This window comes from Phyllobates terribilis, unplaced genomic scaffold (genome assembly GCF_046119375.1).
Source record: "Phyllobates terribilis strain yellow unplaced genomic scaffold, ASM4611937v1 Scaffold_3__8_contigs__length_932513732, whole genome shotgun sequence".
In the NCBI taxonomy this organism is placed as follows: domain Eukaryota; kingdom Metazoa; phylum Chordata; class Amphibia; order Anura; family Dendrobatidae; genus Phyllobates; species Phyllobates terribilis.
The window spans coordinates 849121825-849266003 of record NW_027362763.1 but is presented as its reverse complement, the minus strand read 5'-3'; the positions used below and the strand labels follow the sequence as shown (position 1 = coordinate 849266003).

General features: G+C 46.2%; 1 protein-coding gene across 1 annotated transcript; it reads right to left on the bottom strand.

Moving 5' to 3' along the window:
- Positions 1-41986: 41986 nt before the first annotated feature.
- MAL (mal, T cell differentiation protein (MAL blood group)) lies at positions 41987-94005 on the bottom strand. The gene is made up of 4 exons (XM_073672536.1): positions 93803-94005; positions 68521-68691; positions 53442-53558; positions 41987-44642 (listed from the first exon to the last, which is right to left on the bottom strand). Exons 1-4 carry the CDS (start codon positions 93908-93910, stop codon positions 44565-44567), a joined length of 474 nt encoding a protein of 157 aa, XP_073528637.1. The 5' UTR covers positions 93911-94005; the 3' UTR covers positions 41987-44564.
- Between the last annotated feature and the right edge of the window lie 50174 nt (positions 94006-144179).

Below are 144179 nucleotides of genomic sequence, written 5' to 3'. Positions count from 1 at the left end.
TCATTTTGAGAAATAACGTGCAAAAGCATGTCCAATCCACAGTAAAAAAGCAGCTATAGAGTGCCCGGGAACCTTCACACAGACTTTTCTAAGTTAGGGCTGCTTCTCGGCAGGGTTGGATGGGCCCACCAGAGAACCGGAGACTTCTTCGGCAGGCCCTGGCTTCTCCTTTAGGAGAGTTCAAAATGCAAACCTTGCAGGTCGTGATGATGATAGATGCCACCATCTCCTTAGCTTGCTGCTGGTACTTTTCTGTGGGAATGAGCTTGTCTCCAACCAGCCTGGAATATTTCCAGTGAATTAAGGCACGTCATCATTTGGTATTAGCACCCAGTACCAGAAGTGAAGCCATCCACAATTTCCTTCACAGGAATTTTATTTGGTAGACTGAGTGGCTGCCCAAACTTTAGTTTTTCACAAAGGAGCTGAAGACACTGAGTGGCAGTAGGTGCAAGTTTCTCCATCATGACCTGCTTGTTAGATATCAGAAGGAGAACAGAATTTAGCTTTGCCAAGGTGCCAGATTGCATATTTTTAAGTCTTATAGATTGCTGTAGCCAGTCCACAGTAATAAAGCAGCCATAGAGTGTCCGGGAAACCTTTACACAGACTTCACACAGCCTCTCGGTGACAGTTGTATTTCACCACAGCCATATTCTCTAGGTCGGATGAAAGGACTGGCATAGAGGGAAACCGTATCTACTCCGGCTGTCATTTCTCCGCCACCAGGTTCTACCCATTATCACACACAACCATGCCTAGCTGTATGTTTAGTGGTGAGAGCCACAGATCTGCCTGCTGTGTTACAGCTTTCAACAACTCTGCAGTGGTGTGTGGTTTGTCACCTAAGCATAAGCATATTATCTTCAGCACAGACTGTTACCGCTTGGCCAAGGCAGTGCTGCAGTGCTTCCAGCTTGCAACTGATGTGGTCATTTCGAGATGGAAGCCGAAGAGGAGGAGGAGGTGCAGGAGCTGTAGAATGTGATTACATTGAGGTTACTTTGGCGAATCTGGTTTTTATACTAAAGATCCTGCTTTTTATATATATATATATATATATATATATATATACAGTACAGACCAAAAGTTTGGACACACCTTCTCATTTAAAGACTTTTCTGTATTTTCTTGACTATGAAAATTGATAATGCACACTGAAGGCATCAAAACTATGAATTTACACATGTGGAATTATATACTTAACAAAAAAAGTGTGAAACAAATGAAAATATGTCTTATATTCTAGTTTCTTCAAAGTAGCCACCTTTTGCTTTGATGACTGCTTTGCACACTCTTGGCATTCTCTTGATGAACTTCAAGAGGTAGTTACCGGAAATTGTCTTCCAACAATCTTGAAGGAGTTCCCAGAGATGCTTAGCACTTGTTGGCCCTTTTGCCTTCACTCTGCGGTCCAGCTCAGCCCAAACCATCTCGATTGGGTTCAGGTCTGGTGACTGTGGAGGCCAGGTCATCTGGCGTAGCACCCCATCACATCACTCTCCATCTTGGTGAAATAGCCCTTACACAGCCTGGAGGTGTGTTTGGGGTCATTGTCCTGATGAAAAATAAATGATGGTCCAACTAAACGCAAACCGGATGGAATAGCATGCCGCTGCAAGATGCTGTGGTAGCCATGCTGGTTCAGTATGCCTTCAATTTTGAATAAATCCCCAACAGTGTCACTAGAAAAGCACCCTCACACCATCACACCTCCTCCTCCACGCTTCACGGTGAGAACCAGGCATGTAGAGTCCATCCGTTCACCTTTTCTGCATTGCACAAAGACACGGTGGTTGGAACCAAAGATCTCAAATTTGGACTCATCAGACCAAAGCACAGATTTCCACTGGTCTAATGTCCATTCCTTGTGTTCTTTAGCCCAAACAAGTCTCTTCTGCTTGTTGCCTGTCCTTAGCAGTGGTTTCCTAGCAGCTATTTTACCATGAAGGCCTGCTGCACAAAGGCTCCAACAGTTGTTGAAGAGATGTGTCTGCTGCTAGAACTCTGTGTGGCATTGACCTGGTCTCTAATCTGAGCTTCTGTTAACCTGTGATTTCTGAGGCTGGTGACTCGGATAAACTTATCCTCAGAAGCAGAGGTGACTCTTGGTCTTCCTTTCCTGGGGCGGTCCTCATGTGAGCCAGTTTCTTTGTAGCGCTTGATGGTTTTTGCCACTGCACTTGGGGACACTTTCAAAGTTTCCCCAATTTTTCAGACTGACTGACCTTCATTTCTTTAAGTAATGATGGCCACTCATTTTTCTTTACTTAGCTGCTTTTTTCTGGCCATAATACAAATTCTAACAGTCTATTCAGTAGGACTATCAGCTGTGTATCCACCAGACTTCTGCACAACACAACTGATGGTCCCAACCCCATTTATAAGGCAAGAAATCCCACTTATTAAACCTGACAGGGCACACCAGTGAAGTGAAAACCATTTCCGGTGACTATCTCTTGAAGCTCATCAAGAGAATGCCAAGAGTGTGTAAAGCAGTCATCAAAACAAAAGGTGGCTACTTTGAAGAACCTAGAATATAAGACATATTTTCAGTTGTTAAACACTTTTTTGTTAAGTATATAATTCCACATGTGTTAATTCATAGTTTTGATGCTTTCAGTGTGAATGTACAATTTTCATAGTTATGAAAATACAGAAAAATCTTTAAATGAGAAGGTGTGTCCAAACTTTTGGTCTGTACTGTATATATATATATATATATACACATACTGTATACATTACCACTGAAAAGTTTGGGGTCATTTAGAAATTTCATTATTTTTGAAAGAAAAACACATTTTTTTCAATGAAGCTAACATTAAATGAATCAAAAATACACCCTATACATTGATAATGTGGTAAATGCCTATTCTAGACAATTGTCTTGTTTTTATTGCAATATCTACATAGGTGTATAGAAGCCCATTTTCAACAACCACCACTTCAGTGTTTTAATGGTACATTGTGTTTGCTAACTGTGTAAGAAGGCTAATGGATGTTTAGAAAACCCTAGAAAACCCTTGCACAAGTATGTTAGCCCAGCTGAAAACGGTTTGGCTGATTTGAGAAGCTATAAAATTGACCTTCCATTGAGAATCTGGAGCATTACATTTGTTTGTTCTAGGAAACTCTCAAAATGGCCAGAAAAAAAGAATTTTCATGTGAAACTCGACAGTCTATTCTTGTTCTTAGAAATAAGGGCTATTCCATGCGAGAAATTGTCAAGAAACTGAAGATTTCCTACAATGTTGTCTACTACTCCCTTCAGAGGAGAGCACAAGCAGGCTCTAACCAGAGTAGAAAGAGAAGTGGGAGGCCCAGCTGCACAACTGAGCAACAAGACAAGTACATTAGAGTCTCTAGTTTGTGAAATCGACGCCTCACAGCTCCTCAACTGGCAGCTTCATTAAATAGTACACGCAAAACGTCAGTGTCAACATCTACAGTGAAGAGGCGACTCCGAGATGCCTTCAGGGCAAAGTGGCAAAGAAAAAGCCATAGCTGAGACTGGCTAATAAAAGGAAAATATTAATATGGGCAAAAGAACACAGAAATTGGACAGAGGAAGATTGGAAAAAATCAGAACAACTGAAAAGATGCTGGAAGAGTGCCTGACGCCATCTGTCAAGCATGGTGGAGGTAATGTGATGGTCTGGGGTTGCTTTGGTGCTGGTAAAGTGGAAGATTTGTACAAGGTAAATGTGATTTTGAATAAGGAAGGCTATCACTCCATTTTGCAATGCCATGCCATACCCTGTGGACAGCGCTTGATTGGAGCCAATTTCATCCTACAACAGGACAATGGCCCAAAGCACACCTCCAAATTATGCATGAACTATTTAGGGAAGAAGCAGGCAGCTGGTATTCTATCTGTAATGGAGTAGCCAGCGCAGTCACCAGATCACAACCCCATTGAGCTGTTGTGGGAGCAGCTTGACCTTATCATACGCAAAAAGTGCCCATCAAGCCAATCCAACTTGTGGGAGGGGCTTCAGGAAGCATGGGGTGAAGTTTCTCAAGATTACCTCAGCAAATTAACAGCTAGAATGCCAAAGGTCTGCAATGCTCTAATTTAGTGATGAGCTAGTGACGCCCCCCTGGGCCGTGGGGTACTCGGTTGCCGGGCCGGTCGATGGTGGGGGATGTCATAGTGGCAGTGACCCGGTCCGTGACCCAGGGCGGTCAATAAAAGGGGATTATAGTTTTTATAGTTTAATGTTCGTGACGCCACCTGTGGTATGAGGCTATATGGAGCCACCGCTGCGGAGCAGATCCTCTGGAGCTGATGTTAGTGCAGCAGAGTTGGTTCAGCTCTCCACAGGCAGAGCTTAGCTCCAGGGCAGGAAATGGTGATGTTATAGATGTTGCTGTGCAGTCTAGTGCAGGGGATGGTGCAGATAATAACCAGTCCACAACTTAATGGCGGTTTCCTCTTATCTTTACTTGCGGTTGTTAGGCAGACCGGGGCACGGGTACTAGCTGGTAGTAGAGGTTCGGGCGGCCTGGAAGCAAGTTGGGAATCCACCTCGCCAAGTGAAGTTGGAGGCCTTCCCTTGGCGCTAATCTCTTTGGCCCTGCTGCTTATAGCTGTGCTGTGGCCCTCGTCCCTGAGTAAAACGTCTCTGTGCTCACCCGTATGGCAGGCAGCTCGGGCCTTCTTGGAGTGTCACTCCCACGTGGTGGTGCTGGGCCCTATGTGCTAGGGAGCCTCCGGGCGTCTGATGGGGCCAGTCTTCTGCCCTCCGGTTTCTGCTGCTGGGCCTTCAGTGCCCCACAACCTCGGACCCCGGTGTCCGGTTCTTCTGCGCTCCTGTCTGGGGTGAACTGCCGTGCAGCTCCACTCCCCAGGTCTTTCCTAGTTGCTGTCCTGTATTCAACTCCTCTCACTAACTCTAACTAACCCCGCCTCCAGATTCCAATTGCTAAGGAGAGGAGCTCCCCTTGCTGGTCTGGAGCCAGGAAAGTGTTGCATGCTAGTATACCTGACTAGGGGACCCCTGCTTGCTTCCAGGCATGGCATCACCTCTTGTGAGGGAGGCAATGCCACTGTGGCAACCGGACCCCTGGGGTGCCACATTCCCCCCTAGTTAAATTCAGTACTCCCGGACTGAGGATACCTTTTTGAATTAACAATTAACAATAACAATTCACATTACAAATAGGTTACAAAGTAAAAAATTACAAAAACCCAACAAAAACGTGTAGCAGTCACTGCGGCGCTTAGTCTTTACTGAAATTTGGCGGGTGGGAACCCCATCAGCCCACTTTGTGTATTGTCCCCGGACGTGGCTTCAGGGCACTCCATCGTTGGGCCTGGTCTTCGGCCACGCCTGCGGTTTATTTTCAAGGCCACTTACTAACAATTTTCAATATTGTCCTGACCACACCTAGTCCTGTGGTCCGATTGTCCATAAATTTAACAACTATATATATCCAAGATTATTCAATGGTTACAACTATATATAACATACACTTTGGTTCCTCCAGCGGGTAGGGAGCTGACCTTTAGTACTTTGGGTCGATCTACGTAGTACATTTGTTGTCACTGACCTACCCTGGTCCCTAGTGTCTACCCCTGGTGTGGTGGGTTCAGTGTGAACTACACTACGGGTAGTGTAAGGTAACACCGGTAGGCTGGGTAATCTCCTACGAATTCTTTGGCTCACCCTGGGTACGACAGGTTCACTGCAAGCAGAGGGTAGATTCTCTTGATCTGCTGCTGATGAAGCATCTGTCTCTGGGGCCGATTGGTCTCTCTGCTGTTCTGGAGCCTCTGCAGCTTCCGGTGAGGCCTCTTGGAGAAAGGTCAGGACCGGTACCACAATTGCTCTGTTCACCTGAGTCCAAGACCAGGGAAATGCTCCAAGGACTGTCTGGACCGTTTCTTCCACCTCTTCTGTGGGCTGAGTGCTGTCTTGGTCTTCTTCTTTGTGTTTCAACTGTTCAGGACATATCTTCAAGTGGTCTCTTGAGACTGCCGCTGAAGTTTCCCCTCCATCTTTACTGATGAGGCACACTTTTGTATTATCGTAATTTGAGGGTAGGACGGTGTATGGCTCAACCTCCTACTGGTCATCTAATTTATGGACTCGTCTCTTCCTCTTGAGTACCTGTTCTCCATGTGACAAGGGAACTGCAGGTGCGTGCTGATTGTAAGTTTTCTCCTGCTTCTGTCTCACCTAGGACAAGCTTCTCTCCACACATTCTAACACCTTGCGGTATTGTTGCTGCCGCTCTGTATCCCAATCTGCATCTTGTGATGTCGTCTCTGGTATTAATACTCCCATGTCTAAGTCAATGGGTAGCTTGCCAGGTCTAACTCTCATCAGGTAAGCGGGAGTACAGTTGGTGGAGTTCACCGGGATGTGGTTATATAGATCCACAAAATCTGGTAACTTCTCTGGCCACAGGCTACGTTCTTCAAGGGGCAACATCTTCAACAGGTCTAATACCACTTGGTTCATCTTCTCACACAACCCATTGGTCTGGGGATGATATGGCGTCATCCTGATTTTCTTGCAGCCGTACAAGTTACAGAATTCATGGAACACTTCAGCTTCAAAGGCTGGACCTTGGTCGGTAAGCACTCGTTCAGGGTAACCGTGCCAGTGACAAAAGTGTTGTTGAAACGCTTTGGCTGCCGTCTGAGCTGTCTGATCTTTCACTGGCACTACTACCAAGAACCGGGAGTAGTGGTCTACTATGGTGAGAGCGTAGACATAGCCTGACCGGCTTGGGGCTAGCTTCACGTGGTCCAAGGCTACCAGTTCAAGTGGTTGTTTTGTGATTATGGGCTGCACTGGAGCCCTCTAGCTTTCACGGTCTTTCCGTCTCAGGTTGCATGGACCACATTCTCGACACCATCTCTCGTTTGCTTTCCTCATGCCAACTCAGTAGAATCGCTCACGTAGCAGGACTTCCAACTTCTTCCACCCGAAGTGTCCTGCTCCATCGTGGTATGCTTCTAAGACCATTGGCGCATCCCGCCTCGGGACAACCACCTGCCAGACCAGTTTGTGTGTCCGGGAGTTGATACTTCTTTGACACAGCTTTCCCTCGTAGATGAACAGCTAGCCCTTCTCTTTCCACAACTGTTGGGCCTCCTCTGGAGCATCTGGATCAGGGTGCGAATCAGCTTGTGTCAGCAACTCCTTTACAAGGCGGACAGCCGGGTCTCTATCCTGCGTCTCTGCCCATCCATGGTGGGGCAATGGGTTGAACGTGGCCTCTCTGTTGGCGGAGCGCTTGTCCCTCACACAGTGGGAGCACTGGGTCACCCCGTGATGATGGAAAGCGGGTAGCTCTATCTCCTCCAGCTCTTCCGGGTCTTCTCCCCTATCTGGCAAGTTGGGCGTCCTGGACAGCGCATCAACATTGGTGTTTTTATGCCCCGCCCGATACTTGATGGTAAACTTGTAGTTAGACAGTCGAGTTATCCATCGTTGCTCTAGGGCACCAAGCTTCGCAGTTTTCAGGTGCGTCAGCAGGTTGTTATCCGTGAAGACTGTAAATCTGGAGGAGGCGAGGTAATGTTTGTAGAGCTCTGTTACGACCCAGACTATTGCTAAAAACTCCAACTTGAAGGAACTATAGTTGTCGGGGTTCCTTTCCGTAGGACGGAGCTTCCTGCTGGCATAGGCAATCACTCTCTCTCTTCCTTGCTGTACCTGGGACAGCACCGCTCCCAATCCCACATTGCTGGCATCCATATGAAGTATAAAGGGTTGGCCATAGTCAGGGTAGGCCAGGACTTCGTCTCCAGTAAGAGCCATTTTCAGTCGAGTGAAAGATTCGTCTTCTGGTTTACCCCATTTGAATGGAGGTTTCGGGTTCTTGGCCTTCTTGGACTGGCCCACTAAGAGGTCCTGCATGGGTGCCGCTATCTTGGTGAAACCCTTGATGAATCTCCTGTAGTAGCCTACCAGCCCGAGGAACTGCCGCACTTCCTTGATAGTGGAGGGTCTTGACCAGTCCTTGATCACGGTGACTTTTTCTGGGTCTGGTGCTACACCTTCGGCGCTTACCACATGACCTAGGTACTGCACCTTGGGTTTCAACAGGTGGCACTTGGAAGGCTTTACCTTCAGGCCAAAACCAGATAGGGCTTCGAACACCTCGGCCAGGTGCTCCAGGTGGTCTTCATATGTCTTTGGGTAGACAATTACATCATCTAGGTACAGTGGGACAGTTTCAAAGTTTTTGTGTCCTAGGCAACACTCCATTAACCGCTGGAAGGTTCCTGGGGCGTTGCCGAGCCCGAATGGCATGCAGTTGAACTCGCTGAGGCCCATTGGTGTTGTAAACGCAGTCTTTTCTCTGTCCGCCTCTGCCACAGGAACCTGCCAGTACCCACTGGTGAGATCCAAAGTGGAGAAATAGTTAGCTGATCTCAATGCTGCTAATGATTCCTCAATTCTGGGTAATTATGTGTAATACGGTTAATCTGCCTGTAATCAACACACATCCTCATTGTACCATTTTTTTTTCTAGCGAGAACTAATGGAGCTGCCCAGGGGCTACAACTGTCTGTTATCACCCCAGCCTCCTTCATCTCCCGTAACATTCCTTTGGCACATTGATAGTGAGCTGGGGGTAAAGGCCGGTACCTCTCTTTAATGGGCGGATGATCTCCTGTGGGGATATGATGTTGGACCCCTTTTACCTGCCCAAAGTCTAGTGGGTGTTTGCTGAAGACTCGCTCATATTCTTGGACCACCCGGTATACTCCACGCTTTTGGTGCAAAGGGGTGGAGTCAGTGCCCACTTGTAGCTTCTGACACCAATCCTCCATCTGCCCCTTGGAGCCATTATCCTCCGCCGGTTTGGAAGGAAGCAAGGGTTCCACTGCCTTTATTGCATTGTTACTGACAGTGAACAAGGGTAGCATACCGGGGTAAATGGACCCCTTTCTCCCCACAATTCAGGATGCGTATCAGTACTCTCCCCTTGCAGACATCGACTACCCCCCTGGCTGTCAAGATGGTGGGCCTACTATCAGAGTACACGGGTTCTACCAGGGCCTGATAATCTTGATCCCTGAGACCGATTGCTGCCCGACACCATATTAACATTTCACTCCTAGGGGGCATTGTAATGGGGAATGGATCACTCATTCTGACTCTGCCAACTTCTCCTCCAGACAGCTCTACCTGTTGTCTTTTCATCAGGGCTCTGATTTCCTTCTGCAGAACTTGCTGCTGACTGGAACTGGCAGTCGCTGCGACCTGTTGCAACAAAAGAATAATTTCCCCAAGACAATTCTCTATCACATTGGTGCCTATAGTTATCATAGGATGACTTTCTCGGCGATCAATATCAATAATCATTCCTTGTGATGCCAATTCTACTCGGACAACTTTTATGGTCACCTCTTTATACCCCACCTGAGGCAAGGGCTGACCATTGCTGGCATAGATGCTAAGATGTTCATCTGGACTGCGGGTAACGTCTGAGTCAGTCCAGTATCGCTTATAAAGGATATATGGCATCATTGTCACCTGGGACCCAGTGTCCAGCAATGCGTTCATCGGGATGCCATCAAGCACGACAGGTAGGACCGGTCGTCCTCCCACGTACTTGTCTCGCCAGCTTTGTGGGCGTGGTCGTCTTACTCCTGGGGGTTGGCCCTCTTCCCCAGGGGTTGCTCATTTAAATTACAGAATCTTGCGTAGTGCCCCGCCTTTTGACAGCGGCGGCAGATGGATTGTCCGTCCTGATCGTAGCGATCGCTGTTCCTCCCTCTGGTCGGTGGAATTCTTCTCTGTCGTTGCCACGGGACGTCATCTGGACTGGAAGCCAGCTGGATAGTTTCCTTTGGAGACACTTGCATGGCCTGCACAGTTTTGGTTAACACAGCCACACTTTTGGTCAGCTCCTGGACCTGAAGGCATAGGTCTGCAGACGGGTCATTATCTAGGGTCTGGGCGTCAGCCTCCACGGGTGCTGGGGAAAAGGACGCCACCTCCTGGTGGTAGGTGATAGCTGGGCGCCGGAGGGATGCAGTGCCACCTGGGGTTGGTTCTTGTAGCACCCGGATGGCTCGGTCTTTAAATTGCGCAAAGTCCAGATCTGGGTTTTGCAGAGCCATAATGCGCAGCTGTGTCCGGTGAGCATTATACAGGAGCCCCTCAATAAACTGCTCAGTTAGCAATCTGTCCTCGTCTCGCACACTGTCTTGGTCTACCTATTTAATGGCCCGCAGCGCCTCCTGCAGGTTTAGAGCATAGTCCCGTACACTGTCCTGCACTCTTTGTTTGCACTCGTAGAACTTCATTTTAATCTCTGCTGCGGTGCGGGTGTCAAAGGTATCCTTCAACCGGGCCAGTATTTCCTTAACAGTGCCTTTGTCCCTGCCTGGCCAGGACTTCACCTCCCTCTGGGCTGCACCAATTAGCTGGCCTATGAGGATGCTGACTCAGACAGGGGGTACACTTTAAACAAACTGCGCAGTCTCTCCTCAAAGTCGCTCAGGGTGTGCGACTTCCCTGAGTACTGGAGCAACCACGCCGCCCCTGGTATATATGGCATTGATAATGGCATTACAGTAGCGGCGGCCGCCGCGCGTGAGGCTGAATCCTCTTCCAGGTTGGGCATCTTCCTCCCCCCTAGTGAACCTCATCCAGGTCCTGGGTTTCTGGTGACTTACCAGTCTGCTGCCCTGCAGGTCACTGTACAGCTGCACTCTTGCTGCACAGCTTCTCACACTTGTATTCACAGAGCTGCAGCAGCTGGGATGAATGGATGGATCGATGGGATCACACAGCCCTCTGCAGGGGGAGGGAACAATCTCCCCCCTCAGTCTGATGCAAAGGGGAAGGCTGGCACCTTTCAGCCTGAGTGACAGACAACTCTGGTACAGTCTATGCAAGTGGGAGGGGCCTATTTTAGCACCAATTCTGAGGCTCCACCCATGATGGGACACCCCGCATATCATTAACTCTGAATGTGCTACAGTAATGGCTGCAGTTTATACAGTTATACACAGTCTTTGTGGCACACAGGACACGGTTTTACCAGGCTTCGTGAATCCTGTTCGTGACGCCAAGTTGACGCGCCCCCTGGGCCGTGGGGTACTCGGTAGCCGGGCCGGTCGATGCTGGGGGATGTCACAGTGGCAGTGACCCGGTCCGTGACCCAGGGTGGTCAATAAAAGGGGATTATAGTTTTTATAGTTTAATGTTCGTGACGCCACCTGTGGTATGCGGCTATATAGAGCCACCGCTGCGGAGCAGGTCCTCTGGAGCTGATGTTAGTGCAGCAAAGTTGGTTCAGCTCTCCACAGGCAGAGCTTAGCTCCAGGGCAGGAAATGGTGATGTTATAGATGTTGCTGTGCAGTCTAGGGGGTGGCGCAGATAATAACCAGTCCACAACTTAATGGCGGTTTCCTCTTATCTTTACTCGTGGTTGTTAGGCAGACCGGGGCACGGGTACTAGCTGGTAGTGGTCTGGGCAGCCTGGAAGCAAGTTGGGAATCCACCTCGCCAGGTGAAGTTGGAGGCCTTCCCTTGGCGCTAATCTCTTTGGCCCTGCTGCTTATAGCTGTGCTGTGGCCCTCGTCCCTGAGTAAAACGTCTCTGTGCTCACCCGTATGGCTGGCAGCTCGGGCCTTCTTGCAGTGTCACTCCCACATAGCGGTGCTGGGCCCTATGTGCTGCGGAGCCTCCGGGCGTCTGATGGGGCCAGGAGACCTGCAGTCTTCTGCCCTCCGGTTTCTGCTGCTGGGCCTTCAGTGCCCCACAACCTCGGACTCCGGTGTCCGGTTCTTCTGCGCTCCTGTCTGGGGTGAACTGCCGTGCAGCTCCACTCCCCAGGTCTTTCCTAGTCGCTGTCCTGTATTCAACTCCTCTCACTAACTCTAACTAACCCCGCCTCCAGATTCCAATTGCTAAGGAGAGGAGCTCCCCTTGCTGGTCTGGAGCCAGGAAAGTGTTGCATGCTAGTATACCTGACTAGGGTATGGCATCACCTCTTGTGAGGGAGGCAATGCCACTGTGGCAATCGGACCCCTGGGGTGCCACACGAACATGTTCGCTACTGCTTGGTGCTCGCCCGAGCATCTCACTGCTTGCGATGCTTGCCGCTCGCCGAGTATTTCCGGGGTTGCTCAGCGGGAGCTCGGGTCTCCTCCCTGCATGTTTGGCGCTCTTTAGAGCTCCAATGAACATGCAGGGATTGCCTGCCACTCACTGTAATGCCGCAGCTGTTAGAACCCTCCTGTTAGTTTTTTCTATTTTGCTGGTCACATGACTTTTTGCCTATATAATCCAGCTCCGCCCTCCTGGCCTTGCTGGACTTCAGTGTTACATTTACTCTTAAGCTAGCCAGGTGCCTTGTACCTTACCCTGTAGTTTGCTTGGTCTTTTGACCACTAGTACTTCTGCTTGTTTGTTTGTCTTTGCTCTGCTACTATTTCTGCTAGGAGGTGTCCAACTATATCCCAGTCCTTACTTCTTGTAGGGACCCCTCCCTTATATCTATAGGTCTGCATTCAGACTAGCCGAGGACTTAGGCGGGTCTGTTCACAAGGAACATGTCCCCCGCTGCATGGTAGGGAATCAGCTTAGTCCTATTGTAGGGACAGCTTTCCTATCTTTCCTTAGTGTTTGTAGCAGTGGCCATGTTGGTTGTGGCATTACAGTGATTGGCTGGCCGCACAGCGTCATCAGGTCTATGTCAGACCTGACGTCGCCATGCTCGCAACAGTCACTCTGGAATCAGACAGTGTAGGTGACGTGCCCCCTGGGCCTTGGGGTACTCGGTGCCGGGCCAGTAGTTGCTAGGAGAGATGTCACAGTGCCGGTGACCCGGTCCGTGACCCAGGGCGGTCAGTAAAAAGGGGTATTTACAGGGGAATAAATTCAGCTATTTAAAATTGTGGTTTGTCCGTCACACGGATCACATATAATTGCGCTGGAAATACTGCCATCTCTGGCCTCCATTAAAAAATTTGTCAGTGTGTCAGTGAAGCAATTGACACCAGTTTGCTGTTCAAAATAGTTACCTACAGGCCAGGTATTTAAAACTGTCTTTTCTCCGTCACACGGATCACATATACATTTTCAGAAAATACTGCCATTTCTGGCCTCCATTACATTTTTTTTCAGTGTGTCAGTGAAGCAATTGACACCAGATTGCTGTTCAAAATAGTTACCTACAGGCCAGGTATTTAAAACTGTGTTTTCTCCGTCACGCGGATCACATATACGTTTTCAGAAAATACTGCTATTTCTGACCTCCATTAAAAAAAAATTCAGTGTGTCAGTGAAGCAATTGACACCAGATTGCTGTTCAAAATAGTTACCTACCGGACAGGTATCTAAAACTGTGCTTTCTCCGTCACATGGATCACATATACGTTTTCAGAAAATACTGCCATTTCTGACCTCCATTACATTTTTTTTCAGTGTGTCAGCAAAGTTTTTGACACCAGATTGCTGTTCAAAATAGTTACTTACAGGCCAGGTATTTAAAACTGTGTTTTCTCCGTCACACGGATCACATATACATTTTCAGAAAATACTGCCATTTCTGACCTCCATTAAAAAATTGTTTCAGTGTGTCAGTGAAGCAATTGAGACCAGATTGCTGTTCAAAATGGTTACCTACAGGCTAGGTATTTAAAACTGTGTTTTCTCCATCACACGGATCACATATACGTTTTCAGAAAATGCTGCCATTTCTGGCCTCCAATAAAAAAAATTTTCAGTATGTCAGTGAAGCAATTGACACTAGATTGCTGTTCAAAATAGTTACCTACAGGCCAGGTATTTAAAACTGTGGTTTGTCCGTCACACGGATCACATATAAGTTCGCTCCAAATTCAGTCATTTGCTGTGAGCGTGGAAGATATTGTCCTCCATTTAAAATGGCAAGGGACGGGGAACTGGACTTGATGGTGATGATGGTGCATGTAGAGGCCGAGGCCGTGGGCAAGCTGAAATTGTGCCACAACAAACACCCACATCTTCTCGCTCAACCTTCCTGTCCCAATTAATAGGGGACCGCAGAACACCACTATTGAACACAGAGCAGTGTGAAAAGGTTATTGGTTGGATAGCAGATAATGCTTCCAATCACTTAGCCACCACCACCACCTTGTCTTCCACACAGTCAAGTCTCAGTAGCTGTGAGTCTGGACCGCATATTCCTCACCCTGAACCTCCTTCCTCCCACCATGCCGAGTGCCCAGAGACAACTGATCCCACACTTGGACACTCCGAAGAGCTGTTCACTTTTCCATTTATAGATTTGGGCCTCTCGCTCGGTCCACTTGAAGCGGGGCAAGAGGAGATCGCATGTAGCAATGCCCAAATATTTGAGCAGCCACGGTCACACGAAGGCGACGGTGGGAAAGTGTCACAAGAGGTGGACGATGATGAGACACAATTGCCAGAAAGTCAGGAGGAGGACCAGAGTCCGGAAGTGGAAGATGAGGTGGTGGATGATATAGTAACTGACCCAACCTAGCAGGAGGACATGCAGAGCGAGGACAGCAGCACACGGGGGAGGGAGGCAGAGCACCCCAACAGGCAGGAAGAAGCAGTGTGGTGACCGCAGAAAGAAGGCAGGCAACCGTTCCCTGTAACACTAACACGAAGGAAGTTGCCAGTACAACTGTTAGGTCTTCCCGAGTCTGGTTGTTTTTTAAAGACTCTGCCGATAACCTCAAAAAGGCCATTTGCACTACCTGCCAGGCCAGCATCAGCAGGGGTGGCAAAACGACCAGCCTGACCACCACCAGCAAGATCAGGCACATGGCAGCAAAGCACCCGACTTTGTGGGCCGAACCCCAGGGTCCAGGAACAGTGTCTGCGGGTGGCACCATTGCTTCTTCCGCTGTTGTGCATGCAAGCCAATCCCCTGTCCATGGTGCATGCAAACATGCCTCCTGCCCTGCACCTGTCGTTGCACACTCTCAAGTAGCAGCATCAGGAAGCACGTCCACATCCTTGTCCCAGCGCAGCGTTCAGTTGTCCATACCCCAGTCCTTGGAACGCAAGCACAAATACGCAGCCAACGCCCCACAGGCCACAGTACTAAATTCCCACATTTCACGACTGCTTGCGCTCGAAATGTTGCCTTTTAGGCTCGTGGATACGGAAGCATTCCGCAACCTGATTGCGGCGACCATCCCTCGGTACTCGGTCCCCAGCCGCCACTATTTCTTCCGGTGTGCCGTCCCTGCATTACACAAGAACGTGTCCCAAAACATTAGCCGTGTCCTCAGCAAGTTACCGGAAAAGTCCACCTAACCACGGACACGTGGACAAGTGCTTGTGGGCAGGGATGGTACATCTAGCTGACGGCACACTGGGTTAACATAGTGGAAGCCGGGACCCAGTCGGACCTTGAGTCTGAACACGTCCTCCCGACGCCAAGGATTGCGGGCCATAGATTAATCAGGGTTGCCCCCACAGTCTACAGCTCCTGCACATCATCCTACTCAGCCTCCTCCTCCTCTTCAGCCTCCATCTCCGAAATGACCACATCAGTCACAAGCTGGAAGAACTGCAGCACTGCCTCGGCCAAGCGGCAACAGGCTGTGCAGAAGCTAATATGCTTAGGTGACAAATCGCACAATGCTGAAGAGTTGTGGACAGCTCTGAAAGAGCTCACACCTTTGAACCTACAGCCATGCATGGTCGTGTGTGACAATGGCTGAAACCTGGTGGTGGCTCTGAGGCGAGGTCACACACGTACCATGCCTGGCCCATGTGCTTAACCTTGTGGTTCAGCGGTTTCTCAAATCCTACCTGGAGCTGCCGAATCTGCTTGTTAAAGTATGCCGCCTGTGTGCCCATTTTAGAAAGTCACCTACAGCTTCCGCCGCCCTTGCCGTGTTTCAGCAGCGTTTGCAGCTTCTGGCTCACAGACTGGTATGTAATGTCCCAAAGCACTGGAACTCTACACTGCAGATGTTGGGAAGGATTTGTGAGCAGAAGAGGGCAGTTGTTTAGTACAAGCATCAACAAGGCCGTAGGTATTCAGTTCAGACTCCACACATAAGACGCAGGAGTGAACATGGATGTCAGACATATGTACCATCCTCCAAAACTTTGAGGACTCCACCAAGATGGTGAGCGGTGATGACGCCATAATTAGCATCACCATCCCGCTTCTCTGTCTTCTGAAATGCTCTCTGCTCACAATCAAAGAGGATGCATTGCAGGCAGAGCACGATGAGATGGAGCAAGGAACCATAGGGGGTGATTACACACTGCCCAGCCTCATCTCATCCCAACGTGGATTGGGTGACAATGAGGAAGAGGAGGAGGAGGAGGAAGAACATGATCTAGTTTCATGCGCTATAGACGGTACTACCTGCACAACTGTCATACCGTCTGTTCAACGTGGATGGCCAGAGGAAAGAGAGGAGGAGGAGGAGAACATGGTCAGTCATCTTCTTGGTGAGGACATGGAAGTCTTGCCTGTTAGCAGTCTGGCACGCATGGCTGAGTTTATGTTACGTTGCCTTTCCCATGACTCTCACGTTCTCAAAATTTTGGGTGAGAGTCATTACTGGTTGGTGACATTCTAGACCCACCCTAAAAGGAGAACTTTATATCTCTTATTCCTGAGGCAGACAGGTCTACAAAAATGGGGCAGTACCAGAAGGCCCTTGTTGCGGAACTATTAAAAAAATTCCCATCTGAAAACGCTGGTGGCAGAGGTCACAGTTCGTTGGACAACCAAGGAGTACAGGCGAAAGAGACACAAATGCAATCCAGCAGAGGCAGGGGAACCCTGTCAAAGTTCTGGGACAGTTTTCTCAGACCCTCCCATCGCACAGGCCCTGAGGTGGAAGGAGTGCAAAGTTTGGAAAATGCTGAGAGAATAACTTGCCGACTGCACCAACATCCTCCGTGATTCCTCTGTGCCTTATAATTATTGGGTATCCAAGCTGGATATGTGGAATGAACTGGCTGTCTATGCCTTGGAGGTCCTGGGTTGTCCTGCCGCTAGCGTTTTATCAGAGCGTGTTTTTAGTGCCGCTGGTGGAATTATAACTGATAAGCGCATCCGCCTGTCAACTGAAAATGCTGACAGGCTGACTCTTATAAAAATTAACAAGGGCTGGATTGGGCCAGACTTCTCAACATCACCGAATGATAGCTGCGTAACATAAACTCAAATCAAGTGTCTTTTCTTGGGAAGTGTATTCCCATGCACTTCTTCACACCCACTCATGGGTATACACTTCCTGATTTTGGATATTTGCTTTTGTCTTCCTCCTTCTCCTCATCCTCATCCTACACCACCATATCACCAGAGTGACCGCTGGTGATGCAACACCCACATAATTTTTTTAAAGGGTGTTTATGATGCCCGTAAAAAAAAAATTATACAGTATGTTCATGTACACCCCCAAGGAGTTTGTCAGCCCATACACTTAGGGCATAAGCATTACAAGTATAGGAGACCAGCTCCTTTCTAATGGGAAATTTTTTTTATGAGTCCCCCTAAGTCTCATCCAAGAGATATTGGAGTGCCTCCCAATTTTTGGCAACCCTTGCATTCACTGCATAGGCCAACACTATGGGAGACCCTCTCAATTCTAACGGGAATTTGTCGTTACTGTGGCCCTGCTCTATGTGTCTTTAAATTCTTAGTGGGGTTATTCCTAAATTTGGTCAGCCATTGAACTCACTGCATACCCTATAACTGTATAGCAGACCCTCTCCTTTCTAATGGGAACATGTCGTACTTGTTAGTGTGGCCTGCTCTATGTGACTTGAAATTCTTAGTGGGGTTTTTCCTAAATTTGGTCAGCCGTTGCAATCACTGCATACCCTATAACTGTATAGCAGACTCTCTCCTTTCTAATGGGAACTTGTCGTACTTGTTACTGTGGCCCTGCTCTATCTGTCTTTCAATTCTTAGTGGGTTTTTTCTTAAATTTGGTCAGCCGTTGGACTCACTGTATACCCTATAACTGTATAGCAGACCCTCTCCTTTCTAATGAGAACATGTCGTACTTGTTATTGTGGCCCTGCTTTATGTGTCTTTAAATTCTTAGCGGGGTTTTTTCTAAATTTGGTCAGTGGTTGGACTCACTGCATACCCTATAACTGTATAGCAGACCCTCTCCTATCTAATGGGAACATGTCGTACTTGTTAGTGTGGTCTGTTCTATGTGTCTTGAAATTCTTAGTGGGGTTTTTCCTAAATTTGGTCAGCCGTTGGACTCACTGCATACCCTATAACTGTATAGCAGAATCTCTCCTTTCTAATGGGAATTTGTCATTACTGTGGCCCTGCTCTATGTGTCTTTAAATTCTTAGTGGGGTTTTTCCTAAATTTGGTCAGCTGTTGGAATCACTGTATACCCTATAACTGTATAGCAGACCCTCTCCTTTCTAATGAGAACATGTCGTACTTGTTATTGTGGCCCTGCTTTATGTGTCTTTAAATTCTTAGCGGGGTTTTTTCTAAATTTGGTCAGTGGTTGGACTCACTGCATACCCTATAACTGTATAGCAGACCCTCTCCTATCTAATGGGAACATGTCGTACTTGTTAGTGTGGTCTGTTCTATGTGTCTTGAAATTCTTAGTGGGTTTTTCCTAAATTTGGTCAGCCGTTGGACTCACTGCATACCCTATAACTGTATAGCAGAATCTCTCCTTTCTAATGGGAATTTGTCATTACTGTGGCCCTGCTCTATGTGTCTTTAAATTCTTAGTGGGGTTTTTCCTAAATTTGGTCAGCTGTTGGAATCACTGCATACCCTATAACTGTATAGCAGACTCTCTCCTTTCTAATAGGAACATGTCGTACTTGTTACTGTGGCCCTGCTCTATGTGTCTTTAAATTCTTAGTTGGGTTTTTCCTAAATTTGGTCAGCAATTGGACTCACTGCATACCCTATAACTGTATAGCAGACTCTCTCCTTTCTAATAGGAACATGTCGTACTTGTTACTGTGGCCCTGCTCTATGTGTCTTTAAATTCTTAGTGGGGTTTTTTCTAAATTTGGTCATCCGTTGACCTCACTGCATACACTATAACTGTATAGCAGACCCTCTCCTATCTAATGGGAACATGTCGTACTTGTTAGTGTGGCTCAGCTATATGTATCTTTAAATTCTCAGTGGGGTTTTTCCTAAATTTGGTCAGCCGTTGGACTCACTGCATACCCTATAAATGTATAGCAGACTCTCTCCGTTCTAATGGGAATCTGTCGTTACTGTGGCCCTGCTCTATGAGTTTTTAATTTCTTAGTGGGGTTTTTCCTAAATTTGATCAGCTGTTGGACTCACTGCATACCCAATAATTGTACAGCAGACTCTCTCCTTTCTAATGGGAAATTGTAGTTACTGTGGTCCTGCTCTATGTGTCTTTAAATTCTCAGTGGGGTTTTTCCTAAATTTAGTCAGGCGTTGCACTCACTGCATACCCTATAACTGTATAGCAGACTCTCTCCTTTCTAATGGGAACATGTCGAATTTGTTACTGTGGCCCTGCTCTATGTGCCTTTAAATACTTAGTGGGGTTTTTCCTAAATTTGGTCAGCCGTTGGACTCGCTGCATACCCTATAACTGAATAGCAGACTCTCTCCTTTCTAATGGGAATCTGTCGTTGCTGTGGCCCTGCTCTATGTGTCTTTAAATTCTTAGTGGAGTTTTTCCTAAACTTAGTCAGGCATTGGATTCACTGCATACCCTTTAACTGTATAGCAGACTCTCTCCTTTCTAATGGGAACATGTCGTACTTGTTACTGTGGCCCTGCTCTATCTGTCTTTAAATTCTTAGTGGGGTTTTTCCTAAATTTGCTCAGCCGTTGGACTCACTGCATACTGTATAACTGTATAGCAGACTCTCTCCTTTCTAATGGAAATTTGTCATTACTGTGGCCCTGCTCTATGTGTCTTTAAATTCTTAGTGGGATTTTTCCTAAATTTGGTCAGACGTTGGACTCACTGCATACCCTTTAATTGTAAAGCAGACTCTCTCCTTTCTAATGGGAACGTGTCGTACTTGTTACTGTGGCCCTGCTCTATGTGTCTTTAAATTCTTAGTGGGGTTTTTCCTAAATTTGGTCAGCCGTTGGACTCACTGCTTACCCTTTAACTGTATAGCAGACTCTCTCCTTTCTAATGGGAAATTGTCGTACTTGTTACTGTGGCCCTGCTCTATGTATCTTTAAATTCTTAGTGGGGTTTTTCCTAAATTTGGTCAGCCGTTGGACTCACTGCAAACACTATAGCTGTATAGCAGACTCTCTCCTTTCTAATGGGAATCTGTCGTTACTGTGGCCCAGCTCTATGAGTCTTTAAATTCTTAGTGGGGTTTTTCCTAACTTTGGTCAGCCGTTGGACTCACTGCATACCCTATAACTGTATAGCAGACCCTCTCCTTTCTAATGGGAAATTGTAGTTACTGTGGCCCTGCTCTATGTGTCTTTAAATTCTCAGTGGGGTTTTTCCTAAATTTAGTCAGACGTTGGACTCACTGCATACCCTATAACTGTATAGCAGACTCTCTCCTTTCTAATGGGAACATGTCGTACATCTTACTGTGGCCCTGCTCTTTGTGTCTTTAAATTATTAGTGGGGTTTTTCCTAAATTTGGACAGCCGTTGGACTCACTGCATACCCTATAACTGTATAGCAGACTCTCTCCTTTCTAATGGGAACTTGTCATTACTCTGGCCCTGCTCTATGTGTCTTTAAATTCTTAGTGGGGTTATTCCTAAATTTGGTCAGCCATTGAACTCACTGCATACCCTATAACTGTATAGCAGACCCTCTCCTTTCTAATGGGAACATGTCGTACTTGTTAGTGTGGCCTGCTCTATGTGTCTTGAAATTCTTAAAGGGGTTTTTCCTAAATTTGGTCAGCAGTTGCAATCACTGCATACCCTATAACTGTATAGCAGACTCTCTCCTTTCTAATGGGAACTTGTCGTACTTGTTACTGTGGCCCTGCTCTATCTGTCTTTCAATTCTTAGTGGGTTTTTTCTTAAATCTGGTCAGCCGTTGGACTCACTGCATACCCTATAACTGTATAGCAGACCCTCTCCTTTCTAATGAGAACATGTCGTACTTGTTACTGTGGCCCTGCTCTATGTGTCTTTAAATTCTTAGTGGGGTTTTTTCTAAATTTGGTCATCCGTTGAACTCACTGCATACACTATAACTGTATAGCAGACCCTCTCCTATCTAATGGGAACATGTCGTACTTGTTAGTGTGGCTCTGCTATATCTATCTTTAAATTCTCAGTGGGGTTTTTCCTAATTTTGTTCAGTCGTTGGACTCACTGCATACCCTATAAATGTATAGCAGACTCTCTCCTTTCTAATGGGAATCTGTCATTACTGTGGCCCTGCTCTATGAGTTTTTAAATTCTTAGTGGGGTTTTTCCTAAATTTGGTCAGCCGTTGGACTCACTGCATACCCAATAATTGTATAGCAGACTCTCTCCTTTCTAATGGGAAATTGTAGTTACTGTGATCCTGCTCTATGTGTCTTTAAATTCTCAGTGGGATTTTTCCTAAATTTAGTCAGACGTTGCACTCACTGCATACCCTATAACTGTATAGCAGACTCTCTCCTTTCTAATGGGAACATGTCGTACTTGTTACTGTGGCCCTACTCTATGTGTCTTTAAATACTTAGTGGGGTTTTTCCTAAATTTGGTCAGCCGTTGGACTCGCTGCATACCCTATAACTGTATAGCAGACTCTCTCCTTTCTAATGGGAATCTGTCGTTACTGTGACCCTGCTCTATGTGTCTTTAAATTCTTAGTGGAGTTTTTCCTAAATTTAGTCAGGCATTGGACTCACTGCATACCCTATAACTGTATAGCAGACTCTCTCCTTTCTAATGGGAACATGTCGTACTTGTTACTGTGGCCCTGCTCTACGTGTCTTTAAATTCTTAGTGGGGTTTTTCCTAAATTTGCTCAGCCGTTGGACTCACTGCATACTGTATAACTGTATAGCAGACTCTCTCCTTTCTAATGGAAACATGTCGTACTTGTTAGTGTGGCCCTGCTCTATGTGTCTTTAAATTCTTAGTGGGGTTTTTCCTAAATTTGGTCAGCCGTTGGACTCACTGCATACCCTATAACTGTAAAGTAGACGATCTCCTTTCTAATGGGAACGTGTCGTACTTGTTACTGTGGCCCTGCTCTATGTGTCTTTAAATTCTTAGTGGGGTTTTTCCTAAATTTGGTCAGCCGTTAGACTCACTGCATACCCTTTAACTGTAAAGCAGACTCTCTCCTTTCTAATGGGAACTTGTCGTACTTGTTACTGTGGCCCTGCTCTATGTGTCTTTAAATTCTTAGTGGGGTTTTTCCTAAATTTGGTCAGCCGTTGGACTCACTGCATACTCTATAACTGTAAAGTAGACGACCTCCTTTCTAATGGGAACGTGTCGTACTTGTTACTGTGGCCCTGCTCTATGTGTCTTTAAATTCTTAGTGGGGTTTTTCCTAAATTTGGTCAGCCGTTGGACTCACTGCATACCCTTTAACTGTATAGCAGACTCTCTCCTTTCTAATGGGAAATTGTCGTACTTGTTACTGTGGCCCTGATCTATGTATCTTTAAATTCTTAGTGGGGTTTTTCCTAAATTTGCTCAGCCGTTGGACTCACTGCAAACACTATAACTGTATAGCAGACTCTCTCCTTTCTAATGGGAATCTGTCATTACTGTGGCCCTGCTCTATGAGTCTTTAAATTCTTAGTGGGGTTTTTCCTAAATTTGGTCAGCCGTTGGACTCACTGCATACCCTATAACTGTATAGCAGACTCTCTCCTTTCTAATGGGAACTTGTCATTACTGTGGCCCTGCTCTATGTGTCTTTAAATTCTTAGTGGGGTTTTTCCTAAATTTGATCAGCCGTTGGGCTCACTAAATACCCATTAACTGTATAGCAGACTCTCTCCTTTCTAATGGGAAATTGTAGTTACTGTGGTCCTGCTCTATGTGTCTTTAAATTCTCAGTGGGGTTTTTCCTAAATTTAGTCAGGCGTTGGACTCACTGCATACCCTAAAACTGTATAGCAGACTCTCTCCTTTCTAAAGGGAACATGTTGTACTTGTTACTGTGGCCCTGATCTATGTGTCTTTAAATTCTTAGTGGGGTTTTTCCTAAATTTGATCAGCCGTTGGACTCACTGCATACCCAATAACTGTATAGCAGACTCTCTCCTTTCTAATGGGTAATTGTAGATACTGTGGCCCTGCTTTATGTGTCTTTAAATTCTTAGTGGTTTTTTTTCTAAATTTAGTCAGCCGTTGGACTCACTGCATACTGTATAACTGTATAGCAGACTCGCTCCTTTCTAATGGGAACATGTCGTACTTGTTACTGTGGCCCTGCACTATGTGTCTTTAAATTCTTAGTGGGGTTTTTCCTAAATTTGGTCAGCCGTTGGACTCACTGCATACCCTTTAACTGTATAGCAGACTCTCTCCTTTCTAATGGGAAATTGTCGTACTTGTTTCTGTGGCCCTGATCTATGTATCTTTAAAATCTTAGTGGGGTTTTTCCTAAATTTGCTCAGCCGTTGGACTCACTGCAAACACTATAACTGTATAGCAGACTCTCTCCTTTCTAATGGGAATCTGTCGTTACTGTGGCCCTGCTCTATGAGTCTTTAAATTCTTAGTGGGGTTTTTCCTAAATTTGGTCAGCCGTTGGACTCACTGCATACCCTATAACTGTATAGCAGACCCTCTCCTTTCTAATGGGAAATTGTAGTTACTGTGGCCCTGCTCTATGTGTCTTTAAATTCTCAGTGGGGTTTTTCCTAAATTTAGTCAGGCGTTGGACTCACTGCATACCCTAAAACTGTATAGCAGACTCTCTCCTTTCTAAAGGGAACATGTCGTACTTGTTACTGTGGCCCTGATCTATGTGTCTTTAAATTCTTAGTGGGGTTTTTCCTAAATTTGATCAGCCGTTGGGCTCACTAAATACCCATTAACTGTATAGCAGACTCTTTCCTTTCTAATGGGAAATTGTAGTTACTGTGGTCCTGCTCTATGTGTCTTTAAATTCTCAGTGGGGTTTTTCCTAAATTTAGTCAGGCGTTGGACTCACTAAATACCCATTAACTGTATAGCAGACTCTCTCCTTTCTAATGGGTAATTGTAGATACTGTGGCCCTGCTTTATGTGTCTTTAAATTCTTAGTGTTTTTTTTTCTAAATTTAGTCAGCCGTTGGACTCACTGCATACTGTATAACTGTATAGCAGACTCGCTCCTTTCTAATGGGAACATGTCGTACTTGTTACTATGGCCCTGCACTATGTGTCTTTAAATTCTTAGTGGGGTTTTTCCTAAATTTGGTCAGCCGTTGGACTCACTGCATACCCTTTAACTGTATAGCAGACTCTCTCCTTTCTAATGGGAAATTGTCGTACTTGTTTCTGTGGCCCTGATCTATGTATCTTTAAAATCTTAGTGGGGTTTTTCCTAAATTTGCTCAGCCGTTGGACTCACTGCAAACACTATAACTGTATAGCAGACTCTCTCCTTTCTAATGGGAATCTGTCGTTACTGTGGCCCTGCTCTATGAGTCTTTAAATTCTTAGTGGGGTTTTTCCTAAATTTGGTCAGCCGTTGGACTCACTGCATACCCTATAACTGTATAGCAGACCCTCTCCTTTCTAATGGGAAATTGTAGTTACTGTGGCCCTGCTCTATGTGTCTTTAAATTCTCAGTGGGGTTTTTCCTAAATTTAGTCAGGCGTTGGACTCACTGCATACCCTAAAACTGTATAGCAGACTCTCTCCTTTCTAAAGGGAACATGTCGTACTTGTTACTGTGGCCCTGATCTATGTGTCTTTAAATTCTTAGTGGGGTTTTTCCTAAATTTGATCAGCCGTTGGGCTCACTAAATACCCATTAACTGTATAGCAGACTCTTTCCTTTCTAATGGGAAATTGTAGTTACTGTGGTCCTGCTCTATGTGTCTTTAAATTCTCAGTGGGGTTTTTCCTAAATTTAGTCAGGCGTTGGACTCACTGCATACCCTATAACTGTATAGCAGACTCTCTCCTTTCTAAAGGGAACATGTTGTACTTGTTACTGTGGCCCTGATCTATGTGTCTTTAAATTCTTAGTGGGGTTTTTCCTAAATTTGATCAGCCGTTGGACTCACTGCATACCCAATAACTGTATAGCAGACTCTCTCCTTTCTAATGGGTAATTGTAGATACTGTGGCCCTGCTTTATGTGTCTTTAAATTCTTAGTGTTTTTTTTTCTAAATTTAGTCAGCCGTTGGACTCACTGCATACTGTATAACTGTATAGCAGACTCGCTCCTTTCTAATGGGAACATGTCGTACTTGTTACTATGGCCCTGCACTATGTGTCTTTAAATTCTTAGTGGGGTTTTTCCTAAATTTGGTCAGCCGTTGGACTCACTGCATACCCTTTAACTGTATAGCAGACTCTCTCCTTTCTAATGGGAAATTGTCGTACTTGTTTCTGTGGCCCTGATCTATGTATCTTTAAAATCTTAGTGGGGTTTTTCCTAAATTTGGTCAGCCGTTGGACTCACTGCATACCCTATAACTGTATAGCAGACCCTCTCCTTTCTAATGGGAAATTGTAGTTACTGTGGCCCTGCTCTATGTGTGTTTAAATTCTCAGTGGGGTTTTTCCTAAATTTAGTCAGGCGTTGGACTCACTGCATACCCTAACACTGTATAGCAGACTCTCTCCTTTCTAAAGGGAACATGTCGTACTTGTTACTGTGGCCCTGATCTATGTGTCTTTAAATTCTTAGTGGGGTTTTTCCTAAATTTGGCGAGCCGTTGGACTCACTGCATACCCAATAACTGTATAGCAGACTCTCTCCTTTCTAATGGGTAATTGTAGATACTGTGGCCCTGCTTTATGTGTCTTTAAATTCTTAGTGGTTTTTTTTCTAAATTTAGTCAGCCGTTGGACTCACTGCATACCCTATAACTGTATAGCAGGCCCTCTCCTTTCTAATGGGAACATGTCGTACTTGTTAGTGTGGCCCTGCTCTATGTGTCTTTAAATTCTTAGTGGGGTTTTTCGTAAATTTGGCCAGCCGTTGGACTCACTGCATACCCTATAACTGTATAGCAGACCCTCTCCTTTTTAATGGGAATATGTCGTACTTGTTACTGTGGCCCTGCTCTATGTGTCTTTAAATTCTTAATGGTTTTTTTTCTAAATTTGGTCAGCCGCTGGACTCACTGCATACCCTATAACTGTATAGCAGACCCTCTCCTTTCTAATGGGAACATGTCATTCTTGTTACTGTGGCCCTGCTCTATGTATCTTTAAATTCTTAGTGGGGTTTTTCCTAAATTTGGTCAGCCGTTTGACTCACTGCATACCCTATAACTGTATAGCAGACTCTCTCCTTTCTAATGGGAATCTGTCTTTACTGTGGCCCTGCTCTGTCTTTAAATTCTTAATGGGGTTTTTCCTAAATTTGATCAGCCGTTGGACTCACTGCATACCCTATAACTGTATAGCAGACTCTCTCCTTTCTAATGGGAAATTGTATTTACTGTGGTCCTGCTATATGTGTCTTTAAATTCTCAGTGGGGTTTTTCCTAAATTTAATTAGGTGTTGGACTCACTGCATACCCTATAACTGTATAGCAGACTCTCTCCTTTCTAATGGGAACATGTCGTACTTGTTAGTGTGGCCCTGCTCTATGTGTCTTTAAATTCTTACTGGGGTTTTTCCTAAATTTGGTCAGCCGTTGGACTCACTGCATACCCTATAACTGTATAGCAGACCCTCTCCTTTCTAATGGGAACATGTCATAGTTGTTACTGTGGCCCTGATCTATGTGTCTTTAAATTCTTAGTGGGGTTTTTTCTAAATTTGGTCAGCCGTTGGACTCACTGCATCCCCTATAACTGTATCGCAGACCCTCTCCTCTCTAATGGGAACATGTCATACTTGTTCCTGTGGCCCTGCTCTATATATCTTTAAATTCTTAGTGTGGTTTCTCCTAAATTTGGTCAGCTGTTGGACTCACTGTATACCTTATAACTGTATAGCAGACTCTCTCTTTTCTAATGAGAATCTGTCGTTAATGTGGCCCTGCTCTATATATCTTTAAATTCTTAGAGGGTGTGATGAAAGCCGGCCGGTGGGTGCAGCTCTCTGGCACTACTTTCTCTAGGTGCAGTACCTTGACTGACCTGAGAGGTAAGGGGGCGCCAGAGAGCTGCACCCACCGGCCGGCTTTCATCACATTGGTGGCAGAGCGGTGGGATTGCAGAATAATAGTGTTGTGGGACCCCTACTCCCAGGCACTAAAGACTGCCAGTGGTAACTTCCACTGCTGGAGTCTTAAGGTCAGCCCAACGTTAGACGGTCAGGCTAAAAGTATAACAAGGTGTGTGCAAACTCAGGGTTGCAGCGGTGTCGGTTACCAAGATGGCAGACGGCACCAGGAGCAAGACCCTGCAGGAGGCTAATGCTACGGTCCGTGTGGCAGGAGGGGAGGACATTGTTACTCATGGCGAGGAGGAGTCCAGCCCGGGCACCTCAGGGAGCCAGTCCCCAGTATACGGTCCCGCAGTGGGCTGCCCACCACCTACCCAGCCCAGCCTGTCCAGATCACAAGCCCTTTTACAAGCGGCTATGGCAAGTCTCCAGTCTCATGGCGATGCCGTCTACAAAACCCTCCTGGCAGCATCAGAGAAGGCAGCGGAGGAGGAGCGCGAAGCTGCGGAGCGCCGGGAGGCTGCGGAGCGTGAAGCTGCAGAGCGCCGGGAGGCTGCGGAGCGTGCAGAGCGAGCTGCGGAGCGCCAGCACCAACTGGACCTGGCCCAGCGGGGGCTTCCGCTAGAGCAACCAACCCATCAGGAGACCAAGTCGTCCAAAGTCCGAGCTGAGGACTTCCCTCTACTGGAGAAGGATGGGGACCTGGACTCCTTTCTGGTGGCATTTGAACGGACCTGTCTTCAGCACCATCTGGCCCGGGATCAGTGGGCCAGATACCTGAGCCCCCGTTTGAGGGGTAAGTCCCTGGATGCCTTGGGGGACTTACCTGCCGGGGAGGTACAGAACTACGACTGCATCAAGCGGGCCCTGATCCGGCAGTACAACCTCACTCCCGAGTCGTACCGCCAGAAGTTCCGGAGCCTGCTGCGTGGCCCCAAGGACACCTGGACCGATCATATGCGGGCGCTGTTGAGAGCCGCAGAGCACTGGACCTCGGGTCTAGCGCTTACTACCCGCCAGGAGGTCCAGGAACTGTTCGTCACGGAGCAGTTTTTGTGGAACTGCCCAGAGGACCTCCGACAGTTCCTCCGTGACCGAAAACCAACAGGGGCTTCTGCTACAGCCGCCCTGGCAGACGAGTATGCCAATAACAGGGCGCCTGAGCTGAAGAAGTCTGCCAGCAGCACCTGGAGAGGGGGTAAGCCCAGTCATGCCCCTGTTTCCCCGGCCCCTAGAACACAAGGGGTGTATCCCCCTGTTGCCCTCTCCAGGCAAGGACCAGACGTAAGACGTTGTCATCTATGCAACAAACCAGGACACTTTAGGGCTGAGTGTCCCCAGCGCCAAAAGACCCCATCCCAGTCCCAGAGAGCGCCCAATGTTTTGTGTGTGGGAGGGGGTGGTGGTAGGTCCCTGGACAACATCCAACCCGTCACCATAGGCCGTTCTGCGGTCATGGGACTGCGGGACACGGGCGCTGAACGAACACTGGTACGGCCTGAGGTGGTGTCCCCCCAGGACTTGGTACCAGGAAAGACTCTTTCCGTCTCCGGGGTTGGAGGCGTGGAGCCGGCACCTCCCGTTGCCATGGTGTATTTGGACTGGGGTGCCGGAAGGGGGATGCGGGAGGTGGGAGTAACGCCAAATATTCCCGCAAATGTTTTATTAGGGACCGACTTGGGGCGTCTAGTATCGCAGTATGTACCCTCTGAACCCCCAAGTTCGGCCCCCCAAGAGTGTATTGATTTGTCTGCTGCTAATGCCAACCATGTTGTATGTAGTGTGTGTCCTGCTGAGGAGGAGGGAGTGAAACCTGAGGGTAACACCTGCACAGACACAACACAAACAGGGTTAGTGAAAGCAGGTGGGGAGTGTGGGGATGCCCGCAGAGGTGCTCAGCCGGCGTGCCGTGACCTCTTGTCCTCCGGTGAGGGAGGGGGCGGGCAGGATTCTGTAGAGGGAAGCTCAGGGATGGAGAGGGGGGCAGCTACCGGCAGTGTAGGGCTCCCAGGGGTATCCAGGCTGCTGAGTATAGGCCCACTGCAGGGGGAGGAACAGGCCATGGGGGGTGGGGGTGTCCCAAGAGAGGAGCCGCCAGGTAAGACCCCAGGGCAGGAGTTCCCCACATCCGAGATGTCCAAAGGCCTAGGAAGCCTGCCTGATCGGGCGGCTTGGTCAGAAACAGAGGGGAAGCAGGCACTACCCACGGTCACAGCGGTCATAGCCGCTGTCACCAGGAGTGGGAGCGCCGGAGCCCAAGGAGCCTTGCAGAGGTCCGACGGCTTCCCCACTTCTGACCAAGTGTCTGCCGGGTCAGACAGCGGCCAGGTGACATGCCCGGAGGGGCTGACAGAGGATGTGGCAGTTTCGTCGATTCTGGCCACATCAAGTCAGGAATTTCAGGCTGCGTTGGAAGCAGACGACAGCCTGAAAGCTCTCAAGGAACAGGCGGCACAGCCTCCCATGGAGTCAGACTGCGAGCGGGTGGTCTGGGACCAGGGACGGCTGTACCGGGTAACGGTCCAGCAGGGTTCACCGGAGGCGTGGCCCAGGGACCGACAGTTAGTGGTACCCTATCCGTTCAGGGCGGAATTGTTGCGGATCGCACACGAGATTCCGATGGCCGGACACCTAGGGATCGCTAAAACCAAGGCCAGGATAGCTCAGCATTTCTACTGGCCTGGGATGGGAGCCGCGGTGGGTGCCTACTGCCGTTCGTGTGACACCTGTCAGAGGGTGGGGAAGGCGGGGCCGCGCCCCAAAGCCCCACTGGTAACTCTGCCAATCATCGAAGAGCCTTTCTCGAGGGTCGCTGTGGATCTTATTGGACCTCTGTCCACTCCCAGCCACTCCGGGAAATGCTTCATACTCACGGTAGTGGACTATGCCACCCGGTACCCGGAAGCGGTAGCTTTGTCGTCCATTCGGGCCGACAAGGTGGCTACCGCCTTACTGGAGATCTTCTCCAGAGTGGGTTTCCCCCAAGAAATGCTCACCGACCGAGGGACCCAGTTCATGTCGCGGCTGATGGAGTCCCTCTGTAAGCAAATGCAGGTGCAACATCTGGTGGCCAGCCCGTATCACCCACAGACTAATGGCCTGTGTGAGCGGTTCAATGGCACCTTAAAGCAGATGCTTAAGATGTTGGTCGACTCCCACGGGAGAGACTGGGAGCGTTACCTCCCACCCCTCCTATTTGCTTACCGGGAGGTTCCGCAGGCCTCAACGGGGTTCTCCCCCTTTGAGCTCCTGTACGGGCGACGGGTACGGGGCCCCCTGGCTCTGGTGAAGGAAGCATGGGAAGGGGATTTGGCCACCCCCGAGGTGTCGGTCATCGAGTATGTCGTGCGCCACCGGGACAGGATGATGGCCTTGGCAAAGCCGGTGCAGGACAATATGGCCCAGGCCCAGGCCGACCAGAAGCGGTGGTACGACCAGAATGCTTGTGAGAGGACCTACCAGGTGGGTCAAAAGGTGTGGGTACTGGTCCCCGTACCACAGAACAAGCTTCAGGCAGCCTGGGAAGGTCCCTACTTCGTGCACCAGAAACTCAATGCCGTCACCTATCTGGTCACCCTGGATCACGCCCGTGGAAGGAGGAAGGCCTTCCACGTGAACATGATGAAGGCTCATCATGAGCGGGAAGCGACTGCCCACCCAGTGTGCAACCTTCCCGAGGAAGGAGAGGTAGAAACCCTCCTGGATCTGCTCACCCAAGCCAAGGCGGGTGGGTCCATCGAGGATGTGGGGGTTGGCCACCAGCTCACGGAGGACCAACGGTCCCAGCTGGGGACCACCCTGCACCCCTTCCGGGGGCTGTTCAGCAGCCTGCCCGGAAGGACTGAGATGGCTGTCCACGACGTGGACACTGGCGATCACCCGCCGATCCGGCGTTCAGCATATCGGGTCTCTTTCGAGGTGCAGGGAAACATGCGCCAAGAGATAGACGAGATGCTGAAGCTGGGGGTGATCCAGGCATCCAGCAGCGCGTGGGCCTCGCCTGTAGTCCTCGTACCAAAGAAGGACCGAACTACACGGTTCTGCGTGGACTACCGGGGGCTCAACGCTGTAACGGCCACCGATGCGTTCCCCATACCACGCATCGATGACCTGCTCGATCGGATGGCCGGGGCTAAGTACCTGACCATCATGGATCTGAGCCGGGGGTACTGGCAGATTCCTCTGACCCCCGCGGCAAGGGAACGCTCTGCCTTTATCACCCCTTTTGGACTGTACGAGTCCACAGTGATGCCATTCGGCATGAAGAATGCCCCTGCCACTTTTCAGCGGATGGTCAATACGCTGCTTGAGGGACTTGAAGGGTACGCGGCTGCGTACTTGGACGATATTGCAGTCTTCAGTCCCACTTGGGAGGATCACCTAGAGCACCTGCGGCAGGTGCTCGGTCGGATCCACCGGGCAGGCTTGACCATCAAGCCGGAAAAGTGCCAGCTGGGCATGAGTGAGGTCCTCTACCTGGGTCACCGGGTAGGCGGGGGGGTTCTGAAGCCAGAACCGGGGAAAGTGGATGCCATCGCATCCTGGCCCACTCCTAGGACCAAAAAGCAGGTGATGTCCTTCTTGGGGACCGCCGGGTACTATAGGAGGTTCGTCCCACACTATAGCACCCTGGCCAAGCCCCTGACGGACCTCACCAAGAAGAAGCTGCCCGTCGCAGTCGACTGGACAGTCGCCTGCGAGACAGCTTTCGGGGCACTCAAGGCCGCCCTAAGTAGCTCCCCTGTACTGCAAGCTGCCGACTTCGACCGGCCGTTTGTGGTACAGACCGACGCCAGTGACTTTGGCCTCGGTGCTGTGCTAAGTCAGGTCAACACGACAGGCCAGGAACATCCTGTCTTGTACCTGAGCAGGAAGCTACTGCCCCGGGAGGTGGCTTACTCCACGGTGGAAAAAGAATGCCTGGCAATTGTATGGGCCCTGCAGCGTCTGCAGCCCTACTTGTACGGGAGCCATTTCACCGTGGAGACGGACCACAACCCCCTCAGCTGGTTACACACGGTCTCTGGGTCGAATGGCAGGTTGCTACGCTGGAGCCTCGCTCTCCAGCAGTACCACTTCTCCATTCGCCACAGAAGAGGCCGTGACCACGGTAACGCTGACGGGTTATCCCGGCAAGGGGAGGGTGCAGAAGGACGCACGGGGGAACACAGGAATGTGCTACCCCCTCGCGCCCTCGTATAGGGGGAGGTGTGATGAACCTGTAGCCGCCATCTTGGTAATGATAAATCATATCCAGGGATGGCCACACTTCAGCAGCCCCCACCCTTGGGACCTTCTGTTAAAACGTCAACTAGATAGTTTCCCCCCATCCAGGCTCCTGTAAGATAAGAAGCCTACTTAACACTTGAATGCTAGGAGCTTCAAAGACTTCGAGAGGAAACACAGCCAGCAGGGGGGGGTGCTTCGTCTATCTGTACCTGACCATTTGTCCCATAGGACTAGTTTCTTTGTCTGTCACAAGCATGGAGGCATAAGATATAGAAACATGAATAGTACACGCATGTTGCGTGGGATGGGCCAATAAAAAAATATCACGGCGTCCCGGAGCCATTGCGCACACAAGCCTCCGCGGTAGACGTTTGTACGTGCTCTGGAAGCCAAGATATAGCGCGGAGCCATTCCTGAGGACCGTATGGTATCATAATTGATATCAAAAGGTCGGTTACGGCGGCCCGAATCCATGGGAACCCCTGGGGGTATCATGAGACCATCCCAGAAGAAGTTATTGGGTTCCATAGAATTTGGGCTTCTGATCGAAGTTAGACCTGAGGGTGGAGACTGAGCCAGCTGACCTCACCAGCAGTGGGCGGGACGGGGCAGGTAAGATAGCAGGACAGACAAGAGACAAGTCAGTCTTGACCCAAGAGTGGTGTGCTGAACATCTGAGCACCAGCTGAGGCCACCAAGGGGAGGAGCAGTTTGACCATGCGGTGGTAGGCCTCAGCCTGTAACAAAGAACCGTGCCTGCGACCGCAGAATCCTCTCCCTGCGTCACAAGAAAATCAAGAAACCGGTAACTGATATGCTGTGGTGATTCTGTGTGTTGTATTCCATTGTTGTATAGTTTAGCCTGACCTTATACCTGTGTATATTTAGTTGTATATCGTGTATCTAGTGTATTATTATAATCAATTACCTCAAGTAATTGTGGGCCTGCCTTTTATTCTGCATAACGAACGCACGTCCGTGTGAGCTCGGCTCAAGCCAAAACGCTACCCAGGGTTGGTTCCTGACCCGATATAGGCTCATTCACGGACTGGGCGTATATCTAAAATAGGGACTGGTGGCAGCATACCAACTGGGGATTGGGGAAGGCTGGTAGTGACGGTCGGAGGTTCAGATATATATATTCCTGGCGCGGCCAAGGAAGATATATATACCGCCCTCACTACAGAGGGCCCCGATACCCAGTAGGTTACAGGACAGTCTCCCTGGCGACCGCTTATCCTAGGTGCAGTTCCTTGACTGACCTGAGGCTAAGAGGGCGCTAGCGAGTTGTGCTGTGTAGTGACGTTACGGTTTAGTGACGTTGAAGGGATAACACACTACCGTGTTCCCTGCGCTGGTTGCAGCTTCCTGGCACTACTTTCTCTAGGTGCAGTACCTTGACTGACCTGAGAGGTAAGGGGGCGCCAGAGAGCTGCACCCACCGGCCGGCTTTCATCACAGAGGGGTTTTTCCTTAATTTGATCAGCCATTGGACTCACTGCATACCCAAAAACTGTATAGCAGACTCTCTCCTTTCTAATGCGAATTTGTAGTTACTGTGTTCCTGCTCTAAGTGTCTTTAAATTCTTAGTGGGGTTTTTCCTAAATTTAGTCAGCCGTTGGACTCACTGCATACCCTATAACTGTATAGCAGACCCTCTCCTGTCTAATGGGAACATGACGTACTAGTTACTGTGGCCCTGCTCTATGTGTCTTTAAATTCTTAATGGGGTTTTTCCTAAAATTAGTCAGCCGTTGGACTCACTGCACACCCTATAACTCTATAGCAGACCCTCTCCTTTCTAATAGGAACATGTCGTACTCGTTACTGTGGCCTTGCTCTATGTGTCTTTAAATTGTTAGTGGGGTTTTTCCCATATTTTGGCAGCTCTTGCAGTCACAGCATGGGCATTACCACTATAGGAGACCCACTCCTTTATAAATGGAACATTTTTTTTTACTGATACCCTCCTCTATGTCTCTTCAAAGGGGTATTGGGTTGCATCCAAATTTTTGGCATCCCTTGAAGTCACTGCATGCGCAATAACAGTATAGGAGACCCACTTTTTAATAATGGGAACAACAAAGCATAGCCTGCTGATGGCTCTCTAAAAATAGCGAGGGCCGATAGCTGGCCTTTTAAGAATAGTAAGGGCCGTCTGATGTCCCTATAAAAATAGGCTTTATGACTTTCAGAGTCCCTCCATCATAAATGAAACAGGATGTGTCTGATGATGTGTCAAACACCACATTGCCAGATAAGGTTGTAAAATGTTAAAATGACATTTCCCGGTGAGTGCATTTGTATTAAAAAATAAAGTTAAAAAAAACAACAGGATCTTTCTTTAGTATAAAAAACAGAGTCGCCAATGTATCCTCAATGGAATCACATTGTTTAGCTCCTGCACCTCCTCCTGAATCTCCCTAATGACCACATCAGTCACAAGCTGACAGCACTGCAGCACTGCCTTGGCCAAGCGGCAACAGGCTGTGCTGAAGATAATATGCTTAATGCTTAGGTGACAAACCGCCCAGCGCTGCAGAGTTTTTGAAAGCTGTAACACAGCAGCCTGATCTGTGGCTCTCACCGCTGAATATACAGCCTGACATGGTCGTGTGTGACAATGGGCGGAACCTGGTGACAGAGAAATGACAGCCGGAGTAGATACGTTTCCCTCTATGCCAGTCCTTTCACCGAGCTAAAGAATATGGCTGTGGTGAAATACAACTCCCACTGAGAAGCTGTTTCAGATTGAAAAACATTGTGCCCACCAGAGGATTTGATTCTGAGGGCTCACCTTTCTCCCCCGCTCAAGAGTCCCATAGCAGCTGCAAAGTTAGCGCTATCATGAACTGTCCTGAGGTAGAAGCCAGGCCAACCCTGCCGAGAAGCAGTCCTGGCTAAGAAAAGTGTGTGGGAAGGTTCCTGGACACTCTATGGCTGCATTTTTACTGAGGAAGAAACACATGCAAATACGGGGAGAACATACAAAGTCCTTGCAGATGTTGTCCTTGCTGGGATTTGAACCCAGGATCCCAGTGCTGCAAAGCTTCAGTGCTAACCACAGATCCAATATGCTGCCATTCACCTTCTAATATCTAACAGGCTGGAGAAACTTGTACATACTGCCACTCTATCTTCAGCTCCTTTGTGAGAAACTAATGTATTTGGGCAGCCACTCAGTCTACCAAATAAAATTCCCGAGAAGGAAATTGGGGATGGCTTCACTATTGTTACTGGGGGCAGTGCTAATTCCATGGCGTCGTATTTTATATTTTTTACTAGAAATATTCCAGGCTGGTAGGAAGCAAGCAAATTCCCACAGAAAAGTACCAGCAGTAATGTTCAGGGACCCACACTTGTAGAAGGCAGAGACAACAACGGGAGAAATAGTGACGGCTCGGGGCCAAGTATGGACACGAGGCATGAGGCATGAGGTTGTGAAAAGCTTCCGCCTCCACGAGCCTAAAAGGCCACATTTCAAGTGCAAACAGGCAGTTTAGTATTGCGGCCTGTTGGTGGGTGGCTGGCTGCATACTTGCGCTTGAATTCCAAGTAACAGAAAACTAAGCAGATGGTGGTCTCTATCATCATCATGGCCTCACCTCGGTACTATGAACTCTCCTGAAAGAGAAGCCAGGGCCACCGGAGGAATCTCCGGTTTTCTGGTGGGTCCGTCCATCCCTGCCGAGAAGCAGCCCTGGCTAAGAAAAGTGTGGGGGAAGGTTCCCTGCTATTAGAAAGGAGAGAGGCTGCTTTTTTAATGTGGATCGGACGTGCTTATGCATGTTATTTCTCAAACCGCATTGCAGATCAGGCCATTGCCCAACTCTGTAGTCATGAAATTAAATGTGCAAAGAAAGATGTGTGTGAGTTGATGTTGGATGGGCTGCCATTGTTTCTGCAACAAGCTGCATTAGAGGACTTCCTGGGAGAAATGACACCCAGAGTCGATACGGTTTCCCTCTATGCCAGTCCTTTCACAGAGCTAAAAGAATATGGCTGTAGTGAAATACAACTCTCAGCAAAAAAAGCTGTGGACTGGCTCCGTACCGTCCCTGGCCACATTCACCTGTCCACGTATTTGTGGTTAGGCGATCCTTTCCAGTAAGTGCACTGGGGAGGGCACGGGTATTGTTGTGGGACCCGTGCTTGTGGAAGGCGGAGACGATACCAGGAGAAATAGTGGCGGCTGGGGACCGAGTATGGATACCAGGTCGCCGCAGCCATAAGATTGGGGACAGCTTCTGCCTCCACGAGCCTAAAAGGCCACATTTCAAGTGCAAACAACTGTCAAAAATTTGGCAGCATAGTATTGCAGCCTGTGGGTGAGTGGGTGGCTGGTTGCATACTTGCGCTTGCATTCCAAGGAATGGGGTAGGGACAACTGAACGCTGCACTGGAACAAGGATGTGTACGGTGTTTGTCGTAAGTATGCAACGACAGGTGCATGGCGGGAGGCATCTTTGCATGCGCCAAGGATCACTTATGATGGGCACACTTTTAGGCAGTGACCTGGGAGTCAGAGATGCTTCCAGAGGCCTTCCTCATGCTGTTCCCATGTCTTTTCAGCACTGTATGCATGTGTCTGATGATGTCTCACACACGACATGGCCAGATAAGGTTGTAAAATGTTAAAATAACATTTCCCAGTGAATGCATTTGTCTTAGTTGAAAGCAATTCAAAAGTGCAAAAACACATCAAAAACGCTACGTGTGAACATAGCTCAAGGTGTGGAGTAGTATTTTTGTTTTTGGTTATTTATTTTGCCTTATTTACAAGTCATTACCCAGGTAAGGATGTTCCTTAACATATTTCCCAGGAAAATTCATTTTGGTTTCATTTTTGTATGTTTTATTGTGTGTCCGTAAAAGTGGCATAATACTCTGACAACATTGTTGGCAGCAGTGACCTGGGAGTCAGAAATACTTCGAGGGGTTTTCCCCATGCTGTTCCCATGTCATTTGAGCCCCTTGATTTGGGCAATTTTTAGGCCCTCTGCAGACCGCCGGGGGGAGCCGCCTGAAAAATGCTCGAATTTACATAGACTTACATTGTGCTCATTGCTCGGGTCGAGCACACGAGTATTGCAATTTGCTTGACCCGAGCAAAGAGTACCCGAGCAGTTTAGTGCTGGCTCATCTCTACTGTAATTGCTGCAAAGGGAACATTCTTTGACGAAAGCAAAGTTTGAATGAGAAAATTGTTCTTTCAAATAAAAATCATTATTTCTAACCTTGTCAATGTCTGGACTATATCATTTGATAAATAAAAGTACAAAATTGTCCGGGTGGCCCCAAACTTTTGAACGGTAGTGCATATATATATATATATATATATATATATATATATATATATATATATATATATATATGTTTATTTGTTTTATTTTTTTTATGTCTCTTCAAATGTGTACTGGAGTGCGTTCTAATTTTTGCCAGCCCTTGAAATTGCTACATATACGCAATAACAGAATAGGAAATCCATTCTTTAATAATGGGAATGACAATTCAAATAGATTCTATATTCTAGAATATTACCTGTCTTATCTGGAATACGTTTATGGGGGAGGTATTGCGGTATTGATAGCGTATTACACCGATCCAGCCACGTATTATTGCTTTATACTGCGTGCTGGGGGTGCTACCGAAAAAAAATAAAAATCTATTCTTTTACCTGTCGATACCACTGTTAGATGCATTTACAATAGGGACAGATGCTGCTAGGTGGTATCATCATCTCGAGATGAGTGTTCATTCTGGTCGCATAAAACTCTTCCACAGTCCATAACTTTTTTTTTAATTTCTTTGGCCTTATATACAAGTCATTACCCTTATTGCGGAAATAATATGGGATCAGATCACGTCTGATGACCACGGTTTCAGTCAGTCGCCTAATAGTATGGTATTTGTCAGCGACCAAGTGTCAATAGTTTGGAACAACATACACTTGTCAGACTTTAAATGGAGTGTAATATCTGACACGCTTACCAAAAAATTATGGATTATTTTGGCAGTAATATGGGATCACATCTAATGACCACGGTTTCAGTCAGTCGCCTAATAGTATAGTATTTGTCAGCGACCAAGTGTGAATAGTTTGGAACAACATACACCTGGCAGACTTTAAATGGAGTGTAATATCTGACACATTCCCAAAAATGTCAGGATTATTATGGCAGTAATATGGGATCATATCTGATGACCACAGTTTCAGTCATCTCCTAATATTATGGTATTTGTCAGCAACCAACTGTGAATAGGTTCAACAAAACACAGCTGGCTGACTGTAAATGGAGTGGAATATTTGGCACGCTCCACAAAATGTCATGATTATTACCGCAGTAATATGGGATCACGTGTGATCATGGAAAAGGTTCTCTGCTTCCACAATACTGTAATGCGAATATAATCAAAAAAATCTGGCTGTATTCTGCTAACAAGCAAATGGAGCAATAAAATTGTGTACTCTGGATTGCTTTTTAAGCAAATAATCAGGATTAAGAGCAAAAAAATAAAAAATAGCCCTGATATGTAGGGCTATATGAATATCTGTAGCAGCAGCAGACAGAACGTGCAATGGACCCTATTGTGCTGTATACACTGCCACAAACTCTGCCTGCCTAACTCCTGCTATCACCAGTAATATATGCAGCTGGATTAGTCCTCAGAAGGACTGTTAGTTCAGATGTATATATATCATGTTGTCGAATAACAATACCTAACTAATAAACCGCCAATTCTGTCCCTCACTCAGCAACAGCTCTCCCTACTCTGCCTGTTTCCGGGGTACACTGTGATGAGCATAGCATTGCCAGGTCTTATATAGACCTGATGACGCTGTGCAGCCAGCCAATCACTGTAATGTCCACAACCAACATGGCTACGGCATTACAGTGCGTGGCAAGCAATCCCTGCATGTTAACTGGCTGTCTAAAGAGCACCAAACATGCAGGGAGGGGACTCGAGCTCCGGACCGAGCATCTCGGAAATACTCGAGGAGCGCCGAGCATGTCGAGCCGTGAGATGCGCGTACCGAGCAGCGACGAGCACACTCGCTCAACACTAGATGTCATGAAATTTCTGCACATATTATCTGTAGGTGTCTCAATACTATTGTCCATACACTGAATGTGGTTTATATTTGGTTTTGTTTTGTTTTTTAAAGTCATTGCCCACTCAACGCAACTGTAATTCATATACCCTGCTTGTTTTGGGACTCCATTTTCACAAACTCCTCTCATCTGATCGACACAGGACACCCATATAAAACACTGTTACCTATTAACTTAATTGTGACCATGTAATCTTTCAGCGTGGGAGATTTCAAGGCACCAGCTGCTGACTGCTAGGGTACCACATTTGAAAAGTTGGTCCCTTCTAGAGTTGTCATTTGTATAGTAAATGCTACGACTAAGCATAACATAGCATTCCTCTATGGCAACTCTAATTTAGTTCTATGAAACAAATATTTTTTTCCAAGCTCCTATGTAATCCTGTAATTCTGGCTAGTATTCCTGTTTGTGTATAAAGCCGCTTTGTATAACTGGATATTCTGGATTTTTTTTTTACACGAGTTTACCTATCCCTTTTCGATCTACATAAGTAACTTATACTAAGCAAATATTTTTCATTATTTTATAGCTTCCATGTAGCTACCCATGCATTCACACCTTTCTTTCACACCGAGTTCTTTAGCAGTATTTTTCACTAACTTGTAAAACAAAATGCCATGAATTTCATGGATAACTCATGCTAAACTTCCTTGACTATCATGATGACCCCTTTTAAATGTCTATGTGCCTCTTTGAATGTCTTACAACATGCCCTCCCTCATACATATAGGATCCTCATAGCTTCTTCAAATGACCTTCCCCTACCTATTTTCTAAATTAGAAAAGGAGTTTAAAATGGTTTGCTACAAATCTGACAACCCATTCTCAAATACAATATTCCCCTGTGTAAAATAAAAAAATCTTTATACTTACCTCCAGTGCTGGTGCCTTTCCAGCGATACTGGTGGCATTCCAGTGACATCAGCGCCCTGTCTCCCAGGGCTTGCATGACATTGTTGTGTGATATGAGCCCATCAGCCAATCAGTAGCCGCTTCATTCTCACCTTCTCTGTTCAAAACTGGCAATTGGAAAAACTGAAAGAGCAGCAGCAGCTCTCACTTATTCTGGTTGTCAGTTTCATCCAAAAGAACTTCGAGTGAAGTGACTGCTGATTGTCTGCAGGACTCGCATGACATAATATCTAACAAGACCCATCGCCAAGGTCTCTGGAACGGCGCCAGCAATGGCGGTGAGTGTAAGGTGTCTTTATTCTTCCTGGGGTATATACCAATTGAGAAGGGGTTGTCTGAGTAGGAGACAACCTCTTAAATAATTTTCTCACAGCAGAGCAACATGACCGAGCCTTTTGATGCATCTGCTACAGTACATTTTTGTCCATTTTTTTTCTGTCCATCTAGTTTCCAAGGTCGCTACTAGTGATCATAGCATCTAGGGGGTTAAACAGCTGCACTGCTAGCTAGCTATGACCTAGTTATTACTGCGGGATGTCAGCTGTGTACACAGACATTCGTGAAAAAGGGGATGTAAACTTGTTATGCCATAGGATTTCTGAAAGTAAAAATAGTAAAATCAGTGTTGCTTCCCGCTCCACTGCTCCAGCAATGCCTCTATAATTTATTCTAGGTGCCACGCTTTAAAGTACACCAATACTAGTAACTTGCAGATTAACCCTATATTTGGAGGCTAGCAGCATTATTCAACATAATAGGTTCCGGTAAAAGGAAACTTGTCCTCAGATTCCATCCACATAAACTCTTAGCATCACTAAATAGGTCTTAGAGAAATGAGTTTAAAAGTCCCCAATATATCTTAGAAAATGTTTTATTCAGTCATTCATCATATGCTAATGAACTGTTAAAGAGGTTGTCCACAACTTTAACATTGATGAACTATCCTTAAGATAGGTCATCAATGTCTATTCGGACGGGGTGCGACAGCCAGCTCCTCCACTGATCAGCTAGCCGTTCTTGGTGCCGGCGGCAGCCAGAACTGACGAGTTACAGAGTTCTACTGCACAGCTACGTGTACTGCATAGTGGCCGCGGCCGGGTAATGCACCTCTGCCCAAAATTTAAATCGCAATTGTGCAGTACCCATCCGGGCAACGGTACAGTAGATGGAGCTGTGCAGTGCAGTTCCCTAACTGAGCAGTTCTGGCTGCCGCCAACACCAAGAACAGCTGATCGGTGGGGGTGCTGGCTGTCGCAGCTGACTGGCCAATCACAAGGGCTTGTCAGAGGACCAATCTGAGGGTGCATTCAGCAGCCAATGAATGCTCCCAATGGCCTAATTGAATCTCCTGTCTCCTATGCTTCTCGTGACACTACCCTGATGTGGTTTTCTGGATTGATACTCTGATTAACCCCATTGTGCATTGGCCACTTACTTCTACTTGACCCTCACCTGAAAACATTGTTCAGCTTTATAACGCCAATATGACCATGACAATGCTGGTTAGTCATTTACAATTACAAATTGCACAAATGGAACTGTTTAGTTAAAAAGCATTTATTGAAAATATGTTATATTAGAGAGAAAAACATAGCAAGTTAATAAAAAAAACGATTGAAAGTACTACAAAGGTGAAACAAGTGCTATGCTGTACATTCAGCTTATCTAATGACCGACACTTGATGCAATTGCGCTGTTCACTTTATCATTATTTTAACAAGTGTGTTGGGGACATGATTTACTTACTATTATATACAGTAGGTATGACATGTTCTCCTCCTTCACTTGTACAGCCTTCCTTACAAACTGCACAGCTCGTTGGTTCAAAATGGCTGCTGATGGAGGATCATGTGACCAACCTATGCATTAGTCTCCTCCAATTGAAAAACTGCTTTTCAATGTGCAATCAATATGTTAATATAAAGAAAAAGTGGCCAACCCCTTTAGTTACTGTTCAATTAAAGGGTTTTACTCTAGATATGTTTGGTGGAATAGCAAATAAATACACCAAAGTACTATGAATTGTGTGTTTGGTTACTAGAACACCTCTTCTGCAACACAAAAACCCAATTTCATGACATGATGACATTTCACTACTAAGGGCAAATTCCTTTAAAGCATCCTGTCTAGTGATGAGCGAGGGTGCTCAATTAGCTCTTTAATCGAGCACACTCGGGTGCTCGCCGAGTATTTTCGGCGTGCTTGTCATCTATGTTTGAGCCAACGCAGTTGCATGTGTTACGGCTGTTAGACAGCTGTGACACATGCAGGGATTGCCTGTTTGTTAGGCAATCCCTGCATGTGTCGCAGCTGTCTAACAGCCGTGACACATGCAGCCGCGGCGGCTCAAACATAGATGCCGAGCACGCCGAAAATACTGGGCGAGCACCCGAGCGTGCTCGATTTAAGGGTTAATCAAGCACGCTCGCTGATCACTAATCCTGTCCTATACCTTAGTAAGTTGCTCATTTTTTGCACACATTGTATTTATATCTGTTCATACATGTTGCCAGGGCACAGTAAAGAAGTTGCATTAGGAAAATATCACGTCACACCATACATATACATTGTTTTCAGATGATCAATGTGTGACTGCCATGCAAAAATATTTGTGGCAATTTTGATGTTCAAATTAAACGTACTGCGTAAAGTAATGTATAGTAGTAGCAGTAATAGTAGTAGTAACAGAAATAGCATTAGCGGTAATATTGAAGTCAAACAACCGTGAAATTCAGTGCAGTGTTTAACTCCAGATCCTTTATAGTGGTATTATTGTAAGGGCTCATGCAGATGACTGTTTGAATGGGACAAGCGCTATCTGTACTTTTAACGGATAGCACTCACTCATACCCATGTTATTCTATGGGGCTGTGCACATGTTAAATTTTTTCCTCAGACCAAGTGGTCCGAGGAAAAAAATCGTAGCATGCACGATTTGCTGCCAAGAATCAGATGGCACTCGCACATTCAAGTATATGGTTCCGTGGAAAAAAATCGGACTGTATTCGGATGACATCAGTGTGTGGTCTAATTTTCACGGACTAACATAATGGAGAAGTTGGAGAAACTTTTTTTTTATTTTTCACTCGCCTCCGAGAAAATTGGATCGCGCTCTGATCACACTCTGATCACACTGATCAGAGTCTGATTAGCATAATCAGACCATCTTTCTCGGATGGAGGGAAAATGGTCCTGCAACCCAAACCTCAAAAAAAAATGGCCTTGCCAAATAGAAAGACTTACAAAAACTAAGCTTCAGCTGATTATTAATCAGACCTAAGGGGAGACTATTGTTGTTTATATGTATTTCAGTGGATTCATTTTTAATATTGATGAGGGTTAAACATAATAACTTTAATGAACATTTAACAATAATACAAAAGAGGATTCAAGTTCTGAGAGCTGAGAAAAATGCATTAATTTGGTTGTCTAGCAGATGAAAATTATTTTGAAAGGGCAAAGACTAGTTAAAACATAAAACGAGCAAAACTGAGCACTCCTGTTCTTCTGACTAGTACTTCTTCGATCCACCCTTGACACACCAGAAATGGCTGTAAATGCCCATTCACAAAATCACTAGCCACATCAGTGACCTGCCTCATCTAGTAATTGGCTGGGAAAGCATTTCTGGCCCTTTCTGGTATATCCAGATGACACCAGGAAGAAAAGACCATCGGCGACTATGTAACAGATGAAATAAGAGCTGCAGTGGATTGTTGAGAGTGATTATTACTTCGTTTGTTCTAGTCTGAGCATTTTTAAAAAAATAACTTTTTATCCACCATAGAACCCCTTTACTTTGGAAATCCCCTTACCTTTCCCCTTGGAACCTGATTCATGAGGAAAAGTATGCAATTATACATGTACAATATAATGCATCACACTAAAAGTATTGGATAAACATAACATCTTTTCTTACTGTGATATGACACATGGCACAGTAGGTTTCAGGAGAGAAGCCCTACATAATCTCATTTATGGTACATATATACATGGTACATGCTATCAGCAATTGTCAGAGGCTGTTGTTCATCTACAGTTTACAAATAACATATACAAACATTGTATACACTGTAGTTATTTCTTAGCACTTTTGGTCTTTGAAAATCAGTGTTTGATTTAAGGCGATCTCTTCCATCTTATTAGTGAGGCCACCGCATGGATCACATAAATCAAAGTGACAAGAAAGGCAAACACCTGCAAAATAGATGAAAATGCAATTTGAGAATTCAATAAATGACAGATCTGTTCTGCAATGTGTAGAATATATAGTGGAGGTGAAGGGAAACATTCCATCGAGTGCCAATGGCTCACATCCCTATTAGCCAAAATGCTACCTTTTTTATCTCCAAAAGTTCCAAAGTTTTGACATGTCAGAAGCGGAAAATTGTACAGGTATTACTAATATATTACTAGAGTTTGGAGATCTGTTTTCATTGTTTCACACATTGATGCCCTTTTATTTGCATTATTGACTAGAAGAAATCCAATGCATGTTTATTCAGTAATAAGTTCAGGGTCAACCAGCTGCTTTACAATGTAGTCATAGATTGTGTCACATAGCTGTTTTAATTGAGAAGACAGAAACATTATATAAGAAAACTTATGCTTAATTAATTTATAAGTTACAATAAAACAATACAGTAGTGCAATGCAAATAAAATCCCTAAAAAATAGGAAATCACTTAGGTTTGATGATGCCAAAGCTTCAGGAACCCTTCGTTGTGTGCACCCAATAAGTTCAAGACAGTAGCACAAGTTGCTAATTCTACATATAATCCTCCTCAATATACTCAATGATTATTTCTAGTTTCACTATGAGTCAATGAATTAGTGGAAAATCTCTAAAGGGAACCTGATAGGGTGATTTGATGGGGTAGACTGGACCACCCTCCTATGAACCTGATAATCCAACCCCTTTACCACTGGTTGAAGTACATGGCATATGCTACGACGTCCACAAAAAGCTGCCTCACATTATCACCATTGAGCTAAAGCCTTTTCCATGCACATTTCACTCTGGTCAGGTCTGCATATAGATTGTGACAGCATGAGACAGGTTGGTGTAGGTGCCATAGGGGATGTTATCCACATCAATCAGAGGAAAAGGATGTAGACTGTCAAACTTGTGGTCTCCCATTGCACAACCCTGTGCTGTTTTGCATTTGCAGTGAGACAAGTGATAAGTCACTTGTATAGGATATACAGTTACATGAAAAAATTTGGGCACCCCTATTAATCTTAAGCTTAATGTTTTATAAAAATTGGTATTTTTGCAACAGCTATTTCAGTTTGATATATGTAATAACTGTTGGACACAGTAATGTTTCTGCCTTGAAATGAGGTTTATTGTACTAACAGAAAATGTGCAATCTGCATTCAAACAAAATTTGACAGGTGCATAAGTATGGGCACCTCACCAGAAAAGTGACATTAATATTTAGTAGATCCTCCTTTTGCAAAAATAACAGCCTATAGTCGCTTCCTGTAGCTTTTAATGAGTTCCTGGATCCTGGATGAAGGTATTTTTGACCATTCCTCTTTACAAAACAATTCCAGTTCAGTTAAGTTTGATGGTCGCCGAGCATGAACAGCCATCTTCAAATGATCCCACAGATGTTCAATGATATTCAGGTCTGGGGACTGGGATGGCCATTCCAGAACATTGTAATTGTTCCTCTGCATGAATGCCTGAGTAGATTTGGAGCGGTGTTTTGGATCATTGTCTTGCTGAAAGATCCATCCTCTTCGTAACTTCAACTTTATCACTGATTCTTGAATATTATTGTCAAGAATCTGCTGATACTGAGTGGAATCCATGCGTCCCTCAACTTTAACAAGATTCCCGGTGCCGGCATTGGCCACACAGCCCCAAAGCATGATGGAACCTCCACCAAATTTTACTGTGGGTAGCAAGTGTTTTTCTTGGAATGCTGTGTTTTTTTGCCGCCATGCATAACTCCTTTTTGTATGACCAAACAACTCAATCTTGGTTTCATCAGTCCACAGGACCTTCTTCCAAAAAGAAATTGGCTTCTCCAAATGTGCTTTTGCATACCTCAGCCAACTCTGTGGCGTGTTTGCAGAAATGGCTTATTACCCATCACTCTCCCATACAGCTTCTCCTTGTGCAAAGTGCGTTGTATAGTTGACCGATGCACAGTGACACCATCTGCAGCAAGTTGATGCTGCAGCTCTCTGGAGGTGGTCTGAGGATTGTCCTTGACTGATCTCACCATTCTTCTTCTCTGCCTTTCTGATGTTTTTCTTGGCCTGCCACTTCTGGCCTTAACAAGAACTGTCCCTGTTTTCTTCCATTTCCTTACTATGTTCCTCACAGTGGAAACTGACAAGTTAAATCTCTGAGACAGCTTTTTGTATCCTTCCCCTGAACAACTATGTGGCATAATCTTTGTTTTCAGATCATTTGACAGTTGTTTTGAGGAGCCCATGATGCCACTCTTCAGAGGAGATTCAAACAGGAGAACAACTTGCAAGTGGCCACTTTAAGTAGCTTTTCTCATGATTGCATACACCTAGCTATGAAGTTCAAAGCTCAATGAGGTTACAAAACCAAAAAAAGTGCTTTAGTAAGTCAGTAAAAAGTAGGTAGGAGTATTTAAAACAAGAAAATGATAAGGGTGCCCATACTAATGCACCTGTCAAATTTTGTTTGAATGCAGATTGCACATTTTCTGTTAGTACAATAAACCTCATTTCAAGGCAGAAACATTACTGTGTCCAACAGTTATTACATATATCAAACTGAAATAGCTGTTGCAAAAACACCAATTTTTATCAAACATTAAGCTTAAGATTAATAGGGGTGCCCAAACTTTTTCATATAACTGTATCATGTTTCAGGAGTGAAACAAAGACAGTCAGAAAGCTCTTTAAATCACAAAATTTAGAATGGGGAAATCTGATGACAGATTTCCTTTAAAGTGTCATGCCAGGCGAACATACAGTGCTGGTCACCATTATTGGCACCCTTGATTTTTTTCATTGACTGTACAAGATCTTCAGAAATAAATGGAAATGTAACAAAGTTATATCCTCAGGATTTAATTAGTGGTGCAAAGTAATACAACAATAAAATATTGTTTTTTAACTTCCATGTTGCAATTTCAAAGAACAAACAGAACAGCATGTGCAGCAATAAAGGCACCCCTAATTAATACTTGGTTGCACGCCCTTTGGCATTTATTACAACCTCCAAACGTTTCTTGGAGCCATCTATAAGCTTCTTGCACTTCTCAGCTGGAATTTTCTCCCACTCTTCCTTTTCAGTTTGTTCAAGCTCTTAAATGTTTGCAGGGTCCTTTTTCCCAATGACAGATTTCAGCTCACCCCAAAGAATTTCAATCGGGTTGAGGTCAGGACTCATTGCTGGCCATTTTAAAACAGTCCATTTTTTCTTTTTCTACCATTCCTGTGTACTTTTGAATATGTGCTTTGGGTCATTGTCTTGCTGGAGGACCCATGATCTTCGATTCAAACCAACTTTTCTTACACTGGGTAGGACATTTCTCTCTAAAATCTCTTGATAATTATCTGATTTCATGATTCCTGTTAATGTGGCCAAGGCCTCCAGTACCAGGTGCAGCCAAGCAAACCCACAGGATTATGGATCCTCCAACATGCTTAACTGTTGGCAAGCTGTTCTTTTCCTTATAAGCTTCATTGCACCGTCTGTAAACAAACTGTTGCTTTGCATTGCCAAAAAGCTCTATTCTTGTTTCATCTATCCACAGGACATTTTCCCAAAAGGATTGTGGTTTGTCAAGGTACTCTTTGGCAAAGATCAGTCATTCCTTTTTATGTCTTTTTTTCAAAAATGGTTTCTTCCTTGGCCTTCACCCATAAAGCTCTGCTTGGTTTAGTGTGGTATATGGTACTTGTTGTAACCGTGACCCCAGACTGTTCCAGGTTGGCCTTCAGGTCTTTGTATGCTTGATGTGGTGTTTTTTCCACCATTCGCACCAACCTTCGAAGACATCTCTAGTCAATTTTCCTCTTTCCCCACATCCAGGGAGGTTCTTGACAGTTCCATGCTTGGCAAACTTCTTAATAACATTGAGCACTGTTGAAACTGGGATTTGGTCTTTGGAGATGGCCTTATATCCTTTGGATGTCTTGTGTTTGCTAATACTAGCAGTTCTGATGTCCTCAGACAGCTCCTTTGTCTTCATCATTGTGACAAAGGAACAGGGCCTACCATGTGGCTTTTTAAAACAGTGAAGTCATCATTCATTGACTATTTCATGTCACATGGGCACTGACAATTAATCACAGGAGAATCTCTTTTGTGATTTACCACAGGCCAGTCAAAATGTGTTTCCAATACCAGTGCACAGCAAGCTTTAGGTTTTTCTATTTTTCCGTCCCATTGTTGTTTGTTTTAAATTATTGTATATCATTTGCTCTTTTGTATTTAACACAAGTGCTCTATACAAAAAAATGCTTCACTTGATTCATTTTTTTCAGGAGATACTCTACATTATGTACTTAAACTTCATGGGTGCCTATAATGATGAGCAGGACTGTATTTGCTTCTGCTTCTGTATCCCTTTAGTTCCCTCCTCCTCCCTCCCCTCTATGTAGAATTTTATAAGTAGTAAATGTAATTTTATTCTTCAATGATCTGAAAATCTGTATTCACAGAAACAAATTTTATCAATGAATTGAAAGTGAATGTTCAGTCCTGGAGGAAAAATAAGCAGATTTCTCTAATAAAATATATTACAAATAAAAGTTTTAAAAAGAATCTGTAACCTGTTTTTTGTGCTACATCTGAGAGCAGTGTAATGCAGGGGCAGAGACCCTGTGTCATGGTTCTGGATTCGAACCCTTGATTCTATGGTTGGCATTTCCGCTGAGCCATAACAGATACACCTTTTCTTGGGGAGTTTTAGTTGTATTATCTTTGTTTCTGTCGGTTTTGGTTAACAGGTATTTTTCATTTTCTCTGTTTGTTTGTCCTGTTACCTTTCGGGTGCAGCTTTAAATACCTTCCCCTACTGGTGTTTCCTGCTGGTAATAGACTTTGTTGGATTCACTCACTTTGCTGTAGTTTGTGTTGGTTACAGTTAATTTGTGAGTGATTCCTTTACTCCTTAGGGAACTTCTAGTCTAGCGACCCTAGGAGCTGCTAAGGACATTCAGGGTAAGCCACCATCGAGTGGGGACACCATTGCATTATCTTAGGGTGCCAACCTCCACCGCCAGGCAGGGACAGACCAGGGTCAGAGAAGGGCTTTTCCTAGTCTGAACAGGGACCTGTCAGATTCAGGTATTTGTCTACCCTGGTTTGTACGTTACCTGTGTGAATGTACTTTGGCAGTCTTAACATGCTAATTTCAGCAATGTGCCTCTTACTGGGCTTCTTGGTGTTGTTTTTGATAAAATCATTGTTTTATGTGCTGCATCTATGATGCTATGCTAGTCTTCTCAGTTGTGAGCTTCATCTATTTCTGCCCATCCCATTGATTGACAGATTTCTGTGTACACTGTGCATAAGCAGAAAGTTGCCAATCAGTGGTGGGGATGGATATAAGCATATCTCATGAATAGTAAGAACTACATTCCTGAAGTTTAGCTAGTCTTCTCAGTGATATCCTCCTTCTGATAAAACAGTGTTTTATCTAAACTAAAGCAAGCAGACAAGTGAGCATTGGCAGCTGGATATCTGACTCTACAGTGTCTTTAAAGCTTCTATTTAACACCTGGTTGTAAATGTTATTGTCACCTCATCCTTGTTTTGTAAAAACATTCTTAAAATGTTAAAACCATAAAACTTGTAACCCTTTGAAGCAAGTAGGCAAATGCCAAGATATAATCATAAAATGCTCTAAACAAGGTGCGAAGCAGCGGGGGCATCTAATTGTATAAATGGAACTGTGAGGACATCATACTATATATAACGGAGTTCTGGGGGCCTTAATACTGTATATAGGGATCTGTGGGAACATCAAACTGTATATAGGGAGCTTTGGGGACATCATACTGTATTTAGGGAGTTGTTGGGCCAACCTACTGTATATAGTGAGCTGTGGGGACCATCATACTGTATATGGAGAGCTGTGGGGAAATAATACTTTATAAAGGGAGCTTTTGGGGACATCTTACTGTATATAGGGAGCTGTGGGGACATTATACTGTGTATAGGGAGCTGTGGCCATCATACTGTATTTAAAGGAGCCTTAGGGGCCATCATACCATATATTAAGGAGCTGTTGGAGCCATCATACTGAATATAAGGAGCTGTAGAACCCATCCTACTGTATATGAGAGATGGCGTCCATCATACTGTATATAAGGAGGTGTGAAGTTTATCATACTGTGTATAAGGAGCTGTGGGGCCATCATACTGTGTGTTGGGGAGCTTTGGGGTCCATCTTACGGTGTGTGGAGTTGTTGGGGGTATCATACTTAGAATTACTGGCTGTGGTGGCAATAATACTGTGTATGGGTGGCTGTGATGGTCATCGTTATAAGGAGGCTCAATGGGGGATCATTATTATTATTATAGGGAAGCACAGGAGTATTAATATTATTAGAAGCATAGTTCATAAAAAGGGATGATGTGGAGGTTATTGTTCATAAGGACGAACGTTGTGGTGATTTTAGAGGTGGCAGCCAAAAATCATAAAGGATGATGGTGTCTTATAGATCATAAAGAGCTGACAGTGTGGTGATTTTAGTTCATAAGGGTGGATGGTTTAAAGGTAATATTTTATAGGAAAGTACAATGTGGAGGGAAGGTACCATTAAAAGGACAGTGTTGGAGTCATATTTTGTGCAGGGAGCACAGTGAGGGGAAATTATTATTCAGGGGTACAGCATGGGCAGATATTTTTATTTTGGAGCTTCATAAAGACACTGTTATTTTTAAGAGCCTCATGTTGGGATGTGCAGCAGAAATTCCAGAGAATATGGAAGTCTGCAGAGTCGAGCTGTGGATGTCCATGGTCATCCTGATGTCTGGGCAAGATGGATGTGAAAGGGATGAGAATGACTCCAATCAGAAGATGTTACATGTGAGGTTACTGGAAGTAAATGTTTATTTGTGATGCTGCCTGCTTTTAATCAGCACTGTGGTTTCTGAATGGTCCATAGTCTGAGGTGGATTGGTAACAACAACTTCTAGTATCTCCTTACGATTGTTACATACATACATGCAAACTAGGAGTTGTAGGTTCTTGTGATTCCAATGTTTATTGTGGGGGATGACCTGACATTGCAATTGATTGATGTATTAAGCTAGGTGTTGTATCAATATACTGATGTTGATACTGGTGAGTTATTCATGTACTGATGGTGGCTTTAGTGCTGTATTCATGTACTGATGGTGGGTCTGGTGCTCTATTCATGTACTGATGATGGTTCTGGTGCTTTATGTACTGATGATAGTTTTGATATACTGATGTTGGTGCTGGTGATGTATTCATGTACTGACAGTGGCTCTGGTGCTGTATTTAAGTACTGATGGTGGTTCTGTTGCTGTATTCATGTATTAATGGTTGTTCTGGAGATGCATTCATGTACTGATGGCTGTTATGGTCCTGTTTTCATCTACTAGAGATGGTTCTAGTGCTATATTCATGTACTGATGGTGGTTCTGGTGGTGCATTAATGTTCTGATAATGGTTCTGGTGATGCATTTATGCACTGATGGTTGTTCTGGTGCTGTATTCATGTACTGATAGCAGGGGTTTAACAATCGTGGTTGCAGAGGGTATGACCGCTACTGGGCCCATACAGGAGTGTGGCCCACCGATGCCAACTTCACCTGGATGTGCATCTTCGGACGCACATTCAGATGAAATATATAGTGATGCAGAGACACGCCAGGTGCCTGTGCTGCAATACGTGCCACCGGCCAATCAGAAGCCGGCTGTTATAATGTCCCCAATTTTAGTATAATGTCCCCTGTGCTGGTCTCCTTCTGTTTTTCTCCAGCACATTTTAAAAAGAAACAAACCATTTTACTCACCTTCCCCTGCTCCAATGCCACATGGCATCCTCTTGTGTAGCTGGCACGGGAGTGGGCAGCTGACTTTGGCATCCTGGTATGGGCAGTACATGATGTCAATGCCATGTGCCGCACGTCACTGGCAAGCTGACATATGCTGCCGGCTTCTGCCAGTGTGCTAGAGAAAAACAGAAGGGGACCAGCATAGGGGACATTATATCAAAATGGGGGACACTATACCAGCATATGGAGCGCTATACAAATATGGGGGAGATTATACTAAAATTTGGGACATTATCCCAGAATGGGGACATTATACCAGAATGGGAGACTTTATACAAGGATGGATGGCATTATAACAGGATGGGGGACATTATACCAGGATGGAGGACATCATACCAGGATGGGGGACATTATACCAAGGTGGGGTCCAGGATGGGTGAAAATGTTATAGCATGGGGCCCTAGATGGGGGAGATTATTACTAAAAGGAGTAATGATGGGGGAGCCATAAAGGGCCCATACATCTGACCAACATACTGGTTGATCAGATGTATTTTGAACCAGAGACCCTCCCATTCTAGTTACGCCACTGACTGATTGTGATTCTGGTGTTATTTTCATGCACAGATGATGATTCTAGTGATGCATTTATGTTCTGATGATTGTTCTGATACTGTATTCCTGTACTGACAGTGGATCTGGTGCTGTATTCCTTTATACGGAACAATGATATGTTCTATATACTGCAATATTGTGTTATTATATTGTATCTAATATAAGTGATCAGACAATTGCAGGTTCAAGTCCCCTAAAGGGACTAAACACTTAATGAGGGAATACCGGAAAGGCAAAACGCAAAAAACAATTACAGAATTGCATTTGTTCACTTCAGGATTAAATTGCACTTTGGGGAGGGGTGCCATTTCAATGTTCACCTAAGGCAGCAAAAAAGCTAGAATCAGCTTTGGTAACTGTGTATCCAAAACCTACAGTTAACAATAGAAAAAAAGGCATAATTACCACGGCAGCAATGTTCTCTTGATACTGCTTGAAGGTGAAGCTTGAAATTGTTGCTGCAGCCTGGAGCACCGATGCACTGAGGTAGAAGAGAGATGCAACGTAGTGATAAAAGGCATCCTGTAAGAAAAAAAATATCATAGTGAATATTATTAGTTTACATCTCTTCTATACAACGTGTCACATAGCTTTGTTTTATGAGAGGAGATGCAATGAGAAATAATCAAGGGTGGATTAAGAGTAGCCAGGGCCCCGGGCAGTTTATTTAGAAGGCGTGGGCTTCCCCCCCCCCCCGGTACCTGATGTATCACGTGACATGTCACATGATTCACCTTTGATAAATCATGTGATAGGTCATGTGAGTAACACACAGGTGCTCTGGTGCAGATCTGTAGATGGAGAAAGACAGATAGCGGCGCAAAAAATGTTTCCCTTGTGTGCAGCACTATACATAACATAGCGCTGTACAAAATAGAGCAGAGCAGGGGTGCGAGATTAATTTTACCAAGGGGCTACATGAGAGACCGTGACTGTTGTGGAGGTCGAACCAATAGGCTGAAATTAATTCTGCTCAATATTAATCTATTAATTATAATTATTTTTTTACATTAATAGTATGACTTAATATTGAGCACAGTTAAATATGCTGACATCCCTTATATACAGCATGAGACCCTACATACAATATGAGCTTCCACTTAATCCCCCTAAATGTAGTATAAGGCCGCACGTAGCCATCTATATACAGCATGAGGCCGCATGTAGCCATCTATACACAGCATGAGGCCGTGCGTAGCTCTCCAGATACAGCGTGAGGCCGCACGGCGCTCCCCAGATACAGCGTGAGGCAGCACAGTGTTCCCCAGATACAGAATGTGGCTACACGGAGCTCCCCAGATACAGGGTGAGGCCGCACGGCGCTCCCCAGATACAGCGTGAGGCCACACGGCGCTCCCTAGATACAGCATGAGGCTGCACGCACTCCCCAGACACAGCGTGAGGCCACTCGGTGCTCCCCAGATACAGCGTGAGACCGCTTGGCATTCCCCAGACACAGCATGAGGCCACACAGTGCTCCCCAGATACAGCGTGAGGCCGTTCGGTGCACCCCAGATACAACGTGAGGCTGCTCGGCGCTCCCCAGATACAGCGTGAGGCCGCTCGACGCTCTCAAGATACAGCGTGAGGCCGCTCGGCGCTCCCCAGATACAGCGTGAGGCCGCTTGGCATTCCTGAGATACAGCATGAAGCCACATAGTGCTCCCCAGATACAGCGTTTGGCCGTTCGGTGCTCCCCAGATACCACATGAGGCCACTTGGCGCTCCCCAGATACAGCGTGAGGCCGCTCAGCGCTCCCCAGATACAGCGTGAGGCTGCACGCGCTCCCCAGATACAGCGTGAGGCCGCTCGGCGCTCCCAAGTTACAGCGTGAGGCCGCTTGGCGTTCCCCAGACAGAGCATGAGGCCGCACAGTGCTCCCCAGATACAGCGTGAGGCCGTTCGGTGCTCCCCAGATACAACGTGAGGCCGCACGGTGCTCCCCAGATACAGCGTGAGGCCGCTCGGCGCTCCCCAGATACAGCGTGAGGCCGCTCGGTGCTCCCCAGATACAGCGTGACGCCGCTCGGTGCTCCCCAGATACAGCGTGAGGCCGCTTGGCGTTCCCCAGACACAGCATGAAGCCACACAATGCTCCCCAGATACAGCGTGAGGCCGTTCGGTGCTCCCCAGATACAACATGAGGCCGTTCAGCGCTCCCCAGATACAGCGTGAGGCCGCTCGGCGCTTCCCAGATACAGCGTGAGGCTGCACGTGCTCCCCAGATACAGCGTGAGGCCACTCGGCGCTCCCCAGACACAGCGTGAGGGGGCTTGGTGTTCCACAGACAGAGCATGAGGCCTCACAGTGCTCCCCAGATACAGCGTGAGGCCGTTCGGTGCTCCCCAGATACAGTGTGAGGCCGCTCGGCGCCCCCCAGATACAGCGTGAGGCCGTTTGGCGTTCCCCAGACACAGCATGAAGCCACACATTGCTCCCCAGATACAGCGTGAGGCCGTTCGGTGCTCCCTAGATACAACATGAGGCCACTCAGCGCTCCCCAGATACAGCGTGAGGCCACTCAGCGCTCCCCAGACACAGCGTGAGGCTGCTTGGCGTTCCCCAGACACAGCATGAAGCCACACAGTGCTCCCCAGATACAGTGTGAGGCCGTTCGGTGCTCCCCAGATACAACATGAGGCCATTCGGCGCTCCCCAGATACAGCGTGAGGCTGCACATGCACCCCAGATACAGCGTGAGGCCGCTCGGCGCTCCCCAGACACAGCGTGAGGCCGCTTGGTGTTCCCCAGACACAGCGTGAGGCCGCTCGGCGCTCCCCAGACGCAGCGTGAGGCCGCTTGGTGTTCCCCAGACACAGCATGAGGCCACACAGTGCTCCCTAGATGCAGCGTAAGGCCGTTCGGTGCTCCCCAGAAACAACGTGAGGCCGCTCGGCGCTCCCCAGATACAGCGTGAGGCCGCTTGGTGTTCCCCAGACACAGCATGAAGCCACACAGTGCTCCCCAGATACAGCGTGAGGCCGTTCGGTGCTCCCCAGATACAACATGAAGCCGCACAGCACTCCCCAGATACAGCGTGAGGCCGCTCGGCGCTCCCCAGATACAGCGTGAGGCCGTTCAGCGCTCCCCAGATACAGCGTGAGGCTGTTCGGCGCTCCCCAGATATAGCGTGAGACCGCACGGAGCTCCCCAGATACAACGTGAGGCCGCTTGCCGCTCCCCAGATACAGTGTGAGGCCGCTAGGCGCTCCCCAAATACAGCGTGAGGCCGCTAGGTGCTCCCCAGATACAGCGTGTGGCCTCTCTCCAGATACAGCATGTGGCCGCTCGGCGCTATCCAGATACAGTTAGAGGCCGCACAGTGCTCCCCAGATACAGCGAGAGGCCGCACGGTGCTCCCCAGAAATAGGATGTGGCCACACGGCGCTCCCCAGATACAGTGTGAGGCCACACGGCGCTCCCCAGATACAATGTAAGGCCGCACGGCACTCCCCAGATCCAGCTTGAGGCGGCACGGAGCTCCGTAGATACAGCGTGAGGCGGCACAGCGCCCCCCAGAAAAAGCGTGAGGCCGCTCGGCGCTCCCCAGATACAGCGTGAGGCCGTTTGGTGTTCCCCAGACACAGCGTGAGGCCGTACAGCGCTCCCCAGATACAACGTGAGGCCGCTCGGCGCTCCCCAGATACAGCATGAGGCCGCTCGACGCTCGACAGATACAGTGTGAGGCCACTAGGCGCTCCCCAGACATAGCATGAGGCCGCTAGGTGCTCTCCAGATACACCGTGTGGCCGCTCGGCGCTCTCCAGATACCGCTAGAGGCCGCACGGCATTCCCCAGATACAGCGTGAGGCTGCACGGCGCTCCCCAGATACAGGATGTGGCCACACGGTGCTCCCCAGATACAGTGTGAGGCCGTACGGCGCTCCCCAGATACAGCGTGAGGCCACACGGCGCGCCCCAGATACAGGATGTGGCCACACGGTGCTCCCCAGATACAGTGTGAGGCCACACGGCGCTCCCCAGATACAGCGTAAGGCCACACGGCGCTCCCCAGATACAGCTTGAGGCCGCCCGGCGCTACCTAGATACAGCGTCAGGCTGCACGGAGCTCCCCTGATACAGCTTGAGGCCGACCGGCGCTACCTAGATACAGCGCCAGGCTGCACGGCGCTCCCCAGATACAGCGTGAGGCTGCACGTGCTCCCCAGGTACAGCGTGAGGCCGCTCGGCGCTCCCAAGATACAGCGTGAGGCCGCTTGGCGTTCCCCAGACACAGCATGAGGCCGCACAGTGCTCCCCAGATACAGCGTGAGGCCGTTCGGTGCTCCCCAGATACAACGTGAGGCCGCTCGGCGCTCCCCAGATACAGCGTGAGGCCGCTCGGCGCTCCCTAGATACAGCGTGACGCCGCTTGGCGTTCCCCAGACACAGCATGAAGCCACACAATGCTCCCCAGATACAGCGTGAGGCCGTTCTGTGCTCCCCAGATACAACATGAGGTCGTTCGGCGCTCCCCAGATACAGCGTGAGGCCGCTCAGCGCTTCCCAGATACAGCGTGAGGCTGCATGTGCTCCCCAGATACAGCGTGAGGCCGCTCGGCGCTCCCCAGACACAGCGCGAGGCTGCTTGGTGTTCCCCAGACAGAGCATGAGGCCTCACAGTGCTCCCCAGATACAGCGTGAGGCCGTTCGGTGCTCCCAGATACAACGTGAGGCCGCTCGGCGCTCCCCAGATACAGTGTGAGGCCGCTCGGCGCTCCCCAGATACAGCGTGAGGCCGCTTGGCGTTCCCCAGACACAGCATGAAGCCACACATTGCTCCCCAGATACAGCGTGAGGCCGTTCGGTGCTCCCCAGATACAACATGAGGCCGCTCAGCGCTCCCCAGATACAGCGTGAGGCCGCTCGGCGCTCCCCAGACACAGCGTGCGGCCGCTTGGCGTTCCCCAGATACAGCATGAAGCCACACAGTGCTCCCCAGATACAGTGTGAGGCCGTTCGGTGCTCCCCAGATACAACATGAGGCCGTTCGGCGCTCCCCAGATACAGCGTGAGGCCGCTCGGCGCTCCCCTGATACAGCGTGAGGCTGCACATGCTCCCCAGATACAGCGTGAGGCCGCTCGGTGCTCCCCAGACACAGCGTGAGGCCGCTTGGTGTTCCCCAGACACCGCGTGAGGCCGCTCGGCGCTCCCCAGACACAGCGTGTGGCCGCTTGGTGTTCCCCAGACACAGCATGAGGCCACACAGTGCTCCCCAGATACAGCGTGAGGCCGTTCGGTGCTCCCCAGATACAACGTGAGGCCGCTCGGCGCTCCCCTGATACAGCGTGAGGCCGCTTGGTGTTCCCCAGACACAGCATGAAGCCACACAGTGCTCCCTAGATACAGCGTGAGGCCGCTTGGTGTTCCCCAGACACAGCATGAAGCCACACAGTGCTCCCCAGATACAGCGTGAGGCCGCTCGGTGCTCCCCAGACACAGCGTGAGGCCGCTTGGTGTTCCCCAGACACATCGTGAGGCCGCTCGGCGCTCCCCAGACACAGCGTGAGGCCGCTTGGTGTTCCCCAGACACAGCATGAGGCTACACAGTGCTCCCCAGATACAGCGTGAGGCCGTTCGGTGCTCCCCAAATACAACGTGAGGCCGCTCGGCGCTCCCCAGATACAGCGTGAGGCCGCTTGGTGTTCCCCAGACACAGCATGAAGCCACACAGTGCTCCCCAGATACAGCATGAGGCCGTTTGGTGCTCCCCAGATAAAGCGTGAGGCCGTTCGGCGCTCCCCAGACACAGCGTGAGGCTGTTCGGCGCTCCCCAGATACAGCGTGAGACCGCACGGCGCTCCCCAGATACAACGTGAGGCCGCTTACCGCTCCCCAGATACAGTGTGAGGCCGCTAGGCGCTCCTCAAAAACAGCGTGAGGCCGCTAGGTGCTCCCCAGATACAGCGTGAGGCCGCTAGGTGCTCCCCAGATACAGCGTGTGGCCTCTCTCCAGATACAGCATGTGGCCGCTCGGCGCTATCCAGATACAGTTAGAGGCCGGTGCTCCCCAGATACAGCGAGCGGCCGCACGGTGCTCCCCAGAAATAGGATGTGGCCACATGGCTCTCCCCAGATACAGTGTGAGGCCACACGGCGCTCCCCAGATACAATGTAAGGCCGCACGGCGCTCCCCAGATCCAGCTTGAGGCTGCACGGCGCTCCGTAGATACAGCGTGAGGCGGCACAGCGCCCCCCAGAAAAAGCGTGAGGCCGATCGGCGCTCCCCAGATACAGCGTGAGGCCGTTTGGTGTTCCCCAGACACAGCGTGAGGCCGTACAGCGCTCCCCAGATACAGCATGAGGCCGCTCGGCGCTCCCCAGATACAGCATGAGGCCGCTCGGCACTCCCTAGATACAGCGTGAGGCCGCACGGCGCTCGCCAGATACAGTGTGAGGCCACTAGGCGCTCCCCAGACATAGCGTGAGGCCGTTAGGTGCTCTCCAGATACAGCGTGTGGCCGCTCGGCGCTCTCCAGATACAGCTAGAGGCCGCACGGCATTCCCCAGATACAGCGTGAGGCTGCACGGCGCTCCCCAGATACAGGATGTGGCCACATGGTGCTCCCCAGATACAGTGTGAGGCCGTACGGTCCTCCCCAGATACAGCGTGAGGCCACACGGCGCGCCCCAGATACAGGATGTGGCCACACGGTGCTCCCCAGATACAGTGTGAGGCCACACGGCGCTCCCCAGATACAGCGTGAGGCCACACGGCGCTCCCCAGATACAGCTTGAGGCCGCCCGGCGCTACCTAGATACAGCGTCAGGCTGCACGGCGCTCCGCAGATACAGCGTGAGGCTGCTCGGCGCTCCCCAGATACAGCGTGATGCTGCCCGGCGCTCCCTAGATACAGCGTCAGGCTGCACGGCGTTCCCCAGATACAGCGTGAGGCCACTCGGCGCTCCCCAGATACAGCATGAGGCCGCTTGGAGTTCCCCAGACATAGCATGAGGCCGCACAGCTCTCACCAGATACAGCATGAGGCTGTTCGGCGCTCCCCAGATACAACGTGAGGCCGCTCGGTGCTCCCCATATACAGTGTGAGGCCGCTCGGCGCTCCCCAGATACAGAATAAGGCCATTCGGCGCTCCCCAGATACAGCGTGAGGCCGCACGGCGCTCCCCAGATACAACGTGAGGCCGCTTGCCGCTCCCCAGATACAGTGTGAGGCTGCTAGGCGCTCCTCAGATACAACGTGAGGCTGCTAGGTGCTCCCCAGATACAGCGTGTGGCCGCTCGGCACTCCCCAGATACAGCGTGTGGACGCTCGGCGCTCTCCAGATACAGCGTGTGGCCGCTCGGCGCTCTCCAGATACAGCTAAAGGCCGCACGTCGCTCCCCAGATACAATGTGAGGCTGCTCGGCGCTCCCCAGATACAGCGTGAGGTGCTCGGCGCTCCCCAGATACAGTGTGAGGCAGTTCGGTGCTCCCCAGATACAACGTGAGGCCGCTTGCCGCTCCCCAGATACAGTGTGAGGCCGTTCGGCGCTCTCCAGATACAGCGTGAGGCCCCAGATACCATGTGAGGCTGCACACAGTCCTGCACACACACAGTCACGCACACTCACGGTCATGCACATGCAGTTACACACATACAGTCATGTATACACATGCAGACTTGCATGTATACGGGTCGCAGAAATGTGCACACACACAAACATATGCAGACATTTACAAATGCACATACAGGCATAAACATATTTGAAGCACAAAAATACATATAAACAGACATATCACACATACATAGATAACGCAATGATATCTGCACACACACACACACACACACACACTATGTCACACACACAAACACATCACTCACCACCCCCCTGCACGGTTCCCATCGTCCAGCTCCTCTCCAGTGGTAAGTAGCAGTGAAAGGTGCACTGCGTGACGTCACTTCAGCAGACACGGCCGTGCCAAAGAAGAAGCAAGGGCCCTGCGTAGCTGCTGGAGGAGCGGCTCGGGGTCCCACCAGCCCGCCCTTGCCTGCCGGGATATGTGCGCCCCACACATTATAATGAGGGCAATCTGGCCATGGCCCCCAGAGCGTCGGGCCCCGGGCGGTAGCCCAGATTGCCCTCATTTTAATCCGCCTATGGAAATAATCATTAGCAAGTCTTCTTTATTCCCAAAATAAATGCTAATTGGGTTTAAGGGTTTGCCTTACAACAGCCAGTGGAGCATGCAGTATCCACACCCTCATGTGTACATCCAGTGTAGTTATCTCTGCATACATCCTAAAAATTATCATAGAGATATCGAGACATTTTACCCTTTGAGGGTCAAAGGTCTTCAGATTACAGAATACTCAATGCTAAAAATTACTGTTTATAATGTCTTATTCTAAAAGTGAATATTTTCTTTTGCTTTAGCTAAATATTTTTTTCTTATTGTAGTACAAGTGGGGATTTAATATGGAATCATAAAAAATGGCAAAAAAGGTTTTTAAAAATGAAAATTTCTCAATTTTTTCTTTTATAATGTAATATACTTACTTTAACCAAAAAATCTTCTCATTCTCAAATGTAGAATGATACTAAATATGTTAACCTTGCCCAACATATACACTTGCTATAATGCTTTAGAACAAAGGATCACATCTTTATTTTAACTCCTTCCCCCAACCATAAGTTGGAATGTAGGATCAAAAACAAGCAGAAAGCACCTTCATAGAAAGTTGTTTATTTTAGCTGGTAAGGGCAGATAGAGTGGGGCTGGTAATAATTTGTATCATATTTGCCATGATATCAACACCTTTTATTACAAGACACCTATGTAACAAACATCCATATTATAGACTATAGAAAATTCTTCTCATGATCCAAGAACAAAAATTCTGTAGCAGACTCCAATGGTGGCTGCTGCTGAATTTTTTTATCTTGTGGTTACATATGTAGCATCTTTTGGACATTTATACGGTATAATGCGTCCCAGACTAATATATATGGTCAGTGTGACTGCTGCTAGTTTTGCTACTGATGATGTAAACAGGTTAGTAGGATTGATTTTAACTTTTTTCTATTTATAGAAATTAAAACAGATATTTACATTTTTATTCTCAATTTTATGAATATATATTTATTTTGTTATGATTTATTTATTTAACTTTTTTGCACGCTAAATGAGTAACCATTGTTTTAATTTGTTTTAATTTTTATTTCATAAATCAATAGTACACATGAAAATAAGCAACTTTTTAATATCTAGATAGGAGGGAGAGGACGAAGGATGAGCTCTTAAGGGAGATTTGGTGATCATTCAATATTTTTAGCTTTTTTTCAGTACATATAATGTAGTCAATAGTGTTTATGAGTGGGGTTAGGCTTTTACCTTTGTATGACACTTACTACTTATGTACACGCTGTGTATTGATGACATACAAAAACTGTTGCAGATAAGGTCTATTGTGTACTGAAAGGAAGGGCTGAACAGACCAGTCAAGTGACATTTTTATTCCCTTATTCTGTTTTCTTTATAAGGTGCATATTGTTCAAAGCTAAGGTAGTGAATCATTCAGTGCCAAATTAACTTAGTTAGCTTTTTTTTTAGGTGTGTTTTACATAAGAACATTCTGTTTGCATGTTCCAGACATTTTATCCCTTTGCCTAACAAAAAATGCCTCACCCTTAATCCTCTACTAGTGTTCTATAATATAAATGTACAGTCAAAAACACAGCTTGATTTGAGGCCTAGGTGGTATCTGATGTTAAAAAAATCTAAAAAAAAATCAAACCTACAGCTAAAGCTGATTTTTTTTTAACTGAGTTCTTATTCTTCGCTTATAAGCTCAGCTGTTTGTGCTCCAGACTTCTCTCTTCTTCTCGCCCTACAACCTGCAACTGTGACCCTATTCCCTCGCATCTCCTTCAGTCCCTTTCCCCAGCTGTCACTACCCACCTAACTAAAATATTTAACCTCTCTCTTTCTTCGAGTATCTTTCCCTCTTCATTCAAACATGCCATCATAACCCCTTTACTTAAAAAGCCATCCCTGGACGAGAACTGCACTGCTAACTACAGACCAGTCTCTAATCTTCCCTTCATCTCTAAACTCCTGGAGCGCTTGGTCCACTCCCATCTAATCCGCTATCTCTGTGATAACTCTCTTCTCGACCCTTTACAATTTGGTTTCCGCTCCTCACACTCTACTGAAACTGCCCTCACTAAAGTCTCTAATGATCTACTAACAGCTAAATCTAATGGTCACTACTCCCTGCTGTTTCTCCTGGATCTCTCTGCCGCTTTTAACACTGTGGATTACCAGCTCCTCCTCATTATGCTCCGCTCTATAGGCCTCAAGGACACCGCTCTCTCCTGGTTCTCCTCCTATCTCTCTGACCGCTCCTTCACGGTATCTTTTACCAGCTCTTCTTCCTCTAATCTTCCCCTTACTATCGGGGTTCCACAAGGATCAGTCCTAGGTCCCCTCCTCTTCTCCTTGTATACTGACCCTATTGGACAAACCATCAGCAGATTTGGTTTCCAGTATCACCTCTATGCTTATGACACCCAACTATACACCTCTTCACTTGACTTCACCCCCACTCTAATACAAAATACCAGTGATTGTCCGCTGTCTCTAACATCATGTCCTCCCTCTATCTGAAACTGAATCTCTCCAAAACTGAACTCCTTATTTTTCCTCCCTCTACTAACCTACTTTTACCTGACTTTTCAATTTCCTTGGGTGGCGCCACCATAACTCCCAAGCAGCAAGCTCGCTGTCTTGGAGTCATATTTGACACACAACTTTCCTTTATTCCCCATATTCATTCACTCACTCGCTCATGTCACCTGCACCTTAAAAACATCTCCAGAATCCAAGCTTTTCTCACCTTTGATACTGCAAAAACTCTTACTGTCACTCTCATCCACTCTCGTCTGGACTACTGCAACTCTCTTCTAATCGGTTTCCCTCTGAACAAACTGTCTCTTCTCCAATCCATTCGGAATGCAGCAGCCAGGGTTGTATTTCTATCAGGCCGCTGCTGTGTGCCAGTCATTGGTTACCCATTCACCACAGAAAACAATACAAACTCATCTCTCTCACCCACAAAGCTCTCCACAGTTCTGCACCGCCCTATATCTCATCCCTCATTTCTGTCTATCACCCCTCCCGTGCCCTCCGTTCTGCAACTGATCTAAGACTAACATCCTCCTTAATCTGAACCTCACACCTCTGGAATGCACTGCCCCAAACAATCCGACTGATATCTGGCCCCCATGTCTTCAAACGTGCTTTAAAAACACATCTGTTTAAACAAGCCTATCACCTCAACTCACCAATCTAACTCTTCCCTGTTCCCTCCTAAATGTTAATCTTAATCTGCCCTTGCGTATTCATCTGCCTCCACATCCTCCATGCATCAAATACCACACGGTAACTGCCCTTAGACAGATGCTGGCTGATGACCATGTTCTACCTATTGTGTCCCCCCTTTTCCATATAGATTGTAAACTTGCAAGTGTGACGCCCTACTGTGCATGGAGTCACAGATCCTGGAGGGATCTCAGAGCATACACACACCTCCACCTTCCACCTCAGACCACCAGAGGGAGCCTGATAGGGATATAAATAGGGATGGTGGAGCTAGGCAGCCCAGACAGTGATTCAGCAGTTTCTGCTCAGACACAGAAGGAGAGAGTCTGTGAGTGAGTTCTCCTCAGGAAGAGAGTGGAGACAGAACAGTCTGGAGCCCACAGCCAGTTCCTGCAGAGTGAGACAAAGAGAAACAGGTCAGTCTGCAGTGGAGCTCAGTCAGACTCAAGCAGCTCGAGTTAAGCGAGCTAGGAGCGTTGCTGATGGTCAGAGATCAGCAGAAGAGGCAGCCACCTAACTGCCAGTGTGTATAGCCTAGAGAGGGCCCTAGTAGGCCGAAGGCTAGAGGAGTGAGTAGCATTGGGGGCAGAGGAGCCTTACCAGCTCACCCCAGAAACCATATCCCGGACACTGTGTCCGAGTCTGCAGGGATTCTTTATACCCAGCAGAAGACAACCAGAACCCCTGGCGAACTACAGGTCCCAGGAATACCAACCGCTGACTGTTATACCAGGGTCAGGAGTTACAGAGGCCCCCATATACCATGGAGTGTGTACTCCAACAGAAGGCCCTACCACAGGATCAGCCGGTGCAGAACAGAGACTAAGTTAGGCCGAGCTCCAGGCAGGCCAGAGACTAACACTAAGCGGCGAAGAAACAGGAGGCCCTACACCTGCTCACTGGGGAGAGTCCTGCAGTGCACCCCTCACCCTACAGTGCTCCGGACGGTACCTGCATTTCCACCAGTAAAAGGTACAGAAGCAAACCGTGTGTGTGTCCTCTGTTCTTCCTTGGACCCGGCTGGGTCACCGCCATATCGTGCATCACGTCAAACATCGCTGCCCTGAGGCCTAGCTCCACCTGTGGGGAGCTACACCATCAAAGCTGCCATAACACCGGCCTCAGTGGACTGCCGCAGCGCTGGAGATCCTCACCGGACACCACAGGTGGCGTCACGAACTTTGACATTTCATTTTCCCCTTTTAAAGAGAGACCCCAGGGTACGGGCCCGGGAGCCGACCACCGCGACATCCCCCAAGACCAGGCATTAAGGCCCGGGCGCCGAGTAGTCCCCATCCCCTGGGCGCCACACAAGCAGGTCCCTCACTCCTCCTGTATATGTCCCTACTTAATTGTAAAGTGTTGTGGAATATGTTGGCGCTATATAAATAAAAATTATTATTATTATTATTATTATTTAATGATTCCACAAATACTGGCGTCTCAACTCATACTATCATACAACCCCAACCCAGTACTTTCTGTACAAATCCATGCATGTTTAACCCCTTAACAACATCTGACGTACTAATACGCGTCTGTGCCCTGGGACTTAAGAGCCAGACCCGTATTAGTACGTCATGGCGATCGCGCGCGCACACAGGCTGTGCGGGCACGATCGCCACCGGGTGTCAGCTGATTGTCACAGCTGACACCCGATACTATGTGCAGGGAGCGGTCCTGCACCGCTCCCAGCACATTAACCCGCGCGATGCTGCGATCGAAGTCGATCGCAGCATTGCGGGGGCAAGGGGAGGTGATCGCAGATACTCACCTCCTCTTCCGGCTTCCAGCGCTGTCTGCAAAGGCTTCCCGGGTGTTGCCATGACGACTTGATGTCATCATGACAACATCCGGGTCACCAGACAGCAGGAAGATTGTTTGGACATGCGCAGTGCATCTCCAAACAATCTTCTCCCTGTCCAGCACTGACAGCCTGCATGGCACAGGGATGGTATAGTTTCCAAAATGGGGTCACTTGTGGGGGAGCTCCACTGTTTAGGCACATCACGGGCTCTCCAAACGCGACATGGTGTCCGCTAACAAATTGAATGGAAAATCGGCTCAGATTGTTAGCGGACGCCATGTTGCGTTTGGAGAGCTACTGCGTGCCCAAACATTGGAGCTCCCCCACAAGTGACCCCATTTTGGAAACTAGACCCCCCAAGGCACCTATCTAGATTCATAGTGAGCACTTGGAACCCCCAGGTGCTTCACAAATTGATTCGTAAAAATGAAAAAGTGAAAAAAAAAACACTTTTTTCACATTTATGAATCAATTTGTGAAACACCTGGGGGTTCCAAGTGCTCACTATGCATCTAGATAGGTGCCTTGGGGGATCTAGTTTCCAAAATTGGGTCACTTGTGGTGGAGCTCCAATGTTTGGGCACGCAGTAGCTCTCCATACGCAACATGGCGTCCGCTGACAATTTGAGCCGATTTTCCATTCAATTTGTTAGCGGACACCATGTCGCGTTTGGAGAGCCTCTGTGTGCCCAAACAGTGGAGCTCCCCCACAAGTGACCCCATTTTGGAAACTAGACACCCCAAGGCACCTATCTAGATGCATAGTGAGCACTTGGAACTCCCAGGTGCTTCACAAATTGATTTGTAAAAATGAAAAAAGGAAAAAAAAAACACTTTTTCATTTTTACGAATCAATTTGTGAAGCACCTGGGGGTTCCAAGTGCTCACTATGCATCTAGATAGGTGCCTTGGGGTGTCTAGTTTCCAAAATGGGGTCACTTGTGGGGGAGCTCCAATGTTTGGGCACACAGGGGCTCTCCAAACACAACATGGCATCCGCTAATTATTCAAGCAAATTTTACAATCAAAAAGTCAAATGGCGCTCCTTCCCTTCCGAGCCCTGCCGTGCGCCCAAACAGTGTTTTTTCCCCACATATTGGGTGTCTGCGTGCCCAGAGGAAATTGCACAACAAATTTTGGGGTCCATTTTTTCTTGTTACCCCTGTGAAAAAAATTGGGTCTAAATTAACATTTTTGTGAAAAACGTTAAATGTTCATTTTTTTCTTCCACATTCAAAAAATTCCTGTGAAGCACGTGAAGGGTTAATAAAGTTCTTGAATGTGGTTTTGAGCACCTTGAGGGGTGCAGTTTTTAGAATGGTGTCACTTTTGGGTATTTTCTGTCATAAAGACCTCTCAAAGTGATTTCAAATGTGATGTGGTCCCTAAAAAAATGGTTTTGTAAATTTGGTTGGAAAAATTAGAAATCGCTGGTCAACTTTTAACCCTTATAGCTTCCTAACAAAAAAAAATTTTGGTTCCAAAATTGTGGTGATGTAAAGTAGACATGTGGGAAATGTTATTTATTAACTCTTTTGTGTGACATATCTCTCTGATTTAAAGGCATAAAAAAATTGCAAAATTTTCAAAATTTTTGCCAAATTTCAGTTTTTTTCACAAATAAACGCAAGTGATATCGAAGAAATTTTACCACAATCATGAAGTACAATATGTCTCGAAAAAACAGTCTCAGAATCAGGGGGATCCGTTGAAGCGTTCCAGAGTAATTACCTCATAAAGTGACAGTGGTCAGAATTGTAAAAATTGGCCTGGTCATTAATGTGCAAACCACCCTCGGGGCTTAAGGGGTTAAAGACTGCCTGTCAGGCCAAATTGACTTTATAAACTAATCACATAGCTTTGTAGGGGATAAAGTCCCTATAAAAATTGCGTCTCTCATCGCTGCCTCTGTTCTGCAAAAACTGAAGTTTAATCAAACTTGGTATGACAAAGAGGCAAAGTGCACTGTTCTGCCCACTTGTTTTGCATGCTTCTACCTCCATCACTGGTGATTGACAGGTAGGTACTGTCAGCAAGGTTAATCACCAGTGAGGAAAACAGGGACATGCAAAACCAGGGGGCGGATGGTGCACCAAGTACCCTAAGTAGCATTTTTGATTAAAAGTCAGTTTTTGCAGAATGAAGGCAGCGATTAGATGGCTAGATGTGCAATTTTTATGGGGGCTTTAATCCCTACAAGGTTATGAGGCTAATTCATCAAAGCTGTTACAGCAGAAACTGGAGTAAAAGCTTTGAAAAGTCACAAAATTTTTGTGCAATGGGGACTGCCTACACTGGTTGTAATTACATAAGAATAGGCTTCATCATTAATTCAGTAGTGCATATCTCACCAGAGTAGTCCAAGTTGCTTTTCCTCCATGAGCTCCCGCAATGTACATGAACAGAAGAATGGTTGTGCATATGAATAAAGTGACGGAAACAAACATGACCCATCCTTGAAGTATCGAAGAGAGATACAATCTAGTAGAAGCTACCAAAATCCATACCAGACCACCGAAAACCTGAAATGAAATAAAATGAACACTTTACAGTCTCTAAATGTATAGTACAAAATGTAAAGCTATAATTGACATAAAAATGACTATGCTGTCAGTGATTTTAGCTGAATATGCTAATGCTTATAACGGAAGCAGCACATGACATCTTGCACTCATGTAAAATATCGAATATTAAAGAGGCTGTCCACTATTTTAGCATTGATGACCTATCCCAAGGATAGGTCATCAATGTCTTATCGGTCGGGGTGCCGATCATCTGTCCTCGGTGTCGGTGGCGGCGGCCTACAGGCCGGAAGTATTCACTTGAAGAGTTAGCTGTCTTCTGATAGTAGCCATGGCTGGGTACTGTACTTCCACCTCCTATTGATTGAATGAGCATTTCCGGCCGCCGCCGACACCTAGAATAGCTGATCGGCTGGGTGCTGGGTGTCACAACCCTAACGCACAGACAATCAATGTTAAAGTAGTGGACAACCTCTTTAAGACATACTAAATTAACATGAAATATAATCCTAATTACAGGGAATCTGTCAGTAGGATCAACCCTCCTAAGCCGTCTATATGGGCATACAGATCATAGGAAGCTGAAGAAAATGATACCTTGATATCTGCGATTTAATGTTTATTCCCGAGAAAGCTAAGTTTTTCTTAATATGTAAATCAGCTGTTAAGATCTATTGATCTATTGCTTAGAATCTGGAGAGCTTATTTTAAAATGAAAGGGGGCATTACCAGTGTGAGACATACAGATCAGGAGAGCAAACTGTCAGTCATTACATGTCTCACACTGGTAATGCCCCCTTTCATTTTAAATAATCTCTGGAGCCAAATTCTCATTTAGATCAGTATCCGACCAATAGATTTAGACAGCTCATGTGCATAATAACCCCTTAATGACCGTAGCATTTTCCGTTTTTGCGTTTTTGTTTTTTGCTCCCCTTGTTCCCAGAGCTAGAACTTTTTTATTGTTTGGTCAATATGGCCGTGTGAGGGCTTATTTTTTGCGGGATGAGTTGTACTTTTGAACGACAATCACTGGTTTTACATATCATGTACTGGAAAACGGGAAAAAAATCAAAGTGTGGTGAAATTGCAAAAATTGTGCAGTACCACAGTTGTTTTATTTTGTTTTTTTTCCACATTCACTGAATGCTAAAACGTACCTGCCATTATTATTCTCCAGGTCATTACGAGTTCGTAGACACCAAACATGTATAAGTTCTTTTTTATTTAAGTGGTGAAAAAAAAATCCAAAGTTTGCTAAAAAAAAAAAGTTGCCATTTTCCGAGACCCGTAGCGTCTCCATTTTTCTGGATCTGGGGCCGAGTGAGGGCTTATTTTTGCACGCTGAGCTGACATTTTTATTGATACCATTTTGGGGTAGATCCGATGTTTTGATCGCCTGTTATTGCATTTTATTGCAATGTGCGGCAACCAAAAAAACTTAATTCTGGTGTTTATAATTTTTTTCTCGTTACGCCGTTTACCGATTGGATTCTTTTTTTATATTGATAGATCGGGCGATTCTGAACGCGACGATACCAAATATGTGTATGTGTTTGTTTTTTTATTGCTTTATTTTGAATGGGGCGAAAGGGGGGTGATTTAAACTTTTATATTTTCTTTTATTTTTTTTATATTTTTAAAAACATTTTTTTTACACTTACTGCATGCTTCAATAGTCTCCATAGGAGACTAGAAGCTGCAGTTATCTGATCGTTTCTGTTACACACAGGCGATGAACAGATCGCCTCTGTGTAGCAGAAATGCTCACTTGCTATGAGCGCCAACCACTGGGTGGCACTCATTTTATTCCTCACATCCATGGTAATACAGCAATTCCAGGTAAATGTCCAAAATACAATTGTCTCAGTCCACAAGACCTCTTCCCAGGATTTTAGTTCCACTGCCTTTGTGCCAGACGATACTCACTGTCTCCCAACTTTTGGTTGGCCCACAGATTTCGTATCTCCAGCCAGTATAGTCTGTAGTCACAGTCCCCGATCCTCCAGACGACAGGTAAAACTATGGAAGCACAGGTATCTAGTAGCAATTGTCCTTTAAGAAAGTTTAAATCCAAATGACAGATCCCACAACTGTAGCACGTTTATCTAGTCTAGTCGGTAACTGATCTGCAACACTCCATATGTCATCCATCCACCCATCCATCCATCCAGCTCCTCAGTCTTGATCCTATTCCTTCTATGTCATTCCACACAACTCCTGACTAAACATGTGGCTTATTTTCTCCTTCACTGGGATCAGCCCCCTCAAAGCTAACTGTGCATTAGCGGAGGTATTTTTCTCAGGCCAAACTCACCACTTGGGACTACATGTGCGACTCCCTACGGTGACGGCTCCGCTGGATCTACTTTCAACATTCACACAAATAGCCTAGTCACTGTTTGAACATTGCCTTATCGCTCCTGAGATACTGATGAGATTGGTGGAATGCTGGACACTTTACAAGTGAAATTAGTGCACATAAACTGACAAGCAAGCAGAACGTTAATAAAGCACAGCAAGCAAGTCTCTAATAAAACACAATAATAATATTGATAGAAACGGAGCTCTGTGCTGGAAAAGTCTGATAGTCTTTAGTAAGTGGCCAGCTCCTCACAACTATCCTTATTAATCCAGACAATACCCACTAGAATTTCTTCCTTAGCGCTTTTGTCCATAAATAGGCTTTGATGGTTTCATTGAAATTGACTGATCTTTTTAAATCTGTTTTAATGCATATAAGTGCAAGGCATTCAGCTTATTTTGCTGCATCGTAGATCTTAAATGATTCTTGATTCTTTTCAGAGAAGAAATAGACCTTTCAGCAGAGGAATTACTGGCATGCAGAAAAACATTCCTAATAAAATGTCAACATTTGGATAAATTGTAGTCCTTTTTCTCATAACCACTTGCAAATTGCTAAGGAATTTTTAGTCCCAATGTTACAAACAGTTATGTGAGATTTCCGATGGACAAGTTCATCGCATACAGCGGATTCCAGATGATCTTTGAAAAACCTGGCGTCTCATGTAGCATTTGTTGCATGTAACACAATACGGCATGGCTGCTAAGAACACGATTCAAGTTGGATTTTATGAAATGGCTTCTTAAAAACCGCACCTCGGATGCGCACTACACACGTCGTATGGTATGTGAGACCTTAAGCTAAGGATTGGCCACCACTCCTGGCTAGAGCTTTGTGTTTGCCCCCAGGCTAAAATTTGCCAGCCCCTGATCAGTAGATTTGTAGAAGTCAAGCGATATGAGCGTAATAAATCACTTGGAATCATTATTTTAACGCCAAATCTAGAATTTCCTTTAACACGTGGTTTACGCTGAGTGTGTGAAAAGAACTAGAAAATGCTTTTTTCCTGTGACTGGGCAAGACAGCGCAAGCTGTAGAGATGGGCAATGTAAATGTACCGCTCCATTTATTTAATGTATATGGATGTAACACTGTTGGGGATTTATTCAAAATTGAAGGCATACTGAACCAGCATGGCTACCACAGCATCTTGCAGCTGCATGCTATTCCATCCGGTTTGCGTTTAGTTGGACCATCATTTATTTTTCAACAGGACAATGACCCCAAACACAACTCCAGGCTGTGTAAGAGCTATTTGACCAGGAAGGAGAGTGATGGGGTGCTACGCCAGATGACCTGGCCTCCACAGTCACCAGACCTGAACCCAATCGAGATGGTTTGGGGTGAGCTGGACCGCAGAGTGAAGGCAAAAGGGCCAACAAGTGCTAAGCATCTCTGGGAACTCCTTCAAGATTGTTGGAAGACCATTTCCGGTGACTACCTCTTGAAGCTCATCAAGAGAATGCCAAGAGTGTGTAAAGCAGTCATCAAAGATAAGGTGGCTACTTTGAAGAACCTAGAATATAAGACATATTTTCAGTTGTTTCACACTTTTTTGTTAAGTATATAATTCCACATGTGTTAATTCATAGTTTTGATGACTTCAGTGTGAATGTACAATTTTCATAGTCATGAAAATACAGAAAAATCTTTAAATGAGAAGGTGTGTCCAAACTTTTGGTCTGTACTGTATGCCCCCTGTATATATGCCCTAGGCCATGAAATAGATTGGAGTCATGTGAAATCAACCCTCTCTGTTCATACCCTTTTCTCCAGTTTGGTGGGGTCCTCCAGTGATCAGACACGTACTACCTATCTTGAGATAAATTGATATGTTGTAACTTTGAGACACACTCTTAAAACATGTTTATTTCTTGTTGCATCCTGCTATTTCTTGTTGTATCTCTCAGTGACCGTAATGAAGAATGACCATTTCTGTACTGTCAATGATGAATACCTAGGATCACAGAGTGGTGTTATCTATCAGAACCTATTGATGAGACTTTATGGCTAAATGGATAATAGTTCTGTTTTGTGGAAACAACGAATTGAAATGACATTAAAACAACAGCTTTTATAACATATGCAGAGTCCAACAGTGTCTAGTCTAACTTTTTCTTAAAAAACGAAAAAAAACGACATTAAAGTGACACTCCACTCTAAAGAGTGACTATACATTTTTCATGTACAGTCCCCTTACCTGTTGTCCTCCGCTTGCCTCCCGCTGCCATCTCCATTCAGTTCAGCTCTCGGATCCTCCAGCTTCTGAGACATCGCCTGCAGTGTCATGGGGAGCGCAGTGCTAAGTCTAAACCTTGCCTCCCCTGCCTTTCCTATCTTACAGCACAGGAGATATAGAGGAGATATGGTTTAGACTTTCCATTGCACAACCCATGTCACTGTGTTGGCCATCTTATAAGCAAGAGGAATGAAAGGCTGATGATCAGGCAGATTTCTGCTCAGGCAGAATGAATATACAGGAGAAATGTATAGTCACTTTTCAGTCACAGGGTGGAGGGTCGCTTTTAGTATTTTAAAATGCATTACACACCTCAGTGGAGAATGCAGCTGATTGAACTTTTATATCACTAATGGCTAATGCCACATGTAAAGAAATGAAAAGGCCTCACAATTCATAGTAAACATAAAGAATGCCATGAACATAACTTAAAAACAAGAGAGGTTTTGGGTGTTGGTTAACAGTGACTACTGCCAAAGAAGGAGGTTAAAAAGAAGGGGGGTAGGAGTAGTATGCTCATAATCCAGGAGTTCTGTAGTGCTAGTGACGTCTCACCTATGTTCTCACCTATGTCAGTGAGACTGGAACAGGAGCAGGCTTAAGTGAACGTCAGTTTAGACGGAATGATCATTGGGGAACTAGACAGAACAATTATCAGGGAATGAGCGTTCATAGTGTGTATACTGCAGATAAGCTGCCAATAACATAATATTCCATGTAAAAGAATGACTTATCTATCAATCGTTCTGTGCATATAGAAATGTGGTCGGCTTGTCTAACTACAGTATGTCATTACACAACTTTTGATTGGTTGTATATAGTTGATTAGCTGTCATTTAACAGTCAGGATTAGGCAGTGTAGATTGGCCTTTTGAGGTGTTTTTTATTTATCCTCACCCTCCTTTCCCGCTCCGATACACAGGTTAAATTGGACAAAATTGTCCATTTGCACATTATTTTTAGATGTTATGTTCACTCATCTTTGCACAGTGAAAGTCAGAAAAGCATACTCCCTGCTCGACCTACCTATCTCAATAAAATGGATCCCCGTCATTGCAATTATAAGCAGTTGGATCTGTCATATCCATCATATTCATCATGGCTCCTGAAGAAACCGAGGCCAGTGGAATAGAGCCAATGAAGATTTTTAAGGAGAAGGAGTGCCGTTTTGATGTCAACAAAATTTTCTAGTAACTGCCCAACGTCTAATTCTAATGAGTTTTTATTAAAACTACAATCATAAGGGTTCAATGTTTTGGCAAGCTGGCATACAAATATAGAAAGTGATGCCGATAACACATCTCAGCAAATTGTGCTCCTTTCTAGATATAAGGTAGAAGAAAACTTGCTTGATAGTTCGTGACACTCATTTGTGACTCAACTTTAACTAATGTTGTCACTGCAGGGGCCATGAATAAAAACAAGGTGTCTTGTTAAGGAGGTTATACAACTTCAATAGCTGTTGGTCAGATACTAGATTGACATACAGTTAATTCTTCAGAACTACACCTTAACAAGCGCCTTGCACATGCATCATCTTCTTGGCTTTTCAACCTCTGCAAGTAACATCTCAAAACAAAAAAAGGATTGGATATGATGAAATAAAAAATGTCTGATCCTTCTTACCTTAAACACCTGCAGACTGGAAAGAGCTGGGGCACCCTTATACAGATTAGATCATTTTTTGGTCTTAACAAAATTCATCAACAAAATGAGCAAGACCAGCTTTAGTTAAAGTTTTCATACCTAAAGCCTATCTTATCCACATTTGTTGTGCAGTGAAATATAGTTATTCTGGACAGCCATTTCTGACCTGGTGAGGAGCCAGATCCAATCAGATCTCCTGTTCCAAGCTTCAACTAACAATATTAAAAGTAAATTTGTGACCTGAATTTTTGTTTTTGGAAGAGGGCCGATGTCAACTGTTTCAGAGGCAAAAGGTTGTTAATATGAACTTGTGTCCCCCATTGTTTCCTACATGTGTTGCCAACAATTGATGATTTTTAGACCACATAAATGTGATAAACCAGTCATTGGTTTGTTTACCCAAGTGCTTGTTTGGCTGATATCAGTCAGTGTAAAAGGACTTCAAAGGTGGTATACCAAGTATATAACTCATCCCCTACTGATAGGAAAGGGACCACTTACTGTGGGTCTGACTGCTCGGACTCCCACTAATCCCTGGAATATGATGCAATAATGTGTCACCCCGAGTCTGCCTCCAAGGATCATGATGCAATTAGGTCTCTATTGGTATCTGCAACTAGTGGGAAGTATGTGTGTCGTTGTTCCTAGGCTTGGAATGGCCCACAGGATAACAGGAGATTCCTCCGGTGGGCTCCTGTGCAAGAGTGGGCCACCATCCTCTTATATGAGCAGTACTTTGCATAATATACTTGAATTGCTATGTACAGACAAATACAGTATCGTATTCATTTAACAATCTACACAGTTCATTGTTATATAAATTTGTGATTGAGTATAATGTCTGGTTATTCGTTTCTGCAGGAGACTTCTTTGATACACAATGGTACAGACTGGCCAGAGATAGGACTTCGGGGACCTTCTTTCACACTTTGAATTAAATGTACCTGATGGTTGAGGGGTTGGGGTGTGAGTATCTGACCAACCAGGGGAGTGAACCCAAGAAGAAATCAATGTGTACACTGTAAGGATACCCCTGCATTTCTAACCCAAGTGGGTATGACCGCAAGTATGCGATTTATGTTCAAGGATTCTTATCCTCTTCTCTCATGGAGAAGTGTGGCCAAGCAGAAGAGAATCTAGTTGGCACGTGACTACAAGTATGCAAATCACATACTTGCGTTCATGTGAACACCCACTCAAGAAGAAAATAGGGAGGATTTCTGACAATATGTGGATGGCACAAAGTCATGATTCGGTAATCAGCAGTCACATACTGTAGAGTGAATACAGAAAAACTTTTAAAAATATATTTTCCTAGTTCCTATTTTGTTAAAGCATTTAAGGGGGAAGAAAACCTCTGACAGATCAACAGACTGGGAATATTATCTAAATGCAGCAAGGTAGACTCCTGGGAAAGAACGTCTTGAAAACTAATATGAGACAGTATAATGCACACAGTCCTTACATGGGAGGATGAATATGTGAGGTGAAGGTGGAGGCAGCCTATTGATAATGAGACAGCCAACATAAAGGCAAGGTTGTCACAATGAAACAAGGCAAGAAAACAAAAAGAACCTAAAGTGCAAGCCTAGGCTTTATATTGGAATGTAATGGCATTTACCTATTCTGCCTTACAGAGGTTTATCGCAGCTGTTGTAGCGTTACCTGAGAATTTCCAACGTTGAGCACAATTTTACATATAGACTTGTTTCTCTTCTTTTTATTTAGCTCATTGTAAATATTTATATTGCACTTATCCTGTACTAAACAGCGGAGCTGCAATTACCATTCTACAAGCTTCATTGCAGAAACCTTCAGCATTCTTGAAGAGCAGTGACTATATAACAGAGATGATCAAATCTTTAACATTTGGAATTTGTTGAAACTTTCACAAAACTTTCATTTTCAGCATATTGATTCACATTGAATCACAATACTGTATAGCCACCAATTATCCTGAAAAAAAGGTTTGTAACACTCTGAGATGTCCCAGGACTGAATCTAACCCTTTTCAATCTCTTTAACACAAAGACAGACTAAGGTCTGTCTAAGTGACCTTCCCATATAAACAGATGGTAACTTAACAGACTTTTGGCCGAATTCACCATTCTTTTTTTTTTTTAGCGACTTTCCTCTTTTTTGTTTTGTGGCATTCATTGCCAATTGTTATGCCAAATGTTTCAAAATGGTCTTTATTTTGTCTATTTAGCAAAAGATTTTCAACTTTTCAAAGACTAACAAATGATGAATGAGGCAAAAACATCTGTAAAGCTTAAACCACAATAGCAAACTGAAAAAAAAGAAGAACTCATAAAAAGTTACTTTAAAATGACACAAATGAAAAGATGAATAAGACCCAAACAAAAAACAGGCACAAAACATTCAAAACTAGACAAAAAAACGCAAAAGAAATTATGACCCGACCTTCTCGTGTTTTTTTAAATTAAAAAATATCAAAATTATACAGTTATGGCCAAAAGTATTGAGAATGAGACAAATAGTAATTTCTCCAAAGTTTACTGCTTCATTTTTTGTAATGGCAATTTGCATATACTCCTGAATGTCAAAGAGTGATCAGCTTAACAGCAATTACTGTACTTGCAAAGTCAATATTTGCCCAGAAAATGAACTTTAACCCCCAAAACACATTTCAACATCATTGCAGTCCTGCCTTAAAAGGAGCAGCTAACATCGTTTTAGTGATTGATCCATTAACACAGGTGTGTGTGTTGATGAGGACAGGGCTGGCGATCAATCAGTCATGATTAAGTAAGAATGACATCACTGGACACTTTAAAAGGAGGCTGGTTCTTGGTATCATTGTTTCTCTTCAGTTAACCATGGTTATCTCTAAAGAAACACGTGCAGCCATCATTGCACTGCACAAAAATGGCCTAACAGGGAAGAGTATCGCAGCTACAAAGATTGCACCTCAGTCAACAATCTATCGCATCATCAAGAACTTCAAGGAGAGAGCTTCCATTGTTGTCAAAAAGGCTCCAGGGCGCCCAATAAAGACCAGCAAGCGCCAGGACCGTATCTTAAAACTGTTTCAGCTGAGGGATCGGACTACCAGCAGTGCCGAGCTTGCTCAGGAATGGCAGCAGGCTGGTGTGAGTGCTTCTGCACGCACTGTGAGGCGGAGACTCTTTGAGCAAGGGCTGGTTTCAAGGAGGGCAGCAAAGAAGCCACTTCTCTCCAGAAAAAACATCAGGGACCGACTGATATTCTGCAAAAGGTACAGGGAGTGGACTGCTGAAGACTGGGGCAAAGTCAGTTTCTCTGATGAATCCCCTTTTCGATTGTTTGGGACATCTGGAAAACAGCTTATTCGGAGAAGAAGAGGTGAGCGCTACCACCAGTCTTGTCTCATGCCAACTGTAAAGCATCCTGAAACCATTCATGTGTGGGGTTGCTTCTCAGCCAAGGGAATCAGCTCACTCACAGTCTTGCCTAAAAACACAGCCATGAATAAAGAATGGTACCAGAATGTCCTCCAAGAGCAACTTCTCCAAACCGTTCAAGAGCAGTTTGGCGCCCAACAATGCCCTTTCCAGCATGGTGGAGCACCTTGCCGTAAAGCAAAGGTGATAACTAAATGGCTCATGGAACAAAACATAGAGATTTTGGGTCCATGGCCTGGAAACTCCCCAGATCTTAATCCCATTGAGAACTTGTGGTCAATCATCAAGAGACGGGTGGACAAACAAAAACCAACAAATTCTGGCAAAATGCAAGCATTGATTATGCAAGAATGGACTGCTATCAGTCAGGATTTGGTCCAAAAGTTGATTGAGAGCATGCCAGGGAGAATTACAGAGGTCTTGAAGAAGAAGGGGCAACACTGCAAATATTGACTTGCTGCATTAACTCATTCTAACTGTCAATATAACCTATTGGTACTCATAATATGATTGCAATTATATTTCTGTATGTGATATAGACATCAGACAAACACTAATAAAAACCAGAGGCCAGCAGATCATGTGAAAATAAAATTTTGGTGTCATTCTCAATACTTTTGGCCATGACTGTACTTTAGTCATTTGTTATCAGGCAAATTATTCTGTTCAGAACACTGAATCAAACTGTCAGTGTCACTGTCAGAAGTAACATCATGTGATCGCAGCCTAATGCTGTCACTGAGATGAGTGATGTGCCATATATTCCATAGCGTCCTCAAAAATCCTCTCCAGTAATGTACTATGTGGAGGCAAAGGAGAAAAATTGTGACCTGCATTTGGAATTACTAGTGTCAGGATGACAGGTGCCAGCAGTTGTGGTGCTTCTAGCAGCTTCCACACTCTTAGGTTTGGTATGGGCTTTTTTTCTTTTATACTGTCTTGTTCTTTACCATTGCCACTTTTTTATATATCAAACATTTTGTACAACACTATAAGTAACTTTTGACACTCCTTTAAATCCCAATTATTGCTTAAAATTATGTAATAAGAAATGCTAGGCAGGTTGGTTCACATGCAGAAAGTAAAATCTGGCAGCAATCTGCAGTATAGGTGTGAAGTATGCCCTTGGCAAAGTGGACTAGTAAAACCGGTGTGCAAAAGCAGACATGCAAAGTTAAAGCCCAACATTTTTGTTTTATTTCAGACTTATAAAATGTACCCCCTTCCCAAAAATGACATGATAAAATGCTAGGTAGGTACACGTCCAAAAAGCCAGAGGTTGTAAAATTTGACTAGAAAAACAGATGTGCAAAAAAAATTGGATGTAACATGTGCACATTTTGAGGTAGACAGTTCCTGTTAAATGTCTGAAATTTGGGGAATTTCCTTTTCTATTTTGTAGAAAATAATTATACCCCTTTCACAAAAAGGATTGCATGTGAAATGAGAAAACTCTGTATAGTTATTTGTGGCAAGCAAGAATACTGTCTCTGATTTACACTGATTTCTGTTTTTTATTTCTGTATAAAATATTGTGTTGCCTTGCTAATGCTTTCTAGTGCATTAAGAATCATATTCAGCAGGACAAATTCCAGGTACACCATATTACTGATCATAAGACTGCTGCTGACACCTCTTATACCTCTCTATTCATCTGTCAATTGAACTTGTGTATTATTCCCAGAGTACCACTCTCATCTTCTTCAGAGTTGTAGTTATACAACACATTGCGGTCTCTATTACTGAGCTGTGAGGTCTGACGTTCTCGCATTTTCCTAAATCACCCTAAAATGGCTGCTGCATTCTCTGTCTCAATGTTTATACAGGCTATGATAGTCCGTCATGATTGGCTTCGCTATACCATGTGATGTGAGAGCTGCAAGGCAACATGTGAGCCTTCTATGGATGATGTAATCTTTATTTTTGGCATTTTTTGGCAGTTCGCATGAATTGAATTGCAAATTGTTTCAATTGCTCTTAAAATTCTACAGAAAATCAATTTGCTTTGAATCAATTTGCTCATCCTCACTGTATAGAATTTAGCTTGATGAATTTACAGAATTATCTTATATACGTTTTACATTAAAATATTTGTCTTTGGTGAAAGTCATCCATTTCTAACACCTTAGCTGGGTTACTATAATACACTGACATATGTTTTTCATACATCAGAGAACTATACATTTCCTAATATAAGAATTGCATTTTCTACAATGCAAATCATCCCGTAAGCGCTGCACAAACATTGGAGAGGTTGTCCAGAATAAGAAATACCGTATTTTTCAGATTATAAGATGCACTTTTTTCCCCCAAACTTGGGGGGTGTAATGGGGTTGCGTCTTATAATCCGAATGTAGCTGGCCTGGAGTTTAATACAATCTGTAATTCACTATCAGTATGATGCAACATACAAGTAATGCAATAACAATGTATGAATCTCATTTTGGAAGTTGTAAAGAACTATTTTGGGGTAGGGAATTGAGTGAATGTTGATAATATTATTCTGTGCATTGGAAATAAAATAAGTTACACACTTGCAAGGGAAGTATACTGTATAATCATTTTCTGGAGGACACAACAATAGGAAGATTTAGAAAATAAGGATTAAGAATACAACAGCAATCTTTAGTTTGACAATATATCACCAGCTTCAGGCACCATACTTTCAGTATTAATAGAAGATAATGAATAGTTATTAATGAATGTCAAATAATTAATATTTACTGGATATTTATGGTAGGAGTGTAAAGATGTTAGAAGTGTAAAGATGCTCTACAGGTATTGTGAACAACTAATAAAATATTAATGGGATCTGGGAACGAAAAATCTAAGAGTACCTATCATGGCAAAGGTCCACCTTTAAACAGAGGCTTGAAAATGTGTTAATAAAAATGTAAAAAAACTCTTGTCTATTTTTAAAAATCATTTAAAGGGAGATATACATTCTGCGTCAACATAGCGTCCTAAACACCATTGGCATAGTGCAGGTTCTGCTCTGTTATAAGGTGCAAAAATTTTAGTTGATAAAATTCTGCTGGCCTCTTTCTGCCAAATGGGGAGACATCAATGCAAACATATGTAATGCAGGTCTCAATAAAGGGGCTGAAAATTGTTAAAGGAAGCCTATCAGTGGATTCATACTCCCCAAACCACGAGCAGCATGACCTGGCAACACAATTACAACAAAGTATGATTTTTCTCTGGAATGCTCTGGCAAGAAAACATAGTTGGTAGAGTTGATTGGGGACCCTAAAGAGAGACGAGACTAGTCCAGCGCCAACTCCCAGCAGTTTCTCCTTTCATTGCTTCAGTTGATTGACAGGTTTCTTGCATTGTACAGACATGGGAGAGATCTGTCAATCAACTAGGGCGGTGTGAGAAGTCAGCCGAGGGTTGTGCCAGAATAGTCTTGCCAGAATGTGTCAGAGATTTGGGCAGCATGAATCCGGTGACAGGTTCCCTTTAAATTACCCTCCTCTTTAGGTATCACCAGAATTCTTTAATTACTGTGCTGCACCAGTGAAATACCATACATCTAAAAGACCACTGCAGCCAATCACTGGCTTCAGTTGTCAGGCTAATTAGCTGCAGCTGTTACATGAAAATATGCCACAACATAGTCACAGGACAAATAAACAAAGAACGGTGGGAAGCATGGATGCTTGAGGAGTATGGGATTATCAAATTATCTACTGTTATGGTAGTTTTTTTTCCAAATGCCAGACAAAAGCAATTTGAATTGCATAAATACTTGTGCTCCTTTGAGACGACCGTCAGCATCCTGTCAGGAGACGTACATGTTGTACAAGCAATCTGAGAGCTCTCATCCATTTCTGGAGACCCCTGATAATTGGGAGAGTAGACAAGTATGGGCTAAACTAGTCAACACAATATTAGGTCTTTACACAGCAGCCACTGGAGCGCAATGTAATTAGGTCCCTACCTGTGGGCTTTTCGTCAAACCAAATTAAAAGCAACTCACAGGAACTGAGAGTTCTGCTATTAGAGATTCATTCACATGCTGCTCTTAGTCTGCTACTGTGGTGCCCCTGAGGGTTCGGTCGCCACAGGGGTACTGTATCTCTTTAATGAGGTGTGGTATCTCTCCTTCGAGGTAAGGATGGTGCAGCTGTCAGGACCCCACCTCAGCATCCAACACTACATCTCTCCCACCTGAGGGGGGCTCATATGCACCAGGGTGCTACCCCAGCCGGGATAAGTGGAGATGGGGGAACCAAAGATAGGGGGAACCTAGTAGTGGGTGAGGGTGGAGGACGCACATTTAGGTTACACTTAATAATTCATATTTAATAAACAGCCATCTTGGGCTTATGGTCTTTTGATTGTGATCTTCATCACTGAACGTGGCTTTATGTGTGAACCTGCAGTTGATGGGGACACGGTCCTCGTTCTCTGGCCTTGAGTCGAGGAGCGGGCAAGAGTTAACGGTTGTCTCTACCCGGTCAAGGTCCCTACCCAAGAAGGCCTGGAGGGGAGCAGAGGAGAAAAGCTCCGCAAGCAAAAGGATCCCAGGGGGATGCAGACGGAGCGGTGTACGCCACCTGTCCTCACTATTCTGGCCTAGTCAGAGGCAGTCCTGCTGCAAAAGGGGTACCGGTCCCCAATATCTGACTCTGTCACTTCACGTCTTAGTCGGAGAAGCCCGGAGGCTCAATGGATCCCACCGGGTAACGGACGGAGCGGAGTTGCCACCCGTACCTTTGTTCTGTGCATAGTCCAGAGGGAGACCTGGCCTTAGTACACGTACCACATACGGACAGGAGAGGACCTTGTGAGAAAAGTCTAGGAACACTCTGGTGCAGGGTCCTGACCAAGGCATCCGAACTACCCGGAGGTTGTCGGACCCCCGGCCCTGGTGGCCGCAGCGCGCCGTGAGGAGCAGGGAGAAGCCTTGCAGCTGTGTATTCTACCGTGAGTAAAGCTTGGAAGACTACCCCTATGGCCTCCGGTTTCTCATTGCAACGCGGCACCGCACCACACCGCACCACATCTCCCACTACAGTTCCCATCCTCCTGTTCTCTCTGCCCTGAGGCCCTGCTCCGCCTGTGGGGAGTAGTATCATCTCCGGCTGCCACTACATCCCACCTCAGAAGACTGAACGCAGCGCTGGTGGGGGATCACCAGACACCACAGGTGGCGTAGTCAACACAACCACTCGATTAATACCAACTCTGAAAGCGCATTACACCCTTTTAAATGTGACGGCCCTGGGCACGGAACGGGTACAGGCCACGGCAACAACCCACCAAACATCTGACCCGGCTCCGAGTACCCCCATCTCTCAGGGCAGGGCTGCGAGCATCACACTACAGTATCTAACCAACTCTACAAAGGGGCAGCATGGTGGCTCAGTGGTTAGCACTGAAGCCTTGCAGCGCTGGGGTCCTGGGTTCAAATCCTATCAAGGACAACATCTGGAAGGAGTTTGTATGTTCTCTCCGTGTTTGGGTGTTTCTTCAGAGACTTTGGTTTATTCCCTCACTCCACAGACATACAGATATGGAATTTAAATTGTGAGCCTGCAATGGGGACAGTGATGATAAAGTCCGTAATGTGCTGTTGACTATGATGGCACTTTAAAAGTGAATCAAATACATAATTAAATAATCTTTGTGGTAGATAGGGTGAGCATTTCATTCCATCGGAGTTTGTGCTCATAGACTTTTTATTGAGTATATCAGCCTACGGTTTAGCCCGCAGTGACTTTTTGAGTGACCGAGACCCCAGCCGATGAACTACACGTTAGATTCTATCTATGATTTAGATGAAATATCATATGTACTTTTTAATTGTATAAATATTTATAATATCAAACACAGGTTGTCAAGTACAAAATACTTGATTTCATTCTGTATAAAATATGTTATGCTCTGAGATATTATTATTTATTTCATCTCAAATTAAAGCTATTTTATTGTGTCATCAGTACAACATGTCATTCTCAGGAACCTATAGATCAAAATCCCAAGCATGCTTACGGCCTCTCCCATGAGTAAAACCCGCCAAACACCACACCTCCTACACAATTAAACACTATGTTACCTAAAATGACTTTAATTGAAAAAAGGCATTAAATCACTGCATAACATTATTAGTTGTTTGATAGCCTATAAGAACTTCATGGAGCCTACTGATCCCACCCTGATAAAATCCCCTGTACCCAAGGGCTACATCTACTCATGGAAAATCTGTCCCTCCTTATACTTATCCATATTAGTATAAGTTATGACATTAGTTAGAATAAAAAAAGTGAAAAAAACAAAAAAAAAGCTGACTTTGGGTGAACCCTAATATGCAATATCTGTATGTGAAGTTAATGTCTCACAAACTTACATGTTCATCTCCCTGTCATCCAGTCACTCTGATGGTTATCCACTGCCTATGTCAGGTCCTCTACACCTTCTCATACATTACCATTGTGCAGAAAAATACAGTACAACAGAATAGTTGAGGGTCCAATAGGATCTAATTTAAAGGGAATCTGTCACCATGTTTTTGCTACCTCATCTGAGAGCAGCATAATGTAGGAAAAGAGACCCTTAATCCAGTGATCTGTCACTTAGTTTACTGAGTGCAGCCGTTCTGACAAAATCAGAGTTTTAGATGTAGTAAAGCTCACAAAACTGTCCCCACCCAAAACCACAGCTTTCTGTGTACATTGTCAATTGAAAGTAAGCTGCTTATCCGAGGAGGGGGCGTGGTTGGACCACTTAGCAACTGGGAGTTAGTCTGGGCAATGATAATCTCCTGGTGATAAAACATTAATAGTATGGAAACAACCGCACACAGCCTAATAAGTGACACATCCCTGAAATTGGTGTCTCATCCCCTACCTCATGCTGTCCTCAGATTACACAGCAAAAACCCTCTGACAGATTCCCTTTAATTGACAAAATGTTCATTTTCAAGACCAGCAACGTCATTTACCAGACGGATTTGCAAACTACAGCTTTTCTAGACAGACAATTTATTATTACCACTTTTTGTAGCAAACTAAAGATTGATGAATGATGGAAACTGCTGTCCAGGAGGGGGCTGGAGACAGCAAGGCTAGGGGGAAGCCACCCATGACCGGGGTTTGGCCTGGAGGTTTTACCCCACCCCCTTTTTGTTTGGATTTGAATAGTGGGGTTCTGGGATTGGGTAATGGGAAGAGGGGGGCGGGTAGTTGGAGGGGGGATATATAAGGGAAAAGTGCGGCAAAGCGGCCATTCCCATTGGAACAGCAGAGGCAATCACCTGTCATGGCGTCCGTAGAATCCCTGGTGAGCCAGCTTCAGGATGTCGCACGGTCAAGAAGAGGTGGATGGCTGGAGGCCCAGCTGTCCGCATTGCTGGGAGCTGCAGGAATTTCGGAGGCGCAGGCCAGAGTCAGTAGAAGGAGCAGGAGGACCCGGCTCTGAAGAGACTATCCCCAGAGGTATCAGCGCAGAACAGGCGCAGGCCCCAGAGCCCCTGCGGGGGGAGAGCAAGATGGCGCGGTTCCTGCCCGCCGCTCTCGCCCCGGCAGGAATCCATCCAGCTGGCCTGTTGCTGTTGTTCGGCGTGGAGCGCGGCCTAAACCGGAAGTCAGAGCCGCGCCGGAAGTGAGTGCCGCACCTGATGTTCAGCACGACGGAGGAGCGACGCGGGACACAGAGGTTCCGGCCTCAGATGAGTGACGCAGGCACGGCGCACCTGCGACATGCAACGCGGCTGCGACGGACAACGCGGCTGCGACGCGCAACGCAGCTGCGATGCGCAACGCAGCTGCAAGGGACGATCGTGGGAGCGGAGACGGTAATGACAGGCACCACTGGCGATGTTCCTTTCGGGGAGCCTGCTGGGAAGGCCATGAGGACACCAGGGAGGCGAGCATCGGCGGGCAGGCAGCAATCCGGGCATCCACGGCTGCTTGGCTCACAGGGAAGACGCAGAGGAGAGGGAGCCACCGGGCAGCAACATTGAGCCGCCAGGCAGCGTTGGTTATGGCAGCACGAACCAGGCCCGTGCGCCTGGGTCTGGGAACAGGAGGAGGCCCGGATCAACACCCAGGATTGCAAGTCGGTCCGGCGGGAGGCGGTCACCGAGGAGACAACACCCGGCAGCATCCATGACCGTTCAGGTCCCCCCTGGTGACGGGGAGGCCAGGGGCATGGGCCTTGAGCGGCGAATGGAAACAGACGGATCCGATTCCAGCAGCGACCGGGGCGGAAGAACTGATCGGCAGGACTCAGGATTTACGGCTGGCGGGGACACAGCACCTGCGCAGCGGCTTGAGTATAACTCCATGTCTTGTTTGTCGCCTGTGGGGGCAGCTTCGCTAGGGGGAGTTAGTGGTCCTTTTGTTGCCCCAGAGGGGAGGTGTCTAGCTGGTCTGGGAGGGACAGAAGTATTAGGGAAATCTTAAATAGTATGTCGCAGGTTTTACTGAGAATGGAGAACGCAGCAGCGAGTGGGTCAAGGGCATCTCCAACAGAAGCCTGGTTACCAGGCCAGGAGGTGTTGCTTCAACCCAGTGGTGTGGCGGTAGGGTCTGCGGTTGGTGCAGCAGGGGCAGTTACGGGGGTTTCAGTATCGGTTCAGACGGAGAAGGACAAGGGCAATACGGGGAAGTTGGATGACAGGGCAAAGGGGGAGGTGTATGTGTGCTTCGAGGGGCCATTAGGAGCACATTTGAAAAAAGAAGTGAAGGAGAAAATTTGGCGTGACGAATACGTGGAAATTTTCTCCCTCCTTCCCCTGGAGAAGTTTAATTTGGACAGGGGGAAAAAAGATGATAGCAAAAAGGAAGAGGAGGAGAAGCGGAGGTGGCGCTTCATACCTCAAACTTTTACGAATTGGCTTCAAGCATTCGCGATTTTTGCCGGGGTCATAGGGGAAAAGTTTCCTGAAAAGCGCTCAGGCTTATTTTGTTATTTAGATGCCATCGGGGAAGCGCATCGTACTTATGGGGGACAAACTTGGCTGAGGTATGACGAGCAATTTAGGCAGAGGAAGGCGGTACGGCCCGAGATTAAGTGGGACCAAAAAGATATTGGCCTTTGGTTAAAGATGACGGCTCCCGCTAGATACGGGCAGTTCTTTCACGGGAGTGGAGGAAGTGGGAGTCAATCGGCAGGAACAAGTGGAGGTAGTCAGGGAGCGCAGGGAAGTAAAGAAAAATCAGGAATGTGCTGGCAATTTAACGACGGCCAGTGCAAATACGGGGCAGGCTGTAAGTTCAAGCACATTTGTTCCCATTGCAACGGGAGCTCCCATGGGGCGGCAAAATGTTACAAAAAAGGAAAGGGGAGAATGTCTGTGGGTCCCGGTCAAGGGGGTGACTCCAGTGAATATGGAAAAGATGGCCCCCTTTCTAAGTAGATATCCTGATCAATTGAAGGCCAGGATTATTAGGGATGGTTTTTCAGAGGGTTTCAGGATCCCGTCACCATAAAGTTCCTTTTTCAGTTAAGAATTTAAGGTCTGCTTCGGTGCATCCAGAAGTTGTGGAGGTTAAGTTGGCAAAGGAGGTGGAGTTAGGTCGCATGGCGGGGCCTTTTCGAAGGTGCGGTCATTTCTCCTCTGGGGGTAGTGCCTAAGAAGGAGCCAAACAAATTTCGCCTGATTCAGCATTTGTCGTATCCAAAAGGTTGTTCGGTTAATGACGGTATAGCCCAGGATTTATGTTCGGTCGAATACATATCATTTGATGCGGCCATGGCATGGGTTCGGAGGTACGGGCCTGGGTCACTGATGGCAAAAACCGACATTGAGTCAGCGTTTCGGCTCCTTCCTGTTCACCCGGCTAGCATTCCACTTTTGGGTTGTTTTTGGAACAAAAGTTATTACTTGGATAGGTGTTTGCCTATGGGCTGTTCTATTTCATGTTCATTGTTTGAAACCTTCAGTACTTTTTTAGAATGGGTAGTTAGGGATGTTGCAGGCGTGCGGTCTGTTATCCACTATCTTGATGATTTTTTGTTTTTAGGTCCCCCAGATTCGTTGGTCTGTGGTAATTTGTTAGCAGCCATGAAGTGGGTTGCTGAACGCTTTGGGGTAACTTTGGCAAAAGAAAAGACCGAGGGGCCTTGTACGGTTTTAAGCTTTTTAGGGATTCTAATTGATACGGAGCACATGGAGTGCCAATTGCCAGAAGAAAAATTGTTGTTACTCAGGCAGGAGGTTGAGCGAATTGGAAAACTGCGTAAGGTGACATTGAAGGAGCTCCAGTTGCTGCTAGGGAGATTGAATTGTACCTGTAGGATCATGCCGATGGGTAGAATATTCTGTCGTAGGTTGTCAAGGGCAACTGCGGGTGTGCAGGCAGTGCATCACTTTATTCGCTTAAATAGAGAGCATAGAGAGGACTTGGGGGTGTGAAAGCATTTTTTGGACACTTACAATGGCAGGTCGTTGATTCAGCAGGAGTTTCTGAACAGCTTTGATTGCGAGATTTACACGGACGCGGCAGGCGGAGTTGGATATGGAGCTTTTTGTAGGGGAAAGTTGAGCGTCGGTAAATGGCCCGATTCTTGGAAGGAGAGGGGTCTTACAAAGAATCTCGCTCTTTTGGAATTATTCCCAATTGTAGTTGCAGTCTCGATTTGGGGTGAGTTCTTTTTGAATCGGAGAGTCAGGTTCCATTGTGATAACATGGGCGTAGTAGCAGTGATTAACAGCTTATCGGCCTCGTCTCCTCCGGTTATCAAGCTGGTTATGGAACTGGTACTACGGTGTTTGGAACTGAATGCATGGGTCTCGGCGGTACATGTGCCCAGTGTCCAAAACTCTATAGCGGATGCTTTGTCTCGTTTCCAGTGGGAGCGTTTCCGTTCGCTGGCACCAGAGGCAGAAGTCGCAGGAGTGGAATGCCCTTCGCAGTTGTGGCAGATGGTTTTGCACAAGCTGGAAGATTGATTCAGGAGTCGGTGGCAAGTTCAACCTGGGCGGCTTATGAGACATCGTGGCGAGTATGGCAAAGCTGGGTGTCGCAGTGGGGGGCATTAGGGAGTGATGAGGATAGGACGTTGGCGGTTTTGCTTTTTGTAGGTAAGACTGTGGATTTAGGGTGGTCGTCATCCAGAATTAGCAAATTTATAGCCGGGCTGGCTTTTGGTTTTAAGTTGCAGGGTTGGACTGATGTCACTAGATAATTTTTGGTCAGGCAGGCACTCAGAGGTTTTCAAAAGGGTAACAAGATTTTTGATAAGCGTAGACCAGTAACGTTTGGTATGTTAGAAAGGTTAGGTCTGGTTTTGGAGAGCATTTGTTGTTCTGTTTTTGAGGCAGCGCTGTTTAAGTTAGCCTTTGCCTTAGCATTTTTCGGGGCGATGAGAGTAGGGGAGTTGGTCACCCCCAGCAAGAATAGGGAAGGAGGGCTATTGGCCGAAGACATGAGTTCTTGGGCCTGGGGCATTGATTTTTGGATTAGACGGTCTAAAACTGATCAGATTGGTAGAGGTAAGCGGGTCATTTTAGGAAGAGTGTACGGGGCTCTGATGTGTCCAAGAAGGTGCTTATAGGCTTATTGGCAATTGTGAACAGGGAGATCCGGCCCACTCTTACGTCATTGTGACGGGTCATTTCTTTCCCGTTTCCAATTTATAGCGGTCTTAAAAAAGGGGTGCAGGAGTTGGGCCTTAGCCCGGAGGTTTATGGTTCGTATTCCTTTAGGATTGGCGCTGCGTCTGAGGCTAGCAGGCGTGGCTTGGGGGCGGAGGTGATAAAACGGATCGGAAGATGGAGTTCAGACCGTTATTTGACATATGTTCGCCGCTAGTTGACACAGTACTTTGTTAGTTGTAAAACAGTTGTTGAATATGCTTGTTTATCATTCTTTTAGGTGAAGTTCCCACCTTAGCTTGGATTCTTGGACACTCGTAAGTGCATTGGGGGGCACGGCGTGCCGATGTCAGGCGTGACGGTAGGCAATTGGGCTTTCCGAGGGCACAAGTGATTATTAAGTGGCTAGGTTTTAGGGGCATGTTATGGAACCGGTTTTTGGGGGAGGTTCATAAGGCTGCGAGATGGGACAGAGTACCGGATATTTTAGTTGTGCATCTGGGGGGGAACGATTTAGGGGCAAGGCCGGTAAGGGAGTTGATTCGGGATATCCGTTTCGATTTCTTGAGATTGTGGACTTCGTTTCCGGGGGTTATAACAGTGTGGTCGGATATAGTCCCCAGGAAAAAATAGCGGGCGGTCAGATCGGAAAATTGCATAAACAGGGCACGGATAAAATTAAATAGCTTTGTCTAGCTTTGTGTCCAGGAATGGGGGCATAAGTGTTAGGTATTTGGAGTTGTAATCCGGAGTCAGAAATTTGTGGTTGGAGGACGGAGTACATATCAACGATATTGGCATGGATCTTTGGGCTCTTTCAATTCAGGAGGGGATTGAAAGGGCATTGGTGTCTTTGGGGCACGCACAAGCCTGAGGTTTCAGGGCTGTTCGTGGTTGGTGGGGGGTGGGGTTCTTGGAGTTGGTGGGGAGGTGATCTGGCAGTCGGTTATGGGCTCTGGACGGGGTTTTATCTCGGGAACATTTTGGTAGTTGGTTGGCCTGCCACGGAACGTGGAGGTCTTTTGGTGCCCTCGAGCTGGTGATGAACGGCTGGGGGTAACATGGCGGTGCAATGTTATAGTGAATTTAAAGCCAGATCTATTAGCTCCAAGAACCCTCCCTCCTTATATATATATATATATATATATGGATATATATATTGATATACTGATATTTTATTTCATTGTTATTTGTTGTTTGTTAATAAACGGCCGCTGTGGCCACAATTTATCCAACAAATAACTTGCTGTGGAGTTTTTATTTCAGGGAACAGGATCATGGGATCGCCGGGTATGTTGGGCAGAGTGAAGGTATCAGGTAGTAAAACCACATTGGGCCATAACAGGTCAAGGAGGGGGCTGGAGACAGCAAGGCTAGGGGGAAGCAACCCATGACCGGGGTTTGGCCTGGAGGTTTTACCCCACCCCCTTTTTGTTTGGATTTGAATAGTGGGGTTCTGGGACTGGGTAATGGGAAGAGGGGCGCTGGTAGTTGGAGGGGGGATATATAAGGGAAAAGTGCAGAGGCAATCACCCACCCTCCCTCCCTCTTTTTCTGAGTATTGTTAAAGTATATTGAATGATTCTTTTCTGTTTTTCTTTGTCACAGTGGCTTGGTTGGTGGGGGGTGGGGTTCTTAGAGTTGGTTAAATTGAGTGGGGAGGTGATCTGGCAGTCGGTTATGGGCTCTGGACGGGGTTTTACCTCGGGAGCATTTTGGTAGTTGGTTGGCCTGCCACGGAACGTGGAGGTCTTTTGGTGCCCTCGAGCTGGTGCTGAACGGCTGGGGGTAACATAGCGGTGCAATGTTATAGTGAATTTAAAGCCAGATCTATTAGCTCCAAGAACCCTCCCTCCTTAAATATATATATATATATATGGATATATATATTGATATACTGATATTTTATTTCATTGTTATTTGTTGTTTGTTAATAAATGGCCGCTGTGGCCACAATTTATCCAACAAATAACTTGTTGTGGAGTTTTTATTTCAAGGGACGGGATCATGGGATCGCCGGGTATGTTGGGCAGAGTGAAGGTATCAGGTAGTAAAACCACATTGGACCATAACAGGTCAAGGGTACATGAGTAGAAGAGGAAGTGGTTAAAATGAGAATGAGAGTTTTAATGAGAATAACCTGCAAAAAAAGGAACTAAGATTTTGGACTTTTAGGAAACACATATAGTACTGTTATATATAAATCCTGAGAAATATACACTTGAATAATATTTTCTAATTAGAGTTGTCAACTACTTTAAGGCTATGTGCCCACGATGCAGAAATGCTCTGGATTTTTCCTGAGCGTTTCTGCATCTCCCTGGCAGAAAAAACACATGCGGATTGTACATGCGGATTGTACATGCAGATTGTACATGCGTTTTTTCTGCCAGGGACAATCAGATGTGAAGCGTTCTTCACATGCATTTCCGCATGCGGGTTGACAAGCGCTTTCCAAGCAATTTTAGCATCACTTGGAAAGTGCTTGACAACTTGGTCACACTATATAAATCCATGCAACTGGCATGGATTTATATAGTGTGACCAAAAAGAGTAAAAGTGGTAAAAAATAAAAAATAAAAAACATTATACTTACCTTCTGATGGCCCGTGGTCTTTTCTCTGCTACGTCCGGTCTCGCGTCCAGTGTCTTTTGCGGCTCGCGGTGGTGTGAAAGGACCTTCCATGACGTCATTTAGTCATGTGACAGGTCACGCGACCATCTAGTGACCCATCACATGACTAAATTACGTCATGGAAGGTCTTTTTAGACCATTGCGAGCTGCCGGCAACTTATTTATCTGTCTTTTCTGAGCTCCTCTTAGTTGATTTATGAACACAGTCCACATCAAAGTTGAAGGCGCAGGGAAGCAAGAATTATTTTTAGCCCCAAATACATGCATTTAAGTAAAAAAATAAATAGTTTCAAGAGGTGGACAAAAATCGAACGCTTAATGCCAGATTCTCCCACAGATTATGGCTAATCAAAGGGTCTCAACTGGAGATTGTCCACAGCAGAGAATCCCATTAAATCCATAAAATGTAAAAAGGGAATATGGAAAGGGGTAATTAAAAGCAGATACCTCCTCCATTGATAAGGGATCAGATTCCTGTAAAACATAAAGTTATCACCTTTTATGCATTCATGTCGCTAACTATATAAAAATAACAGACGTCCAATAAAAGCCATCTCGGCCAGCTCTCTCACACACAGGATGCTCACTGAGCTAAGACATTTCTGCCGGCGACTTATCTCCCTGAGAACAAAGTGATCAGCGGACCGATATTGGACTTGCCCAATCGACATTTATTCCGACAATCAGTTGACCAGTTCCCCCCATACACATGACAATCCCATTGATACCAGCAGATGTGGCCAACATTAGTCAAATGTGTAAGGGGAGCTTTAGTCCCTATTGACTAATACAGTCCTTAAAACTAGCTATCTAGTTTGATGACATTGGGTGGAGGACAAATAATCTTTCTGGGAATCTTCTGGGAATGTTCTGACAAAGATCTTTTGTGAAATAGTAACTATCTAATAAAAATTTTAAGTACCGCAGACTTCTTTCCAATTGATTATAAACATTGGTCACGTAAAATGATCGCTCATTGTGAGATTTCACCTGAAAAACGACCTTTATGGTTGAAATCGTCTGATCTGATTAACTTTAGACTAATGTATATCGTCATCATCACCTTTAAAAGAAATGGAAGAATGCTAAGATATTCCATATTCATACAGAACTATGCTTGATTAGGTTTATATGCTGCAAAATCACATAAAACATTCACAAATGTAAAAGCAAAGCAGAATGAGAAAAGAGAACATTTCCTTTTCTTACCTGAATGTTTCCATCCTAAACCCACATTATAAAGAAACAACATCTTTCTAGTATTAATACTTACAAATTCAAGTATCATAAGGAAATCCGGAAAAGAAGTAAAAGTTCTTAGCCCTGATGGTAGTGGAGAGATATCTCCATATACAGGAGGTGCTGCATTGGTGGTTGCCATTGTATGAGGTCTGCAGACAATAGGGCTGTGTAATACTGGAGCAGCGACAGGCTTGGCAATACTGAGACTTCTGCAGTGTAAAAGCTACTTATTTACTCACTACTCCACCTTGGAGGGATGGTAAAGCCATTGTTCCACTCCCTTAGCAAATTACTGCTCAGCTCACATGTGAAAGGTGTTGCCGGCCTGTAAGGTATAAAGACTTGGTATTTCTCAATGGTGACAACTGTCTGAGTATGTGAACATGCAGGATAACAATAGAGAAATTGTTTCCCTATGTTGAAAGAACATATACTATCCGTCTCATGTTTATCTATTTTTCTATCTGATATCTATCCAGCTAATATCTGTCTATTATCTATCTGTTCCATCTCATATCTATCCAGCTCTTATCATATCAATCTATCTATCAAATACCTATCATGTCTAGTCATCTCATATATCTATCTATCTATCTATCTATCTATCTATCTATCTATCTCAGGGGCGGACACATCATTGGTGCAACCTGTGCAGCCACACAGGGGCCCAAAGGTAAAGGGGCCACTACCACCTTCAAGGCAGGCGGAATTGTGCATTATGATGAGTTCTCAGGCTGCAAAGGGCCCGTATATTGTGCTTGCTCAGGGGCCCTTTTCTGTCGGTGTTCGCCAATCGAACTATATATCCTCAACCTATCTATCTCCTGTAGATCTATTTATCTAACTTCCATCTATCCAGCTCATATCTACTGTACAATGCCTTGAAACAGTACAATGCCATGAACTTTTCCACATTTTTCACGTTACACTCACAAACTTAAATGTAATTTATTGATATTTTATGTGATATACCAACACAAAGTAGCAAGTATTTGTGAAGTGTACAGGAAATGATACATGGTTTCCTAAATAGTTTAAAAACATAAATCTGAATCTGTGATATGCTTTTGTGGCGCCCCTGAGGGTTCAGTCGCCACAGAGGTACTGCACCTCACCCCGAGGTGTGGTGTCTCCCTTCTCTCAGGTAAGGTGGGAGGCTGCACGGAACCCCAAACACCTGCATCCAAAACTACACTACTCCAGGCTGGCTGGAGGGGCAACATGCAGAGCGCAGCTGCTGAGCCCTGTCCCTGGCTGGAGTGGGGGGAACCCAAAGGTAGGGGGAACCGTAGTGGGTGTGGGTGGAGGAAGTAGTTAAAGGAAGCACTTTAGTAGAGAGTATATATAGGGAAGCCATCTTAGGATGGCAGATTAGACAGTGAGAGCAGTTCAGAAGAACAGCTCAGGACAGTTCAGAAGAACAGTCCGGGGGCAGAGTCTCATTAGGAGCTCTGCTTCACAAGGAGGGCCAAGTCAGGAGGCCCAGGAGGGGAGCAGGGAGTAGGCTCCGATCTAAGACAGGATCCCAGGGGGTACGGCGTGCGCAGGACGGCACCCGTACGCCCCGCATCTGTCAGAAGACAGAGGGATCGTTGCCGCATTCTAATCCCCAGGCGGGTCAAGTAGGTCCTGGATCCAACGTACAGGAAGGACTTCAGAGCACCCGAACGGGATTCAGAGTGGGCAGCGCAGGGTAGGAGGGAGAAGGACCTACTGTAAACACAGTCAAAGTAGGAACACGAGAAAGTGGGGTTCTGCCAGGTATTCCCAAGCTGCCTGAGGAAGGACTGAACCCCTGCACGGTGAACGCAGCGCGACACGGGAGGCCTTCACCTGTACAGTGCACTTGTGGACTGCCTTAATAACTGTGAGTAAAATCTTGGATGACTGCACCGCACTGCCTCCCGTCCACCCTTTCACCGGCGCCATTGTTCCCCCTGCACTACAACACCCAGCGCAACCAACGCTCTCCCACTTCACTGCCCTGAGGCCTGCTCCACCTGTGGGGAGCTGTCCCATCACAAGCTGCCCTAACATCAGCCTCAGAGGACTGTTGCAGCGCTGGTGATCCTCACCAGACACCACAGGTGGCGTCACAAAAAATCCCAAAACACCATATAGAAATATTCCCCTTTTGCACTGATCGCTCAGGGTCACGGACCGAGCCAGCCACCATGATATCCCCAGCAAGCAGCCATAGGCCCGGCTGCCGAGTACCCCACGGCCCAGGGGGCGCGTCACTTTCTAAGGGAGAAAGTTGTGGAGAATAGCAAAGCAGTGTTAGGTTATAAAAAAATAGCCCAAACTCTGAACATCTCAGACACACAATAGCAAACCTACCAAGACATGGCCGTCCACCTAAACTGACATTCCAAGCAAGGAGAGCACTAATTAGAGAAGCAGCCAAAAGGCCTATGGTCACTCTGGAGGAGCTCCAGAGATCCACAGCTCAGGTGGATGAATCTGTCCACAGGACAATTATTAGTTGTATACTCTACAAATCTGGCCTTTATGGAAATGTGGCAAGAAGAAAGACATTTTTTAAAGCAAGCCATAAGAAGTCCCGTTCAGAGTTAGCAAAATGGCATTTAGGAGATGCAGCTAGCATGTGGAAGAAGGTGCTTTGGTTAGATGAGATCAAAGCAGAATTTTTTGGGCTAAATGCAAAATGCTATGTGTGGTATAAAATTAATACTGCACATTACCCTGAAAGCACCATCCTCACCATCAAACATGGTGTTTGCATCATCAGACTGTGGGGATGCTTTTCTTCAGCAGGGACAGGGAAGTTGGTCAGAGTTGATGGGAAGATGGATAGAGCTAAATACAGGATAATCCTGCAGGAAAACCTGTTAGAGGACGCAAAAGACTTGAGATGGAGTCGTAGATCACCTTTCAGCAAGACAACGACCCTAAACATACTATCAGAGCTACAATGGAATGGCTTAGATCAGGGGTTCCCAACTTGTAGCTCGGGAGCCATATGTGGTTCGCAGGCCCATCATGTGTGGCTCTTGGTTGTCTGCCAGCTTGGTGCATTAGCACCAGGTGCAGCAAACAGCTATTAAGCGTAGATCTCTAGATGGTGACTTTTGTGTGTAGACCTGCAGAAAAGAGCAGATCTGAGTGGGGGTAAGATAGGAAACCATGGAGCTTGGCATACTGCCTTGGTGTGATTTCAGTGGAAAAGATTTGGCTGTCAATATACCGGTAATAGGGGGCACTGGCTGTCACTACTGTGAGTGTTAGTGGTAGATCAGACCCACGAAAGCAGATACATAAACACAACATTTCGGCCTATATTGGCCTTTTTCAAGGTATCTGTGTATATACAAAAAAACAAAAAATCAATATAAAGCAAAAATAATATAATGACATATGCTAAATCTTTTTATGTATATTAAATATTTTTACATACAGTATATCAAAACCACCAACTTAAAATATGAAAAATAATATGTAGATATAGCAAACAGAATTTATAAGCAAATTCTACATTCTACACATATAATATAGCATAGCATGTGATTCATATATATTGCACAGCAGCATTAGGGGTTGGGGTCAAAACTCCATCAAGAATCCATCAAAAAAGTCCATCAGAAATTCATCAAAAATTCATCAGAAAAATACATCAGAAAAAATCATCAAAAAAAGCTCTTTATCTAAAAAATATCAAAAGAATCCTCGGGAAAAAAATTCTCAGAAAAATTCATGGAAGAGAGTTCCACTGAATAACTCTAGTGTCTCCATAATAGAAACCATACATAGATAAAAGAGAAATCACCCAATAGAAGATATATATGTATAACCGAGAGTAGTATCTACAAGCCATAAATATGTAATGACCGGAGGTCTGAGAGAGATCCAGTGAGTCACAAACTGAGACAGAGACAGAAATAAACAACACTTTCTTTACTAAAACAGGGATTAGACTAAAATTCAGTATTGAATGAATCAGTCTCAGGTTCTGCCTGGGACACTGTCCCTACTAAATACACACAATCAGCAAAAGCTGAAATCAATGTGCCAATCTCAAGGTTTCCAGCTTGTGTGAATTATTCTAGAGATCTGGAACAATTTTACCTAAACACTGTGTCAGTCTAGTGAGGGCGGTCTATGGGGACCCCCTGAGATGGCACACTGCATACAATCCTACCACTATGAACAATAATAATGCATGAAACTATATCAATTGCTCTTATACCCTTATTATCAGGATATCCGGATATCTTAAAGTTATGGTACCATTAACCTCAGATGCAGTCTATCACAGGCCTGTGAATCACGGTGGCTGCAGCTAGTCCCGGAAAACGTTGGCGCCAAAACAAAAACAAAGTTCACAAAACAGCAAAAATTCCTTGTCTTGTCGGCCGATGCCGAGCCCACACGCCGGGGACTTTAGTCTTGAAGCCTCAGATTAAGGTCTGGGAAGATCTCTTCACAAAGTCTTGTCAATATCCTCTCAGTGGAAATAGAACTAGAAATCTTCTTTCCTCCCGAAGTCTCTCCCTCTTATCCAGTACACCATCCGCATGCTCCGTAACAGAAATGGATTCCTCAGTCCCTTCATCATTCGATACGTGACTCCTTCAGCACAAAGTCTATAATCCACTCAGCATGGACTTCCACAAAACTCCACAGAGCCACACAGCTTCCCCAGCTCTGCACTTGTCCTTAAACAGAGTTAGGGGTAAAACAAACTCCACACAGAAGAGTGTAAAGACAGCGTCTTCTTGCAGCTCCTTTTCACAGACTTCCTGTCTAGACTCACACATCAGATGCTCTAAGAATACACACAGTTTCTAGCACTGCCCCTCCTCTGAGCCCAGCCAGGCAAAAGTCACAGGGTCCTAGTGCTCTCCTGCTGTTATCACATTTCACACTCTCACAAATACAGGACTAAAGAAAAGGGTGATGTCCCAAGTGTGCCAGGTAATAAGCTTCCATAGTATTACTAAAATTGAGAAAGTAATAGCGTTACCTGGTGGTTGTGGGGTCCCGTCGTCCAAGCGTGAGGTCTCGGTAATTGCCGCTGTGTAAAGCGGTATCCATACTGCTTTAAGTACGCGCCAGAAAGGGGCGTGTGTGCTCACTTCCGGTGACGTGGTGACCAGTATAACAGATGTTAGTGCGCAGGCGCGAGTCGACTCGCGGCGGAAAAGAACGAGAAAAGCCGAAGTGAAGAGGCGCATGTGCAATGAAAAATAAGGCGCATGTAGGAAATACAGCTCACCACGGTAGTAGAAAACGTGAGTAGTAAGGTCTAACATAATCAAGTATAGGGGACATACGAAAAAAAGGGAGAGAAGGAGGAATAAAGGCTAGAGGGAGATAACCAAGAGGAAAATAAAAGGATATTGGGAGGAAAAAAATAATAAAAAAATAATAAAATAAGTAAAATAAGTAAAAAGGAATAATAAATAAAATAAAGATAAATAATAATACATAAAAAGATATCTAGAAAATAAAAAGGGGAGAAAAAGAAATGGAGACACAAGAGGAAAATGTCAGAAGAGAATATATACTTGTTGAAATTTTACTGGGTAGTCTGAAAAAAATATATATAGAGAAAATTATATAAAAAACATTATGCATGTGAGAGTAAATCATCACCAAAGAGGGAAGGGTACCTGGTTGGATAGAAGATCTGTTGGTACCTTCAGATGTGGCCACTGCAGTTTCTTCAAATTTATCTCACATTCAGATACTTTCTCCAACTAAACGGATATATAAGAACAAACATTTTGCTAACTGTACAACTGCAGGTGTAGTATATCTTTGCACTTGCACCTGCCCTGTTTTAAAACTAAGAGGCAATTCAAAATCGTATTGGAGAACATATAGGTGATAGTAGAAATAAAAGGGATACACTCCTAGCGAAAGACATAAATACCTACCATGGTGGAGACCTAAACTCTATCTCATTTTGCTTTGTTGAAGTCATCAGTCCATCGGTCCGCCAGGGTGACTGGGACAGAATGATCCTGCAGAGAGAATGCAGATAGATTTTCTGGTTGGAGTCCCAAAATCAAAATCCAGGAGGTATAAATAAACAATTGAACTTCTCTAGCTTCGTTTAAAGTCTGCTCGTTTATTATACCCAATTTTTAGAAATCACTATCGGCATTGCGTCATGTATTACAATGATCGTATATATTTTTCTCATGGTCGGTATCCTTGGTCCATGAAGCTGGGACAATTAGACTATAAATATCTTATGATAGTCTTTAATATATCAACTTTTCTAAAGACGTACGGTTTATTGGGCTTACAGCACTGTTTTCTGTGAGAAAAGAGGATATATCCCTAAATACCTCCCTTTTTTCTTAGCGCTTGATCCTGGCATATATACTATTTAGCAGCTAATCTCCGAAGAACATTTAATGCACATTATTTGGATTGTGGATTTTTTTGAGCTTGGCTCTTATCTGGGGGTTGTTTATTTGCTCCTGATTTTGGAGTAATCTTTGCGTGCCTGGTTGAGTGCTTAATGCGTTCCATCCTTTTCATATGGTGGAACTTACATTATTCTCCTTTCCAGATAGCGGTCCTCACTTTAACATTGGTGACGCGCATTTGCGTTCCACTGATACCGCGCAGCGGAAATGACGTTTCATGCTTGCCGCGGGCGGAAGTTACATTCTGACTGTGTTGTTGGAGTGCACTATGCGTTCCAGCGGTACTTCGCGGTGGAAGTGATGCTTCATTTTGTCTGAGGTGGGACCTTCAGCTGCGCCGGATATTGTAAACATCTGATTCGGCGCGCACTTCAGATATGGGGTTATATAAATATGGGTGAGTGGCCAGGCTCCCTCACATGGTAACTCACCAGACTGGATATATTCATTTTTCCACTCAGCCCGACCTATTATGGTGTACTCCTGTTATTGTCCCCTGATGAGTCCCGACTGAGGAGGGGGCGAAACGACTGGAGGGGGCGACAGGGACTTTAGCACATACTGGGACTATCAATGGACTGGCATCAGATAAGTCTGCAATTTAGCAGTTTACCAGTGTATTGAGGTTTTGATATGAACTTATCGTTTATTTTCTCTCTCTAGATTGGCAGAATATTTGTGGCTATTATAATGGCTCTTTTCTAAGAAATGTTGAATAATATAACAATTTATTGGTATTTTTCAGTTACTGCTCACATTGATTGAGATATATTGAAGAGTTGCTTACATTAACCTCTCTTATTATTCACTGTTTTTGGGAAATATCGATACTGACTGATGGTTATCTTTTTCAATTTTTTGGCCTATAGTCACCTATTATCTTGGTGTTTTTTAATGTTCAACAATTTAGAGAAATTATATGGAGAATTACTGATATTTTACTCCTACCTTATCATAACTGATGCATGGTTCTGTACATTTTTTGCAGCATGTCAAGTTTTTAATATGACTGTCTGGCCTCCTACCATTGGGATGCTTTTTGTTTTTTATGTTTGTACGTCTGTATAGGGGTTTGGTAGGGACAGGTAAGGGACAACCTCTGTGGAGCGGGGACACCACGTCGACATATTAGGGTGATTATTCCACTGCTAGGTAGGGCATTCCTCCCTGTAGGGCCCTATAGAGTGAGTTTGGATGCCATCTGTGTTACCTTACTGTTACCCCTCCCCCATACTTTTATCTGGATTTTTGTCCCCTATTTATTGATATTATCTTTTAAAATATCCATTAAAAGTTATATTTTAGGGTGTATATTATGTTCTTTGGTATATACAGGGGAGTCAGGACATTATGTACAACTTTCTGGAATGTAGTGACTCGCCCCTGGGCCTGAGTCGCGCAGCGTTGCGCACACGGGAGCCTACCCGGAGCCGGATCAGATAGGGGTAGTAGTCTCGTGGCGATGACCCGGTCCGTGCCCAGGGAGTCAGACTAAGTGGCGGTATATTAGCAGTAGATGTAAGATGACTACGCCACCCGTTGAATGCAGCTATGGAGCTGCCACTGCAGGGCAGACCGCTGAGGCCGGTGGAAGGATGGTGCAGCGTGGATGGTGAAACCCCCAACGGGAGGGGTATGGCCTCAGGGCAGCCGACGTGGATGATGGGGGGTAGCAGGAACCACTCAGAGACGATGCGGTGTAGTTCAGGGTCTTTACTGGTGACAAAGATAGACCCTCCCGGAGTACTGGCTAGCGGTCGGGGCCTGGTCAGTCCTTGAGCAGATGGGATCCCCCTTGGCCAGGCGGAGTTGTAGGCCTCCCCAACTAATTGTACTCTTCTGGCTTCCTTGCTAGAGGCGGGTAAAGGTAGCCCACGTCCCTGAGTGTACCGTGTGGTGCTCACCCGTATGGCCGGTGACTCGGGGCCTTCTAGTGGCTTCCGCTCCACGACGGCGGTGCTGGTCCCATGCGTGTGACCGTGCCTTCGGGATTCTTGGCCAGAGGACCTGAAATCCCCTGCCGGTCGGTTTCTGCTGCTGGGTCAGGGTTAATCCCCACAGCCTCGGACTCCGGGTCCGGTGGTAACTCTTCAATCAGGGCGAGCTCTTCAGCTGCCAGCCCCTGATTCCTTTTAGCACTGCTCCCACTGAGCTCCTGATCTTTCTTTCCTAAGCTGCTCCTCTTCTTCTCTCTAACCCTGCCTCAGCCCCAGTTTTATATAGGGGAAGTCCTTCCCCTCCCAGGACAGGGCAGGAGGTGTGGCATGAATAGGATTCCTGACCAAGAGACCTCCCACCTGCTCTCAGACATAACATTGCTATTACTGTGGAGACCAGACCCCTGGGGTGCCACATTCCCCCCTAGTGAAAGTTAGTACTCCGGGACTAAACATACTTTTGTAAACATAACAAGGTGCAAACAATAACATTCTAATAGAGACAACACATAAGGTGGTCACGGCGTGTCCGCAACCGGGTGTAACTTTTGAGGAAAACAAGGGTGTCCATTTCACCAACACAGGGAGACGTAACCAGGTAGGGGTCTGTCCTGCCCCGAGTCCTTAACAGTCTTTCAGTCCGTCCTGGGTTACGCTCCAACTATATGCACAAAGGATTCCCGGTAAATCCACCAAAGACTCCTATAAATAACTAGAAACACATAATTATACACAAGCAACAATAAACAGGTAAACATTAATAAAATAGCTTGAACATTTAGATCCTCCACCGTATGGGCAGCTGGCCTCTAGTGACCCTAGTGGACCTACGGAGCTGGTTGATGGGTCCTGAGCTACAGGGTATAGGAGCTGTCAAGGGTAAACTGGGCAGCCGTCTACGGACTCTTTGGCTCACTAGGGGTATGGCAGGCTCACTATAAGCAGAGGGTTGATTTTCCTGGTCTGCTTGTGTGGGGCCTTCTGCCTCCTGGACCGGCTGTTCTTCCAGTTCTACCTGTGTCTCCGTAGGCACTTGGGATGCTGGTTGGAGGAACGTGAGGACGGGTACCACAACAGCACCATTGACTTGAGTCCAAGACCGAGGGAAGTCTCCGAGCACAGTACTAACCATATCTTCCCTTTCCTCTACGGGTCGAGGGTCCTCTTGTTCCTCTTCAGGGTTCCGTAGCTGTTCGGGACACTTCTTTAGGTGATCCCGGGATACAATGGCTGTGGTTTCCCCTCCGTCTTTACTGATTGTACAGATCTTTGGGTTGTCGTGGCTTGAGGGCAGTACGGTGTACGGGTCCTTCTCCCATTGGTCGTCCAACTTGTGGAGCCGTCTTTTCCTCTTCAAGACCTGCTCTCCGGGCACCAGGGGAACAGCGGGAGCATGCTGGTTGTAAGTTTTCTCTTGTCTTTCCCTAGCTTGACAGAGACTACGCTCCACGCTCTCCTGTACTTTTCGGTATTGCTGCTGCCTCTCTGTGTCCCAGTTGGCTTCTGGTGAAGTGTCCTCGGGTGTCAGGACTCCCATCTCCAGATCAACAGGAAGCTTACCAGGTCTTGCCCTCATTAGGTAAGCCGGGGTACAGTTGGTGGAACCTACAGGGATGTGGTTGTATAGGTCCACCAGGTCGGGCAGCTTCTCAGGCCACAGACTGCGTTCCTCCAGGGGCAATGTTTTCAGGAGATCTATCACCACCTGGTTCATTTTCTCACAAAGTCCATTAGTTTGCGGGTGATAGGGTGTTGTTCTTATCTTCCGGCATCCATACAGGGTGCAGAACTCCTGGAAGACCTCCGCTTCAAAGGCAGGCCCCTGGTCCGTCAGCACCTGCTCCGGGTACCCATGCGGACGGCAGAAGTGCTGCTGGAAGGCTCTAGCTGCTGTGTGAGCCGTTAAGTCCTTGACGGGGACGACAACCAAGAACCGGGAGTAGTGATCCACGATGGTTAACGCGTACACGTAGCCACTTCTGCTTGGGGTCAGTTTTACATGATCCAAGGCTACCAGTTCCAACGGCTGTCTGGTGATGATGGACCGCAGGGGAGTCTTCTGGCTGGCACGGTCCCTCCTTCTTAAGTTGCATGGGCCACAGTCTCTGCACCACCTCTCGATGGTTCCTCTCATGCCTACCCAATGGAACCGCCCGCGCAGCAGGAACTCCAGCTTCTTCCATCCGAAATGCCCAGCTCCGTCGTGGTATGCCTCCATCACCATAGCTGCGTCTCTTCTTGGCACCACTACTTGCCAGATTAGTTCATGCGTCCGGGAGTTAACCATTCTGCGGCACAACTTTCCCTTGTAAAGGAACAGTCGACTCTTCTCAGCCCACAGTTGCTTGGCTTCCTCCGGAGCGTCTGGGTCAAGGCGTGCATCTGGCCGAGTCAGCATCTCCTTTACCAGACGGACGGCAGGGTCACTGTCTTGCGTCTCCACCCAGTTGTAATGAGGTAAGGGGTTGAACGTAGCGGTTTGCTTACTTCTTACACTGTGGGAATACTGGATAGTCCCATGACGGTGGAACGCGGGGAGCTCAACTTCTTCCATTTCCTCTGAATCTTCCCCTACGTCCGGTAGGTTTGGCATCCTGGACAGGGCGTCTGCGTTGGTATTGGAGCGTCCTGCCCGGTATTTGATTGTAAACTCATAGTTGGACAAGCGGGCCATCCATCTCTGCTCTAGGGCACCGAGTCTTGCAGTGTCCAGGTGTGTCAACGGGTTGTTATCCGTGTACACGGTGAACCGGGAAGAAGCGAGGTAGTGCTTAAAGCGTTCGGTGACTGCCCACACCACTGCCAGGAACTCTAGCTTAAATGAGCTGTAATTCTCAGGGTTTCTTTCGGTGGGTCGCAGTTTTCGGCTGGCGTAAGCAATTACCCGTTCTTTCCCCTGCTGGATCTGGGACAGTACGGCTCCTAGCCCGATGTTACTGGCGTCGGTGTAGAGGATAAAGGGCTGGCTATAATCAGGGTACACCAGGATTTCATCCCCCGTGAGGGCCATCTTTAGCTGGCGGAAGGACTCTTCTTCCAACTTCTCCCATCTGAAGGGCGGCTTCTGGTTCTTGGCCTTCCTGGACTGGCCTATCAGGAGGTCCTGCATAGGAGCTGCCTTTTTGGTGAAACCGGGAATGAACCTTCGGTAGTAGCCTACCAACCCGAGGAACTGCCTCACTTCCTTTACGCTGGAGGGGCTTGGCCATTCCTTAATTGCGGTGATCTTATCAGGGTCGGGAGCCACTCCGTCAGCACTCACCACGTGTCCCAGGTACTGCACCTTTGGCTTCAGGAGGTGACACTTGGAAGGTTTCACCTTTAGGCCGTAACTTGCCAGAGCTTCAAACACTTCCGCCAGGTGCTTCAGGTGGTCCTCGTAGGTCTTGGAGTAGACGATGACATCGTCCAGGTATAACAGGACCGTCTCAAAGTTCCGGTGTCCCAGACAGCACTCCATCAATCGCTGGAAGGTTCCTGGTGCGTTGCAGAGTCCAAACGGCATGCAGGTAATCTCGCTAAGTCCCATCGGGGTGGTGAATGCGGTCTTCTCCCGATCCGCCTCTGCTACAGGAACCTGCCAGTACCCGCTAGTGAGATCCAAGGTGGAGAAGAAGTTAGCAGATTTTAAAGCAGCCAAAGACTCCTCTATTCTTGGTAAGGGGTACGCATCTTTGTGTGTGATACGGTTAATTTTCCGGTAATCTACACACATTCTCATGGTGTTGTCTTTCTTTTTGACCAAGACTAGTGGAGCTGCCCAGGGGCTACAGCTATCCCTGATTACCCCAGCCTCCTTCATGTCTCTAAGCATCCCCTTGGCGTGTTGATAGTGTGCAGGGGGTACGGGCCGATACCTCTCTTTTATGGGAGGATGGTCTCCCGTGGGGATGTGGTGTTCTACCCCCTTGACTCGCCCGAAGTCTAACGGGTGTTTACTAAACACTCTCTCGTACTCTTGAACCACCCGGTAGACTCCCTGTTTCTGGTGGGAGGGAGTGGAGTCAGTACCCAAATGTAGTTGCTGACACCAATCCTCCATGATTTTCTCAGAGCCGTTACCTTCCTCCGGATGAGATGGAGGCAAGGGTTCCACAGACTGTATAGAATTTTGGTTGATAGTATATAATTTGGCTAGCGTAGCATACCGGGGCAGGTATACTTCCCTTTTCCCAATATTTATTATGCGAACGGGTACCCTCCCATGGCGTACATCAACTACCCCCCGGGCTGTCAAAATGGTGGGCCTACTGTCTGAGTAGACTGGCTCTACCATGGCCTGGTAATCTCTACCTCTCAGACCAATAGCTGCCCGGCACCAAATCATCATTTCACTTTTCGGGGGTATGGCAATAGGGAAAGGGTCACACATTCTTACGCTACCAATCTCATCGCCGGAGAGTTCCACTTGTTGCTGTCGCATCAGTGCCCGGATCTCTTTCTGGAGCACTCGCTGCTGGCCGGAGCTGGCGTTCTTGGCAACCTGCTGTAAAATGAAAATCACCTCTGCAAGACAATTTTCAATCACATTAGTTCCTAGAGTTATCTTTGGGTGACTCTCGCGCTTGTCAATGTCCACAATGATCAGTCCCTGTGCTGCCAGTTCGACTCTACCGATTTTAATGGTCATCTCTTTAAATCCGATCTGCGGCACGGGTTGACCATTGCTGGCAATGATACTCAAGTCGTCGTCAGGGTAGCGGGTTATATCCGAGTCATTCCAGTACTGCTTGAAGAGCACGTACGGGATGGTGGTGACCTGTGACCCGGTGTCCAGTAGGGCACTCATAGGAATGCCATCCAGTACCACAGGCAAGACTGGACGTCCTCCCACATATTTGTCGCGCCAGCTCGATGGGCCTGGTGATCTTTTTCCTGGGGGTTGGCCCTCTACCCCAGGTTGTGCCAGTTTAAAGGACAGTACCTTGCCATATGTCCGGGTTGATTGCAGCGGCGGCAGATGGGTTGTCCGTCCTCGTTGTATCGGTCGCTGGGTCTTCCTCTGGCCGGTGGGGTCCTCCTTGGTCGACGCCACGGGATGTCCTCCGGTCCGGATGCCAGCTGGATCTTCCCTGGAGTGGAAACCTGTAAAGACTGCACAGTTCGGGTTAGCGCAGCAACGCTTTTAGCTAGCTCTTGGACCTGATGGTGCAGGTCTGGAGCCGGGTCATTGTTCAAAGCCTGCGCATCAGCCCCCACAGGCCCTGCCGACAAGGGCGCCGCCTCCTGGTGGTAAGTGATAGCTGGGCGCCTGTGGGTCACAACGCCACCCGGTGCCGGTTCTCGGAGCACCCGGATGGCTCTGTCCTTGAACTGTGCAAAGTCCAGATGAGGATCCTGTAAGGCTATGGCCCGCAACTGGGTTCGGTGGACATTGCAATATAGTCCCTCTATAAATTGTTCGGTCAACAGCCTGTCCTCGTTTCCCACGCTGTCGGGGTCGGTCTGCTTAATGGCTCTCAGGGCCTCTTGTAGGTTTAGTGCATAGTCCCTTATACTCTCATGTGCTCGCTGCTTGCACCCATAGAATTTAAGCTTAATCTCGGCTGAGGTGCGGGTATCAAAGGTGTCCCTCAGCCGGGTTAATATCCCCGCGACAGTCCTCCTCCCAGGTGGCCAGGACTTTACCTCCCTTTGGGCTGCCCCGGTTAGTTGGGCCACCAGGATGCTCACTTTTTGCTCTTCTGTGAGGGGGTACACCTGGAAGAGGCTATCCAGCTTTTCTCTAAAGTCATTCAGGGTATGTGACTCCCCTGAGTATTGGGGTAGCCAGGCTGCTCCCGGGATATAGGGCATGGTAAAAGGCATGACTGCAGCAGCGCTGGCGCTGGCGGGGGTTGAGGCAGTGAAGCTCTCCTCCGTATCCGACATCTTCCTCCCCCCTAGTGGACCGTGGCCTACCTTGCGATGATCCTCTTCCGTAGGCCGCGGCTCCGCAGTGGATCGTCAAGGTTGAGGACCTTCCGTCGCGCTCCTGTGACGTCAGCGTCTGCTGGGCTCCTTCCAGGACCTTACGCGACGTCTGGACGTGAGGCGGGGCTTCAGTTCTCGTGCGCTTTTGGAGTCCACGCCCCTCTTCTTCCCGCGCGGCATCTTCAAGATGGCGTCCAACGGCAGGAAAACTCCACGGAAGGCGGGAAGAAGGCTGAAGATGGCGCCGGATGGCGGGAATCTTCACCGATGGCGGGAAGAAGGCTGAAGATGGCGCCGGATGGCGGGAATCTTCGCCACAGGTAAGTTTAAAAGTCTCTTTTTTCAGGCACGCAGTACCCGGTGGTTGCGGGCACGGTATCGTGCCGACTACGCCAAAGAGCTGACGCGCCCCTGGGCCTGAGTCGCGCAGCGTTGCGCACGCGGGAGCCTACCCGGAGCCGGATCAGATAGGGGTAGTAGTCTCGTGGCGATGACCCGGTCCGTGCCCAGGGAGTCAGACTAAGTGGCGGTATATTAGCAGTAGATGTAAGATGACTACGCCACCCGTTGAATGCAGCTATGGAGCTGCCACTGCAGGGCAGACCGCTGAGGCCGGTGGAAGGATGGTGCAGCGTGGATGGTGAAACCCCCAACGGGAGGGGTATGGCCTCAGGGCAGCCGACGTGGATGATGGGGGGTAGCAGGAACCACTCAGAGACGATGCGGTGTAGTTCAGGGTCTTTACTGGTGACAAAGATAGACCCTCCCGGAGTACTGGCTAGCGGTCAGGGCCTGGTCAGTCCTTGAGCAGATGGGATCCCCCTTGGCCAGGCGGAGTTGTAGGCCTCCCCAACTAATTGTACTCTTCTGGCTTCCTTGCTAGAGGCGGGTAAAGGTAGCCCACGTCCCTGAGTGTACCGTGTGGTGCTCACCCTTATGGCCAGTGACTCGGGGCCTTCTAGTGGCTTCCGCTCCACGACGGCGGTGCTGGTCCCACGCGTGTGACCGTGCCTTCGGGTTTCTTGGCCAGAGGACCTGAAATCCCCTGCGGGTCGGTTTCTGCTGCTGGGTCAGGGTTAATCCCCACAGCCTCGGACTCCGGGTCCGGTGGTAACTCTTCAATCAGGGCGAGCTCTTCAGCTGCCAGCCCCTGATTCCTTTTAGCACTGCTCCCACTGAGCTCCTGATCTTTCTTTCCTAAGCTGCTCCTCTTCTTCTCTCTAACCCTGCCTCAGCCCCAGTTTTATATAGGGGAAGTCCTTCCCCTCCCAGGACCGGGCAGGAGGTGTGGCATGAATAGGATTCCTGACCAAGAGACCTCCCACCTGCTCTCAGACATAACATTGCTATTACTGTGGAGACCAGACCCCTGGGGTGCCACAGTAGCACAGGAGCTGAGGAAGATGGTGGTATTGGTTCATACATGCAAAAATTGGCGATAGGTTCTCGTTAATGGTGCTTTATGAGTAAAATAAATAAATAAAGCAGAAATGCAGTCCAAATTTAATTTCATACTTTCAAAATCTGAACATATCTTAGCACATACACAGTGCAGTTGTATTCTTTTGTTTGTATCTATCCAGCTATCTATCTACCGCTTATCTATTAATCTTTAATTAAGCCTCTCTAAACAACCCCCCTCCATCTCAATGCTCTTATATTGTATGTCAAATGGTCTTTTATAGTGTTATTTTAGCCTCAAATATATATTTGTGTATATACAGTTTTGGCTGAAAGTGTTTACACACTTGAAATTGTTCCGGAAAATGAAGTATTTCTCCCAGAAAATTATTGCAATTACACATGTTTTCTTATACACGTCTTTATTTCCTTTTTGTGTATTGGATCAATGCAAAAAATCAGAGAGAAAAAAGCGAATAGGACAAAATTTCACATAAAAGACCGAAAATGGGCCTGACAAAATTATTGGCACCCTCAGCTTAATGTTTGGTTTCACATACTTTGGAATAAAAAACTGCAACCAATTGCTTCCTATATTTGTAAAGAACTCGCAGCACTAAGTCATACCGAGCACAGATGTATATTACACTGCAGGTATCCTGAATCTGGGAAATTCATCACTACTCACATTACATTTATTGAACTCAAGCAGACATCACATAGGAGACATGGGGCTGCTGTACTGTATATACAGTACAGCACATTGGAGACACCGAGACTGCCGTATACATCACATAGGAGACACCGAGACTGCCATATATACATCACATAGGAAACAGGTTGGAGTATATACAGTACATCACAAGAGACATGGGGTTGTAGCATAGATGTCATAGGAGAAATGGGGCTTCGTCGGCATAGAAGCACAGGAGACGCTGGAGATGCAGTATAGACATCACAGGAGACGCTGGGGCTGTTGCTGCAGTCTTCTTCCATGGGACAGGAGCGCATTGTGACGCGCCCCCTGGGCTGTGGGGTACTCGGTGCCGGGCCGGTCGTTGCTGTGGGAGATGTCACAGTGGCGGTGACCCGGTCCCTGACCCAGGGCGTCTGTTCCGTCCCCTGGGTCCTCTATAGCTACCTTCTTGGTGAGACTGATATGGACTGTTGGCTGCAGGACTTGAAATGCTGCAGCGTCCGGTTTCTAGTTGAGACATAAAGTGCTCTGCTAGTTAAGGGGCCGGTCCCCTTTGTGTGGCCTGACCCCTCCACCTCCTGGTAGATTCGGGTGTACAGGTGGCCTCCAGCACTGCCCGTACCCCTGGGGACCCTTCCTTCGTTCCTGGAGCCCTTCCTGCTCCTCTCTCCTTCAGTCCTGGGCCTCTCCTCAGGCCCTCTACCTGAGCAGAACTCCTGCAGAGCCCTGCTCCACTCCTCTCACTGTAGACTGTTCTGTGACTCCACTGAGACTGAACTGAACTTCACTCCACAAGATGGCTTCTCTATATATACAGTACAGACCAAAAGTTTGGACACACCTTCTCATTTAAAGATTTTTCTGTATTTTCATGACTATGAAAATTGTACATTCACACTGAAGGCATCAAAACTATGAATTGACACATGTGGAAATATACTTAACAAAAAAGTGTGAAACAACTGAAAATATGTCTTATATTCTAGGTTCTTCAAAGTAGCCACCTTTTGCTTTGATGACTGCTTTGCACACTCTTGGCATTCTCTTGATGTGCTTCAAGAGGTAGTCACCAGAAATGGTTTTCACTTCACAGGTGTGCCCTGTCAGGTTTAATAAGTGGGATTTCTTGCCTTATAAATGGGGTTGGGACCATCAGTTGTGTTGTGCAGAAGTCTGGTGGATACACAGCTGATAGTCCTACTGAATAGACTGTTAGAATTTGTATTATGGCAAGAAAAAAGCAGCTAAGTAAAGAAAAACGAGTGGCCATCATTACTTTAAGAAATGAAGGTCAGTCATTCCGAAAAATTGGGAAAACTTTGAAAATGTCCCCAAGTGCAGTTGCAAAAACCATCAAGCGCTACAAAGAAACTGGATCACATGGGGACTGCCCCAGGAAAGGAAGACCAAGAGTCACCTCTGCTTCTGAGGATAAGTTTATCCAAGTCACCAGCCTCAGAAATCGCAGGTTAACAGCAGCTCAGATTAGAGACCAGGTGAATGCCACACAGAGTTCTAGCAGTAGACACATCTCTTCAACAACTGTTAAGAGGAGACTTTGAGCAGCAGGCCTTCATGGTAAAATAGCTGCTAGGAAACCACTGCTAAGGACAGGCAACAAGCAGAAGAGACTTGTTTGGGATAAAGAACACAAGGAATGGACATTAGACCAGTGGAAATCTGTGCTTTGGTCTGATGAGTCCAAATTTGAGATCTTTAGTTCCAACCATGGTGTCTTTGTGCGACGCAGAAAAGGTGAACGGATGGACTCTACATGCCTAGTTCCCACCGTGAAGCATGGAGGAGGAGGTGTGATGGTGTGGGGGTGCTTTGCTGGTGACACTGTTTGGGATTTATTCAAAATTCAAGGCATACTGAACCAGCATGGCTACCACAGCATCTTGCAGCGGCATGCTATCCCATCCGATTTGCGTTTAGTTGGACCATCATTTATTTTTCAACAGGACAATGACCCCAAACACACCTCCAGGCTGTGTAAGGGCTATTTGACCAAGAAGGAGAGTGATGGGGTGCTACGCCTCCACAGTCACCAGACATGAACCCAATCGAGATGGTTTGGGGTGAGCTGGACTGCAGAGTAAAGGCAAAAGGGCCAACAAGTGCTAAGCATCTCTGGGAACTCCTTCAAGATTGTTGGAAGACCATTTCCGGTGACTACCTCTTGAAGCTCATCAAGAGAATGCCAAGAGTGTGCAAAGCAGTCATCAAAGCAAAAGGTGGCTACTTTGAAGAACCTAGAATATAAGACATATTTTCAGTTGTTTCACACTTTTTTGTTAAGTATATAATTCCACATGTGTTAATTCATAGTTTTGATGCCTTCAGTGTGAATGTACAATTTTCATAGTCATGAAAATAAAGAAAAATCTTTAAATGAGAAGGTGTGTCCAAACTTTTGGTCTGTACTGTACCTTTCTTCATGTGCTCCCCTAAGCTACTTCCTCCACCCACACCCACTACATAGCTCCTCCCCTCAGCTAGGGACCCGGGACTGTGCTCTCCCTTAGGAGCAATCTCACCCTACCCCCACTGCGGGTATGTGTTGGATGCAGGTGTTAGGGTCTCGAGCTGTACTCCTTCCTTACCTGAGAGTGAGATACCACATTCCTGGGTGAGATGCAGTACATCTGTGGTGACCGTACCCTCAGGGGCGCCACATACCCCCCTGGTAAAACACAGCACGTCCACGGGCTGGAACAGAGTAAAAAACAGGGTATGTTACAGACATGCAAATTTTTAGAATGCATTCGCTTAAAAGACATTAAACAAACTTTTTCTTCCCTTTATGGGAGGCACATTACTTGAACATTACTGGTTTCTTTATCAAAACATTATGAGACTTTTTAAAGAACATTTTTCTTGACACTTATAAAACATTTCTTCACATAAAACATTTTTCATATTAAACATTCTTTATCAGGTTACAGCACGATCTGCAACCGGGTGACTATTTTCTTTATTAAGGTGCAAACTAGCAAACATGAGCATGAGGGACCCGTCCGAAAACGCTCAACGTAGGCCCTGGGCGTGGCTGCAGGGCATGGATGATCCAGGCGTTGGACCACATCTTCGGCCATGCCTAACGGGTTTTTGTTCTAAGGTCATTTGTTGTTGCATAAAAGCAATAAGGGGCACTTGAAGAAGCGCAGCTATTTACAATGGAGAGTTTTTGGCTGCTCACAGTCCTCAGCCTACAAGTTCTGGTACCCTTACCGGGTAATCAAATAAACACACACATAAATCAGTCAAACTTGCAGTGTCTCTGCCATACCTTTCCAGGTAACTATATACAAGCAGCTTTTAGAGCAAACAGTTCAGCAGTGAGGTTCCCTCCGGGGAGGAAATTCCTTATTTTTACAGGCTGACCAAGCCGGGTCTTCAGCCTGGAGCTGCGGGGGCATGTCTGTTTTCTTTACCACTCGGTACACTTGAAAGGCATCCAAGCCGCGCTTGCCCTTGTGACGGGTAAATGTGACGTAGTCACCGTGGTAAAGGTCTCGGCCGGGATACCCCTGTTGGAGGTGCGGTTCTACATCCCGCTGGTTCACGAAGACGTCTCTATCGGTGTGCGGTTCCCTCACAAAGCCCTACCCCGCGTCCAGATCGAACTTGACTACGATCCCCTCCAGACGGGAACTAGGGGTGGCAGCTCTCGCTTGACGGGCCCGGGTTTTGGCCGCCATGTTCCGGGCCTCCATCTGTTCCCATCGCACCTGCCGGTCGTGACGCTCCCGCTCCAACTGCAGGAGCTCCCACTGCAGTGCTCTTTCCTCCGGAGGGCCTGGGCCTGCGTCTCCCACGGGAACCCCATGAGGTCCCCTTCCCGGTTATCACACCGGAACTCTTCTCCTCCTGGGCAAGTAACTGGGGGTGCAGGCGCAGGTGCTAGCAGGGGTCCTTGCTGGTCCTCATATCGGGCGGACCAGTCATAGGCTGTATTTCCATAGACCCACTCGGGTGCGGGGGCAGGTGGCTCCGGTAGGGGGCCCAGGAGCAAGTCGGCGGAGCTAGCGCCCGGGTACGGGGTTTCCACCAGGGAGTCTGGGAGCCAGTCAGAGAAGCAGGTGCCCAGGACGGGAGATTCCTTCTGGAGACCATGGAGCAGATCGGCAGAACAGGTGCCCGGGGTTGGAGGTTCCACCAGGGGGCCCAGGGGTAGGTCGGTGGAGCAGGCGCCCAGGATCGGAGGTTCTGCCGGGGAGCCCAGGAGCAGGCTAGCACTCTCAGCACCCGTGACAGGGAGTCTCTCCTTACCTGCTCCCACGGCCGTGCTTGTGCCGTCCTCTGCCTTCTGGCTCCGTTCAGGTTCTTCCGGGGCTGGGGCGCTGCTGGTGGAGTGCAGCGCTGGCTGCTGCCGGATCATCAGCTTCTCCAGCAGCTCCTTTTTCCAGCCGGCAATGGTGTCCTGCTGGGCCCTCTCCATCCTCCGGCCCAGCTCCTGGATTTCTGTCTGGAGGAATTCAGTATCCTCCAGGGATAGCTCTGCCATGGCCTCCTCCAAGGTAAGAGGCCTTGCCGTCTGTTGCAGAGCACGGATGGAAGCTGGCTCCTGACTATCCATCTTGCCCTCAGGGTGCGGTCTGTCTGGACTCCTGGAGACCCCGCCCTGTCTCCCAGGTTTCTTCTCTCCTCTCCCCTTTCGGGGGTGGTTCCATTGCAACTTGCTCTCAGACACACCTTGGGGCGGCCCCGCCAGCTTGACAGACACATCCACATACACGGTCACTGTTGCTCGGGGCGGGCCTCGCTTTTGGCGCCATTCTGGAACCCGGCCCACGATGGGAGGCAGTTTCTTGCTGTCTTTTGGCTCGCACATAATGGTGCCCGTTCTTCTGGGGCGGGCGCCACATTCAGTATAAAACACAGTCTCTAGGCACACAATACCCGATGATAATGGGTGGGTTCATATCCTGTTCGTGACACCAAAGATGACGCGCCCCCTGGGCCGTGGGGTACTCGGTGCTGGGCCGGTCGTTGCTGGGGGAGATGTCACAGTGGAGGTGACCCGGTCCGTGACCCAGGGCGGTCATTCAACAGGGGAATATTTACAGGGGATTTATGTACAAAGTTTGTGATGCCACCTGTTGTACGCGGCTATGTGGAGCCGCCGCTGCTGTGCAGAACCTCTGGAGCTGGTATTAGTGCAGCAGGGTTGGTTCAGCTCTCCACAGGTAGAGCTTAGCTCCAGGGCAGTGTAGATGTTGTAGGTTGTGCTGGGCATTGTAGTTCAGGGTTTGATGGTGCAACAATAATCACAGAGACAATTGGGTGCAGTGCTCAGGGTCTTTACCCACGGTTATTGCAGTCCAAGTTACAGGTACCAGCGTAACTTCCCTCGTCGTGCTGCGCTTACTCAGGGAGGGGTTCAGTCCACCCTCAGATATCTCTGGAGTACTTAACGGACCCCCTTCTGTGTCCTCTCTCTGGCCGTCTCCCTACACCTCATACCAAGTGTCCCAACCCGGTACCTGCGGGCCTTGTCGGGCGACGTCTGTTCCGTCCCCTGGGTCCTCTATAGCTACCTTCTTGGTGAGACTGATATGGACTGTTGGCTGCAGGACTTGAAATACTGCAGCCTCCCCGGTTTCTAGTTGAGACATAAAGTGCTCTGCTAGTTGAGGGGTCGGTCCCCTTTGTGTGGCCTGACCCCTCCACCTCCTGGTAGATTCGGACGTACGGGTGCCCTCCAGCACTGCCCGTACCCCTGGGGTCCCTTCCTTCATTCCTGTAGCCCTTCCTGCTCCTCTATCCTTCAGTCCTGGGCCTCTCCTCAGGCCCTCTACCTGAGCAGAGCTCCCACATAGCCTTGCTCCACTCCTCTCACTGTAGACTGTTATGTGACTCCACTGAGACTGAACTGAACTTCACTCCACAAGATGGCTTCTCTATATATACCTTTCTTCATGTGCTCCCCTAAGCTACTTCCTCCACCCACACCCACTACATAGCTCCTCCCCTCAGCTAGGTGCTCTCCCTTAGGAGCAATCTCGCCCTACCCTCACTGCGGGTATGCGTTGGATGCAAGTGTTAGGGTCCCGAGCTTCCTTACCTGAGAGTGAGATACCACACGCCTGGGTAAGATGCAGTACCTCTGTGGCAACCGAACCCTCAGGGACGCCACAATTGCATGCTTAACTTCAGACCAAGTCCTGACGCTGGCACTGGATTGTGTCCAGACGTAATATTTTATTGCATGTGCCGCAACGTTCAGTAGTGAACGTTGTGTGCACATGCTCATAGAGAAAGAAGAAATTAAAAGGCTGCCAGCCATCAAAATGCAGCTGCTAGCCCAAGCACTTTGGTCCGTGGGTATGTGCCCAGGGGCCGGAGAAAAGGTCATCAGGTTCCCCGCCCCTTCCCTAAACCATTAACAGATATCTGATTTTGGCACCAATTAAAGGAGCTTGTATCATTGACATTTTTATGCTAATTTTTCAAGTGCAGACAGAAAGATGGAAAGATTATATTTAAATAAACACAGCGGTGTTTTAATTCACAGCTATATTTTTTTTGTATAAGTATTTTTTAGATTATAAGATGCAATTTTTAGCTAGAGAAATAGCTTGTCTTTGTGTGTTGGAGTCACGGTAACTTGGTAATGAACTGTGGATCTGTTAATACCCCTCTGTATGGCTCTCACTGTCCACCACTGATGTGTTTGATCAGTGGAGAAAGGGAAGCTAATGTCACGGGTGTGTCAGAGGTGACAGACAGTCGCCCTGCAGTTGGTTGCAGGAGATCTCTACATTTGGCATTACAGACATTTTCTTAGAGGCTGTCTCTAGGACCTAATGGCTACCTCCCTCTGGCTAATTAACTCCCTGGCCTGGGTTTATAAATACCTGGTGTGTTCTAGAGGGAGGTGCCGGCGATATTCATTATTCCTTGTGAAGGCTTAGCAAGAGCAGTACCTTTTCCTCTCTGGAGCTTGAGGACGTGTTTGTGCATTTGTCTTGAGTTATCTAAAGCTAAGCACTTTTCCCCTGTTTGTCCTTCTTTGTTTTCTATAGTGTTTAGTGGACAAAGACTAGTGCTCATCTCCTCCCTTCCCTAGCTTGAGCCAAACGACAGGGAAAGACAGGGCGAGGTACGCGTGCGGCGATTGGTTAAGAGCCAATACAGAGACGTTAGGGGAGACAGGGTGATGCTAGATCAACCTAGGAGGTCTCCACTTTCCCCCATTTCCCTAGACTCTAGGCTCCCTTTCCCTCTTCTCTTTGTATTGCTCTAAGTCTTTCCCACACCTTGTGTGACATCATCACACAAGGTGTGAAAAGGAAAAAACAAACCTGATACTTCTGTTTTGTTTTGTTTTTCTGTGTGTTTTTGGGCATGGACCTTTTTTCTTTCCTTTCTCCCTTCGTATGGGTTCAGTTGCGGAGCTCGCAGAGCAGTTCCACCGTCTGTCTCTGGAGGTGAATGACCTCCGCTGTGAGGTTCAGCAGTAGCAAAGGTTACAGGTCACCAATGTGGGGGTCTCTGCAGGTAGGCCTGTCCAGCCTGAATCCAAGGTTGCCCTCCTGGACAGGTTTTCCAGGAGGTAGGGACAAGTTTTTTTTTTATTTAAGGAGGCATGCAAATTGTATTTTAAACTTCATCCTTACTCCTCCGGAAATGAGGAGCAACGGGTTGGTATTGTGATCTCTCTATTGCAGGGAGAGCCTCAGTCATGGGGTGTTTTCCTTACTGCAGGACTCGGTTGGTCTCCAGTCTGTGGAGGGTTTTTTCGGGGCTCTGGCCCTCATCTATAATGACCCTGACGAGTTGCCTTGGCTGAGTCTAGGCTATGTCGCCTTCAGCAGGGAAATCGGTCAGTGGAGACGTACAGTTCGGAATTCCGTAGATTGGCAACGAATTCCAAATGGAATGACTCAGCCCTTAGAAGTCAATTTAGTGAGGGACTTACTAAAAGGTTGAAAGATGCCTTGGCAGTATATGAAACCCCTCCTTGGAAGCTGTCATGTTGTTGGCCATACGTCTTGATCGATGCCTAGGGGATAGACGGGTGAGACCACCTTCTCTGGGGCCTTCTTGTCGGGGTTCTGCACCTCTGTCGGGAGAGTGGTCTGGAAGTGAACCAGTACTGGGGGAGGTGGAGGAACCCATGCAGTTAGGGGGTGTCTCTACATCATACAGTACAGACCAAAAGTTTGAACTCACCTTCTCATTTAAAGATTTTTCTGTATTTTCATGACTATGAAATTTGTACATTCACACTGAAGGCATCAAAACTATGAATTAACACATGTGGAATTATATACTGAACAAAAAAAGTGTGAAACAACTGAAAATATGTCTTATATTCTAGGTTCTTCAAAGTAGCCACCTTTTCCTTTGATGACTGCTTTGCACACTCTTGGCATACTCTTGATGAGCTTCAAGAGGTAGTCACCGGAAATGGTCTTCCAACAATCTTGAAGGAGTTCCCAGAGATGCTTAGCACTTGTTGGCCCTTTTGCCTTCACTCTGCGGTCCAGCTCACACCAAACCATCTCGATTGGGTTCAGGTCTGGTGACTGTGGAGGCCAGGTCATCTGGCGTAGCACCCCATCACTCTCCTTCTTGGTTAAATAGCCCTTACACAGCCTGGAGGTGTGTTTGGGGTCATTGTCCTGTTGAAAAATAAATAATGGTCCAACTAAACGCAAACCGGATGGAATTGCATGCCGCTGCAAGATACTGTGGTAGCCATTCTGGTTCAGTATGCCTTCAATTTTAATAAATCCCCAACAGTGTCACCAGCAAATCACCCCCACACCATTACTCCTCCTCCTCCATGCTTCACGGTGGGAACCAGGCATGTAGAGTCCATCCGTTCACCTTTTCTGCGTCGCACAAAGACACGGTGGTTGGAACCAAAGATCTCAAATTTGTACTCATCAGACCAAAGCACAGATTTCCACTGGTCTAATGTCCATTCCTTGTGTTCTTTAGCCCAAACAGGTCTCTTCTGCTTGTTGCCTGTCCTTAGCAGTGGTTTCCTAACAGCTATTTTACCATGAAGGCCTGCTGCACAAAGTCTCCTCTTAACAGTTGTTGTAGAGATGTGTCTGTGTGGCATTGACCTGGTCTCTAATTTGAGCTGCTGTTAACCTGCGATTTCTGAGGCTGGTGACTCGGATAAACTTATCCTCAGAATAGCTACTACCTGTTGAAGCTCATCAAGAGAATGCCAAGAGTGTGCAAAGCAGTCATCAAAGCAAAAGGTGGCTACTTTGAAGAACCTAGAATATAAGACATATTTTCAGTTGTTTCACACTTTTTTGTTAAGTATATAATTCCACATGTGTTAATTCATAGTTTTGATGCCTTCAGTGTGAATGTACAATTTTCATAGTCATGAAAATACAGAAAAATCTTTAAATGAGAAGGTGTGTCCAAACTTTTGGTCTGTACTGTACATCTCCCCAGAGATTCGCAAGAAAAAAGGCGTATGTTTTTTTTGTGGGAAAAAGGGACATTTTATTGGGACCTGTCCTTCAATTCCTACACAAAAGGAGACTCGATTAACTCTTAGTAGTCTGGAGTTGGATAAACAAGGGGTGCATTTGTTACCAATCTGCAGTTTCTGCTTTGTCCTGTCAGCAAAGATGGTGCTAGAGAACAAAACCGAGAAAATTTCTGTGTTTGTTGACAGTGGAGCCAGAGTCATCAAGGTTGATACTGAGTTAATGAAAACTCATGGTTTTGCTTGCTGTGCTTTAGCTGACCCTATTTCCATCTTTGCCACTGACTCAGCGCCACTTGCACAGAAAGCATTTACTCAGATTGCACATAATGTAAAACTGAGGTTGGGGTCAGTTCATTGTGAAATAATCCCTTGCTATGTTCTGGACAATCTTCCCACACCTATTGTTTTGGGTATTCCTTGGCTTGTTACACATAATCCGTTGGTGGATTGGCAAATCGGGGAGATTATTGAATGGGGAGATTACTGCTATGAGAACTGTTTCTGTTAGAACCCTCCTGTTTTTTTTTCCATCTTGTGTTTTGCGGTCACGTGACCATCTGCCTTTATATTCCAGCTCCGCCTTTTTGGCTGTGCTGGACTTCAGTGTTGTTTGACTGTTTTGCTAGCCAGGTGCTTTGGTGCCTATATCTTTCAGTTTGCTTGGTCCTTTAGGACCTCCAGTACCTTTTTGTCAGTTTATCTTTTGTGTTCTACAACATCTTTCTCTGTTCAGGAGGTGTCCCATTTTTGTTCCAGTCCTTAGTTCTTTTAGGGACCCCTTCCCTTTATTCTATAGGTCTTCGTTCAGACTAGCCTAGGACTAAGGCGAGTCTGTTCGCTAGGAACAGGCAGCCCGCTACATCGTAGGGATTCAGCTTAGTCTTACTGTAGGGAAAGCTTTCCCCTTCTTTCCTTAGTACTTGTTGCAGATCATAACAGTTTAAATATTTCCCTTGCTACTGTCTCTACGGAAATATTACTTGCTTTTCTGTCTGGTTTTGAGTATGTTTTTTTTCTGAGAGGGGATGTCAGGATTTACCTCCTCATCGTACTTATGACTGTCCTATTAACCTGACTCCCCGAGCTAAACTACCAAAGTCCAGACTGTATAACCTTTCTGGCCCTGAAAGACAAGCCATGAAAGATTTCATTTTGGAAAGTCTGGAGAAGGGACATATCAGACCCTCATCTTCACCCGTGGCGGCAGGGTTCTTCTTTGTGAAGGAAAAAGACGTCCCTGTTTAGATTTCCGGAAATTAAATCAAATAACCATCCGTCATCCATACCCTCTTCCTCTGATTCCTGATTTGTTCAGTCAGGTTGTAGGAGCTAAGGTATTCTCCAAGTTGAATTTAAGGGGAGCTTACAATCTGGTTGGAATCAGAGAGAGGGACGAATGGAAAACTGTGTTCAATACCCTGGAAGGACATTTCGAGAGTCTGGTTATGCCTTTTGGTTTGAGGAATGCACCTGCGGTATTCCAGCATTTCATAAATGATATTTTCCATCATTTGGTGGGGAGGCTTGTGGTGGTCTATCTGGACGATATTTTGGTTTACTCATCTGATTTTAAGACACATTGGGGCATGTTAAGCAGGTGCTCCAGATATTAAGGGATAACAAACTTTATGCCAAACTGGAAAAATGTGTTTTCACTGTTAAGGAGGTGCAGTTTCTGGGGTACATGTCATCTTCAGGTTTTCAGATGGATATGGAGAAGATCTGTGCAGTCCTTGATTGGGAACATCCCGAGAACCTGAAGGCTCTACAACGTTTTCTGGGCTTTACTAATTTTTACCGGAAATTCATCCACAATTACTCTGTTATTGGGAAATATTAAGATTTGAGAGTCCTCAGTGGTTCATACCTTTTAATTGCTAACTGAAAAGATGGTAAAAAATTGCAAGCTTTTGAGATTACTCAGGTCTCTTCATCAGACATAGTATAACATGAAATCTGAAAAGTCACATATTTATACACAATAAGACACAGAAATAATGCAATAGATGAGACAAGTGATGTGAAGCAGAACTTTGAGTATGGGAGAGGGATAAACAAATGTGGTTGTAATATTGGAGCAGTTCATAGGTAAGGAATGTGAAAGTTTTATTGTTATGTGATTGAGGTCTGGTTGAGTTTTGTGATGACCCCACAGGTCCTGAGGAGCACATTTCTTAGTTGATGTAGAATGACATAAATCCATGTGACACATTCATTCCTGCATTGAGTGTGTCAAAGGTTGTAATAAGTTTATATTCCCATACTCTTCTGTCTCTCCGAGATTTGAAATTACCTTTTAATACTAGTAATTTCATGTCCATGATATTGTGATAAGGAAAACAAAAATGTTTTGCCACAGGTACATCTATTCTTTCTTCTTTTACTGTTTGGCGATGAGAATTCATCCTTGTTCTAAGTTTTTGCCCTGTCTCCCCAACATACAGAACCCCAGCAGGACATTTGGTACATATAATTAAGTACACCACATTAGATGTGATGCAGCTGAAAGCACCTGGGATCTTGTATTCCTGATGTGAATTGGGAATCTTTATCTTGTCTGTGGTCATTATAAATGGACAGGTTTTACATTTTTTCTGGTTGCAGGGACAGGTTCTTGTAGCTGGTGGAGATGACAGGAAGCTTCTGACAATGATGCTTCTTAAATTTGGGGGCTGCCTGAAACACAGAAGTGGGGGGTCTGGAAATATGGATTGTAATCAGGCATGTTTTTGTAGTAAAGGTTGTAGTTTCAGTGCAGCTCTCCTTAGCACCTCCAGATCTGGATTGTAGGTGACTACTAGAGGCACCCAATTACTTTCTTGTTTAGTTTGAAATGTAGGAGGTCATTCCTCAGTATTCTGGTGGCTCTTGTAATCTGGTTCTCAATTGTTCTTGGATGGTAGCCCTGATTTAAAAAGGTCTTAGAGTTTTTTATGTGTTTTGGAAGGAAACTGTCCCATTTAAGGTATATTGGACGGTTGATTGGCTTCCGGTACAGGGATGTCTCTAGTTCATTGTTCTGTAGCTTAATGATGGCGTCAAAAAAATTAATTTCAGTAGAGGAGTAGTTAAGTGTTAGGTTGAACCTAACCCCTTACTGACATGACTAAGAAGGGGTCTGATTTTTCAAAATGGTCGGATGCTTCCCTCCAGGCTTTCTCTTCCTTAAAGAATCATTTTGCCTCTGCACCTATACTTAGTCAACTCGATGTTTCCCAACCCTTTATTGTGGAGGTTGATGCGTCAGATGTCGGGGTTGGGGCTCTGTTGTCTCAGGATCCGTCCCCTGATAAATGGTATCTGTGCGCCTTTTTTTCTAAAAAATTGTCTTCGGCTGAGAGAAATTATGACGTGGGTAATAGGGAACTTTTTGTGATCAAATTGGCGTTCGAAGAATGGCAACATTGGTTGGAGGGGGCTGTCCATCCTATTACTGTTATTACTGACCATAGGAACCTGTCATACCTTCAGTCAGCTAAACGTCTCAACTCTAGACAAGCCAGATGGTCCTTGTTTTTAACTAGGTTAAATTTTGTTGTCACTTTTCGTCCAGGGGTCAAAAATGTTAAAGCTGATGCTTTGTCCTGGAGCTTCCATGGTGGTGGTGACCATGAGAACCCTACCCCGATATTACAGAAAGGGGTAGTCATTTTGGCACTGTTTCCTGAACTGGAGGGTGGGGTGTTGGAGGCTCAGGGGGGCGCCCCTGCCTCCTGCCCTTCAAAAAGGTTATTTGTACCTTATTTGTCTGATCTGCGCCGCAAAGTAATTAAGGAACATCATAACTCTGTGCTTGTTGGGCATCCAGGTGGTAAGGCAACCGCGGACCTCCTCTCTCATTGTTTTTGGTGGCCGGGATTGCATCAGGATGTGATTGAACACGTAGCTGCTTGTAGTATTTGCGTGCATTCTAAAGTTTCGCAAACCCGTCCATCTGGTACTCTTCTTTCGCTACCTAGTAGGCCATGGCCACAAATTTTATTACTGACCTACCAGTTTCTGCAGCAAAACGGTGGTTTTGGTGGTAGTAGGTAGGCTCAGTAAAATGGTTCATTTTGTTGCATTTCCTGCACTTTCAAATGCCAAGACACTTGCTCAGGTGTTCATAAATGAGATCGTGAAGCTTCATGGGGTTCCCTCCAATGTGGTGTCAGATCGGGGGACCCAGTTTGTTTCCAAGTTCTGAAAGGCATTCTGTTCTCGACTGGGGGTGCAGCTGTCCTTTTCCTCTGCCTTCCACCCTCAGTCGAATGAACAGACCCAGCGTATCAATCAGAATTTGGAGACCTACCTCAGGTGTTTCGTCTCCGAAAATCAGAAGGATTGAGCATCCTACTTACCGCTGGCAGGATTTGCCATTAATAATCATCGTCAAGAATCCACTGGCATGTCACCGTTCTTCGGTGCATACGGTTATCACCCACAGTTTGGTACCTTTAGTGGGGGAGGAGCTTCAGAAGTTCCTGAGGAGGAACTGTTTGCTTTGTCGCTCTCCTTGGCATGGCAGGGTGTTCTGAGTAATTTAAAGATCTTGGGAGACAGGTACAAATGTATGGCTGACAGAAAACGCTTGCCAGGTCAGGACCTGAATGTGAATGACTTTGTGTGGTTGTCTACCAGGAATATAAGATTGAAAGTTCCTTCTTGGAAGCTGGGACCTAGGTTTATTGGTCCATATAAAATAACCGCTGTAATTAACCCAACAGCATTTCGTCTTGAACTTCCTCAGGCCCTTAACCCCTTTCTGACATGGCCAGTAATAGTACGCACCATGTCGGAAAGGCCAGTTCAGCGGAGGCTCCGGTGGTCCACCCGCGGCTGTTAACCTGTTAAATGCTGCTGTCAATCTTTGACAGTGGCATTTAACAGCGCGGCACCGTAAGCGCGTCCCTTACCCCGCCCATCAGTGACCGCGTCATATGATCGCGGGTCACTGATGGGTGGGCATCGCAACGCGGGGTCTGCAGTAGACCCCTGTGGTTGTCATGTAAAGATTGCTATGAGCACCACCTAGTGGTCGGCGCTCATAGCACATGAACATTTCGACTGCATACAGGCGATCTGCTCGTCGCCTGTATGCAGTAGAAGCAATCAGATAACTGCTGCTTGTAGTCTCCTATGGAAACTATTGAAGCATGCAGAAAGTGTAAAAAAAAAAAATTAAAAAATGTAAAAAAAAATAAAATAAATATAAAAGTTTTAATCACCCCTCTTTTGCCCCATTCAAAATAAAATAATAATAAAAAAAACACATACACATATTTGGTATCACCGCGTTCAGAATCGCCCGATCTATCAATATAAAAAAAAAGAAATACTCCAATCGGTAAACAGCGTAGCGAGAAAAAAATTTCAAACGCCAGAATTATGTTTTTTTGGTCGCCGCAACATTGCAGTAAAATGCAATAACAGGCGATCAAAACATCGGATTTATACCAAAATGGTATCAATAAAAACGTCAGCTCGACACGCAAAAAAATAAGACCTCACCCAGCCCCAGATCACGAAAAATGGAGACGCTACTGGTCTCGGAATATGGCGCCATTTTTTTATTTTTACCAAACTTTGGATTTTTTTTTCACCACTTAAATAAAAAAGAAGCTATACATGTTTGGTGTCTACAAACTCGTAATGACCTGGAGAATAATAATGGCAGGTCAGTTTCAGCATTCAGTGAACATGGTAAAAAAAAAAACAACTGTGGAATTGCATTTTTTTTGCAATTTCACCGCACTTGGAATTTTTTTCCCGTTTTCCAGTACATGATATGGTAAAACCAGTGATAATAAAAGTACAACTCGTCACGCAAAAAATAAGCCCTCACATCGCCATATTGAAAGAAAAATAAAAAAGTTCTGGCTCTGAGAAAAAGGGGAGCAGAAAACGAAAATGCAAAAACCGAAATTGCTCCAGTCATGAAGGGTTAAGGTCCACAACGTGTTCCATAGGTCCTTACTCAAAAAGTATGCAACCTCTTGAGCCCTCACCTCTACCACCGCCCCCAGTAATGGTCGCTGGTAATCTGGAGTTCAAAATTTCGAGGATTGTAGATTCTCATCTCCAACATCGTTCTCTACGATACTTGGTGCACTGGAAAGGCTAAGTGAGTTTCCGCGTCAGAGGTGAACACTCCCAGATTGCTTCGCTCATTTCACACCTCTTATCCTGAGAAACCCGGTCCTGAGTGTCCGGAGGCCACTTGTAGGGGGAGAGGTACTGTCACGGGTGTGTCAGAGGTGACAGACAGTCGCTTTGCAGTTGGTTGCAGGAGATCTCTACATTTGGCATTACAGACATCTTCTTAGAGGCTGTCTCTAGGACTCAGCGGCTACCTCCCTCTGGCTAATTAACTCCCTGGCCTGGGTTTATAAATACCTGGTGTGTTCTAGAGGGAGATGCCGGCGATATTCATTATTCCTTGTGAAGACTTAGCAAGAACAGTACTTTTTCCTTTCTGGAGCTTGAGGATGTGTTTGTGCATTTGTCTTGAGTCATCTAAAACTAAGCACTTCCCCTGTTTGTCCTTCCTTGTTGTCTATAGTGTATAGTGGACAAAGACTAGTGCTCATCTCCTCCCTTCCTTAGCTTGAGCCAAACACCAGGGAAAGACAGGGCGAGGTACACGTGCGGCGATTGGTTAAGAGCCAATACAGGGACATTAGGGGAGACAGGGTGATGCTAGATCAACCTAGGTGGTCTCCACTTTCCCCCTTTCCGTAGAGTCTGGGCTCCCTTTTCCTCTTCACTTTGTGTTGCACGAAGTCTTTCCCACACCTTGCGTGACAGCTAAACCGCAGATATGAATATCATATTCGGAATATACTGCTGGAGCCTGTGATGATGAGTAAACCACTAGAACAAATATATACAAATGATAGAGAAAGATCACTCTGCTGACGCCTTGGATGGTGAGTAAACCACTAGACCACTTATAAAAATGATAGAGAGAGATCAAACTGCTAGAGCCTGGGAAGGGAGTAAACCTATAAATGTTATTCAAAAATATATATTTATGCAATCCAAACAGCAAGAGCTAAAAAATTAATGAAGATGAAGATTAATCTTGAGAACAATCCTTTAAAAAGCAGAAAGCGCTAAAGACTGACCAACTAGATATGTACTCAGGACACAAACCCCTTCACAAAAAAAGCAAATACAAGGTGTGTAATAGCTTACAAACCCTCGATAAAAAGAAAGGCTAGTGATTACAGAAAATAATAAGTGCTAACTGCACAACCAAGTAAGCTATGGAACAAATCTACAGATATGCAAAGTCCAATATAGGGGAACAAACAAAGCTGATACTGTATATAGAAATAATAATCAAAACCTGTATGGCTGGTTTTGGTCATTATTTCCAAGTATCACCTTTGTACTAGTAAGATCTCCACGTTAGTTGCTTGCACTACGTATAAAAACATGAATTCATGGTTATTACAAGCCCAATATGTACATAGTATGATAATATTGGTAATTCTGTGATAGCACTGCAATAAATCTTACTATAATTTCATGAAATTATCATTATTTATTATTGTAGCATCATTTATTCCATGGCGCTTTACATGTGAAAGGGGTATACATAATAAACAAGTACAAAAATCTTGAACAATACAAGCCACCGACTGGTACAGGAGGAGAGAGGACCCAGCCTGCGAGGGCTCAGAGTCTACAAGGGATGGGTGAGGATACAGTCGGTGAGGGTACAGCTGGTCATGCAGCGGTATGGTGAGACGAGGGTTACTGCAGGTTGTAGGTTTGTCGAAAGAGGTGGGTCTTCAGGTTCCTTTTGAATGAAATGTCAACTTTGCATGCCATAAAGGATTTGTCACTAGTGTACCCCCTATTAGTAGTAATAAATTATTTATTATACTTACTTATCTAGCGCCATTAATTACACAGAGCTTTACAGACATCATGCTCACTGTCCCCATTGTGCTCACAATTTAAATTCCTTATCTGTATGTCTTTGGAGTGTGGGAGGAAACCAGAGAACCCAGAGAAAACACAGGCAAACACAGCGAGAAAATACAAACACTTTGCAGATGTTGTCCTTGGTAGGATTTGAACCCAGGACTCCAGTGCTGCAAAATGATATACAAGATTAAGGGCTCTTTCACAAGTCCGTGTTTCCAATACATGTGGTGACAGTTTCCACACATACTGGAGAAACTGACACAGGCAGACCCATTCAAATCTATGGATCTGCGCACATGGCAGTTTGTTTCCACGGACTGTGTGTCCGTGTGCTCCACATGCTGACATGTCAGTTTTATTGCGGATGCACGGTCTGCAAAAGTGCCTCACTCTGAATACACACGGATGACATCCGTGTGTCATCAGTGTGACATGGACCGGCGCCTGGGAATCAGTGTACAGTTAGAGCTGTTCCCAAGCGCTGGGTGCTAAACGCTGCCCTCATCATGGTTCCCTGCCGGCGCTGTGATCAGCACCAGCAGGGACCATGATGAGGGTAGTATTGTCTGCTCCCGCAGTGTCCCTGTGTAAAAATAAGATTAAAATAATAAAATCCTTCTACTCCCCTAAGTGTCCTCCACTGTTATTCTCTGACCCTGACACCGAGGAGCTCGGGAGAATGAGCTACTCCAGCGAGCGGCTCAAGTGCTGCACTCAGTGAATGACAGGACACCGCTCCTGAGCTCAGCGCAGCCCCGGGGCCCGCTCACTGGAGCAGCTCATTCTCCATGGCTCCTCGGCGTCAGCGGTCAGAGAATTACAGCGGGGGACACTTAGGACAGGTGAGTATAAGGATTTTATTATTTTAATCTTATTTTTACACAGGGACACTGTGGGAGCAGACTTCTACTACCCTCATCATGGTCCCTGCTGGTGCTGATCGCAGCACCGGCAGGAACCATGATGAGGGCAGTGTTCAGCACCTGTCTCTTGGAAACAGCGATAACTGTAGCTATGATTCCCAGGCGCCATCCGTGTGATCCTAATGCGGCACACGGTTGCCACACGTGTGACACACACGGGCTCACGAGACACGGATATCTCTGTTTTTTCTGGTACCGGAAATATACGGACGTGTGAAACCAGCCTAACAGGTATATCTATTATCACATGGGCATAAAGGGTTCTTTTTTTTTTCTCTAGAAATAGGAACAGAAAAATTGAACTCCTGAAACAAATGCATCTGTTGCAAGACAGACACAAATGTTGATGGACAGATCCAATTGAATGCAATCAGGTCTTTTTGTTTTCCGTTACGATGTCCATCTTTTTAATGGAAAAAAATGTGCAGCATGTTGCACTTGTTTATCCAGTGAATATGATGGAACTAACGACTGAGCCTCCTAACAAATACTTCTATTTTGAGGTCGGCTGACACAAGGGGAGGTTTTAACACTAGAGATAGGATATTATAGGACCATCCCGATTGGGTACGCCATGTCCCAGTAAGATGGCTCTGGTCAAAATAGTGTTAATTAAGTACCCTATGTTATTTACGTGTTATATTACTATGTATTTACTTTTTCACTTACTACAGAGTATATGCTCATTTTGTTTTTTTCTTGAGTTTTGTTTTTTTTAAGAGTGTGAACCTAGCTGGAACATTGAACTTTAGTGTGGGACCCAAGAGTCAGTTCTACTGGTGAGCCCGAGGTATCCCAGTCTGACACTGTATATAATTTAGAATACTGACAGGCAAATTAGCAGCATTTACTGTGAGTTGTGCATTGTGTTTTGAGTTGTTGTTTAATAATATATAAAAACTGAACTGTTACTAACTGATTAAAAGTTATGTATCATATTGTGGATGTTGAATCTCGGAAATCATGCACTGTATTATAGATCTGTAACAGATCCATCTTGTATGGATTGTAATATGACAGTAGCTTTATACTTCGGAGGTTGTATTAGGGAGTAGAGATGAGCGTTGTTCGACTCGGACTGTTCGCCAATCTCAAATTCGAGCTGTTTTGGGCGGTGTTCGAGCCGTTCGGCGAACACGAACGATTTGAGAAAAATTCGGCTGTTCGAGGTTATGTTCGATAACTGTTCGTGCACCAAAATCATAACTGGATTTTTTCTCAGTAATGATGAAAATTAATGTTAATACGCAGTTTGAGTGTACAGCGGGGTGGGGGGAGGGGCAGGGATGGATCTCTGCAGGGATAATGAAGATCTCCATTTTTTTTTCTCTTTCCCGCATTTACAGTGGGGAGGTGCAATCTGTCAGCCTATCAGCAGCGCACACACGGAGCAAAGTGCTTTTTTTCACACAAGCAAGGGCATGTGTCATTGGCAGTGTATGTCACATGTCCTTGCCCTATAAGACCAAGCCATTTTCCCCGTCGCCACCATTTTCTCACTGCTGCAGCTGCGTGTTAGACGGCACCGCTGTTGCTGTGTGCGCTATACCTTGTTAATTTCAAGCCAATTTTCGCACAAATCTACAGATAGCTTGGGAGTAGGGAATAGTTGTGATTGCAGTCCTTTTAAGGACTAGGTTACAGCATTTCCTACGACTTTTATCAGGCAGGTCTGTGCTCTTAAATAGATAGATTGTGGGAGTAAAGACTAATTGTAATTGCAGTCCTTTTCAGGACTAGGTTACATCAGTTCCTATCAGTTTTTGCCAGGCAGGTCTGTGCCAGTGCTGTGCAAGTTTTTTTCACAGCATTTGGCTGAATCTAGCAAAGCTAATCCTTTTTGGCCTATTGCAGAGTGTGTTAGTCAGTGGAGTAGCCTATCTGTGTTGCAAGATATACCACCTGTGTATAGAATACCAATTTTTTTACTGCACCAAGTGAAGTAAAATCTTTTGGGCATAGCATAATTCTATTAGTCCATCTATACTGACCTCCATCAGGTTGCAAATTGAATATAATTTTTTTCTGCATCTAGCTCTGAAAAAATATTTGGGCTTCTAGCAGTGTGTGGGACTTGTTCTATTAGTCGATCTATACTGACCTCCATCAGGTTGCAAACTGAATATAATTTTTTCTGCATCTAGCTCTGAAAAAATATTTGGCCTTCTAGCAGTGTGTGGGACTTGTTCTATTAGTCCATGTATATTGACCTCCATCACGCTGCAAATTCAAAATAATTTTTTGTCTGCATCTAGCTCTGAAAAAATATTTGGCCTTCTAGCAGTGTGTGGGACTTTCTCTATTAGTCCATCTATACTGACCTCCATCAGGTTGCAAATTCAAATTAATTTTTTGTCTGCATCTAGCTCTGAAAAAATATTTGGCCTTCTAGCAGTGTGTGGGACTTTCTCTATTAGTCCATCTATACTGACCTCCATCAGGCTGCAAATTAAAAATAATTTTTATCTGCATCTACCTCTGAAAAAATATTTGGCCTTCTAAGCTGTATGTGGGACTTGTTCTATTAGTCCATTTATACTGACCTCCATCATTTTGCAAACTGAATATAATTTTTTTCTGCATCTAGCTCTGAAAAAATATTTGGCCTTCTAGCAGTGTGTGGGACTTTCTCTATTAGTCCATCTATACTGACCTCCATCAGGTTGCAAATTAAAAATAATTTTTATCTGCATCTAGCTCTGAAAAAATATTTGGCCTTCTAGCAGTGTGTGGGACTTTCTCTATTAGTCCATCTATACTGACCTCCATCAGGTTGCAAATTCAAAATAATTTTTTGTCTGCATCTAGCTCTGAAAAAATATTTGGCCTTCTAGCAGTGTGTGGGACTTTCTCTATTAGTCCATCTATACTGACCTCCATCAGGTTGCAAATTCAAAATAATTTTTTGTCTGCATCTAGCTCTGAAAAAATATTTGGCCTTCTAGCAGTGTGTGGGACTTTCTCTATTAGTCCATCTATACTGACCTCCATCAGGCTGCAAATTCAAAATAATTTTTATCTGCATCTACCTCTGAAAAAATATTTGGCCTTCTAGCTGTGTGTGGGACTTGTTCTATTAGTCCATCTATACTGACCTCCATCAGGTTGCAAACTGAATATAATTTTTTTCTGCATCTAGCTCTGAAAAAATATTTAGCCTTCTACCAGTGTGTGGGACTTTCTCTATTAGTCCATCTATACTGACCTCCATCAGGTTGCAAATTAAAAATAATTTATATCTGCATCTAGCTCTGAAAAAATATTTGGCCTTCTAGCAGTGTGTGGGACTTTCTCTATTAGTCCATCTATACTGACCTCCATCAGGTTTCAAATTAAAAATAATTTTTTGTCTGCATCTAGCTCTGAAAAAATATTTGGCCTTCTAGCAGTGTGTGGGACTTTCTCTATTAGTCCATCTATACTGACCTCCATCAGGCTGCAAATTAAAAATAATTTTTATCTGCATCTACCTCTGAAAAAATATTTGGGCTTCTAGCTGTGTGTGGGACTTGTTCTATTAGTCCATCTATACTGACCTCCATCAGGTTGCAAACTGAATATCATTTTTTTCTCCATCTAGCTCTGAAAAAATATTTGGCCTTCTAGCAGTGTGTGGGACTTGTTCTATTAGTCCATCTATACTGACCTCCATCAAGTTGCAAATTGAATATATTTTTTTTCTGCATCTACTTCTGAAAAAATATTTGGGCTTCTAGCAGTGTGTGGGACTTGGTCTATTAGTCCATCTACACTGACCTCCATCAGGTTGTAAATTAAAAATAATTTTTATCTGCATCTAGCTCTGAAAAAATATTTGGGCTTCTAGCAGTGTGTGGGACTTGTTCTATTAGTCCATCTATACTGACCTCCATCAGGTTGCAAACTGAATATAATTTTTTTCTGCATCTAGCTCTGAAAATATATTTGGCCTTCTAGCAGTGTGTAGGACTTGTTCTATTAGTCCATCTATACTGACCTCCATCACGCTGCAAATTCAAAATAATTTTTTGTCTGCATCTAGCTCTGAAAAAATATTTGGCCTTCTAGCAGTGTGTGGGACTTTCTCTATTAGTCCATCTATACTGACCTCCATCAGGCTGCAAATTAAAAATAATTTTTATCTGCATCTACCTCTGAAAAAATATTTGGCCTTCTAAGCTGTATGTGGGACTTGTTCTATTAGTCCATCTATACTGACCTCCATCATGTTGCAAACTGAATATAATTTTTTTCTGCATCTAGCTCTGAAAAAATATTTGGCCTTCTAGCAGTGTGTGGGACTTTCTCTATTAGTCCATCTATACTGACCTCCATCAGGTTGCAAATTAAAAATAATTTTTATCTGCATCTAGCTCTGAAAAAATATTTGGCCTTCTAGCAGTGTGTGGGACTTTCTCTATTAGTCCATCTATACTGACCTCCATCACGCTGCAAATTCAAAATAATTTTTTTCTGCATCTACTTCTGAAAAAATATTTGGGCTTCTAGCAGTGTGTGGGACTTGGTCTATTAGTCCATCTACACTGACCTCCATCAGGTTGCAAATTAAAAATAATTTTTATCTGCATCTAGCTCTGAAAAAATATTTGGCCTTCTAGCAGTGTGTGGGACTTTCTCTATTAGTCCATCTATACTGACCTCCATCAGGCTGCAAATTCAAAATAATTTTTTGTCTGCATCTAGCTCTGAAAAAATATTTGGCCTTCTAGCAGTGTGTGGGACTTGTTCTATTAGTCCATCTATACTGACCTCCATCAGGTTGCAAACTGAATATAATTTTTTGTCTGCATCTAGCTCTGAAAAAATATTTGGCCTTCTACCAGTGTGTGGGACTTTCTCTATTAGTCCATCTATACTGACCTCCATCAGGTTGCAAATTAAAAATAATTTTTTGTCTGCATCTAGCTCTGAAAAAATATTTGGCCTTCTAGCAGTGTGTGGGACTTTCTCTATTAGTCCATCTATACTGACCTCCATCAGGTTGCAAATTCAAAATAATTTTTTGTCTGCATCTAGCTCTGAAAAAATATTTGGCCTTCTAGCAGTGTGTGGGACTTTCTCTATTAGTCCATCTATACTGACCTCCATCAGGCTGCAAATTAAAAATAATTTTTATCTGCATCTACCTCTGAAAAAATATTTGGGCTTCTAGCTGTGTGTGGGACTTGTTCTATTAGTCCATCTATACTGACCTCCATCAGGTTGCAAACTGAATATCATTTTTTTCTCCATCTAGCTCTGAAAAAATATTTGGCCTTCTAGCAGTGTGTGGGACTTGTTCTATTAGTCCATCTATACTGACCTCCATCAAGTTGCAAATTGAATAAAAATTTTTTCTGCATCTACTTCTGAAAAAATATTTGGGCTTCTAGCAGTGTGTGGGACTTGGTCTATTAGTCCACCTACACTGACCTCCATCAGGTTGCAAATTAAAAATAATTTTTATCTGCATCTAGCTCTGAAAAAATATTTGGGCTTCTAGCAGTGTGTGGGACTTGTTCTATTAGTCCATCTATACTGACCTCCATCAGGTTGCAAACTGAATATAATTTTTTTCTGCATCTAGCTCTGAAAATATATTTGGCCTTCTAGCAGTGTGTGGGACTTGTTCTATTAGTCCATCTATACTGACCTCCATCACGCTGCAAATTCAAAATAATTTTTTGTCTGCATCTAGCTCTGAAAAAATATTTGGCCTTCTAGCAGTGTGTGGGACTTTCTCTATTAGTCCATCTATACTGACCTCCATCAGGCTGCAAATTAAAAATAATTTTTATCTGCATCTACCTCTGAAAAAATATTTGGGCTTCTAGCAGTGTGTGGGACTTGTTCTATTAGTCCATCTATACTGACCTCCATCAGGTTGCAAATTGAATATAATTTTTTTCTGCATCTACTTCTGAAAAAATATTTGGCCTTCTAGCAGTGTGTGGGACTTGGTCTATTAGTCCATCTACACTGACCTCCATCAGGTTGCAAATTAAAAATAATTTTTATCTGCATCTAGCTCTGAAAAAATATTTGGGCTTCTAGCAGTGAGTGGGACTTGTTCTATTAGTCCATCTATACTGACCTCCATCAGGTTGCAAATTGAATATAATTTTTTTCTGCATCTAGCTCTGAAAAAATATTTGGGCTTCTAGCAGTTTGTGGGACTGGGTCTTTTAGTTCATCTATACTGACCTCCATCAGGTTGCAAATTAAAAATAATTTTTATCTGCATCTAGCTCTGAAAAAATATTTGGGCTTCTAGCAGTGTGTGGGACTCATTGTATTAGGCCATCTATACCAAGCTCCACCAGCTTTGAAATTAATAATAATTTTTAGCTGCATCTAGCCCTGAAAATAATTTTTCCCAATAGTGGCAGCAATAGAAATATGGGGCGCGCGCCTGGCTAACAAAAATATACGCTTCATAACACAAAACACCAGCCTAGCGCACTGCATTAATAAGATGGCATCATCGTCTCTCCCAGTGCTAGGCCTACTACGCAGGCTAGCATTCCTGTGCCTAAAACACAATGTATGGGTCTGCGCTAGCCACTATGCTGAGGGGTATAAAGCTGCTGCTAACGCTTTATAACAATTCAATTGGCAGATTTTCACAGAGCTCTTCCACAACGCCCACCCATCGGGCAACAGTTGCCCACCCTCCCTATGGGATCTAGTGGCGAATAGTTGATGCCATTAATCAGAGCGTCAGTTGCCCCGTCAACGTGGCAAGCATACGGTAAGGCATGGGAAGAGTGGACACGACTAGTAGCAGGCAGACGGGTTGACCAATGTGAACAAGCCAGATCACAAGTCACCATAGAATTTCTCCACCAGCTAATGATGAGGGGCATATCAGGGGCGTCAGCGCAGCGGTGTCTGACCGGAGTAGCATTTCACTTCCAACTACTGAATTGGGGAGATGTGACAAAGATTCATCATCAGACAATCCATAAAAGGGTGGAAAAGGGGTCAGCCAAGTCAGGAATGTAGACGTCCCGTCCCGTGTCACTAAAACTGATTTCTCACATCTTATTCCTAACACCATTAACATGACACTCACAATTTGAAGCAACACTAATGTCTACTGCATTTGTGATCGCCTTCTTCGGGGCGCTATGTATAAGCGAATTAGTCCCTCAATCCAAAATTACCACCAGTGGAGGCTTATTACACCAGGACGTAGTCATAGCCAATAATGCAATACGTCTACGCATACACCAATCGAAAACGGTTCCAGCGGGCAGGGGTACTTGGGTACTTCTACAACCCACAAACGGTACACTGAGTCGGGTAACAATAGTAAAAACATATCTAACCATCAGATCACAAAGGAATTTCTTCCTATCACACATTGATGGAACGCCATTATCAAGATACCTGTTCCAAGCTATATTTAATAAATGCATAATATCGGCAGGGAACCACCCCAAAGATTACGGGACACACTCATTCCGCATAGGTGCGGCCACGGAAGCAGCAAGAGCAGGACTGTCAGAAATGGAAGTTCAGAGGATAGGGAGATGGCGATCCACGTGTTTGGCGAGATACATAAGACCGGACTTGTTATCCTAACGTGGTTTGTTTCTTTTACAGGTGACGCTAAGCCAACAGTGTGAGTGATAGGCCACTCGTATATATATTGGGCACAAAAAAGGGCGAAAGTCCGCCCAGGCGGGAGGAAATTAGAGTTTCATAACACATATTTCAACTGGAGAGGTATTAGAGGCCTGCTATGGCCACAGGTACAAATGGAGGTAATCAAGGTAGGGAGAGAGGCAAGAGGTCCGGTCATCTTAGTTATACAGGCCGGGGGAAACAACCTAGGTCATCACAAGAGCGCATAACTAATGGCAATAATGAAACTAGACACTGAGCGCTTCAGAGAATTTTTCACAAAATTAGCTATAGTATGGTCAGAGATTGTGCCGATAGCGGTATGGCAAGGTGCGCGAGTCATCACGGCCATCGAATGGACAAGGCGGGTAATAAATATTCGGATGGCAAAATTTAGAAGAGACAGAGGCGGTGTAGTGATACGACACCGACAACTGGAAGGAGATAAAGCAGGCCTCATACGGCCCGACGGTGTTCACTTAATAGATATTGGACTGGACATATTCCTGTCAGGACTCCAGGACGGAGTGGAACAAGCGTTAAGAGTGATGGGTGGGGGTCAGAGTCCTGCATACGAGTACGCTGGATCCTCCGTGGCCTAGAAATAGAAAGGACATGTTGGAGAGTTACACTTGTTGGCCAACTTGCCGGAGTGGGGACCCAGGGCATGCTGCAACAAGCTGAATTATTTTAGAAATAAAATGCCTTTCTAATGGAATGAGTATAAAGAGTTAATAAAGCTGTGACCGATCCTCACCCATCCAGTTGTAAGAGTTACATTATTGTATTGTCCATGAAAGGGGGCGGTAGGGGGGCTGATCGTCTGGGTTTGGTTGGGGGTCCCCACAGTCTGCCTAGGCTAGATTCATTTAAAAATTCTTATTAGATACACAGGCGGTGCAGCTTGCTTCGCAGCTGGGCTACTACGCCCAAAGTATTGCCTAGGCTAGATGCAGTTAAAAATTCTACGCTGACTAGCAGACACTGAAGATTTGGAGCAGACCTCTGAGTAAACAGCTCTTCAGACTCAACCATCTGTGTTACCCCAAGCCATAGTGTATGTAGTTTCTAACAGTTAAAAGGGGGGGGTGCGACCCAACCCACCTGGAATTGACGATGCCAACGTCACGTAAGACACAGCAAGGGGACTCCCAAAATTGTGGCACAGACACCACTTAACCCTAGAACGCATACCTGTGGCCTTGCAGGCCCGCCCAGTTAATTGTTTTCTATTTTCTGCAAGATTACTTTAGTTAGAATTTTGAAACTCTAGGTATTCTTCATGTATATAGTTGTTTGTCATTTGAGTTTGAGTTATTCCATGTTATTTGCACACGGGCCTAAAGGGCCCCAGGTATGTGAAAGTGTAGATTTTTATGGTCATGCGTTCTAGGGTTAAGTGGCATCAATTGCCCCACTGTTGCTTAAAACGGTTGGTGAGGTGATTTTACCAAGTCCCCAAGCTTTTAGTCTCCCAAGGATGACACAGGGGTAGAAATGTCCTTGTGAATCCATGATTTGTTCATCTTTATGAACGTGAGTCTGTCTACATTCTCAGTGGACAGCCGCGTGCGCTTATCTGTCAGCACACCACCAGCAGCACTGAACACACGTTCAGAGAGAACGCTGGCTGCATGGCATGACAAGATCTCCAAGGCGTGAGTGGCGAGCTCCGGCGATTTTTCCAGATTGGAATACCAAAATGAGCAAGGGTTCAGTGACACAGTCATGGCTTCGATGTTCACTTGGAGATTCTCCTGTACCATCCTCTCTAGGCATTGACTATGTGTCAGACTTCTTGTCTCCTGTGGCCTTGCAAAGGATGGTCTAAAAAAGTGGTGAAACGATTCCACAAAATTGCTGTTACCAGCAGATACTGTGTTACTGTTACTGTTTGAGTGATGAAGACTCGACAGTCCCACCGTTGGCAAGTTAGAACTGTGAGATTCACTACATGCACCACTGGTGTTTTGTGGAAAAGCACATGTAAGATTCTGCAACAGCGTCTGCAGATACTCCTGCATTCGTCAATACCTTTTTATGGCAGGAATTATTTCGGCAAATATACTTTTGTACCGGGGATCTAAGAGTGTGGCAACCCAGTAGTCGGGATTACTTCGAATTCTGACAATCCGGGGGTCATGTTGCAGGTAGTGCAGCAAGAAGGCACTCATGTGTCTTGCGCATCCAGAAGGACCAAGTCTTTGTTGTGTTGGTAGCGAGGTAAGAATCATGCTTCCTTCCTCTGCCCTCTCCCTCCAACCTCGCACAACAGAAATGTGATCAAGGTCTCCCTCATCTGATGAGTCTTCCATGCCCATCGCCAGTTCGTCCTCCACTTCTTCCTCGGCTCCTGCACCTTCCTCAACAGTTTGGCTGCTACCATGCGCCCTGGTTAATCCCTCTCCCCCACCCTCCCATGCCTGCCGCCTTCGTGCTGCCAACCGTCTGGACCTTGGAGATGTTATCCCTTCCGCATACGACTCCTCCTCTACTTCTTCCACCTCCTCTTGTCCCACCACCTGACTCTGAATTCTGTTTAATGTGTGCTCCAGCATGCAAATCACCGGAATAGTCATGCTGATAATGGCATCGTCGTCAGCACTAAACATCTTCGTCGCCATTTCAAAACTGTGCAGAAGGGTGTGTGGCGCCCCTGAGGGTTCAGTCGCCACAGAGTTACTGCATCTCACCCAGAGGTGTGGTATCTCACCCTCAGGTAAGGAAGGCGTATGGCTCGGGACCCTAACTCCTGCATGCAACACATACCCGCAGTGGGGGTAGGGCGAGATTGCTCCTAAGGGAGAGCACAGTCCCAGGTCCCTAGCTGGTTTGAGGGTCCTATGTAGTGGGTGCTTAGGGGAGCAGCTTAGGGGAGCACATGACAAGGAGAGTATAAATAGGAAGCCATCTTAGAAAGAGCAAGCCAGACAGAGGAGGAAAAGTGACAGGAGCAGAGACTAGGCATGAGCTCTGCTCCGGAGGCGGGCCTAGCCTGGGAGGCCCAGGACTGAAGGAGAGAAGAGAGGAGTGGGAGCTGGAAGGCTCCAGGAACTGAAGGGACCCTACGGCTACGGGCCGTGCAGAAGGCCACCCGTACTCCCGCTGCTACCAGGAGGTAGAGGGGTCAGGCCAGATAAGGGGAACCGGTCCCTCAACTAGCGGAGAAACAGCAAGGCTCAACTAGAAACCGGAGGATAATGCATTTCATGTACTGCAGGCCAAAGTCCACACCAGTCTCACTAAGAAGGTAGCCACAAAGGACCCAGGGGACGGAACACACGTCACCCGCCAAGGCCCGAGGATACCGGATAGAAGTGTCACTGGGTGTGAGGTGCAGGGAGAAGGCCAGAGAAAGGACACAAAGAAGGGGGTCCTGCTAAGTACTCCGGAGCTATCTGAGGGTGGACTGAGCCCCTCACTGAGTATGCACAGCACGACGGGGGAGATTGCTCTGGTACCTGTAATCTGGACTACAACAACTGTGAGTAATATCTTGAGACGGCATCACACGGACTCTGTGTTCATTACTGACTCCCTGCACTACAACCACCATCATCCACCCACACTGCCCTGAAGCTACACTCTTCCTGTGGTGAGTAATAATACCGTTGCTGCAAAACCACCAGCTTCAGAGGACTGTTCCGCAGCGGCGGCCCCTTTGGCCACACTCCACAGGTGGCGTAGTCAGACATTATAAAATCCATATATACAAATTACCCTTGGATTGACCGCCCTGGGTCACTGACTGGGTCACCGCCACAGTGACTACAACCCCCAGTGTCTACCGGCCCGGCTCAGGGTACCCCATGGCCCAGGGGGCGCGTCAACTTCATAGGTCCCTGATCTGAGACCACTCCTGCAGCATGATTTGCCCCACCTCTGGATCTCGTTGGCCCAGGCTATACGTCAGAGCGTATTGCACCAGGGCTTGTCGGTGCTCCCACTGTCGCTGCAACATGTGCAGAGTTGAATTCCACCGTGTCGGCACATCGCATTTCAGCCGGTGAACTGGCAGGCCCAACGACTTCTGTAGAGATGTAAGTCGTTGAACTGCGGGATGCGAACGGCGGAAGTGAGCACACAGGGCCCGTGCCCTCTGCAGAAGGCCATCTAGTCCGGGATAGTGAGCTAAAAATTGCTGGACAACCAGGTTCAACACGTGAGCCATACAAGGCACGTGTGTGACATTGCCCCGGCGAAGTGCCGCACCCAGGTTTGCAGCATGGTCGCACATGGCCTTCCCTGGTTGCAGGTCCAGTGGAGACAACCTTTCATGAAACTGGGTCTCCAGAGCTGACCACAACTCCTCAGCTGTGTGACTCACATTTCCCAGACATTTCAAAGTAAACACTGATGCCGTTAAGCCCTGCTGCCAGCATAGTAAGGAGGTGTGCAGGATTCCTTCTGCGCAGTTAGAAAGCAGGTGGCATTACCAGACAGGCTTTGGGTGCAGGTGGAGGACCGAGAGGAGGTTGAGGAGGCAGAAGCAGTGGAGGAACTTCGAGATAAAGAGGATTGACGCACAACTCGTGGGGACGGTAAGACTTGGACAGCAGCCCCTTGTCCTGCTGTCACCATAGTTACCCAGTGCCCAGTCAGCGACATGTAACGCCCCTGTCCATGCCTTCTCGTCTAAGTGTTTGTGGTGAAGTGCACCCTGTCACACACAGAGTTTCTCAAAGAAGCGGTGATGTTGTGTGCGACATGCTAGTGGAGCGCAGGCACACCTTTCTTTGAGAAGTAGTGCCGACTGGGCATCTGGTACTGGGGCACTGTGACGGACATAAGGTCTTGAAAATCCTCTGTGTCCTCCAGGTGGAAAGGCAGCATTTCTGTAGCCAACAGCTTGCAGATGGTGAAATTCAACCTCTTAGCTTTCTCATGGCTAGGAGGAAATGGTCTTTTACTTTTCCACATCTGATGGACCGAGGGCTGGCTGTTGTGCTTAGACGGTGTTGAGTAGGGCGTCCCCGGCAAACTGCCGGTCTGTGAGGAAGATGCAGGCGGACATGTTAGGTTGCCTTGATCCAAAGGTGGTGCTATCGATGTCGGAGAGCGCTCAACACTAGCAGGTGTTTCCACTTCCCAATGAACTGACGACCTGCCAATCACACTGGCTGTTGCGGGTAAAGAGGTGGCAGGTCTGCGTCCAAAAACATGTGTGACTGCTGTCCCCCCAGTCACAGAGGATGAAGAGGCTGCGGATGCACAAGATGGGGTAGACGGTGGTTGGCCCAGCCGGCTAGGCCGCATTGTAGCACAGTGAGCTTCCCACTGCAACTTATGCTTCATATCCATGTGACGGTACATGCATGAAGTACTCAAACTATGGATTTTTTGGCCTCTACTTAGCTTTTGCTGACAAATATTACAGATAACACGAGTTGGGTCATCCTTATCGATCTGAATAAATGCCCAGGCTATGCAAGGCTTAGAGCCCATGTGACCTGAAGAGCCACTACGACTTGTGGTCAGAGGCAGAGTTGTGGTTGAGGATGCAGTTGTTGACGTGCTTCCAGTACTCCGTCTCTGTTCAGGAAGGCGCAACCTAACCTCGTCGTCAATAGCATCTGTGATGCCCCTCTGCGCTTGGTATCACAGATCCTAGAAGAGTGCATTGATGGAATCCTCCACAAGAGGCCCCCATAAACATTCACACATCTCCACCTTCCACCTCAGACCAGCAGAGGGAGCCCGTTAGGGATATAAATAGGGAAGGTGGAGCTAGGCAGTTCAGTTCCTCTGAAGAGTTCCTGCAGTAGAGAAGCCTAAGAGAGGTCAGTCTGCAGTGGAGCTCAGTCTAGTCTAGAGAACGCAGTTAATAGTTCAGCAGTGGAGCACAAGGCTCCTGCTTGCTAGATTCAGGGAGCCCAGATAGAGCTTAAGGTGTGCCGGTGCCGTAAGATCAGTGAAGCGCGACAAGCTGCCGTTAGTGTGTATAGCCTAGTGAGGGCCCGAGTAGGCCGAAGGCGAGTGGCGAGTTAGTACATAAGGGGCAGAGGAGCTTAACCAGCTCACCCCGAAGCATTTACCGGACACAGGATCCGAGCTTACCGGTATCTCTATGACCCAGTAAGGCATAACCGGAATCCCTGGAGAACTACAAGTCCCAGGATCGCTAATGTGCTGATATGTAACAGAGCCAGGAGACGCTTAGGCCTCGCATACTGGGAGCGTGAACTCCAAGAGAAGGCCCTACCACAAGGTCAGCCAGCGTAGGACAGAGACAAAGTTAGGCCTAGCTCCAGGCAGGTCAGAAACTTACTACGCAGAGGCAGGAAACAGGAGGCCCTACACCCGCTCATTGGGGAGGATCCTGATATGCACCCTTCACCCTACAGTGCTCCGGGATGTGCCTGAATTTCCACCAGTAAAAGGTACTGAAGTGACTACCGTGTCCGTTCCCGTTCTTGCTCTGACCCAGCTGGGTCTCGCCTGTCCTGCATTCCCCCTGCATACGCTGCCCTGAGACCTAGCTCCACCTGTGGGGAGCTATACCATCGAGCTGCCTTATCACCGGCCTCAGTGGACTGCTGCAGCGCTGGTGCTTGTCACCAGATACCACAGGTGGCGTCATGAACTCTTATAAAATTAACAATTATCCACCCTTTTAAAGAGAGACCCCAGGGTACGGGCCAGGGAGCCGACCACCACGACATCCCCAAGGCCAGGCAAATGCCCGGGTACCGAGTCATCCCCATCCCCAGGGCTAGTCACATCCTCCTCCACATCCTCTGCTGACCTCATCGACTGGCTGACTGTGGGTTGACAGTAAGTGGGATCTCCAACCTCGTCATCATCACCCTGTGTGTTATCACACCCGTCGTCCTCAGAGCCAACCTCTTCCTGCCCTGACTGAAAAGTCAAGTTGTCGCTCCAATCAGGTATTTGAGTCTCATCATCGTCTTCATCATTGTCTCCACCAACAGGAGTTACAGTTTGGGAACAAGGGTCTACATTATGCTCAGAACCTTCTTCATCTGGTCCTGGATCCGACTTATAAAGATTCTGGGCATCAGATCAGATCATTTCCTCATCTGGATTAACAGAAGCTCTGGAGCAGACCTCCGTTTCCCAGGCTATAGTATGAGTAAACAGCTGTGCAGACTCAACCATCTGTGTTACCCCATACTCAGACGGGCAGCTGGAGACTTGGGAGCTGTGAGGAAGCAAGTGCGATTGGGGTGACACCTCTGAGGACTGGAGTATTTGCGATGTTGAAATTGAGGTGATGGAGAGCCCACTTGAAGGAGCACTTGATATCCGTTGAAGCACCTGCTGTTTTTGTGCCTCATCTAGAATTTGTAGCGATGGGCGTGTCCGTAAGAATGGGATCGTATCACATTGTCCACGAAAAGAAGTCGACATCTTAGTTTGGCTGGAAGATGGTCTTTCTTCTGCAGATGTTACTCCCCCCCCACCGTGGGGGGCCTCGACCCACCGGCGGACAGGCACCAGTATTGGGATAGGGGGGCTGGCCGTCAGGGTCCACCGCGGCTCTGGCACAAACCCGGCGACACAGAGGTGGCACGGGCAGGAACGGACTGGCCGTGTCGGCTTCTCACTTTTTGGATTTTAGAAGGGCATGACATGCCTATATCTGTGTCTCCCCCTCCTTTTACTCCTCCACCTCTTTTCTTTTCGCATGACTATATGTACTTGTCACTTTTCCATGTGTTAGTTGTGTCTTCTGAGCAGTTTGTCAGCTTTTGGACACCTTTGAAGGTGTTTTCTATGTGTTTCTATGTGTTTTTGTTTGCCTGCCATTGGTTTTAACGGTGTTCGAAGGTGTTCGACGAACAGTTCGACGAACAGTTCGGCGAACACACGGGTGTTCGACGAACCGAACCGAACTCGAACGCTACGGGGGTGGCTCAACACTATTAGGGAGTGTGATACCACAATTTCACATAGATTTATCTTTATACGGACTACGAAATACTATCACAGTATAATGTAAAAAGTCAACGAGTTCTTCACAATGAGTCATTCGATCTCTAATACTCTAAGGAGACAGGATGGCTGTTTTTTCTTTTTATATCTTAGCAAGCAATAGGTGTGGCTCAACTGAATGAAACCACTTATTTAAAAGAAATGTCCACACAATGGCGTCGCAAAGACTACACTGACAATTAG

Excerpts from the sequence above, each read along its gene's own strand:
- MAL (XM_073672536.1), bottom strand. The coding sequence starts at position 93,910 with ATGGCAACCACCAATGCAGCACCTCCTGTATATGGAGATATCTCTCCA. Across the intron at positions 68,692-93,802 it reads TCCTTATGATACTTGAATTT|GTTTTCGGTGGTCTGGTATG; the intron begins GTAAGTATTAAT and ends ATTTCATTTCAG. Across the intron at positions 53,559-68,520 it reads AAGCAACTTGGACTACTCTG|GATGCCTTTTATCACTACGT; the intron begins GTGAGATATGCA and ends TTTTTCTTACAG.